Genomic DNA, 117,218 nt, shown 5'->3' with positions numbered 1-117,218 from the left:
TCTTGTGCACTGTTTCTGAACATGACAACTCAAGGTTTTTTTCAGCTGGTAAATTCAAAAACAAACAAACCAACATCAGTGTTTCAAATAAGTTGCTTATTTAATTGCTGACTCGAAAGAAACAGGGCTAAATGTCTATGTACATGTGCATTTCTTTTGATGGTTGAAACTTCCCTATTAGGACTCCACTGTGAGAGCTGGCTGGTAATGGTATATTAAAGCAGACTGGGACTCTTTTACCACGCACGTATAAATTGTTATAGAAAAGATGGGCTATAGTATGCCAGTACTACTCAAGTGCTGTTTCTGTCACTTCCTATGCAATAACGAATCATTTTCTCCCTTCTCCTGATCCAATATTAATGCTTCAGAGCATAATTTGCAAAGCCAATATAATTTTGTGAAGAGATCTTTACAAATACGTCGCTGCTTGGAGCAACACTAGAATGTACGTGTTGGTCTCTTGAAAGGCCCAACTGTGGTAATGATATTTTTAAACCCTGAGTTTAGAATTCCCCTTTAGGAAGTCGTATCATGGGAGATTAAAACAAAACAAAGCAACAAGGACAAAAAAAGACTTGCCATTCCAACACAAAGGACTACAGATACAGTTTTAGAAGCTCTGGTGGTTTGTCATTTCAACCAGAACTTAGATACTGCAATGAAAATTGCCTTCTCAGGTTCACAGGGGTGGGGGTCACCAGTCTGAAAAGTACAAACTAAATTAACTAATTGATTTATCAATGCATTTAGTGAAAAATATATGAACATACTAAGATAAAATACAGTTTTCTGTTACCATTTCAGGACAATGAAACTTGTTGGTGCATGTGATTTATTCCTATGATGGAAAACTGTAACTCCGCTTTTTTAAGATACTGAAGAAAAAGTCCTGATTAAGAACATCCTGGAGCAAGCAGATATTCTCCTGTGTCTGTAATTGAACTTAATTCCATCGGAGTAACTTCCTGATAACATGCAGGATGTTTTAGTACAGAATACAGAATTAGTTCTAGGGGAAGATATCTCCAACCTACTTAGTGAATTAGAAGTGGAGACGTGTACCCTGGTTTGCCAGTACATCTTACAGTTCTTCCTAGGATGGTCGTATCTAATAGCAAAGAAATGTTTCTCCATCTGGGTTATTCACTATCTTTCCAAACTAAGTAAACTAAGTACTTCCTCGTAACTTACAACTTCCTCGTAAGGGGGTGTCGAAAGGCAGGAGACCTTTTCTCCATTAACACCAGCGACAGGACCCGCGGGAACGGGGTTAAGCTGAGGCAGGGGAAGTTTAGGCTTGACATCAGGAGGGGGTTCTTCACAGAGAGAGTGGTTGCACACTGGAACAGGCTCCCCAGGGAAGTGGTCACTGCACCGAGCCTGACTGAATTTAAGAAGAGATTGGACTGTGCGCTTAGTCACATGGTCTGAACTTTTGGGTAGACCTGTGCGGTGTCAAGAGTTGGACTTGATGATCCTTAAGGGTCCCTTCCAACTCAGGATATTCTATGATTCTATGATTCTATAAGTAAACTAAGTAAACGATAACAGTAAAGGGAATCTCCACAATTTTATTCTAGTTATTCTGGTGTTATAAAAAAAATATATACATGTATATGAATCAAGCAAAATACTCATATTTCACGTAATTAAAGTAATGCTTTCCCAGTGAGTTCCCCATGGGATACCTAAGTTACTAGCTTGGTAATTAATAACTTATTTCATTGAAGGAGAATTCCTTGCCAGCTTTCCTGTTGTTTGAAACACGTTGGCCTTCATGTCAAATCTTGGTTTGCTCTCAGTCTCCTACTTTATCCTTTGGCTCATTACAAAATGAGTAATGTACTCCATCCCATGATATCCTCTTCCCACATTAATGCTTTGGTCCAAAGACAAAAATATGCATGTTAAGTGGTCACAATTTTGATCAATTTAGATTGAGGAAATCGGATGAAGGAAAGAAAACAGCTCAAGTATTGTAGTAATTATAATCAGTAGAATAATAAGCTCATTAATCATTAAAGTGTAGTAATCATCTTTAATTTATATTTGTATTGGGCAGATGTTGACATCTGAAATAGTGGGGCAATTGTGTGCCTGAGACAAGCTTGTTTACTGCAACAGCTAAACTTTGCAGTTGTTTAAAAATTAAAAATCACACATGGATGAGAGAGGCAAATAACAAGTTTTAAAATGCACTTGATGATTTTTTGGTGAGTCTTGCTAAGTTTCATCCATGACTTTGGAGTGCTGTACATCAAAAGAGATCAGACTGGAGAACTGTGGCCATGGCAATGGAAAAACTGAAAAAATAAATGGATAAGAGCATCTCCAGTGAGAAAAACTTGTTCCAGTGGGGAAGGAGTTAAATACCTGCCTTTGATGAATTGACCTGCTGCTTTTATAAAGTCTCACTGTTTTCATGGTGCTCTTGGAGCTCTGGGCTTTCATACAACACTTTTGTTTAGTTGTACTAATTATTTCATTGAGTCTCATGTGCTTCTAGGCTGTTAATTAACTGGTGAGCCTTACCTCAATCCCCAGGAAGGTGACCCCTGCTAATCTCGGAAGCTATTTTGAGGCATTTCAAAGTCAAGAAGGAGACTGGAAGAAATCAGTATGGATTCACCAAGGGGAAGTTGTGCTTGGCCAACCCAATAATCATGCGATGAAACAACTGGCTTGGTAGATGAGGGGAGAGCAGTGGGTATTGTCTACCTGGACTTTGGTAAGGCTTTTAGCATCGTCCCTCATGAGGTCTTCACAGAGAAGCTCATGAAGTATGGGCTGCATGGGCAGTGAGATGGATCGAGAACTGACTGAACAGCCAGGCCCTGAGTATGGTAATCAGCAGCCTACAGACTAGTTGAAGGCCTGTAACTAGTGGTGTACCTCAGGGGTGCATACCAGGCCCAGTTCTGTTCAACACCTGCATTAATGATCTGGACAGGGTGCACCTTCAGCAAGTTTGCAGATGACACTGTGCCATCCAGAGGGACCTCAACAGGCTGGAGGAGCAGGCTGGCAGGAACCTCGTGAAGTTCAACAAGGAGAAGTGCAAGGTCCTACACCTGGGGAGAAACAACCCCAGGCACCAGCACATGCTGGGTGCTGCCCAGATGGAAATCAGCCTCACAGAAAAAGACCTGAGAGTCCTGGTGGACACCAGTTCCCCAGCATGAGCCAGCTGTGTGCCTGTGCCACAAAGGCTGATGGTTTCCCGGGCTGCATCAGGTAAAGCATTGCCAGGGGACTGAGGGAGGTGACCCTTCCACTCTATCAGTCCTGGTGAGGCCACACCTGAAGTACTGAGTTCAGTGAAGGGCCACAAAGATAACGAAGGAACTGGAGCACCTGTCCTGGGAGTAAAGGCTGAGAGAGCTGGGGCTGTTTAGCCTGGAGAAGAGAAAGCTCAGAATGGATGTAGATAATCTTCAGAGGTCCCTCCTGACCTCGGCCAGTCTGTGATTCTGTAAGCTCATCTGCGTGTAAAAATACCTGAAGGGAGTGTGCAAAGAGGATGGAGCCTGGCTAATTTCAGTGGTGCCCAGTGCTTGGACAAGAGGTAATGGACACAAACCGAAACATGGGAGGTGCCATCTGAGCACTGGGAAAGGGTTTTTGGTTGTTTGTTTTTTATTGTGTGTGTGACAGAGCACTGGCATAGGCTGCACAGAGAGGCAGTGAGGTCTCCTCCCTGGGCACCCTGCTCTGGGTGGCCCTGCTGGAGCAGGGGCTGGGCCAGGACCTCCTCAGGTCCCTGCACACCTCTACCATTCTGTGTTTCTGTGAAACCCTGTTAAAGATAAATAGTAGGAAGGAGAAAAGGTACTTCCTTGGCATAAGATCAGGTTAGATTGTGCACTGTACCGCAGCAGCTTAGAAACTTCAGCATTTATTACCCTTTTAAAGAGCATCATCAAATATTTCTATTCTTTACAGACTGGAAAAATACTGCTCCAAGTTGTTAAGTGTCATTCAGGCTACATTTGTGATGTGACAAAGTCTTTGGAACAACCATTAAAAGATTATTTGTATGCCTCACAAAAAAAAAAAATATATATATATATATGTATATACATATATATATATATATATATATATATTTTATGAGAAGTGGAGTGCTCTGTGTGAAATCCTAATTGTACCAGATTCCAGCTTCAACCCTTCCATGGGACCAGGTTACATTGTCAGTGTGAATTAATCACTGATGGGAAAATGTGCCTAATGCGAGGGTAGGGTATGAGAGGAAGGACACAAGGCAGTGTTTTGTAGTTCCTCAGATGAGATCAGACGGCACGAGGGTGTCAGGAGTTGGGCCAGTCCACAAGGGACAGCTTTGGGACTTCACCAGTGAGAAGGGCAGAAGGTGAAGCTCAGAAAAACGCCTTCCCTGCCAGCATGTGCAGGTAGGTCCCTGCCTCACCGACTTGTAGCCGGTTTGTAGGACACGGCTCACTTACTGACGGGTGGAAAAGCTATAATAGCTTTTGTCATAAAGTGAGATTTTTATATATATATTTGGTATACACTCTGAAAAACAGTAGTATTTTAAGAAGCTTTGAAAACCCGTAGGTCTGTGGAGGCTGACAGGAAGAGTCCCAGCAGACAAACACTTTATTTTATTAACATTTATTTGATGGCAGCGCGCCGGGGCGCGGTTCCTCCCGGTGCTGGCCGGGCTCGCCGTGAGCCCCAAGCCGCTCCTTTGTCCCGGAGGGCCCCGAGGCGAAGCCACCGGCCCGGGCAGGACCTCCCCTGCCCGCCGCGGCCGTGCCGGGGCGCCGCGGAGCTCCGTGACTCACGGCCGTGAGGGCTCCCGGGCAGGCTTTTTCGGGTCCCCGTTATTACCCGCTCACAACCGCTTATTAAAGCAGCGGCGGCGGCGGCCCCGCGGGGTTGTTCAACCCGAGGAGGCTCCAGCCAGCTCCGGGATATCAAACAGGGGCAGGCGGAGCCCTGCCCGGCTCTGTGGAGCCCATAGCGGGGCGGTGGAGCCCTCCCCGGGGCGGCGGCGCCCGCCCCCATGACGCGCCCGCCCGGCAGCAGCGGGGCAGGGAGGCAGAGGGAGGTAAAATGGCGGCGGCGGCCGCTGCCCGGGGGAACTGAGAGGCGCCGGGCGGCCACAGCCTCCCCGTCAGGCTCCGGGGAGCCGCCCGCGAGGGGCCGAGTCCCGCCGGCTGTGGGGTGAGCGGGGACAGGGGAAGGAGGAGGAGAGGAGGAGGAGGTCGGGGGGAAAGCAGCTGGGGAAAGGGGAGCCGCGGGGTGCAGGCATCGCCCCCCGGCCCGGTGCTGAGCCCCCGGGGGACTCCGAGCGGCCTCGGTGGGCATCGGGACGGGCCTCGCGTTCGTCTTTCTCCTTGGGGGGTTGTGGGGGGGACCGGGCTCTGTTGAGGGGGTGAGCGGGGCAGGGGGCTGCTGAGGGGTGAGGCAGCGGTGGGCAGATCCCCAAATTGTGGGGTTAACAGCCGACACCTTACCCCCCTCCCCCCCTCCAAGTAATAAAGGGATGGAAAGATGCAAGGAGTGGGGGTTTCTTTTGTTATTGTTTTTTGTTTGTTTTGTTTTAAGTCGGGTTTGAAGGCATAAATAACCCCCCCCCCCCCCCCCCCCACACACACACACACCTATTTGCTTGATGGTTACTCTTTGTTCTGCAACCGGTTATTTAAAACGACTCCCTTATGAAGAAACGTGAATCTAATCAAAATCATACATGTTTACTGCTTCTGGAACACGGCCATGTTCCTTTTGAAGTGTTGGTAGCAGACAGACCTCCATTTCTTCAAGTGGAAGTTAGGTTTTTGTTGCAGGAGGCTGGGTCTGAGGAAGCCTTCATCTCCTGAGGAGAAATATCCTTGTTTTGTAAGGCAGACTGAGATGATGTTTTGGGCTTTCTTGCTGCACTTGGTGTGTTTTGGATGAATTTTGACAGCTTGGTTTATATCGGTTGGTATAATTCCTTTTGACAAGCTCAGTATTGATGTGTGTTTCTCTTTACTTTCTTTATTTGAAGGATTTAAAACCTGAAGCAGTGTCTAGCAGGACTCTGTATTTTGTACAGCCATTGCGTTATTTTCTAAAATTCAGATGGGATTAGCAATACCTTCTTGTTCATTAACTGTATTCAAATTAGGTTTTAAAGGTAGAGTGATTTCTCTGACGAGATTTAAATCACCACTGTCAGATACTGCACGAAACCTCTTTTAGCTGACATTTTAATTAGGATAGACCATAGACGTGTCTCATAGTTGCTGTCTGGTGACAGTGATCTCTTTTTGTCCTAATACACCCAGTGATTCTCTGATTCTCCTACACCCTGGCATCTTTCTGGTCTTTTGGATGTAATCCCTAGTCTTGTTTCTCTCAAAAATAATAATAATAAATCCTGTCACTGCAATATTTGGAATTGACAGTTGCCTTGAGTGCATAAGATGGAAGAGATCGGATTTAATGTGTTGCTTATTTCCAGTTTCCCCCATCTTTTACTCTTTACTATAATAATGATTAGAGCCATAGGGGCCTCCTTTTGTGCAAACTTCACTTGGTTCTGTTTGTTACAGGTTTCAGAATAATCACATCCCTGTCTTTAGTTCTCTTTTTGGCTCTCAATGTTTTCTAACTTTACGTTTTGTTCTTCGACAACAAAGCAACAAAAAGTGTGGTAATGTATTAAAACATTCCTTGTTTGGCTAACGTGAGCGTAGCTGAGAGAGGTAGGGTAAATGTTCCCGGATAACAAGGAAAAGCTGAAAATCATCACGAGGTCATTAGTCAGACTGGAACTTCAGGCAGAGGAGAAGTGGGGTAGGTGTACATTACTTACGCAAACTTAAGATTTGTTGTTTCTTTCTTCCTCTGTGTACCAGAAGCGAGTTTTCAAAACTCGTTTAATCTGTTTTTGAAAATTTGGTATTTCAGCAAAATCACGCTTGTCTTAGTTCCTTCAGAAGGAGCAATTAAAAATACTTACCATTTCATGTGATACCTGACTTGTTACCTCTTCTAATGTTTATGAAATACATACATTAGGTATTGGAGGTGAGGTTAAAGCTAGGCAGTGCTCATATCAGCAAGGTTCCCTGCAGGGTGAGTACAGACCATGTTCCAGTTCTTGTCTTACATAGTTCTTTGCCACTGCAAAATACAAATTCTCATTAATTTTTCAAATTCATAATGATTTTTATACATACAATTCTTTTGTATTCCATTCTACTTTAAATTCTAATTTGGCAGAACGGCATTTCCAGCTCTCCAGGGTGAGATTCCCCATAATTCCAAGTCTGATGTCTGCACGCCAAGATTTCAGCAGCACTAATTATTTCTTTTACATTTACCTGAAAGATCTGTCACAGTACTGCATGTTGGGAAGGTAGCTTTAATATCTGGAACAAAAGGAGACATCTTAAAAAGAAGGTGACAATCTTTTTCCCATAAAGCGTGCATTTTATGTAAGTCACTATGATCCTATTGTAAACAAAGAGTCTCCTCGGTAATGTTAATGTTTGAATTTGGTGGTGAAAGCTCACAAAATAACCAAAAATTATGGGAGAGAGCTATGGAAAAGACTGTGGTATTTCAAAAGTTTAGTGTGTAGTAATAATCTTTTCTTTGTAGGTAGAAGCTGATACAAGGTACTGAGAGTATGTAAAAAATCTACAGGTTGGCATGATCAGGACCTCTCCCGTCAGTATCGTTGCAGTTGAGAGAGACTAAAGTTTAGTAAATCAGCAAATTTTTGCAGTCTTTCCAAAGCAGTGATAACATCTGCTTCAGCCCAGGATGGGAGAGCCAGTCAATGAAGCACAAAAACAGGTTAATCCTTGTGCAAATGTTACCTTCACCTGAGCATTTGGGTGTTTAGTATGTCTTTTCCTTGCTCCTGGTGTGTTCTTAGTTGTGTAAAGTACCAGGCTTTGCTGCCCAAGCATGTTTTTTTTTGAAATTTCTGGGCTTAGAAGTTAGGATGAAGAGGAGATTCATCAGCTGGGAACTGGTTTGGTTCTGCGTGGGTGGGGGGGAAATAAACAGAATTAATCCTGATAGGAAAGAGGGTCAACTTCCAAATAGATTTCTTGGTTTTAACTGATGGAAGCACGGGTATGGGTTGTAGAAAATACTTTAGCTGCGTCAAAAGAACAAAGTAAATAGTTTTAATAGAACAATTTATCACTGTATGTACTGGATGCTCTCAGGCAGTATTGTTTTTGCACTAGAATTACCAAGTTTGACAGGTTCTCATTTGGTAAAGGGAAGTGCTTTGAGGTGTGGAGTGGTGGTGGTAGTGTGTTTTTTATTTTGCAATGGGTAGGAAGGCACGCATGCTTTTTCCATTTGAGGGGTCAGAATAAAGTTAACTTTTCTATCTAGGGACATATCAGAGTCTTGATTCAGAGCATTTTCAATAAATTAAAAGAAACCTTCAGCATGGGAGGAAATCACATCATAATGTCTAGCACCCCTGCAGACTTTGAGCACTGCGCGTAATTTTCATAACAGTAACAACAAACTTATTTAATAATAGGGTGGACAGTGATTGTGCTCAGCTGATCTTGAGTTGGTGTGAAATACCACAAACAAACTTCAGAGTAAGTTCAGGCACGTTTATTGTTGAAGAAAAACAAATAAATGTGAAACATCCAAATATCTTAACGCTAACCTCTTCTATATGTGTGTGTGTTTGTGGCTTTCTTATGTTTTTTTGTTTAGTTTGCTTTAAGGATGAGAATACTAACCCATATATTCAGCTGATGAAGCCAGGTTGTGTTTCTTAAATGGAAGTCGATGTTGCTGACTTGCTAAAGAGCCCTTTCCTAAGGCCTTACGCTGATCTTGAACTTTTGGACGCTCTGAAAAGCTTGCATGAAAAGTGTCAAGTGAAAACATGAGGATGTGGAACTCAGGGTTTTAATTTTTCTTTTTTTTTTCTTTTTTTTTTTTTTCTGTTCTTGTCTTTAGAAAGTAGACCATTATTAACAACAGTGATTATTGTGACAGTGAAACGTAAGTGATGAAGACTATCAGTATCATCCTTGGAGCTGGGTCACCCCAAAAAGACTTTGACTATTTAAAAATCACATTAACAGGGCGTTTGCAAATGCAGCTCTGGATGAGCTGAGGTGCCTTGCTGTCAGTCAAAGGCTGAAAAGTTGCACCTAAGGATTCAGACCTAAATTAGGGCAGAAGCTGTGCAGTTTTGATAACCAAGAAATCAAGCAATGATTTCTGGAGCCATGTGCTTATCTACGGTGCCTTTGGCTCTTTGAAACCTGGCAGTAAGGAACATAAAGGAGAGGACTTGGCTTTGAGGAGGAAGGGCTGCTGAATGCCCTTTTCCTTTGCTAATAAATCTTAAGCTGGTGTGAAAACATCTGATGGCAACTGTATGGTAAAAGATATTTGGTGAGAGATTGTAATCATGTTTTGCTGATGTTTTTAAGCATATTTTTCGTTTACTATTTGGTGGGGAAGGTAGCATGAGAGCCAAGGCACGGCTACGGGAGGGAAACTGGGATGCTGCACAGGGAAATTGGCAAGTGTCTGTGCCAGCCCTGCAGCTAGTGGCAAGTTGCACTTTGTGATTTTCCATCAGAATATGTTTTAAAAAATGAAAAGACAAAGATGGAAGACATCCAGGTGCCCCAATGTGAACATCAAGTGTAGTTTTGGACACGCAAGAAACTCTGGGACATCTGGGCAGGGCTGGAGGCGTGCAGCAGGTCACGAGGAGGCACGCTCCTCTGGAATGGCAGCCGGGTGCCAGGCAAGATGCTGACTTTTCTGCTATTTTGGTATCTAAAATGACAGTCAGTGCCCATGTGTGGGCACTGAATCACTCCGATCGCTCCAGTTCTTTTCAGCCAGGCACTTCTGTTGTGGTTTGTTGTGTTTTTTGTTTTGTTTCTCTTTAAGTTAGCAGCCTCTGTTAGCACTTGCTCCTCCTACCAAAACAAGCACACAAAAAAAACAAACCCAAAGCAATTACATGATGCCACTGTTTACTGTTTATCCCCCTTTGTGTGCTGGTACTGAACTGTTTGATAACAGGGCATAGTGGGTTTTTAGTTTACCCCTCTTAGGCTGTTTGTGCAGGGCCTCTTAAAATTGTTGCTGGGCTTTGTGTGCCAGATCTGGACTTCTTTGGAACAGATTTTAGGTTTAGGTTTAAAATACTGTCTGAACCATACAATTTGGTTGTGCTTTTTTTTTTTTTTTTTTTAATTGCAGCCTGGGTTATAAACCCAAGTTTAACGGTGTGATTCACAGGCTCTCCTTTCCCTGTCTCCTCCCTCTGATGCTCCCTGCTTACATCCCTACAATTCAGGCAGTTCAGCGCTTCCTCTGGCACTGAACCTTTGTGTATCCCTCCAGTCCTTCTGCACGCACCCAGAGCTGCTGTCATTTTAACTGAGCCCGTTGGCAGCTTTGCTGACATTTTTCTGAGCCAGGCATTTCTGTGTCAAAGTCCTCTGGCGGCTGCGGGTGAGCTCAGGTTGTGTCTAATATGTCCCGACAGCGGTGTGTGTTTGTCTATTATAACTCCACTGCTGCAGGAGGAGGGATGGCGTAGTAGGGTTACAGTCTAAGCAATTTAAGCTGGAGTGAATTACTGAATTCAGAGTTAGAGATTTATACCAACTTCTCTGCTCTAAACTTAGGGAAATTCCTGCTAGCTGCTTCTTGTCTGATTTTTTTTTTATGTGAAAATAGAAGGTAGAGAATTTGCCTGGGAAAGCCACGGGGTTTTGGCTTCTGCCTGGTGGAGAATAGCTTAACCAGTAGGCTTCAGCTAACACCACCCTTCAGTTTTAATTCTATTCTTACAGCGCTATTATGCAAGAAAAAGCCACAGAGTGAAAACATGTCATCTGTGGGTGAGGAGAAAGGTGGGGGGTCCATGGAGTCCTGGGTTTAGCCAAAAAATGTGTTCTGTACCCAGGGAAACTTAACTGAGATACAAAATGAATAAAATCAGCTTCTGGAGCTCTGGGTGTCCACGTGGTGCAGTGATGCTGCTGGTTCTTCCAACTTCCTAGCTCACAGCTTCATAAGAAGTCTTGTTCTGTCTCAACCAAGAGCAATCTCCCGTGTCTTACCTATTAAAGGTCAAAAGAAGCATTCAAGCAGTCAACAGAAGCCACGCTGAGTTTGAGCAGTAAGCTAACAACGTGCCATCACATGCAGGCATGGCTGGATAAAGGAGATGATAACTCGTGTAATAAATGGTGTTCCTCAAAGTTCTCCATGGCTGTAATTTAGATATTTGCACAGCGTTTCAGCGTGTTGAATGGTCTCGATGCTCTGCTTATCTACTTGAAGGATAAGGGTTGTGTTGTAAACAACTAGTGTAAACACCTTGTACACATCTCTGGGGCATGCAGGTATTCCCCTAAAATTGTACGTGCAGAACAAAATACACAAATGAAAGGCTACTGTGCAATCCACTCAAAATAGCTTTAAAATAAAATACTTTTCCTAACTAATAACACAATTCACTTGAAATGTAGTCTAGGTTTAATGTCCAGTGTTTTGTTGGGGAGAACGGTGGGGATTTGCACCCAGCTGCTGGCATATTGGCACGTAAAATTTATTGTTTCTAATATTAAAATTAACTCTCATAGGGGCTTGATGCTTTACTTATGTTTTTTTTCTTCTTTTCTGGAATACAGGTAAGCTTTGTTATAGAAGTGTCTCAAATACTGTGCGAAGATGGCAAGCCTGATGAGTCAGAGTCTGTTGACCTACGTAGAAGAAGGAAATGTTCCTGCTCTGAAAGCCCTGCTCGAGAAGTGCAGGGATGTAGATGAGAGAAATGAGGTAAGATGGCTTTTGTGGAGGTCAGTTTCATATTTTTGCTTTTTAGTTGTGGAAAGAATAATCAGAGAGATTGCACTAGTCATTTAATATACGCATCTCAGTTTTATTTTCTGCTGTTTGCTTACCTTTGCACAGACTGAGCACACAATATTCAGTGCAAGCACTCTCATATCCTTCATTCTAATTGTTTTTTTGAGTGTTCTTCTGAGCTGGAAGGTAGGGATCCACCCTTTCTTTGAGAATTGCTTCTTAGTTCACAGATCCAGTTGTGTGTGCTTTTTTTTCCCCCTGTCCATCTTGGATCAAACCTGGGATAATAACAATTCTACCCCTAAATCCTGGTTTCCAGGCAAGAAAACCTTTGTTATACAATCCAAATAGGAGCATATTTTCGAATGTAATCTGAGCAGATGCCCATCTGGATGAAAAGATACCAGTTTAGAAGGGAAGTCTAGGTGTAAGCAGGAGGATGAAATGACTACCTGGATTACCCAGGAAGCTCTGATAGACAGTAAGAAGTTGAAATGTGGATTATTTTGAATCCTGGGATGGTGTGATAACTGTTAGTTGTTGCTTTGCCATGTCATTTAGTCTTATTTGAGTGTATCACCATTAACAACTTAATTTCATTATACTCCATTAAGGCTTCCAAGGAGTTTTTTAGGAGGTTTGGTTCACATAAATGTTTGTTGCCAGTGACTGTTTCCATTGTTTTGTGTGATGATTACAGTTCAGGTTATCTTGTTGTGCTATTATGTCTTTTGTGTGAGTTTTAAAAATAAGTTTGGATGATACAACTAACATGTTTTCATCTTCTGTAGTAGATTTTCTATTTTGTTAGCCTTGGGACTTCACTTTTGTTTAGATAAACAACTTGTATCATCAATGTTTATTTCAGTTCTGATTTCCTAAATGGTTTTGTGGTACTGGAACCCTTCTGACTTAGGTAGCATCTTCAGAGAATCAAAGATTCGTAGAAAAACCTGGGGTAGAAGGGACCTCTGGAGGTCATTGGATTCAGCCTCCTAATTGTAGGGCTAACTGCATGGTTAGATCATGGTGCTCAGGGATTTAGCAAAGCAGAATTTGGAAATCTTCAAGGGTGGAGATCCTGCAGCCCCTCAGGACAATGCTGCAGTGCTTGGTTAACCAGTCTTTGTTTAATAATGTTTTCCATGTGTGTTATTAGGGTATCCTTTGCTGCATCTTGTGACTGTTGCTTCTTTTTTCTTTTCTTCTTTCTCAAATCTCTGCATTTGCTTTTGTTGAGCTGCAGGAGGGCTGACAGCCTGTGTTTCCAGCTTATTGGGAATGGCATTCTGGCCCGCTGGAGTATGGACTATATAGGGTAGTTCATGGGGCTGTCTGTGAGCTTGCTGAGGGCATGTCCTGTTTCCTGGCTTGATGAAGATGCTGTGATGTTAGCCCCACGTGAAACAGTCTCAGCCAGATAGCCATAGTCTGGCATTCCAGGCAGTTTTTTCCTTGCCTTGTAGTGTATGGAAGGCTGGCTTTCCAATCCCTTTTTTTAAACATGCGTAAGATGGAAAGAATATTTTTGGGGTGGAAATTTTCAAATGGGATGTATTAGTCAAAACCAAACTACCCTATAAATGTGAAAACACCATATAGAATTCAGCCTTTATATAGTTACTAGCTCTGATTTCATTCAAGACAGTTCTCATTCATTGTCAGCTTGTTCGTTCATGCTGTGTGTGTGCATGTGCTGAAGTATTTGAGATGGGAAAACTCTAAAATTTCAGAGTATACACAGTGTGCCAGGTGGCGAGGTTTATGTATAACTGAGAAGGAAAATGACCTCTTCCCTCTGATGGTAATTTTTGCCAGCAGCATGGCCGAAATCAGACCAGATAGTTAGTCTGTGTTGGCTTTATCAACAGTGCCACTGCCTTTATCTTCTCTTCTAATTTCTTCCCCTAGTGATGGCACTAAATACACTCCTGGGTTTCAGTAAATGCCTTTTTTTCTTTTTTTACAGACATCACTTCCACGATACGTGTTTTTTCAGGGGACACTCCTTGTATGTATCGATAATAGGGCTTTTCTGTAAAGGGTAGCTCTTAATTGGAATTCAATTGCGTTTAAGTGCAATTCTTTTTTTTTAGTTTTAGACTTGCCAAGACCACTTTTTCTTGGATACAAACAAAATAGCAAAGCAGGAATGCCAGCCTCAGGGGAACACGTCTAAAGAGATAGCTGGTGAGCCAAGGCTTGCTAAGTGCCAGGACCTCCCAGGCTGCAATGACTGGGTTGATGGTGGGATTACCCACGTGGTCACCAGCCTTTAGTGTCTTGCCTGTATTTTCAAGAAGAACTGGGATGTTCCAGTCACTTTGTGCACGGTTTTGTTGGATTGGTGTCAGCCATTTCAGTTAAGCACAGCAAGTCTCAGTCTCCCTTTTCCTGTGTGCTTTTCGTGTCCTGAACCAGATACCTTGGTTACTTAACAGCTGATGGTAGATGCTTGTCCTGTGTGACGCACTTTAATCCTGGCAGTCTGCAGTTTTCTTTAAGGTGCCTTTTCTTCTACTCTTTTAGTCTTGATACTGAAGTGCTTTCTGAGCCTTCAACACTGACTGGAAGCTAATCTGATTTTTTTTTTTGAGCATTTACACTTTATTTTTTTGATAACCAGACTTAAATACCACTGCCTGTTAATACTAAATAGGTTTTGGAACCTAAGTTATCCTTCTGAATGTATATAGCAACATAAACTTCTATAAAAGTTTACTTTTTCCCTTTAAACAATTTCATTGCTGGCCACTAGGTTATCTTGTGAATAATGCTGATGGTTAGCCGTGTCATGGGGAAGATTCTGTGAAAACCAATTAAAAATAGCTGATGGCCCAGAATGCTTTTTTAATTCTTCCAATGCAGTTTAGTGAACTTTGTTCTGGTTCTGCTTTGATGTTTTTTATTCTTTTCAGGGAAGCTGCTGATAAATAACTCCCAAAGCATAGCATTTGCATTATTTATCAAATGCTTTTAGTAGACTAGATAACGTGGAGTTTTTTTTATATGGTATAGACAAAAGACAAAGGGGAGGTCAGCAAAAACTATCCATTTATTGAACGTGTTAAGATTAACAGTTTTAGTGTAGAATTCAGTAAAGTGTAGCTTTCATCATGCAGAACAATTGTATCTGAAGGTTTTCTGTTTGTGGATAACTCTGAAGAGAAGTTCTCTGATGCAGAATAGGATGATGGAGGGTGATGGATTATAACTGGCTTTTGAAAGAACCTTCAAGGCCGGTAAACCAGCTTTTGTATCTTTCATCTTCCCTGAGATGAGGCTGCTTGTGAAGAACCTGTGTTGTACAAGCATTGAATGGTTTTTGTATTTGGTATACTACCAAAAAATATCTTTTTGATATGTAATTTGACTATTTTTTCCTAGACTTCAGCAAGAAATCTCATTGTTACTCTGAATCAGTGTGGATGTTTTTAATGGCCATTCTGATTCCTATGCTGGTCTTACTTGCTTGTTTGTTTTTAAATAATGGGTTTGAATTACTTCAAGATATCAAAATGTAACGGGTAGTGTTAGAGACACTGAAAATATTTTTAACCCTGATATTTTTTTGATAGCCAGTTTTAAAGTCTGAAACGTGTGGGTGGTTTTTGATCTGTTATGGGACAGGATGATTTTAATTGCAAGTTTACTATTTAGTTTGTAAAAACAATCCTTTTCACCACTTCTCATTGACAATTAAAACCTGGAAACTGAACTTAACGTTCCTCTATAGTTTTTGTTAATTTATTTTGAGAGTATGTGCACAACTTGCATAATTTCCTAATGAACTCCTTTTGCCTGACACTTCAATTTCAGAATGGCCAGACTCCCCTCATGTTGGCTGCTGAGCAAGGCAATTTAGAAATTGTCCAGGAGCTTCTCAAGAAGGGGGCTAACTGCAACTTGGAAGATGCGGTACGTATTAGCACTTTGTTGAAGTACCTAACATCAGAGGAAGAATAAATTTCAAGTCAAGGAAAGTAAGGGTGTTTAGATGGGCATTGAGGGGATAGGGAAGAGGAAATGTTGGAAGATGATGACATATAAGAGAAATTTAATCCAGTAATCCAGAATCACCTGTTTCTGTCTTCCTCAGATTAGATTTCTTGTAATGAAAAGGAATGTCTAAGATTCTTGCAATATCGGAGAGTCTCTGCTGAATGCTGCTGCTATTTTTTTTGTGGGAAATTATTACTAGGAAGGAGTTGTGATGGTATGAGCAATCCTTGAGATAAAAGGATAGGTGGAATAGAGAAAAACTGCATCAACAAGGAGGCCCAAATGATTTTGCTCCTGGCAGTGGTAATGTGGTATTTTGGGGTTGTTTTTGTTTGGTTTTGGTGTTCCTCAGTAAATATTGAGGGAGAATGTGGGTTAAAGGATTATTTCAGGTGAAAACGAGAACAGAGACAACTAGAGAAGGGTGTCAAATTTATGAATCATGTTTCTGCCCTCAAAGAGGATGACTATAGGTGAAAGTTGTCCAGAAAGGGTGAAGAGGACAGAAGTGTTGAACAGTTTTGAAAGGTGTATACGTTTCCATGAAGAGCGATAAACAGACAAAGAATGTTGTTTGTTTTGAAACCAGGTAATTTATTTCTCCTGCATGTAGTTTAATTGCAGCAGCGTAGATATCCAGGAAAGATCTGGTATAAACCTGTCATTTAAAAACAAAGAAGTGACAGTGAGTGCCAAGCATTTTTTGGACACTTTCTCATCTTCTGTAAATGTTCCAGATTAGAAAGAGCAATTACCATATAAACTGTTGCTGCATTTATATACACACAGCTCATGAAAAAAGCAGTCCACAACTGCACATGGTTTGAGCAGTGTATGGAAGGTGAGTGCAAAAATGCAAGAACAAATTTATCCCAGGCTTCTGGACCTGTAGCAATGGAAATAAGTCTGATCCTCCTGAAATGATGATAGGTTCAAGAAGAAGGGCTCTGACCCAAGCTCCTCTGTGTCTTAGCCCCTTCAGTGCTGTCACCTATTGTATGTGGAGACAGACCACCTCCATTTTCTGGTCTTAGTCACTGTCTAGTCCCACTCAGCTGTTCTGAATGTCTTGATATTATAATCTAATTATTTGTAGGTGTTGCTTCCTCTGTTAAAAAAAAAAAATAAAAAATTAACTGATGATCAGAGAGTGGTGGTTACTGTGGAGGAGAAGAGATATTTTGCAGTGGCTGCTGGTCTGTATTTTCAGGTGTAAACTGTCAGGTTGCCTATGAGCTTTATTTATTAATTTATTTTTAAAGGATTATACTTGAAAAGTCATGGATTTCCTATTGTGCAAGTTTACACTTGAAAAACAATGTGATGTACTGAAATATTGAATGTCACTTAAATCTCTTCATTTTTTAGGATAACTGGACAGCTCTTATTTCAGCAGCTAAAGAAGGACATGCAGCTATTGTAGCAGAACTACTCAATTATAATGTCAATTTGGAGCATCGGGATCTGGTATGTGTTGTCTTAGTGTAAAAATAAGTCTCTGTATTTTTAGTGAGGAGAACAATTCAGTGAGTTAGCAACTTTCAGTTCTGTAAAAACAGATCACTTTTTTTTAATGCTATTCTCCAGTTGACTATTCAGTACCATTGAAATGGGAAAATACATCGTTAAATACTGTTTTCACAGTTGTGAAATAGTTGCTTCAGTGTTGAAGTCTGTTTTCTCCTCTCTTAATTTGCTTTGGGAGGAAGCTGAACTGAAGAATAGTGGTTGTTTTCTTGTGTGCGTGTCTTTTTGTTTTTGCTTTTTCAGTATTTTCATAAAACACATTACTCTTTCCCAAAAGATAGCTCTTTGTATTTACTTTTTCTCTGTACAGCTGTGAATTGTATTCAAGAGTGGACGCTATAGTCCAGTCCGCTTAAAGAATTATAGAGATTGCTTATGTGTCTAATGAAGGTTAGATGCCTCTGAAGAGCTGCAGATTTCTCTTTTGATTGAAGAGTGAGTTGGATACCTCCAAGAACTCATTTAATTCTGCCTAAATAGTAAGCCACTGGGAGACTTCAGAGTGGGACTTCAATTAAAGGAAGCATTTGAAGTCTGTGGCGTGTTGTGATGTCAAAGTTTTTCATAGCAGTGTAGCGTTGGTCATGTCTGCATGGCAAGGAGAAAGTTTCTAGGCCTTTGTCAGCCTGAGAGGGATCTTTAACCCTCAAAGATCTATTGAAAAGATCTATTGTGGAGAAATAAAACTGTGCTTACAGTTCAGAGGCATACTGGTTTTTTAAAATTAGTTTTGGTTATCTGATCAGTCAGGTGCCATAGAATGTAAAACTTTTGTTTCCTTGCTTAAAAACTTAAATGAATGCACCATTAAAATTTGAAGTTAATTGCTCTCACTACTCCCTTGAGAGGACATAAGACCTCTTTCATAAAGAAGGAAGTCATTACATAGCTACTTCATGAAGGACACGTAGGTGTCTGTTAGACAAATCAAAAAGAAATCCATCAAAATTAATTGACTTGGATTCTAGCTTTTTGTTTTAAGATAATGCTTTCTTTTAGGTTTGTCTAGTTACTGGATTTTTATGCGCTTGAAATTGTGCATTTACGGGGAAGACTCAGGAACATTTAGGATAAGATATTCTTCCAGGCGTTGCATATAGCAGGAAATCAGTACTTCCACATGTGGATTTATTAGGATTATAAGACTGTGTAGTTGGTCTTTGTTACATTTTGGACTTGCAAAACAGTCTTGAGACAACGCCAAATTAAGGAAAAGTCAATAATTAGGTTTCTAAAGAGTATTTTCCAGTTACGTTGTTTGTTTGAATTGTGCTTACCAGGGAGGATGGACAGCACTGATGTGGGCATCCTATAAAGGCCGTACTGAAGTAGCAAAGCTCCTACTTGAAAAAGGAGCAAATCCAAACATCACAGGAATGGTAAGTGTTTTTTCTGGAAAAACAAACAAAACCCATGCCCTCTCTTCCCTCTCCTGACAAAATGTTTAAAATCATGAATCCTATGCTATGTTGACTAAACTTGTAGCATTTTTGGCAATACAGTACTGATCATTGTGTTTGATTCATGCAAGTGGTTGCTTTAATTCTTTGATAGCCAGTGTTTTTTAATGAGAATAATTGAACGCATACCTCTTAGTCAGATTCAAATCAGCAAGAGAGGGTATAAGTACTGTATGTAGTGCTATGTCTGTAGCAATTGTCATTTTTCTGCATGTGTGAGTTTATGGAGTACATAATGTATGTAGTTTAGAAACAATAATTTGTTTTAATTGTTTCATAAGTCATCAAATGGGCTAGATCATATGACTGTACCATGCTAAGATTTTGAGATTTTTTTTAATTTTACAAGCCTTTCTGTAAAAATACATGCATTGTGACACTTGAACAGAAGTGACAGGATTAGCAATTTGGTGTCAGAGGCAACAGTGAACAACAAAAACCAGTAGTGACTTACCTTACCTATTGCAGATTAAATTCGCTTTGCATGTGGAAGTTCTGTGTGCATGATACAATTGGTCTGCAGCCTTGATTACTAAGGGATAATGTGTACCTGTTGTGTTTCTCACTTAAATTACAAATGTATATTAAGTTAAGGGTATGAATTTTTACTCCTTGTTTAAGGAGTCATACAATTGTTTCAAAGCAGCAGACCTTTTTGTAGCCATTATCTACCCAAAGTACTAGGCAACAGTTACTGATACATGCCTAGTTTTAATTTTATTATTTCCTTCTGTGGGTTTATCATCTCTTGGAACATTTTTATCAATATTGGTCTTGAAAAAATAATTATGGCTTTTATTTCATGTTTTTTTTTCTTCTAAGCAATACAGTGTCTATCCAATTATTTGGGCGGCAGGACGAGGCCACTCAGATATAGTACATCTTTTACTTCAATATGGAGCTAAAGTGAACTGCTCTGATAAAGTAAGTTATGTTTATGTAATACTTAATTTCTTTAATGCTTAGTACAGTTACTGTAACAATGAGTTCTGTTATTAAGCATGTCATATCCTAAAATGATTTTTAGTTGAAATTAAAATATATCAAGTAGTTCCTGACTGAAAAACACCTGCTGTTATATCTTACTCATGAGATGAGAATTAGTGTATTAGATTGAGTCATTATACTTGCAAGAGGTTTTTCCTTAGTGTGGTTAAGATGTCTGTGAACATTTACTTCAGTGGACCATACTTCTGTTTTCTAAGCTGTTGAAAGCCTTGCTACATTAGGTTGCGTAGACAAGTAATTCTTACACCTAGAATCTACAAAGGGAAAAAAAAAAAAAAAAAAGGTTTTCAGGTGCATATGGTAACTTTTAAGACCAAATTTTATCTTTGTAGTAGTAACGCATTAAGGTATAGGACAAATGCTAAATTGTAGAAGACACTAAATAAAGAGGCAGTTATGGAAAAATGTTAATAATGTTTTTGCAGTATGGAACCACCCCACTGGTTTGGGCAGCTAGGAAAGGTCATCTGGAGTGTGTGAAATACTTGCTGCAAATGGGAGCTGATGTTGATCAAGAAGGAGCTGTAAGTAACTGCTCATTTTCCAGTGATAAGATGTGGGTACATACATCTCTGTGTCTTGTTTTAATTTTGTAATATAAATAGCAAAAAAATAAATAAATACATGAAACAAGATGAAATGTTGTCGTTGGAATATGTTAGTTTCCAGCTAATTGCAAGCCACAAAGAAACACAAGGCATCTTTTGAAAGTAATGGTGGCTGTTGCACCTTTCAGCTGCATATTTTTCTTATTTTTAAATAAAAAAGCTTTTTTTATTATTTATGTAGATAGCTTAAAATACTGATTCAAAACAAAATATAAGTAATTTCAAGTGGAAAATTATGTAGGACAACTTTTGATATTCATCTGACTATTTCTGAAATTCTTTGAAGAAAACGTTTTTGAACAGTATTGACACGTGGGTGCCCTGATAATATGAAGTTCTTATACGGCAGAAAAGTGACTGTACAGTTTACATGACATTCAGGAATTAAAATAAATAGATTAGAGCTTTCCTGTTTGCATTTAGAATATTTTGTTGTGGTATTAGTGTCTTTTATTTTAATAGAAAGCATAGCATGTGTACTTTAAAAGATAAATCTGAAATAACACTTAGATAGTTAAAAATGTAACAACATTGGGTGTTCTTTTGTTATTTAAACTGCTGATATACTGATGGTTTCTGTACTAACTGTACAACAAAATTGTTTTTTTTCTGTTTAAAGAATTCTATGACTGCACTTATTGTAGCAGTGAAAGGTGGCTATACTGACTCAGTAAAAGAAATACTGAAAAGGAACCCAAATGTAAACTTAACAGATAAAGATGGAAATACAGCTTTGATGATTGCATCAAAGGAGGGGCATACTGAAATTGTGCAGGATCTTCTTGATGCTGGAACTTACGTGAACATTCCAGATAGGGTGAGCACATTTTCTTATTTTATTATTGTGGCTTTCGTATGTTTATAATAAATACTAGTATATGCAGGTTTGCAGATACATTTCTAACTTTTCTGCCACCTAGGGGCAGAAAACAACATTACACAACCAAAACAGCAAACAACTGCAATTGTTTCAAGTGGCAAATACTGTCATGAGAACCTGAAAGAGAAAATCACTTTCTTCTCTTTTAAGAGTTCTTTTAAACTCTTTTTCTTTGAGTGTCTTGAATTGAAATGCCATGTGGAAATTTACAATATTGTTTTAATTTACAATATTGTGTTTGTAACATAAGACTCATACTGAATTGACTTGCAGCTTTGGGGCGTTTTTTGGTGTATTAATACATGTGGTAGTGCTGTTAAAATTGTAAATTAGTGGATGTCATAACAAATGATGTTTCGTTCAGTGTCTACTTTCATCTTTTACCATTAAACTTACTACGAAACCTGCACGTAGAAAGGGAGAATTCAGCTCTGATTCAGATTAAGACACGTAACAGGAGCTGTTAAAGGTGCACTGTGTACCTCTGAGTGACCAGAGCATGAATCATTAGCTAGCCATGCAGTGCTTTATTCAGTTGCTTGTGCAGAGGTACCTTAAACTGCCTGCCTTGATGTTCATTTTTATCTGAAGTGGCAGGGGCAGGCTGCGCACTTCAGCCTAGGTTGTAAAAGGAGCTTAGACAGCTAAGCTTATGTGCGTCTGTTAAGATCAGTATATTTCAGGGCAGTTACAGGGTGGTTTAGAAGTGTTCCAATCCTAAGTCCAGTCCTAAACTGAATTCCTTGGGAGTTGTAGAGACGTGAGGAAGACCTTCTAATGTTTACTGTGTAATTTTAAAAGGATTTGTGGATGCGTTTTCCCATATTTCACATTGGCTTTGTGCATTTCTTAGATGGTTTCATTCCAAGCTGCAGTGTTGCATGTGACAAAAACTTTTTTCTTTCTAATGACATAGTGTATGTAAACAGGATAGCAGTATAATCTACGTACACAATGCTCTTTAAGATGGGGATCTATCTTTGGTGTTTGTTCTGCCTATTGATTTATATTTCTCCCTTTGGCAGCATGGGGAGAGGAAAGTCCAGGAGTCCAGAATCATTTCTTATATATACTTTTTTTTTTTTCTTTTTGACAGAGTCTTAATCTATCTTTATTCTGTAACACCATTTTTTTTTTTTTTTCTAGAGTGGAGACACAGTGCTGATTGGGGCTGTTAGAGGTGGTCATGTTGAAATTGTGAGGGCCCTGCTCCATAAGTATGCTGATATAGACATTAGAGGTCAGGTAAGTACAGCAATGTAAATGCTAGCATAGTTCTTGAATGCAATGTGAATTTGGCTATCAAATAACTATCATGTTTCTAAAAACAGTGCTTTAAAAACTTCCTCAAATTCTACTCTGTGGGGAACTCAGATTCCCATCAAACGTGAAAAACTGCACTGCAACCTGGAAGTGGTTATTACCTCCATGTCCTAATAGGAGAGAATTCTTTTCAAACAAACCACCCCTACAAAACAAACAAGAAAGAAACAAATATTACATAACAGGGGAAGAAAGATGATGTTCCGGAAACTTTTTTTATTTCATTAGAAAATGTATATATTTGATTTACATATATGTTTTACATTATACGTATACCTACGTATAATTTGGGGGATACATGCTTCAGAAACTGTTCCGAGATAGGTTGTCTCTGCTCCTATTGTTAAAGCTCAGGTATTTAAAATAGGTTTGCGCTTTATTGCCAGATTTCCACACCAACTTCCACTGGTGTACCAGTTAGAGATTCCCAAATGAGTTAGTGTTTCCCTTTGCCCCGAATTGTGCTAAAACTTGCTGATTTATCTGCTCTTTTCAAGATGATTGCATTTTGTATACAGGCTTTGAAATCAGTCCAATTAAATTTAAGTGCTACTAACATGTAATACTTTTTCAGGATAATAAAACTGCTTTATATTGGGCTGTTGAGAAAGGAAATGCTACGATGGTGAGGGATATCTTGCAATGCAACCCTGATACTGAAATATGTACAAAAGTAAGTATTAGAATTTAGAGGACGTGATTTGCTTTGTTTAACATCTGTTGTTTTCCCAGCTCCTACGTGATCTTAACATCACATTACCAAATTCTTTTTTTTTTTTTGTCAAGTGTGAATACCTTGCATGCTGTTTTAGTTTTGTTTTTTAAAATAATTCTGTGTTTTGGAACAGAGGTGTTTCAGTTATGTTAATGTCCACTGTTGATAAACGTCACTTCTTATTGAAACTTCGTAAGAGGAAATCTTTTGGATACTTTACCTCAACAACACTGACACTAGCAATAGCAGAGCAGCTGCTACTGGAAAGTGAGGAAACAGGTTTCTGGTATTACTACGTTTGATTAAGATTGCTATTTCTTGCACTGTACAGGAATTTAAAAAACAGAGGGTGTAGTATGTATAGCAGCGAATTAACTCTTCCATGCCTGAGTCTCTTTTCAAGTATCTTTTATTATATCTGAATCCACTCTTTCTATCTTTGACACTTACTAACAGAAACTTATTTTGCACTTGCATTATGTGCTGTGATTTATATCAATCCATAATAGTGACTGCAGTGTTCTTTTTAAGAACAGGTACACTGAAGTGTTGTTACCCACATACAAACATACATAGCTAAAAAGTTCTCTTAAAAGCTTAGGACTTAATTTGTTATACTATCACTGGTTTTTGCTTGTTTTTGAGTATATGGGAAAGGGCTTTTTTTTTTTTTTTTTTTTTGGGGGGGGGGTATTTTTGCATTCCGTTTTTAAGTAGGCTGGCTTTTTCCTTTTAGGATGGAGAAACACCACTTATCAAGGCAACCAAGATGAGAAATATTGAAATAGTAGAGCTTCTTCTGGACAAAGGAGCTAAAGTCTCTGCTCTAGACAAGGTAAAGAATATTTGCACACTTACTTTAGAATGTTTAATCATTTTAGTTTAGCAACAAAATTTTATTGCGAGCTATCGAGGTTAAAACAGAAAGATCAACTTTGAAAAAGATAGATGAGGATTCTTTTTTGAAGTATTATTTAGGAACGACACAGAACAAAGACTGAAGCTAACCCTGGTTATTGTTACATTTATATGCTTATATGGCTTCAGTCATTGAACTGGTTAATATTTTTTTTTTTGCTTGGATCAGATGCCTTTTTGTTGCTAGCACATGTTTTGATGCCAAAATTTAAACTTCCATTGTTCATTGTTCAAGTATTTACATACTTGGTTAAAGGTAACTCATGCTTCATCAATACCAAAATGTCTGTGCCTTACTTCTTGAGTTAATTGTTATATGGCAATAAGGTATAGAAAGCTTAGTCTTCCCTATGCTTAATAGTTGAAAAGATTAGAATACTTAAGTTTATTCCCATCATTAGTATTTTCTTTTTTTTTTTGTTTGAAATAGGATGTTTTCAGTCATATGGCAAGAAAAAATTATATGTTTTGAATGAGAATTTCAGATATGAAATAACAATTCTTAATATGCTCAAAAAAGAGTACAGAGATGGGTTATGTTAATTGTCACTCATATTTATTTTTGAATAATAGTCATTAAACTAAGCAATGCCAGGGACAAAAGCAATGGTTGGTCCTCTTGTGCATTGCCTACTTTACTAAACCTTTTCAGTGCATGAATGCTTATTTCATACTGTTGTAACCTCTTAAAACTATCTTATAACGAAGGCAAATAAGTAACATTTTTGATTTGTTGTAATAAGGAAATTTTTACTGGAAAGCTTTTTGGAGATGTCTGAGCAGAAGTCTCTGAATTTTTGTTTAAAAATTTTTCAACTTTTATAATGCCTGTTGGAGGGGAAAAAAATATTTGCTGTAAGATTTTAATACTGTTGAAAGTTCCTTAAGATGCATTTCAAATAAATAATGCATCTGAAGGCACGTGGAACATATTTGCGATGTGATGGGACTCAGGTCAGGTTGATGATTGGACTTGATAATCTTGAAGGTCTTTTCCAATGTAAGCGATACTGTGATTCCGTGATATGGTCTTTACATCTAGTGAGTTCATGTTAGATATTACTACTTTTTCACTAAATTGCAGAAAGGAGATACTCCGCTCCATATCGCCATTCGGGGAAGAAGCCGTAAACTTGCTGAACTACTCTTACGAAATCCAAAAGATGGTAGATTGCTTTATAGACCCAACAAAGCAGGAGAAACTCCGTACAATATTGACTGTAGCCACCAGAAGAGTATTCTAACACAGATATTTGGTGCCAGTAAGTAAAAGTATTTATCTAAATTTATACTGAAGAAAATCTAAGCTTTTTTTGGTGATCTGAGTAATTTCTTGTTATTTTCAATCAAGTGTGTATTGAGAATCCAGTTAATTCAATTCTGTATTGATAAGTAGTAAGCTCATTTTTTAATGTTGTGATTAACGAGATCTTAAAAAAAAAAATTGGCAGAAAAATATTATTCTGAAATCCATAAAAAAGGTCAAATACATTTTCTTGTTGACAGTTGCCTTTTGAGATTGGATGCTGTGCAAATTCTGTTGATAGTTTTTTTTTTAAATTTAGATCTTGCTTATGTAAGAACTATTTCATTTTCTATGATCTTGGATTTTTGAGTCTTTTGTGGTAAAATGTAATAGTTGTCATTATGTAACATGTATAGGGATGATTAACATTCCTTGGAACAAAAATGTACCAATAATAATATTATGTTAATAACACTGTAATAATATATGGGAGGAATATGTATACAAATACAGGTAAGCCTATCACGATTTTGTGTATGAAAACTGTCGTAGTGACAAGATTTCATAAAACAAAGCTCTGTAACATAGTATTCCTGTTACAGGACACTTGTCTCCCACGGAATCTGATGGTGATATGCTGGGTTATGATCTGTACAGCAGTGCTTTGGCTGATATTCTCAGTGAACCGACCATGCAGCCACCGATCTGTGTAGGCTTATATGCTCAGTGGGGAAGTGGAAAATCTTTCTTGCTCAAGAAATTGGAAGGTAAAAATTGATATAGCCTTATCTGTGTAGGTTCAAGTTCATCTATGGAAAATGTCAAATGGGAGTCGAGTTTCTTTTGCTACAGCTGTTGGTTCATGTAGTGCTGTGTCTTTGTTTCTGTAATAAAACATATAAATTTTAGTATCAGTAAAATTCATCAGTTCATCTGTAGTTTGCCTTATTCAGTTGTAGCATGTTAAGACATTCCAGAGGAGTTGCTGTCTATTGACCTGCATTAGTGAATCTATTCTTCAAAGACTGTTGAAAGTGTGGCTGCTGAAATACAGCTTGGGGTGTGAGGTTATCAAATTAGGTTCCAACATGTAGAAGGCACAAAACAGCAACAAAACATGTCATCTTTTTTTTTTTCCTCCTCAAAGTTTAGGAACAAATTCTAAGCTATAAATATTTTTCTTTGTAGTGTTTTCTCTGCACTGAGTTTTCTTCCTCTCCTTTATTTACTTGGAGCTTTCTGAACTTTCTGAAATGGTGTAAGGAATCAAATGCAATAAAAAAAAATCATTGTTGTCTTCTGAATGTATACATGCCATTCTAAATAATCCTCCTGGTTGAAATGGGCATCTTATTTACAGTTTAGGCATTCTTGAACAAAGGATATTTTTCTGAGATATTTAATTCAAAATGCTTTCAATCATCTTGATGTTTCCTATTTTCTGTGATTTCTATGTTTTAAAAGCTTCCATATTAGTTAAAATGAAGTCTGTTCCTTTTGTTCACATTGTGTTTCATGTTGTAAGCAAAGTGCTGTATGCACTTTTCATTTTTGAGCGTGATATTTATTGTTAACTCCTGTGTTTTGAGAACACTTCTTCAGCATTTTGTTCCTGCTTCTTATTCATCTGGATTGTGCATTTAGTATTCCTTATTCAATAGATCCTAAATAAGTTTCTTAAACAATTCCTGTTTGAGCAAACGTGCATTGACAAACAGGTGTTTTTACAATAGGATTAAATTTTACTGTTATATCCAATGATTTCAGGAATGATTTTTTTAGTGTTATGGCAGATTACTTTTTCTTTGTGTCATAAAAATGTTTTAAACTTCTGAAGGAGAAAAAGGAATCTTTTAACAAGCATTTAAAAGTAGAAGATCTGCAGCAAACAGTGCAAGAATTATGTATTTAAATGGTTCTAAACTTCTTTAGAACTTTAAAGTTTAGAAGTTGAGAACTTTTGTTCTAAAATGATTTAACATTAATTTATCTTTGTCTTTTAGATGAAATGAAGACTTTTGCAGGACAGCAGATTGAACCTCTATTTCAGTTCTCCTGGCTTATTGTATTCCTCACACTTCTGCTGTGCGGAGGCTTGGGTTTATTGCTTGCTTTCACAGTGGATGCAAAGCTGGGAATAGCAGTGTCACTCAGCTTATTAGCAGTACTCTACATTTTCTTTAGTAAGTGTATTTTATATGAAGTTGTGATGGCTTCTGATTAATATCTGTTTCTAGAATCCAGTATTGTTTTGTAGACATGCTTTGTGCTTCAGAAAAAATATGAAGCGTTTTCATAGAAAATGAGACCTCTGCGCTTTTCTTGTGTTCTGCATGTAAATGAGAAGGCATTCTTGAGAACAGAAAAGCTTTGTATATTAACTTCACTGTGTTGCTCTTAGCTTTCTCATTTTTGGTAATAACTTACAAATTCATTCAAATCCATGCCTTATCTGTGTAAGCTTTCTGATTCATTCAGTTGTGGATTTTGACTGACATATAAACTTTTTATTTCAGCTGTAATTTATTTTGGTGGCCGAAGGGAAGGTGAGAGCTGGAACTGGGCCTGGGTGCTAAGTGCAAGGTTGGCAAGACATATTGGATACTTAGAGTTGCTTCTCAAGCTCATGTTTGTGAACCCACCAGAGTTACCAGAGCAAACCACTAAAGCTTTACCCGTGAGGTTGGTTATTTCACTTATTTACTCCTGAATAATTCAGGTTCACTCTGATACTTTTCAGACTGTACATTTTAATGTGCATGTTTATCTTCCTATGAAAAACTGCTAAGATTCCTGTTCGGAGAACAGTAGCCGTAGAAGCTTATGCAGTTAAATTCTTCCATGTGAAATAGATGGCAACTATTTCAAGAAGAACTTCTTGCCAAAGTTACTACTTTTTAGTTAGTTTATTTTTGTTTTGTGACAAGTTTGTAACAGACAAAATAAGGAGTTAATATGGTAACTGATGGTCTGCTGATAACTGCTGTTAAGGCCTTTTATGGAGTTTTTCACCCCTGTAAGAAGCAGAGCATCAGACTGTTCAGAGCTTCCTCATTACTGAAAAGCAAGAAAAACTTAGATCATGTGTTTTGTGGGGCTGTTTATTCCTATCATTTAGATATGATATTTTATGTGACTTGTTCTTCTGTATGTTTTCTGGTTCTCCATGAATATTTGGAGATACCTTAGAATGCAGTTTTAAAAATACTTTCCAATGTGATTTGGGATCATAAAGACCTTCTTGTTGCTGTTTGGAGTGGCATTATTGATGCAGTTGATTCTACTTATTGAATAAATCAATTTTTGGAAGAGGAAGTGGGATGAAGAAGTTGATAACAGGAGAAGAAATAGGTTTAAAAAAAATAAATATGCAATTTTGTGTAGAATTTTTTGGAAGTATTTTAGCTTTTTCCCCACTTCAGAAGAAAAAACAAACCAAAATGGAAAAAAAAAAAAAAAAAAAAAACCAAAAACCAACTTTCGGTTGCAGATATGTAGAAGGATTTTTGCTTTGGTTGCCCCAAAATGCTTAAAGCGTTCCAAAGCATACAACGTGTATTTTTCTCTTTCAGATTTTTGTTTACGGACTACAATAGACTGTCCAGTGTAGGTGGAGAAACTTCATTGGCTGAGATGATTGCTACCCTCTCTGATGCATGTGAAAGGGAATTTGGTTTCTTAGCAACAAGGCTATTTCGAGTTTTCAAGACAGAAGATACACAAGGTTTTTATTACCTGAATGACATTTCTGATTATACCATTTGAATGCACTGTTACTATGGGTTCTGTTTCTCACGTTATAAGGTCGTTTTAGAAACTGTTGTAGTCATGCAGAAATTCATACAGAAGGGGAGACTCTCCTTCCGTTGTTTCGCAGAGAAAAATGCCTTATTTTCTTTGCTTACCCTGATTTTATTAATCCCAAAAGGGATCTCTTGTGAAATACAGTTGTCATATGTGACAATTGGAATGTGCGTTTATATTGCATCCTCTTAGATGTGGCAGTGTTTTCTGTAGCAATTAAGTAATTGTGTCTGAGTTAGCAGGACACAAAAGCATGCTTTTATCTAACATTAATTTCTGTTTATTCAGAGCTTTTTTGATCACTATTTATTATTGGAAATCATAAATGTTTTGAATGTATTAGCCCAAAATCATAAACGTTTATATGTGTTAGCAAGATGGGATGAAGTATTTCTACTTAATCCAAATGGAAGAAACTTTTTTGTACTGTTCCATCTGCAGATTACAAAAAAAAAAAACAACAAAACATATACAGAGCAGCATATGATACTGTGAAGAAAGGAGAGTTCTTGAGTTTTCAGTTCATAGAAGGCGTATTTCTGCTCTGAGTTCGGCTTCAGTCAGTTATTCCTCATTTAGATTTGGTCTTGACCACATATTGAAAAATCTGTGAGATGTTGTCTTCTCTCACAAAATGAAACGTTTAGTTTCCCATGCCTTCTGGAGGGTAGAAAAAAGCATTCTGTTTACTGAACACAACTTACTCTTTGTTATTCTTTCTCAAATTCACTGTATGTTCTTTATGAATGCAGTATCTGGATTTTTCTCACTATTATTTCCATGTTAGACGTTCTGCAGTTTTTCTCTGTAACTTAAATGAAATAGCTTCTATGATGCTGTAATTTTTCCCAAAACAGGATTTGACTCAATGAATGGCACCATGATGGTGTTGGCTTCTTGTGATTATCTGCAGTAAATACCCTTTCCCATTCATCTGTAATCTTACCTTTGTCTCGTATTCCTTGACTCTGTTGCTTTCCTGTGCTCTTCACAATTCTGTTCGATGATCTTGCAACATCCTCTCCTTATCTCTAAGGTGTTCATAGGTTTCTTGTCTGTAGATGTTCATAGAAATTCACAGAATCATACAGAATTGTGTAGGTTGGAAGAGACCTCAAGATCATTGAGTCCAACCTCTGACCTAACACTAACAAGTCCTCCAGTATTCCACATGGGTTTATTTGTTATTTTCTGCATCTTTAACTTGTGTTCTTTCTCACTCACAGATAAAGAGACAGCAGTTGAATATGTTTATAAGTCTCTAATCCATTTTTGTGTCTCTAGTTAGAGAAGGCTTGCATTAAAGATGTCTAGAACTGAATGAATGTATAGAACTGAATGTAATCAAAACTGAGCTGTTATTCTTCCTTTTTTTGCCCTTCACTCTTGTCGTGATGCATTTCTGTTGCTTTCCCCTGTGTTACAAACCAGTCTGTCATGTCAGCAATGTGGAAGATTTTTCCAGCTTAAACCCTGGTCTAGAATATCATGCATGGTTTGGTATTCTTTTACTGTAGCATTTTTTTTCATTCCAGTTCAAATATTGTTTTATTTTTTTTTTAGCTTTAATCATTTTACATTAGATTGTTCTGTTATTCTTATAAGTGTTGAATTTCTCTGCTTGTAGAAATCCCATAGGCAGAAGCAGCTGCTTTGGTTAAAACAACCAGCCTTTTGCTTGGATCATTGCATTAGCTCTGCTAACCCTCTAACTGCAATATTTTGTCTCTTCCTTACCAATCCTGTGGAAGTCAGGTTGTTTATACTCCAAGGCTGTTCTGATCTGTCTAATCCTTAACGTACTGCCATATTCTGTTTGTGTGTGTGTTAGCATGCAAGAAAAAGTAGCCCTGGGGCTACAATCTCAGATTGTATCTTGATAGTTTGAGTTAGTTCTCCAGTGGCACTACTATTATTGGATTACTGAAGTATCATATTTCTGTTTCAAACCAGGTAGTTACCACGCTGTTTGCCTAGAATTTGCTTACATAAATAAATGTTGCTGAGAGATGTCATAAAAGGGGTGATTTCACCGATTTGAAATCTACTTAATAATGATAATTTACATCCAGTGTAGATTTCTTGAAGCAATGGAAGTAAACTGAAGATTAAAGAAATAACTCTGCTTTATGATTTCCCATAATTTTGGCAAATTTAGGTGTGGTTTTTTCATGTTTCTAAGTGGATAGTAATGCTGCAGTAATCTTTCGTGCAAATTACTGTTTTATGAAAGGTATGCAAGTTAATATACGTTAAATTCAGCTGTAATGACATTTTACATTCATTTTAACAATGTTTTTTGTTTTGTTTTTTTTCCCCTAGGTAAAAAGAAATGGAAGAAAACATGCTGTCTCCCATCCTTTGTGATTTTCCTGTTCATATTGTCTTGCGTTGTTTCTGCAATTGCCCTGCTGGCAATTTTTAATGTAGAACCAACCAACATGACTGTGAACGTTATTCTTATAACAGTTACATGTGTTGTTGGTTTGGCTTTTATCTTGAATTGTCGCACGTGGTGGCAAGTGATGGATTCAGTTTTGAATTCTCAAAGAAAACGTCTTCATAATGCTGCCTCCAAGCTTCACAAGTTGAAAAGCGAGGGATTCATGAAGGTAAGCATATATATATATATGTATGTATGTGTGTATATGAATTAACCATTAAAAGAAGTGAAACAAACCCCCAAACCTGTAGCCTTCTTAAGATGGGGTACTGTTAATTGCATCACATCAAATTTCTCAATGTTAGAATGAGCCTTTTTTTAGGAAGGAACACTTCTGTTCCAATTGTTATTAAACCAAATGATCTAATGTTAGTGATCTTAGGTGATTTAATGTTCCCAGCTGAGTGGGAAAATTTGGATTGTGTTTTCAGGATGAAAATATTATGAAAACAGCTGTTCTAAATAATGGGTATTTAATAAAAGCTAACTTCTGATTGTAAGATTAGAAAGACTAACTTCTTAAATATTCTAGAGCTGAATAGGCTTGAAAAACCCAGCCTAATTAGCTGTCTGGCTACAAGGCCTCTGTACCAAGAAGGGAATGGTAGCACTGCAAGAACATTCATTCCAAAATGGGTCATCTATTTCGGGACAAATGCTAGAAAATAATATTGTTTTGCTGGGTTGCATCTAAACTGTATCCATCAGACTGTCATAAAATATCCTGCATGCTCCTATTTGAAAATAAATTTCAGTATCCTGATGGTTAAACCTGTAGATTACAGATGAGGTATTGTAAAACAATGTATTGTGTGAATCTTTGTGCAGCACAGATGATCACATCTGTGTACTGCTACTGTGCTTCCTGAGAATTGGGGATTTTCTTTTTGAATTGTATTCATCTTGCATTGCTTCAGACATCTAAAAGTTAGGCTTGCCCTTGGCAATTCAAGGAGAGAAATAGGCATTTCTGGAGAGTTACTCATATAACATCTCTTTATCTTGAATGAACACATTAAAAAGCTAGGAGAGAATAGATAAAAGTGTCTAGCTGGTAGCTGCTAAAATAAAAGCAGATGAATTCCATCTTTGTTTCTGTATTAGGGCTAGTTGTTACACGTCTAACTTGATGTTCAAAACATTAGGGAAAAAGAGAAAAAAAAAAAAACAAAAACACCTTAGTATTATATATATACTGAATAGGAGTGACTGAGCCTGACAGTAATAGTACAGTTAGCTTGGATGGAAGGCAGATAGAAAATTTTATTGTACTTACTATACAAAGCAGTTTGGGGGGGTAGCTGAAACTACAAGTAACCTGTTGCTTACTCTGGAAAATTGATTTATGTTGCATAAATATTAGTTTAAATAAAAATGACAATTTATGGATAATTTGATAAGGTAGAATATACTGTTCTGTACATTTCTGTGCAAATAAAAAAAAATTGAAGTGATATTTTAGGACAACTGCACTTCTAGGGGGAGTTTAGTATTTTTAAGCATTACTTTTTGTAATCTTACTGCAGTATTTTTGTGGCAATTAGCAATCCGCAAAAGGAATCGTATGCATTTTTATGAGGTTCAAGTATTATAAAGATGATCTTTGCTTTTTGCTTTTTTTTTTTTTTTTTTTAAGGTTTTGAAATGTGAAGTAGAGCTAATGGCCAAAATGGCAAAAACCATTGACGGCTTCACTCAGAATCAGACAAGGCTTGTTGTAATTATTGATGGATTGGATGCTTGTGAACAGGACAAAGTCTTACAGATGCTCGATACTGTGAGTTAGACCACTATCTCTGTCTTTATCTCTTCCATAGATATACTCAGGTGCAGATGGATTTTCTGCAGATGGAAAGCACATATATAGAGTTTGTGTTGTATTAGTCTTTTTTTTCCACACTTATGTATGTTGGCACAGCTGTAACACTAAGAGCAAAGAGCAATGGCTTTCAGAAGTCGAAAATTAAATCGTAGTAACACTAGACATGTTAATTTGTTAAATGTTTTGAAATCTACAGGTGTAAATTAATGAAAATTAATATCCCATTGAAACAAACTTACATTGTTTGGAGGGGTTTGACATACTTTCAATGTACTTCAGGTGAAAAATACTCTAAATGCTAAATATTTGGGGGGGATGGAGGTGGTCTATGACATCCACCCCTAATATTTTCTTGGTAATGACTTCTACTTTTGCTATTGTGTTAAGGATGTTTATTTCTAATTCTGTACAAGTACCTAACAGTAGATGTCAGTTTTTCCAATATGAGGTATCTGTCTGCATCCTTTGCCCTTTCAAGTTTATAACTCGGACAGAGTGAATATAACACGTTGAGTCAGATGTTCAAATGACCCACAGTTACTAACAAGGCTTACTGTCTCCTTTCTTACAGGTGCGAGTCTTGTTTTCAAAAGGCCCATTTATAGCTATTTTTGCAAGCGACCCACACATCATAATAAAGGCTATTAACCAGAATCTCAACAGTGTTCTACGGGATTCAAACATAAATGGACATGATTACATGCGAAATATAGTTCATTTGCCCGTTTTTCTAAATAGCCGAGGGCTCAGTAATGCGAAAAAGCTGATGGTAGCTTCAACAACCAATGGAGATGTTCCTTATACAGATAATGCAGGTAAAGTTACTGAGGGGGATGGTATGAAAGTTATAAAAACCAGTGATAAAATCTGTTTTCTGGAATAAACTATTTACAAAATTGGTAGATCATTAACATTATTTCACACTTCAGTCAAATTTACGTGAATGGAGAAAATCCCTTTCTTCTCACCCCCAACAGGGTTGCATGAAGAGGTTGACAGAAGAGTTTCTCAGAACAGCCTTGGAGAGATGACCAAACTTGGTAGCAAAACTGCTCTCAATAGACGGGTGAGAGATTTTATACTAAAATGTCTAATACTAGCAATACTCCTTTTTTTTTTTTTTCCCTCTTTAATGTACTTACTGGTGTCAACTTTGAAGACTTATCAAACCATTCCGGTGAAATTACTAAGTGTGATCCATGTAGGAAAAGTGTATTTTTAAATCAGTAGACTGATGCTGCCCCAAAGAGGATCTATATAGATATCACAGATATATATTTAGAAAGGTTTTAACTTTATTATCAAGTAAAATTTAGTTAATTTAAAGTACATAGTTCTTGATACTGATTGGAATTCCTTTTTTCTGTAAGGATACTTATCGAAGACGCCAGATGCAACGTACCATTACCCGCCAAATGTCTTTTGATTTGACCAAGCTTTTGGTTACAGAGGATTGGTTCAGTGACATCAGTCCTCAGACCATGAGAAGATTACTAAATATAGTTTCAGTGACAGGTAAGTGTGGCCTTTTTTTTTTATTCTGTTGTGAAAGCCAGTATCAGCTTTTTATAAAGGATCAAATTCTGACTTTCTCGGTGTTCCAGGCTTTGTGTTCTGAATGTTTGATTAGGATGTAGACCCTTGTAGAAAATTTGCTTTGTTCACACTAGCGAAGCAAATAATATTAATGATTTCTAAGATTAATTGGAAAATGTAAGGGATACACAGATCTATCAGGTGTATTGTGCTTAATACTTCAAAACATTTTAATAGTATTTAACTTGCATATTTAGTATATTAAGTTATGTTCATTAGATGGGATAGGATCCAAACAGGTAGGTTAATTCAGGAGAACATTTTGCCCCTGGTAAGCAAACTTCATAGCTCATAAAATTAAGTAGCATAGTAATTGAGCAGACAGTAAACAGTTATTCTTCTACTCAGAGCTGAGTTCTGTGACAGCATAGGAGCACTCTGAGGATTTGAAATAGCTGAGAGAAAAAAACGTTGCATTTACTGCACATATGTTTGCCTTTGTTTTATTCTTTTCTCTGTATCTAATCTTACATGCAATTCCCACTGGCCCTTGAGATATCAGTGGTATTCTAGGGTGAACTGCTGTACCTTTGAGCTCTTCTGTAACACTGAATCTAGTTACAGATTCCTACCCTTCATTTCAGAGGGAGTCTTGAAATACTATATTAATCCTACTGTCTACAGCTCCTCTGCTGTAGAACTCTTACCTGGAATAAAATAGTTTACTTGGTTATTATGCCATTTCAACTCTTTTAATCTGAATACTTGGTCTTATGGTAAAGGACCTCACTAAATAATGAGTAGTATTGCACTGTACTGCTGCAGAACAAAGTGAATAATACTGCGTTTTGAAGGCAAAGAGCTCTGCTCTATTCCTACATTAATCAAATTATCATAAGCTCTAGTGTATGTTGATGAAAATAGAATTTCTAAAAGTTCTTATTTCAGTATGCCTAATGAAATTTGATTGCTAGGAAGACTATGATCCAATTCTACCCTACCTACCTCATATTAGCAATACAAGATTATATTAAATGACCTGTCTTTTTATAATATCACTTAATGCTTAAATAATCTCTTAAATTTCTAATGAGAGCTGAATCATTTGAGGGAGAATTTCAGTAATAAAACTTTAACAGGTGTGAAAATACTGCAGTTCTCTGCATGGATATTAAGCATAGGTTCAACAGATTCAGCATTAAGTTCAACATCGGGTGATTGTAGCTGTATTGCCTGTGCTGGCTACAGGTCAGAAATCATTCCATCACTACTGGATGGCAAATAGCTGGAGCTAATAAACCTTCTGCAGCTATTGCAGGACTCATACAGGGTGTTTGCTTTACCAGTGGGTGCACAGAGTAATGATCCAAGCCACACTTGAACTGATTCTCGCTGATTTATTTAGCTGCAGAAACCTGCTACAGCAATAACAGTGCTGCATCCAGTGCCCAGTTTAACATTGCATTCAAGGGAACAAAATTTCCTGATTGGTCTGATGCAGAGTTGAGGTGATCATCTCAGTGGGAAGTATGACACAAAGACACGGTTGTATGTCTGTGAGCTGAGCTTCAGCTCTGTCCAACCAGCTTGTGTAACACAGAGTTGCTGGCTGTCTCTGAAGTTGCATTCCCAGTGTTTGCATTGTTCACAGAAATTGCCTTAATATCTCAATTATATTATTATATCTCAATTACATTATTATAATTGAGATATTAAGGTAATAATATGATTGAGATATTGTCTTAATATCTCAATCATAATAATGTAATCCTAATATCTCAATTCATGCACAATTTCTCTGAAATATCCCTATAGTCAGGTTATAAAGAATTGAATGTAACTGCTGTTCTAAAATAAGTAAACAAAACAAACCAAAAAAAAAAAACACAAAAAAGCCCCCTGTGGCTTGTTTTCTGTTCCATTAATTTAATGCTAATATAATTGATAAAATAATGTTAATGGCTCGTTTTCTTTTTCCTGTTGATTTTTATATCTAGTGATGATTTATATGTGAAAGCAGACCTTTCAAAAGGGAAAGTGGTTTAAAAAAACAAAAAACAAACCTTTCTCTGTTTTTTTCCTGCTTTCTTGTTGTATTAGGTCGCTTATTGAGAGCTAATCAGATCACGTTCAATTGGGATAGGCTGGCCAGTTGGATCAATCTCACAGAGCAGTGGCCTTACAGAACATCGTGGCTCATACTGCATCTTGAAGAGACTGAAGGTGTTCCAGATCAGCTGACTTTGAAAACCATATATGAGAGGTAGGTGTTATTCTGATAATAGTATGCACTTTCAATTATTAAAAGAATCATTACTAATGATGATTGGAATAGCATGGCTCTCCAACAGCTACCAAGTTGTAATCTAGAATTTGTACTTACACTCTTCTGTTAACATTGGCAACTTTAAAAATTACTTTTATTGCTATTTAATGCAACATGTAAGGATGTATGCTTTATATTAAAAGCAAAGAATAATATATTGGAATTCTTTTACAGATAGCTGGCTGTGCTTCTATTTCATGATGCAATTTTCATCTTTACCATGGTCAGGACAGAACTTTTTTCTAGTTAGAAATCAGAATCTGAACTGAGCTCTACAACCTGCCTTCAATGGCAAAGATCTCTGGAGTTTCAGTGCTAAGCGTTCTTGAGGATATAGCAGTACCTTTTGCTGCAGCTAAGAAATATGAGGGTGAAACATGGCTTTCTTTCTTGGTTGCTGATAGGATTTGCTGTCCAGGAGAGCTGTCTAGGTGTTGCAGCTGAGAGGAAGTGGTCCCTGTGTTGCCAGTGAATGCGCCTCTAGAACCTGGCTTCTTTTAAGAAAGGAAATGTGAATTATGACAAATGACTTGGTGACAGGAGGAGGAATAAAAAGAGATAATATGGCTGGGAGTTAGGCCCTTTGGGGCCAGGGGTGTTGGAAACAGAATCAGAGTCAAACAGAATCGAAGTCAGCAAAGGAAAGTAGAATTTGACTTGACTTTTTTAAGAAATATTTGAGATGAGATGAAACAGCCGAGGTAAAGAGGGAAGACTGGTGCTGACTAAAGAAGTTGCCAGAAAATCTGGAGACTTTTCTGTCCAAGTTTATTCTCCTTTCTATTTGTTCCTTGGACATTGCAAATTCTAGGAAGGTGCCCTGGGCTTAGAGCCAAGGAATGGGAGATGAATTTAATGAGGGTCTGGGTTGGGATAGAAACGGTTGAAGCATTGTGAGAATGGGACTAGAATTGATTGGGAAAGAAGGCTGGGATGGTTTCTGTTGGGAAGTGCAGTCAAGGGACACAGAAGGTAGAGAGACAAGGGGGGGAACTGGGCATGATGAGGCTGAGGACTGAAGATTGATAAAGACATGTAGTAGACTGGAGTGGCTTCAGGTTGAAGGTGTTTGGTGATGAAATATCAAACTGAAGATGTAAATAAGTAATGATTTTTAAAAACAAACAAACCCGCTTTCCTCTAAAGAATGAATCCACAATTCCTAAATCTTGCATTTTCTCTGTGAGTGTAAGGTACATGTAAAAATGTACTGATTAAAATATGAGGTGTCAGAACTATTCATGTGATCCAGGTGAGTACAATAATTCAGAATTCCTCTCCTGTCATACTTTACAGTACCCCTGCTGTAGATATTTCTAACTTTACCTTTATTTAGATTTGCTGTATGGCATGTTTTATAATTTTATGTTTTCATTGTTTATCCAACTACCCTTTCTTCCTGAACTGCAGACTGCATCCTTGGTTGACTGATTAAAAGCAATAAGAGCAGTCAAGTTCACTGTCGTTGCTTTTTAGCTATCAGAATCATGTCTGGGGCTGAGTGAACGATGTAGTTTCAAACACAGTTCCCTCCCCCTGCCCCTGATAATCTTCAGTTCCAGACGAGTCAGTATGAGAGAAATCCACAGGACTACAGATAAGACCTTGGTATCAGATGTTTTGTCTTCAAAACTATGGAAAACAGGAAAACCTCAGTTGTCTTTTCTTTTAAAAGGTTATTAAACAATTTTAAATTAAGCCTTTTTAGGGCTGAACAAACAGGTGGTTTCTTCCTGAAGAAGAAATAAGGTCTGTGCCACTATTTCTGAAGGATCCTAATGCTGTATCTAAACAAAAACTTTCTTATGGGTACAGATTATTTTCTATGTTCCCTATTGCCATTCGTTGCGTAACAGTAGAGGGTAATCAGCATTGTCAAGTAGTTATCTGCTGAAGGTTTTGGAATGATTTTTCTAATCCCATGCAATTTAGTCTCTGTGCAATCCCATTTGTACTGGTACAGAGTAAAAATCTCCCGTGTTTACCCTGAAATAAATATGTAAGCACTCCCTTTTCAGTAATGCCAAATCCCAGTTATTTCTGTATGTTTCTTCACCCTACTGACAAGTTGTATACAGTTGCTCAACTCTCTTGCTTGGGACCTTAATCCTTTCATCATATTGGATTCTCCTGTAGTGATATCTCTTGTACTTAATATGTTGGGACATTGTCAATCTTCTGCTATGTACAATAATGCTCTTTTTTCACCAGAGAGCCTTTACATACTATCTACAAAGGTATACCTGGAATTAGTTTGTGGGACTCATCACTGCCTTCTGATTATTAGCAACAGCAGTAATAAATAATTTCGGAGTGATCAAAGTCCAGTGCTGTCTACAAGACACACCAATGTGTATATGGTTTCTGATGAGCCAAAGGAAGTATTAGAGAGCTGAATTATTCTCAAAACCAGGTAGTACAAGTCATCCCAATACAAACAAATGTCAAATCTGTGATAAACCACCCTGAGGAGAAGGAAACGACAGTCATGGCTGAATGTGAAGGACTTACTCAGGCTCTGGATTGTTTGTTGTTAGTAGAGACGCTTGAATGGCTGGTACTCGGTGCCAACTCGGTGTGTCAGGTTTCATTAGTTCAGGTGTGGAGGAGATGTGTGAGTCTTGTGCTGTTTTGCCTCTTACTACGTAGGTTGTGTTTGGAAGTAGTATAGCCACTGGAGTAGCTTGCCAATTCATTATATAGGCATTAATAAGTTTATAAATCCGTTTACAGTGTACAAAGGATCTGTAATGTGAAGAACACTGTACTGCATAGTGCAAAAAATACCAACAGGACAGTTTGATATGGAAATAATAAAAATTACAAGGAAGTTGGCTATTTTTAACCAATAAAAAAAAAAATTAACATTGCTACATATTCAGGAAGAGAGTTGATGTCTCTCTCACCCACTTCTGTTGAACCTATGTGAGGAACTAAATATACAACTCTCCTGATGTAGTGATAAAGCTGAGGTCTCATCTGTCTGATGACTTGGATGATTATATTTACCATATGCTGAGTACGAAAAGGTCTATGAACTCTTCTCCAGGATTATCTGATGCTCTAAAAATTGTTTTATCCAAAATAATCCTTTCTATGTCATTGCTGTTCTTTATCTACAACTGTTTGAAATAGTTTGGCTTGAATATCTGCTTCTGTATCAGTTCAAAATGGGGTATTTACTTTAGCTCCTCTTTCAGAACTTCAGTTTCTGTTTCCCTAGGTCTTCTAGTTCATAAAAACAGCTTTCCCATTTGGAGTCTTGTGAATAGATACCAATTCTGATACTCTTACAATTTCTGCCCCTGACCTGTGTTCTTATCACTACTTCTCTGGCTTTTATCTTGGAAGGATTTTAGAAAAGATTTCAGTACTTTAGAACTGGATCAAGAATACATGTATAACTTTCCTAGTGGTGAATAGCTTGTGTTAGAATACTTCTTGTTGCGATGCTGTAAATTCTTTGGTTTTGATGCATTTCTTAATCCTGAGTTTGTGAGGAGAGGGCTCTGCTTGGACACCTCCTTTTGAGAATGGCAATTTTGGAGGTTCTGTTAAACCTTTAGGAGTTTTCAGCATTTTATCACTTTCCTCCATATGAGGAAAATGCTTTAATATTATAGTCACTTTTCCAATTTTAAAAGTTTGTATTACAGAGTTTGAGCCACAAGGATTGCCTTACAGAGCTCTTCCTCTGAGCTGCAGATGGTGTGGGGCAGGAGGCTGACTGGACGGATAGATCTGCTGTAGGTACCCACAACTGAAGAGTTGCAACAGATATCTTGTGCCTGCGCTGAGGGTATGACAAATGGTAATAACATCTTGTTTTACTGCTGTATTGGAGGCAGGTTACAGGCAGCTTTTCACTGTGCAATGCAGTCAGTGCTGTAGGGAGTGTGATGCTGTGGGGCTGTGCCGGCAGGTGGCACTAGAAGAATACCTGTCTGCCCCATGCAGCGCTCACAGCTTCTTGTTGGTCTGAGGGTTGTCAGTGTTTATATTTAAAATTAGTGATCTTCTTCGCTAGATGGTTTTGTTTTTCAGTACTATTTCAGAGAATAAGCGATGCTTTCACAGCATACAAAAAATAAAGGAAAAGGATCCAAATGGTCATCAAGGATTAAGAAATGAAAGAATAAAATCAGTGCATACACAGAGGGGAATTAACTACAAATAAAATACATGATTTTAAATGATGATATGCTATTTTTCCACAGAGGAATCCTGTCTTGTAACATCCAGAATTTAATTTGGTAAACTGTAGGCAGGTATGTAGCAAAGGGAAGGGACATTTTCTGTCACATCTTGCTGCTTTCTCTTGTAGTTCAGTGGAACAGGAAAGCTAAAGTAAGATAACTGAAAGCTGTTCTAGAACTACGTGTCGGAATTTGTGTGATGCCGGACTAGTCATTTCTATTGTACCTTTCACTTGGATGGTATTTGTACCTCTGGGAGATGGCATACAGCTTATGATTCTGTAGGCTCATGTTAGAGAGTATTCAGAGCTGTGTCTGAAGCTAGTGGGAGCTCTGCTTTCAGTAGCTGAAGTGCTCTGGAAGAAAAAATGAGTATCAAATTGATTGCTAAATAAAAATATCTATATGTCTTTGTTTCCGTTAAAAAGAAAAAAGCTAACTACTATATTATCATGAAGGATTGCTGCAGAAAATAAATTTGCTAGTGCTTTTTCTATGGACACTCATCAATAGGCATCCATATTTAGCATTATGAAAACAGTTCTTCAGGAGTCATATATTTCCTGTGTCATACTACTCAGAGATGGGAGATCCTATTGAATATTGCATGGGCAAGATTTCCCTAAGTTGTATAAAACAAAGCAAAACAAAAACCAAGAAAATAAGGCTTCAGTTTGCAACAGGCACACCTCTGTGGACAATCTTTGTGGACTGGAGTTGCTTAGTTCTCCCTTAGTAAGAGGTAGAGGTACGGTGTTGTTATTTTCCTTTGTTAGAGCGTAACAAGCACATGTTTTGTAATTGTGTCCAATCTTGAAAATAAAAATGTTCAGTCTGTGTTGAATTTCAGTCCAGATTCTGCAGAAAAATATCTTTAATCTTCTTACTGCCTTAAACTGACTTGTTGTGTGGTCTCATTTCTATCCTCTTACTCTCCAGTCATTGTTGGTCTGGATCTTTATGTTCAGCTTTGCAGTTGGTATGCTAAATAGCACCAGTATTTGCTCTCTTGGGTTTATCTGTTGCCTTTTCAAGTAATCTTCCACCAACAGGTTTTTCATGCAGTCTCTTTCCTTGTCAAGTTAAGGTCCCATTTTGATTTCTCATCTAGTGTATTCTCCTTTCCCTTTAGTGTTTAGGTTATTCTGTGGTCATTAGCCACATATTTTTCCTGGTCTGGTTTCATTGTTTTTACCATTTTATTTATAACTGCAATACACAGTTAATATTTCTCTGCATTTACGTTGTGCTGAGTTCTCTTCAGTGTTGCTGTGAAGAGTCTCCCTAATGTCAGTTCTGTGGCGAAATGGCACATATAAGTTGCAGAAAAAAATGTTTTAAAACCCTGAAGTGTAATAAAATACTTGGGCATTCTGTAAATGAAGTTGTCAGAGAATTAAGTTGTCAGATTAAAGCAAGTTTCTATTGAATGTTTGCAACTGATACATCTCAGACTTGTAAACTGGCCAACCATGGGAATGTGCTCTCATTTGAAGACCACATAAAATATCCATGACACCAGAATGAATATGAGTGCCAGTTCTAAATAGAGGATATACTGGGAAAAGCCACAGTGGCTTGTGTAGAGAAGATACCGACTCTTTTGAGAATTCAGATTTCAAGAAAATGTATATAAAAAATGTGATGTAATGTTTGGAAATTTTTGAAGTTTTAACCAAGATCCTGAACTAAGAGTATTTAGAATCATAGAATCATTAAGGTTGGAAAAGACATCCAAGATCATCTGGTCCAACCATCCCCCTGCCATCGATATCACCCACTAAACCATGTTTCTAGTACATTTTCATATATTAAAATGTAGGGTAATAGCGGGCAAGATTGAGGAAAGCAGAAGAGGGAAGCAAAACGGAGAAGAATGACTGATGAGAATCTTGCAGGTAAGGTTAGGAAGATAGTACTTGAGCTCTTTGATATACCTGTAAATTCTTGGACAGAGGGAGAAAATACAACGTGGAGATAAAATAAGGACAACTGTTTTTGTGGAGGGTTGTGAAAGTAGCTATGAGCAAATTGCGGATGCAAGTCATTGTGGTTATATGTATCATAACATAGCAGGGAAAATGATCTCATCTGTAATCCTGCTAACGTAGTAATGGGCTGTAAATCTGCACCTAGGAAAGGAATTCACAAATCCGTTGCTGATGATTGTCTGAAAAAATATGTTCAGTGCTCGGCAGCAGTCAGAAAAGGAAATTGTAGGAATTATTAGCAAAGAAATAAAAGGAAGTTATTTTATTAAACAAATCTGTTATGTATCTAAATTCTGAATGCTGGGACTCCAGTCACTGCATTTCAAAAAAGATGTACTAAAGTAGAAGAGATATTAGAGGATAAAAAGAGCCCTAGTTTCACTTCATGTTTTTCTGTGAATGTCATCACTGTCCTACTTCCTATGCTACGAGGAATCCTAGTTTTGCTTTTTCTTGAAAAGAATGTTTTCTTTTTTTTTGTTTTGGATTCTCATGTTTTCCTCAAGTCTGAGCCAGCTGAGTCATTTCTTTTCTATCGAGAGCTTAGTTAATCATTTCAGTTTGAGCCTCTGAGCCATCTTATGTTGTTTCTTGATATTTTCTACTATTGTAGGCTATAGAAAGCAGCGTTTTGGTATTGATACCATGTCAGTTTAATAATCTTGGTGCTAAAACTGAATGAGAGGGAATATCTTCTTTTCCTCATTAAGTTTACTCAGCGAAGGAGATAGTCTATGTAATATGTAAACATCTTTTCATGTCCTCACCACGGCAGGGACTGAAATCTGTTGTGCTTTGTCTATTGGAGGATGTTCCTAGAAGTCACTAAACCGATTGTATAACTATCTTGCCAGTAGGCATTTGTCCTTCTGAACTGCACTTGTTAATGAGGGAGGCAGCATTTGTGAGCTACCCGGTTCTCTTCTAGATGTGGTGGCTTTAGCAGCCTTGTCACTTTTTAAGGCTGCTTGCGGCTTGGCTGACTTTGCTGATTAAAGTCTGTTCCAAGTACTAAGATTTACACAGTTGTAATAAGGTAAGGTTTACACAGGCATGTATATGCTCTTTGAGTTCAAGAGTGCAATTCAGAAAATGATTAAACAAGCTTGTAAACACTTGAAAAACTGTAGATGTCTAAATTTTTACTCCAGAAGATCCTGTAGCATCTACAGTTATGCCAGTGTGAATGGCCAGAACTGCTAATGAGAGGCCTAAGTTGAGTTGTGCGATGTTTTCTTTCCATCTAAAGCCTATTTGGGATCCTTGAGAGTCAGTAGCTGATGCCCTTAAAAACTGAGCACAAATAAGTAAGTATCTTGAATATTTTAACAACAGGAGGAAAAGATTAAATTCAGCATACAACACAGCAGCTAAGGCTAATTTAATTCAAAAATACATGTGGAAGGGGAGGAGTGGCAATGACTTTTATATAACATTCTGTGTTTAAAGCACTTATACCAGGTGCTGGGGCAGGCTTTATCACCAGTCACAGAAACCTGCAGATCCTGGTAAACAAGAGCTGCCCAGGCAGGTCTGGACACTACAGTGGAGTGAAGTGCCAATTGTCCTTTGAAAGCAAAATGGCAGAGAATAGACTGCGGCCTACCAGGACAATTTAATGACCTCTTTGCTGTGAAGGGCCCCTTGGGGTAGGAAGAAGAAAAGTCAGTGTGAAGTTGATGTTAGTCTGTAAGAATTTTCTCCTGGTCATGTCTGGATACCACTGGGGATGGAACATTGACTCAAAAATCTGATAGATCCGTGGAGAGTATTTTCCTCTTTCTCATGCAGATGGGCTCTAGGTGACTTATCTTTCTGAATATAATTCTAGCCATTACATGGTGAAACAGTAAGAAATATAACTGAAAACTGGTGTCTAGGGAGGATGTCCTAAGGGAGACCATGACTCACAGTGTTAGTGCTTGAAGAAGCGTCCTTGTCCCCAGAACTGAACTCACATTTTGTTTAATGACACAGAATTGAGGTATTCACACAACCTTCTGCTCAAGCCTTTCCTACCGACTGGTTTTGACCTTGCTCCGCTTGTCATGGGGGTTGTCATGAAGGACATCTTAACTGTCGCTCTTCTCCCAGGCTTTGCTGAAACCGAGGTACTAAGCTTTGTGAGGATGTTGGCAAGTTGCTGCTGGTCCCTGAATTTCTGTGACATGCCTATTCTTACACTCGTTACGTTCAGAATATTAGAACATGATAGCTTGGCTCAAGATAGAAGAAACTCTCACGAACCATCTGTTCAGATTAGGAGCTCCACCCTTTACTTAATTTCCTTGAAAACACGCTTCTTGGAAGCTAAAGAAAACTATGGAAAGCAAGAATCTGAAGTCTTTGAGTTTGAAAAATGAGATATGTCTTCCAGGATGAGAAAATGGTTGTGCTTTCCTCAGTGCTGTAAGTTGCCATTATTTTAAACTTAACATAAAATTCATAAATCAGTCTGGCTGAATTTAACCTCTGCAGTGTTTGGACATACATAGGCATGCCTGCCTATGGTGGATGGCAAATCAATGTGCCAAAGCAGAACACACCAAATTTAGAAGAGTAACATAATAGCTTTCCTTCATTCAGGATTCTTTTTGTCTGCAGGACTAAAGGACTACTGCTTTTTTTTAATGGTTTTACAACTGTTGTACCATTCTAAGGAATAATTTGTAGAAGACATCTTCACTGACTGATACAGAAATCATGGAAAGTATTGGCATTTCTTGACTTCTTCAGTTCTACATACTGTCTTTGCAGTTTCAGTATGGGTGTAAGATTTTGCTTGCCTTTTTTTTTCCCATCTCTTTTTATTGAAGTTACCCCATTTTGGAAATAGCCGTAGAAACAGTTACCTCTACTACTGGCAACCGGAGAAGAACTTAGGCTCTTGGTACTAGACAGTTACTGGACAACTCATCTTCTTTTTCCCCTCCCCAGGTTAAATTGGTAAAGGCTAATTTAGAAGCAAATTTAACAACGGTTGATTATTGTGGATTTGCAGTTCTATTGGGTGGTTTCATGGGTGCCATATTTTACTGATAAGTTCAAATCTTTTGTATGATTAGCCCGTGTGAACTAAATTAGGAAGTGACTTGGGTTAAAGCATTGCTCTTTTACCTGTATTTGAATATTGGTACTTTGTTTACTATTTCAATTCAAGGAAATGTATTTACAGTGTACTAAAAATACCACCAAGACATAAATGAAATCAATTTCTTTAATAAAATAATTTCATATCATTAAAAACAAAACCAAAAAAAAAAAGAAAATAGTATTCAGTAGCACTAGTAGTAAAATTTATTTTTCCACATATAAAGGCTCATTTATTTTTATAGCAATTTGATGACACATCTGCTTGCTTTATTCAGCTGAAAAGAAAATGTTGGTTCTTGGTGTTTTGTAAAATTGCTTTGTTAAATTATTTTCGAAATCGTTCAACTTTTAACAAATGACATTTGATACTAACATTGGAAAGCAATTTCAGCTAATTAAGTAGATCCTTCTGTAAACCATTGGAACATTAAGATGACAAACTGTTCATTCAGGATTATTTTAATTGGTACAATTATTGTAATTTTGTTGCAATTATGTGTTGAGCTAAAAGCTTTTGTCTAAATCATTTGAGTTTTTTTGTTAATATACATAAGTAAGAAACGGAGTAAAATAAAAACTGAAGATAAGCATTATCTGTCTACTTTTCCATTACAGCGCTTTAGACAAGTATCTACTAAATTATTCTTCTAAAAAGTATGCTAGATGTTTTCTGCAAATTTCTAGCAATTAAAAATGAGCAAGATCACTTGAAATGTAACTTTTCTAGAAGGTTATTATGTTAATTCCAGTTTTGACACTGTTTAAATACCTTTAATAAAAAGGGCAAAATTAACTTTTGAGGGATTTGCAACTTCTTTAAAATCTATTGATGTATTAATTTCAGAAGTGTAGCTCTTCAGTGATTATAGAAACCAAAGGTGCCACGTTCATCGCTCTGCCCTTAATGTTCTGGGCAATAATCTTTTGCCCAGGCCAGATTTAAATAAATCGCTTCTTTTAAGGAGACAATTCTTTATTCTTGTAGACCTCACAGCGTGGCGTTACTTCTAAATATTTAACCTGCATTTTGATTTTTTTCTTAGTTTCCTTGTATTGTCCCATACTTATTATGTAGGGCACATAGTTATGTTTCTCATTATGCTAATAGTGTGGTCTCAATATTAATAGACAGCATTCCAGCTGAGTACTAGATCATCATTTCCCAGGCTGTATCCTAAACAGACCTGTGTGAGGCATGACATAACAGAAGTAAAGAGTACCAGAAGGCATGACAAGTAAGCAGGGCGTTCAGATGAAAAGATGATAGGGAGAGAAAAGGAGTGGAGGAAAAGCTGATCAGAACAAGACAGGGAGTTCTCCAAAGCTCTTTTACCTTTTATAATAGAATAGGATACCTTTTGTAATAGAATCATAGAGTGGTTTGAGTTGTAAAGGACCTTAAAGATCATCTAATTCCACCTCTGCCATAGGGAGGAACACTTTCCACTTGACCAAGTTGCCCAAAGCCCTATTACTCCTTGTCCTATCACTCCACTCCGTGGCAAAGAGTCCCTCTCCAGCTTTCCTGTAGCTCCATTTAGGTAGTGGAAGACCACTGTAAGGTCTCCCTGGAGCCTTCTCTTCTCCAGGCTGAACAACCCCAACTCCCTCAGCCTGGCTTCACAGGAGAGGTGCTCTAGCCAGCACCCTGATCATCCTCGTGATCCTCATCTGGACTCACTGTGATATGCCCATATCCTTCTCGTGCTGAGGACCAAGAGCTGAAAGCAGTACTCCAGGTGGGGTCTCATGACAGCAGAGTAGAGGGGGAGAAACATCTTCCTTAACCTGCTGGCCAGGCTTTTTTTTTGATGCAGCTCAGGGTACAGCTGGCTTTCTGGGCTGCAAGGGCACATTGCCAGCTTATGTTGAGCTTCTCATCAACCAACATGCCCAGGTCCTTCTCCTCAGGGCTGCTGTCCATTCTACACCCAGCCTGTATTTTTGCTTATTATTCTGAATTAATTTCCAAATAATTCTTTAAATGCTTACAGAATAGTTCTAGTGTGCAGTAATGACATATCTCTCAACAAAATAAACAAGACTTATGTGTATTTCCAATCCCTGTAAACTCTACTGAGTGATATTAGTTTAGGGCAGGACACAGAAGCCTTAATTTTAGCAACACAATAAATGGTTTAAGTCAGTTCATGACGCTTGTATACTTTGGGGGGAGTCGAAGTTGGGAAATAAAATTGGAAATAATATTGCTTTGTGCCTGCTGAACATACTTGTCAAAGTGAGAATATTTATTCAAAAACTCAGTAGTATGGGAAAGCATTGTGGGGTAAGATGGTAAGCTGTAAATGCATCCTTTAGCTATACACAGCTAGTGGCCCTTATCAGTAGGTCAGTTCTGTGATAGGAAGCTGCTTCAGAAGGACAATACCTGGTACAGCTCAGGTAATCCAAAGGCTGCATGAAGGAAGTAAAATGTCTTTGGTCCTAGTTAACTTGAACATTACTAACCTATTGAAGTTCATGTAGCATAGTGATTGTACCTTTTTGTCTTCCAATTTTGGATGGCATTTGGAACAGATTGATGGGTTGGTCTCCTCCTTTCTTGGAGAAGTGGAACTTGTGCTTCTGTGAGCGAGGTGTTTGCTCTGGGCTTCTGGAAGAGGACTGAATGTTCTTTTGCCCAATTCTGAAGTTAAACTGTATGCTATGATGTAGCCCCAGAGAAGAATCCTGTGCTGGAGGCTAGGATGACCCATGGCAATTTCTAATCCTGTAGGACCCACAAATATTTGCTGAAATGCTGAAGTCCTACAGGTGAAGGTCTTGAAAGAAAGAAGCCCCACATAAAGCCATAAAGTAGCTGTGTAACTGATTTTCTTAGGAGCAAATGCTGAAAACAGTATCCTCATATTTCACTCGTGTGAATGATCTGGTGGGACTTCTCAGTGAGACGTAACTGCTTTTTTTTTTTTTTTTTATAGAGCAGTTTTGAGCAGTCTTGAATTCTTCTTTGCTATTCCATTTTGCTGCTTTTATGCGTAATAAATATATTTATTTTTAAAAAATCTTTTGTCTTTAATTCAAATAAGCACTGTGAAGTTGTGAATGAATTCAGGCTTTTGTAGCTGTATTAACACTTTAAAGAGTTCTGATGTAGGAAATATTGTGGAAAGTTGAATTAAAATCAGACCTTTGTAATATGGCTCAGTGGTGGAGCATGATATTGAGTATGGCAGATTAGTAGATCAATAAATATCAGCCTTGTAAGGATCAAAATGCTTTTTCTTTCTCAAGCGATCAAAACCAGAGCGCTTAGAAGAGGTGCTTCATCTGCTGTTACTTGGATGGGTTACTTAGTTTTGCAAAGAAAGCTTTCCTGAATACCTATGGTAATAGGAGTTTTTAAATAGCTATTGCATCTGTTCAGTGAAGTCTCTGTACTACTTAATATGCACTGAGGGGTTTATAATTTTTGTCTCGATAGCTGTGTTGAACTTAAAGCTTTTCTGCCTTTATTAAAATAAAGCATTGATTCCCTTTTAGTGTTGAGTGCATGATGACTTTTTTTTTTATTCCTGTTCTTACACAAGTGTGTATGTGAACAAATGTTCTCTTTCAACGTCCAAACTATCTGTTGCAGTTAGAAAAAAAAATACTTTCAGCTCTATTCTTAATACAATGTTAGTACTGTAGATGTTATGGAGTGTTTTATGTGAGAGCTTTTAGTCCAGAAGAATTACACCCCTGTGACTGCAGATACCATCGCTTTTCTGAGCAGATCTGAGAGGAATAGGATAAATAACTTCTTCAGAGCAAAGCATTATATTTGTAGTATCAGTTTATTAGATGTTAAGAGATCAGATATCTAATTATCAGGTTGTTAACCATAAAATTTTTATCTTGCATTCCAGAGTGGTCCAAATCTTCAAGGTTTATTCTTAGCATCAGACCTATAGGGGAAAAAATGTCTGTCGTTTTGAAAGAGAAATGATTTCATTGTTTTAAGCTTTGTCTTAAACTGTATTGAGAGAAAAACTTAAAAGGCACATAATAAATAAAACATGACATGCCTTCTTGCTTGTGCCTTCTGTTTCTCTGCCGCTTAATATTTTTAATTAATTAGGTGCATTGCTTTTTATGGAGTGCAAAAGTTAAATGACTCTTATTTGCCTGGTTACTTGCTGCCGTAAAAAGCTGAGGAAAAAATGTTCAGGTGTGTGAAGAGGAACTTGTAGGATGCCTTTGTATTCACCTTCAGGCAGGATGTTGTCCTCACAGGCAAGGGGTGCAGTCTTGTGGTACCCACACAGGAGGAAAAGTGTGTGTTCCCTTACTGTGAACCAGGGACAGCAACAGTCCAGTGATCACCAGGCAGGTCTGTAGCCACAAGGTATGTATTAGATCAAGCCAGGAAGAACTCAGTGAGTCAAGGTCAAGATGACCAAGATAAATAGACGTTGCTCCGGTGAGGACCAAAGTCAGAGGCTTGAACTTGAAGGCAGCTCTTGAGCCAGGCAGGGGTAGCACCCAGTGAGGCTTCTCACAGCTTTAATTGCAGCAGCCAGGTCCCAGCTTACCCAGTTGCACTGTATCCGAGCTGGCCTGGAGCTCAGGCAGTGAAACCCCTGGCAGGGGGAGAAGAGGTGATGGATGGAGCCTGTTGGCATACCCGGGGGCTTGGCACAGCCAGATGAACAGGGAATGTGGGCACAGCACGGCCTTCAGCATCAGCAAGTACAAGGAGGGCATTGAGGCCCTGGAATGTGTTCAGAGAAGGGCTACAAAGGTGGTGAGGGGCTGGGAACACAAGTCCTGTGAGGAGCAGCTGGGGGTGTTTGGTCTGGAGAAGAGGAGGCTCAGGGCAGATCTTGTTGCTCTCTGCAGCTACCTGAAAGGAAGGTGTGGGGAGCTGGGGGTCGGCCTCTGCTCACAGGTAACCAGTGATAGGACTAGAGGGAATGGCCTCAAGTTGTGCCAGAGGAGATTCAGGTTGGAAATGGGGAGACATTTCTGCTCAGAAGGAGCAGTCAGGCCTTGGGATGGGTTGCCCAGGGAGGTGGTGGAGTCACTGTCCCTGGGGGTGTCCAAGGAAAGGCTGCACATGGTGCTTAGGGACATGGTTTAGTGGGTCCCATTGGGAGTATAGGAACAGTTGGACCAGATGATCTTGGAGTTCTTTTCCAACCTTAATGATTCTATGATTCCATGACTCAGGCTGCTCAATCCTTCTGCCTTTTGACCACCAGCTGGCTTGGTGGTGCAGGGTCACATCCTGGGGTGGCAACCACCTCCAGCAGCAGATGGTGAAAGGGAGGCTGTGTCATGTACAGCCTGGCAGCCTAGCATCTTCCTGTAGCTTGTGCTGGTAACATTCGGTGCTGTTGGACCATGTGGTGATCTTCCAAGTCAGTCATGGAAATGTAAGATGAACCAGAACTAGTAAACAGAGCAAATTCACAGTCTTTTGAATGGAAGATGATTTATCTATGTATATTTATAATAAATCATTTTATTTGAGGAAAAAAAAATCAAGAAATAACCCATTGTTATTGGAGTATAACTTAATCCATACTGAAAAGTTTTTGATTTTAACTACCTATGGAAAGATCATGTGAGGCATAATGGAATGAGGTGTTAAATTTTACTTCTGTCAATGTGATGTTCTGTTTTACTCCTATTCCTTGTAATTTCAAGTAGTTTCTCACGGAAGCAGACACTCAGCAACACTGATAGTTCTTTTGATGTTTCTGATTTTAAGAGTTATTGTTCTGCTTCAGGAAAATCTATCCCCAAAAGGAGAATAAGGTGTTCATAGTGCTTAAGTTTTAGATCTGTGTGCTTATATTCTAGCAAAAGCAACCCTTAAAGTTCTTCACCTGCTAGCCTTTTTTTTTTCTTCATCTGAGAAGTGCAGGCACATATGATTTTGGTGGCTTTTTGCCAAAAGATTATCATTTACATAAATATTTCTTGCAAAGACATAGCTTAAGTCGTTGAGCTCAGGGGGTTAGAATAGAGACTTCAATCTGTACACCAGCAGTGGGCTATTGGCTTCTGAACAGTGGCTTTGTTCATCATAGTCAGAACACTGTTCACATTCAGCCTTAAGTAGAGCTGGCATTAAAATTCAGCTAATTTGTTTCATGTGATTCATCAGCTGTGTGTTTTATTTAAATCTGTGTCACATTCTTTTTCGGCATTCTATTTTCTGGATTTAAGTGTTGAACTAGGCCACTCTTTAACTCTTCGGTCCCTGCCTTAAAAACTGACTTAGTTTAAAACTGGCAAAATGAGAATTCTTGCCTAGAGTACTCAAAGTAAATATGAATAACTGGAATGCGTGTTAATGTTCCAGTTTTTAAGATGTATGTTGTTCAATTTATAACATTTATATTTACAGTTTAATTATAATTTTGATATAAGGCAAAATGGAAAATCCTAAGGTAGCAGCTAAATATTAATGTAAAACAGTTCTCAGAATATGAGTATACAAGTTTTACCTTGATACTGCCCATGTTCTTAAATTTTTGTCTTTTGACCATTCATTCATTGCTGTGAAGATCATTTAACTCCTGTTAGATATTTATCTCTTTTTTAAAATGCTAATGGAGGATGAACTGTTCCTATTCTTTGAAATTGTAACCTACTTCTGAGTCTCAAGTTTCTCTTTCTACAGAAACTTCACCTTCTGTTCTCCTAGGGCTGGAGCCCTTGAAGCCTTACATACATTGAATGTGAATAATTTCAGTGCTATCTGAAGTGCAGCTCATAATGATTTGCAGGATCAGGACCTTTGTTAGAATAGACTACACCTGCTTTTATACTTGGTTACTTCTCCAATGTAGAAGTATGTAATCTCATCATGAATAAAGTTATTTGTAGGACCATGTATGGTACATAGTCCATTCGCACTAGGTGGTTTCTTTAATACCTAGTAAAATTGACAGGAATGTGTTAATTTTACTTTTAGTACAGTCTTGCACTATGCTAAAAGATTAGAGTGAGGGATTAGCACATGGTTAAAATACATTTTTAATGTAGAAGAGTTGTACTTACTTCAAACATCTACTACTGATCCTCAGTTCCTTTATTTCTCTTAATACTAAATATTCTGTGTAAATCTGCCATTGTTATTTCTGGAGTAATCCCATGGTACATAAAGTAGTACCCTTTATATGGGATCTAAAATAAAGATAAAAGAAGATCATTGTTCTTAAAAAGCTAACAAAATGTGAAATAAGGTAATTCAGCTGATGATAGACTTCGTTCAGAATTGTTGTGTTATGTTTGCCTAAAAAGAAAGAAAAAATAAAAACCTATCCTTGCTTCTCCATAAAACTGTCCTTTATATTAGTGCTTACAAAAAAAAAAAAAAAACCACAACCCCACCCCCATTCCTTGACAGTAGTTGTAATGCATCAACAGCCCATCATATTGATCACATCTGACTATTTTGTTGTTCTCCTCTGTTATTGTATACATGTGACTTCTTGCCTTTTTAAGAAGGTGAATAATTCAAAAGCAGGTACTCTCTTTTCCTCTCTTCTACTATGAAATCATTCACTGTTGGGTTCTGATTAATGTCTAAGACGCCTGACCCTTCCTGTTGAAAGAGATACTAGTTTAAAAGTTAGAATTTTAACTGTGGAATTCCTAATTTATTTATTAGTTTGAATAAATGTTTGAGGTTAATGCTGACACATGCTAACTTGCCCTTACTTTGGATTTGATTTTACTGCTCTATAAATTCCTGATTTGATTTTAGTCTTCTGTATGGCTTCTCTGAGATTTCTCTGAACCTTGCAGTTAGATCAGACTACTTAAAAATTTGATTTTTTTTTTTTTTGTTCATAATAGAAAACGTTAAACTGTTCTTTCTGAAGACAGTGCAGGTTTTTATGGATTGTTTTCATTTTCCAGCAAACAGGAGAACAGATGCAACTGTACTGAACAGTCTTTTTCTATAGCATTTCACTATGAAAGTCAGACTCTAATGTGGTTTGTTTATTACTTATCTATATTTTTTCAACCAGAATTTCAAAGAATATCCCAACGACTAAAGATGTTGAACCTCTGCTTGAAATTGATGGAGATATAAGGAACTTTGAAGTATTTTTATCTTCCCGAACACCTGTTCTTGTAGCACGTGATGTAAGAACATTTTTGCCATGTACTGTCAACTTAGACCCCAAGCTACGAGAAATCATTGCAGGTGAGTATGCTTTCAAATAAATGGAAAGTGACAGTTTCATCATTTCTTTTTATTTTAGGTGGAACTGCTTTGCATATTACAGAGAATACTGAGTTGTTCGTCAAATCAGACCTTCCTGTCATCTGACCTTGACTTCAGAACTAAGTTGTTCAGTTTCACTCTATAGATATTCTGTAAAGGCCAAATCATACAAGACCAAAGCATCTCTTTAAAGGGGGCAAGGTGCTAGTGGTAGTCAAAGATAGCTTTAGCAGTCATGGAAAAACAGCACATGCTGTTTTTGTATTACACAATATTAGTAGAAATGCAAGTTTACTTGCAGGTCATCATTAACAATTTTGAGTACTGTCAGATCCTTTAGAACTGAAGCCAGGGAAACAAAATGGGATGTGTCCATTTGATGTATTCCCTTACTAGACACCTGTGCAGTGGGTACTTACCAGTCATTTTTGAGTCTGTGTTAGAATGATATTTAAACTGCTCCTAGAGCAAGTATCATTAGTTGTACACTATCTTTTTCACAAGTTACTGTTAACTAGCTTGTAGTCTCAGAAATGAAATCAGATTCAGGTAAGTGCTGGTACGCAAAAATGCGCTGCTCAGCGACTACTTGCTGCTGGAGTGAACTGCTGTGACCTACAGTATGGCACTGCTTAGGGATTGCTGTTAGGTCTGGAGTAAGGCTAGGGCATCCTAATGTGTCCACCTGTTTAGAGATGCCAAAGTTTTGGAGAAAACTAGATCTTTAAAACAGGACTTATGAATTCTTGGTATGACAGTATCCGAAATGGGATCTGAATTCAGGTATGGTTTCCGTGCCAGTGCTCTATCGCCTGCATAGTAAAGAAGCATTTCCTGGTGTTTAAACAGAACGTCCTGTGTTTCAGTTTGTGACCATTGCCTCTTGTCCCGGCACTGGGCTCCAGTGAAAGTCTGGCTCTGACCTCTTTGCATGCTCCCTTCAGGGATTGATAGATACAGATAAGATCCCCCCTGAGCTTCCTCTTCTCTGGGCAGAGCAGTCCCAGCTCTCAGCCTCTCCTCAAAGGAGAAGTACTCCAGTCCTTTCATCATCTTGGTAGCCCCTTGGCCTCAGGCTCCTTCTGGATTGTCTACATCTCTACTGTAGCAGGGGGACGAGACCTGGACACAATTCGCAAACAAATCAGAACTTTTTCAAGTATTTCAAGCTAAATCTCATTCCTTTTTCAGATGTTCGTGCTGCAAGGGATCAAATGAATATAGGAGGACTTCCTTATCCCACATTGCCTCTACATGAGGCACCTGCCAGAGCAACATCTCTGTTCAGTCAGCCTTCATCAGCTTGTTCTTCTACAACCTCGTTCAACGGACCTTTCAACAGCGGAGTTTTATCACCCCAGCCTCATAGCAGTTACTATAGTGGTATGACAGGACCTCAGCATCCATTCTACAATCGGGTAAATAATTGAGAACCAACTCGCTTTCTTTTCGTTTCATCTGGTAATATTGCAGATGTAGTCTATAAAATATTTAAAAGACCATGCAAATTATATTTGGAAATAGAGTTTTGTTCGAAAGCCCCAAAGTTGGTAAACTTCACAGTAATGTTCAGTCATTGTAGCATCATTGAGAAATGTGGTAAATTGCATTAGAAAAACAAAATACACAAGGGGAAAAAAGGTCAAATTGTTTTTAGACATGACTCGTTGGGATGCTGTAGATATTTATTTATTTATTACTTCGTGAGTAGTAAACTGTGCAGTCCTATACTTGTAGTTAGAAGAGATTCTGGCGTTTTCTTGGTGACAAGTTAAAACATACAGAAACTCATGTGAGGAACTACATCACAAGAATATATCTAGACATCTGTCTTCCCTTTGTCTCTTATTTTGGGATCTTTTCCTGTAACTAAAGTTGCACTAGTTTAAAAGAATTAAAATAAATTGCATAAACCATACATTTTTTTTAGTTCTTTGTGGGCATTAGAAAACATAGTCCTGTGCACAGCTCACTTGAAAGTTGCAATACTTCACTGTATTGTGGGATTTAATATAAACAATGTAGTTATAGTGGGATTCAATCTAAACAATGTAAGATGAGCTATTTTAAACATTGTTCCAAGTTGCTGAGGTATATATCTGCTTACTAGATGAGACAACAGCTAATAAGAATCCTTTTTTCGTTGCATTTTATATTAAAATTTGTAGTACTGATCTATTTAGGGTGATTTTGTTTATAGTTGTTTAAACTCTGAGCACATTCCACAATTAATTCGTTGCTTTCTATTTTTGTGGAATGTATTCAGTATTTTTGTTTTTTTCTTCTTTTTTGTAATGCTATCAGGGAAAAAGAAAATCAGAAAGCTAATGTAATTCATGGCTTGCTTCTATATATAAGAAATGCCCGTAGCTTTAACAAACACTGTTTGATAGTAGGTTATGTTCAAGCTAATAATCTGGAAAAAAAATGTTACCTAAATCAGTGTTAGTAAGGCAGAAAAGGGTACGTATAGCACAGAACCTTTTATCTGTTCTAAAATTATTCTTATTTTAATACTGTATTGAGCATATATGGTGTTTTGTTGAAAATAACTTACAGCAACACGTTCTTTGAAGTAGTCCTGTACTGATCAATGCTTATCACATGAATCTTCCTCTTGATAGTAACTCAGCTTTCTTAAAGTGAGCATTTAATTGGAAGTCCTGGTTTTGTCTGTGTTACTGTACATGACAAGGTTAACAGTGTGTGGTAATACACAACTGAAACTTGTATGTTTTTATGCCTCTAACAATCACTACAAAACCAATTATTAGAGAGTCATAGCTGTTCTTACAAGCAGTTTACGTGTTCTTTTTTATTATGTGCATATATGGACTTAAAGGTATGTTTGTTTGTTTATTTATTTATTTATTTTACCTTTCTGCATACTTAAGACTAAAATGTTTCTGTTTTGGCCTTTTTCTGGGTTTTTATACTGTTCTTCCAGGACATAATCATTTTTAGTGGTTCACACTTTCAAATATTGACACAAACACATTTATTACTTTCTCCTATGGAGTTACGCTGTCATGAATGCTGTGTACTGAGATAAATGAGGAGAACTTTATAATAGTAGAAATTTTCAGGATTTAAATCTAAAAATTTAAATCTAAAAAAAATTTAAATCTAAAAAATTTAAATTTAAATTAATTTTCAGGATTTAAATTCAGGATTTTAAATGGCATTTCACTTCTCAGGTTTTTGTAAGAATAGTATTTAATAAAACAACGGTAATAGAAGAATTGGCTCTCCCCAGTAGTATAGTAGAAGTATCTAAGAGAGGTCTTGGGTACTTGTATGCCAAAACACAATGGAGTCAAATACTGCTCTGGAAATGTCTGAATTTTATGGCAAAGTGCTCTTAAGTTCTTGGTATAGATGCATTGCCTTTTTTCTGAACAGCAAATGGTTCCTGTCTTGTTGTCTGTAAGCAATCATTTGTCCTTAGGGAGAAAAAAATAAACATTGAACTCTTGGGAGAAGCTCAGGTTGCTTATTTTCAGGAAATACTTTTTATTATTACTATTATTATGTATGTTTCTGCTGTTTTCTTCAGATGTTCTTGTGTTACGGTTCTTGAACGTCCTGTCACATAATTTCCTTGTTCTTGGTGTAAAGCCCCTTTCTCTGTGTGCATAGCTTTAAAGGAAGGATTACAGTCCAGTTCAGCAGCTCTTCAATTTGGCCCTCTGGCTCTCAGTACTGGACTGTGATCGAGGTGTACAGATTACTCTCTAGCTCCCTGGCAACAAGTTGGACTCAAGTTCAGCTTCCCAAAATTGCTGCTTTCATAAACCATTGTTGATACCGTGATTCCTGTGGGAGAGGTCAGAGCAGTAGGCAGGTCTAATCAGGATTTTCCTGAGCAGGATCTAGACTTCATGGGGGAATTTTATTTTATTTTTTTCAGAACAGAGGCAAGTTCTTTGGTATCTTGGCCAGGCTTATGCTTCATAGGCTGTGTGCAGACTTGGAGAACAGCTCTGCAGTGGTCAATGCCCAGCATGGATTTATACTTATCTCACGTTTTCATGATATCTGTATTATCATACTTTGAGACTGCGGAGTTTAGGCTTATATTGGAGAATTGATTCCACAGTTTGGAAGCAGTGAAGCAGCTGAAGTGGGCACAAAGCATAAATAGAAATTGTGAAAAAATTATGGTGTAATTGCCATATTGGAAATTTTTTTTCATTGCTTTGTAGCTTGATGACTCGCAACCAACAAGCAGGTGCTGACGATGTTTCAGAGGATAGTCTTTGCTGTGAGAGCTAGGCACTTGGATGCAGTATAATAATTAAGCCTCTCATGCCTTGTGGGTTTTCCATGTGGTTTAAGCTGTTAATGGAAAACTGAGGCATTTAATTATTTAAGAAGTAACATAAACTTTTTTTGAAAATGATTTTATTTCCACGACATACCATAGAATGTGCCTTATGACAGTGAAATAAATTTAAATCTGTATTTTCTGAATCATTCTGTACCAGCCAGTAAATGTATGGCAAAGCCTAGATGTTGTTTCTCTTACCTATCCAAGTAAAACTGAAAATCACACAAAAACATACTCCCACAGTTAGACTAATGATTACAATGCTTATCATCTTAACTTTGTATGTTGGAAGAACGTATGAAATTTTTGTGGTAATTGTATACAGGTGTGTCCAAAACCTGCCTCTTGCAGCTAAGAACAGAGAACAGTTTGTATTTTGTCATAATTACTCAAAGTTGTAGCATATGCCATCTAACTGTTGTACACAGGAATTCCATTCATTTACAGCTGCTTCTGAACACAGAATTCTTTGCTTGTTTGTTTTTTTGTCCTTATTGATAAATCCGAAGTGGAATACTTCAGCATATTTTACTCCTCCCTCGTAGATGGGCCATCAAGTCATAAAATTATTTAGACTACAGTGAATTTGGTCTAGTAGACTACTCAGAATCTTGTCATGTGCAGAAACACAAACAAAATACTATGTTTTTTTTTGTTGTTAAATAGCTGGATAATACAATTTTAAAATGTTATGTTTGAAAATATATTTTGAAAACTTTTTAAGGAACTGGGCAATGAATTAATAGCAATATAGGTTCCCTAGAGCAGGCTGCCCAGGTAGGCATCCAGACGGGCCTTGCAATTACAGGTTCTGTAATTCTGCTTATCCTCAAGTTTGAAGATTCTTTTTTTTCCACTGAAAACTGATAAGGAAACTAAGGTCTTTATTTCAAAACCTAGGTCAAATTCACAGATAACAAAATTTTAACAATATTAGGGAAGCACTTCTTAAATGCATTACCAAATTCTCAAATGCACACGCATTTTTATCACGTGCCAGTGGGTAGTGTGTGGATTTCAGAAAACATGTTCATACAATTAATTTCAGCACTTCAAGGGTTGGAGTGCTTTATTCAAAAGGAGGTGTGTTTGTAGTTCTGAGATCCGTGTATCTCTTAGAAGTTTAGAACTTAGAACTTAGAACTTAGATCTTAGAACTTAGAACTTTATTAATAGCCTGAGTTCTCATTTGGACCCCTTACACTGATATACTATTAAAACTTGGATAGTGTATGTTTTCTTGAAGTTTGTTAGTAAAAAGGGATAAAAAGGTACCTGGTTACAAGAAGTGTGATTAGAGTTAGGTTGTATTTGTGGGAAACAAAATGTTTGTTTTTTAAAAATGTTTCTGATGTTTGTTTTATGATAATTAACATTTTACTTTAAAATGGTATTTGTACTGAACAACACACACAGGCATATTCCTAACTAAACAAAGCCTAAATATTTTCTGCTATAATGTTAAAGTCTATTATATGTAGAAGAAAAAAAAAAAAACAAAAACTCCAGATTGATTACCATAAGCAGGGGAAGCTCTAGTGATGCTTTTATGTATCCAGTTTTTTGTGTATAATTATTTTGTCCTGTGAAACATTCTGAATTTTACTGAGAATCTAACTTTGATTTCAGTAGCTTAAAGATTAGTGAAAATATCCTAAGTGTAAATCCTTTTCACATTTTCAAATCAGATGTTAGTGTCCAGTTCTGTTCCTCCAGCAGCCCATGCCAGAGCACCCACTGCCATTGAAGGGAATAGAGGGGGGTCAGTTGCTGAGGGGTTTTGGAGAACTCTCTCCAGTGCTTTTGACTGATTTCTATTAAATGCAAAAAGTAAAGAAAGCTGTTAATAATTGTTCTTTTCACTTTGTTAAACTCAACTACAGGATGTGCTTTGTTGAAATAAGTTTTATTTTATTATTACATTTTGATTTGTGTAATTGTTTGTCCCTTTTTTGTTACATTTTTATTTTTTTTTCCATAGCCATTCTTTGCCCCATATCTTTACATGCCAAGGTATTACCCTGGCAGTTCTCATCTCATCTCACGTCCACCACTAAAAACGAGTTTGTCCAGAGATCAGAACAATGGCCTAGTAAGTATTTTGAAGGATAATTCAAATACTAACCTAAACAATAAATATAGTGGGTAATGCGAATGAAGGTTACTAATGATGATTCGGTGTTAGACAACTGCAAGCTCTATCTTATAAATAGTATAAGCAAAGGTGTTATTAACATGCAATTTAAAATGTATTTTGTTTTAACTTTACAAATTACTGAAAGGTGAAAACTAATTCTGACATCCAGGTATCAAGACCTGTAGTATTGGCAGGAAAATATGTCAATAAACATGTCAACTGTGCTATAATAAATTGGTACAGCATGTTGTGAGAAAAAGAATGCTGCTGGTAAATTTATATTCAAATTTAGTAATACGAATTCTGTGATATCTGAAGAAGGTAAAAAGACATCCCTTGATGTTGTAAAGAATGCTACAAATATGAAGGCCAAAGTTAAAAGAAATGTTTTTCCATTCAAGTGGAACAAAATACATTTAATCTTAAGTGTGCATTAGATACAGCATGATTTTATAAGTAAGTATAATTCAGCTTTATCCATTGAAAGGGAAGAATGAACAAACTTTTCTAGCTTCCTATAGAATAAATTCCTATTAATGGTATTTATTTTACTGACAGATGGTTGTTCAAATGGAATTAAGAACTAAAGAAAGCTTTAAAAAAAGTCAGCAAAAACCTCACTTGTCAATTGCTCTAATTTTAGGATATTGATACGTTGAGCAAAACTATCAAAAGGTTTTGAAATCTTTTCTTTAATCACTAATGAAAAACAAATGTGTGTGTCGTTTCTGTACTGTTATGAGATCATTCTCATTCATTGTTTACTTCATATTTTTCGTTTAGCCCTTGATTATTTTACCCAAACCGTAATATTTTGTTGTTGTTAGGATGTTATCAAGGAGGATGCTGATGAGGGGCTTGCTTCACCCACAGACCCCTCAATGGTAAATGAGTAGTCATGTGGTGTGGAAATTTTAGCATCTCATTGCTTTTTCCAGCAGTAATGAGTCTGCATTAATCATAACTGCAGTTCACTAACACTGCATCAGTGGCTTTGGTGGGCAAATAGAGTAGTTGAAAACTAATGTAGTTCGTGAATGAATTTAAGAGCTAATATTTCACTTCTAAGATGTAGTACATTTTTCCCTGTAGTTTTTCCCTTACCTTTCTCAGTAGCTCTTATGAGTGTTGTGGTAGCTAAACAGACCGGAGAATGGACTTGGTCAGTTGTGACTTAGATTCTAGCTGTGTGCTTCTTGTTTCAGTCAGCTCTGTCACCTGAGCCCTACTTCAGCTGGTGGCATAAAGCTGTTGTCCAGCGGGGGGCCACAAAGATGATACGGGGCCTGGAGCATCTTCCCTGTGAGGAGAGGCTGAGAGACCTGGGTCTGTTCAGCCTGGAGAAGAGAAGACTGAGAGGGGATCTCCTCAGTGTGTATAAATACCTGAGGGGTGGGAGACAGAGGGACTTGGCCAACCTCTTCTCAGTGGTTTGTGGGGACAGGACAAGGGGCAATGGCCACAAAATGGAGCCCAGGCAGTTCCGCACCAACATGCGGAAGAACTTCTTCACGGTGAGGGTGACGGAGCACTGGGACAGGCTGCCCAGGGAGGCTGTGGGGTCTCCTTCTCTGGAGATATTCAAGGCCCGTCTGGATGCCTGCCTGGGCAGCCTGCTCTAGGGAACCTGCTGTGGCAGGGGGGTTGGACCCGATGGTGCCTGGAGGTCCCTTACAACACCTACAATCCTGTCATTCTATGATTGCAGTTAACACAGTATAAAGCAACGCTTCATGGAAATAAACTAAAAATAAAATTACAGGTAATAAGTTTATTCTTGAGTCAGAATGCTGACATCTGCCTTTTCCACGATTTGTTTTTGTTTTATTGTAAGTATTTGCACAAAGGTGTCTTCTTTATGGATTTCTATCTTAATTCTAACTGGGAATCAGTGGAAAATCCAATACCAAAGAGGTTAACACAATTTAATCTTTTTCTTAATTATTGCTGCCAATAGTCCTTGGCAACAGTTATAGTTAGATCTCAGTGGTGGTGTTTTGTTGTTTTTTTTTTCTTCTAGTAAATTGTTACAAAAAAGTATTCTTGTTGTATAATGAAGAGGGGGAAAAAAAAGAAAAACACAGACCCCAGAACTGCTGTTTTTAATTCCACATAACCTTAATTTAGCAATTATGGAAATGCAATGGAGAATTTACCCTAAAGTTCTCTTTCCCAGGTCATCAGGTACCTTGGGTGAAGGGATGACTTTGAGGTAATGTTTTCTTGTAGTATATTTTTTGGAAAAGCTGATGTCTTCCCCGTGTTTGATTCCTTATCTCAGTATCTTCTTGTCCCATGTCTCCCAGTCCTTTTGCATCTTGTCAGTGCTTTATTGAAATTTCAGTTAAAAGGAAACAGTATTATACTTTTTTTTTTGAGGTACTGTAATTATCTGTAGGTGGTAGGTACAATAATTTTACCCAGCTAGTTAGGTAGCTCTCAGTTAATGGATCACTGCCACTAGATAAATGATAGTTTTTACTTGTGTCTTAACAAATGGATTGGTGTGTGTAAAATAACAAAATAAACTTCTTTTTTTTTAAGGGGCAACTGTGTAAAATAGTTAATGAGCACCAAGGTGTGTAACTGATTTGATGACTGAAAACAAGAGGGACATGTAGAATCATAATTGACTCTGAGAAATCTGGAAAGAAGGCAGAAATACTGCAATTTTACTTCTGTGTAAAACAGAATTAATCATTATTTTTAACCTTACAGAGCAAGAAACAGAAACTTCAGGAGTATCACTTTTTTTTATACAGACCATTGTGCTATTCCTTGCATGAGCTGACAGAGCTGTGCTGAGGATTGTATGTATGCTAAGGCCCCTGCTGTTGTTCTAAAATTTCAAATCTTAATCATTATCTTGTAAAATCAACATAAATCTAGGTTAACTTAATGAAAATCAGAAATACCTTGAGAGCAATCAATCGTGTATAAATAATCTGACTTGTGCTACCATCTATATGTGGATTTTGTTGATTAAAACTTGTTTATCTTCGACCATAGTTTACTATTCTTTACATAGATGTCAAACCAGTAAGTTTACCAATACCATCTATGTAGTTGGATCAAAATGTAGATGCATTGCAAATTTTAGGGTATCAGCTTAAGTCACACATAATTTCTTTATTGATTGGAGATAGCAGCCTCTGCCCATCTGTGCTGGAGGCTGCTGTGAGTTAGCCCCAGCAGGCAGCTCGGCGCCACCCAGTCTCTTGCTTGCTCTCCCCAGGTGCCATGAGGAGAGAATTGGAGAGGTAAAAGTGGGAGAACTCATGGGTTGACAGACAGCTTACTGGGGCAAGCAGAAGCTGCCTGTGCAAGTCAACAAAGCAGGGAACCCGTTCGTTGCTTTTCCTCAGCAGGCAGGTGTCAGCCACTGCCTGGCCAGCGGGGCTCAGTGCATGGAACGGTTTCGTGGAAAGACAAATGGCATCACTCTGAACATCCCTCTCCTCCTTCTTTTTTACCCCAGTTCTGTTGCTGAGCATGACACCAAGTGGTGTGGGACACCCCTTTGGCCAGCCTGGGCCACCTGTCCTGGCCGTGTGCCCCCCAGCTCCTGGTTCCCCCCCCCCAGGTACTCGCTGGCAGGGCAGTGAGGAGCAGAACAGCCCTGGGCAGTGTGAGCACTGCTCTGCACAGCTTGGCCATCCGTGTGCTACCAGCATGATGCTCATCCTAAACCCAAAGCACAGCACCACACCAGCTACTAGGGAGACAGTTAATTCTATTCCAGATAAAACCAGGACAGAGGCAAACATGCACTTCTGCTGACTTGACTTTACCAATATAAACTATGTGGTTTTTTTTTGTTTTTTTTTGTTTGTTTTTTTTAATGTATTTACTATACTACACAAAAGGTGATTTCTGACAGGAGCTGCAAAAACTTCTAGAGTGCTCTTCTAAAGAATTTCTCACTGAGATGGAGTCTTCCCCATAGTGTCCCCTCTTATATTAGAAACCAAGCTACCTTTAGAAGTGGTTATCCATAATAATCCTAGTTGGCTGTTTCAGTTTGCATTGTTAATTATGGCTGGTTAGGATACAGCTTATTGCAATATAATTACGTTGTTTCAATACATTTTTCATGCTGCATAGAATGAGTAATACCTTAAAATGTAGTGTGCGTTCTTTGGTTGAAAGCTAACGTGGCCCAGTGCATGCACTGTAGATAAATATAGAAGACCCTTTAAGAAACGGGAATTGCTTTTCTAAAGTTTGAGCATGAATGAACATTATGCTTTTGTGGCATTGTTGTGTTTTGAATATTTACTCATTACTCTTGCTATTTGTTATTAGTAGTAATTTTTAAGTGCTGTGGGTGGTGGGATTTTTATTTTATTTTGCATGCTTAAGTACAAGGTTTCAAAGATTTGAAACACAGGTAGTATAATGTGATCTTGACAGGAGAATGTGTTTAACAGCAAGATTTTCCATTGGAAATACAGTGTAAAACTCTTATGCAAGCAAATGCTGTGCTGTTTTACAAGTCCAAAACAGAGTAGCCTGCTCGTGGGAAAATGGTCTTCTGTAGCATATCCTAAATGGGTACTATGAAGGTCTGTCCTAAAAGTGTCATCGCGTTATGAAAGTATCCCTGTATGGTACCTTTCTGTCCTAACGCTGATTTCCTCTGTTTCCCTGAAAGCATGTCACCTGTATATTCAGTCTTGTTGATGTCACTTTAAGCTGTTGTTTCTTCTCATTCTGTTTTATTCCTCCTCAAAGCCGTGTAAGTCTGGGTTAAACAGACAAAGACAGGTACAGCCACTTTCTGTGAATTACGCACTTTTTAGAGTCATTTCAGAAGCTGTCATACTGGCACTTCATGCTGGGCTGTCTGTAAACTAATGCTCATTACTAGCCTTGAGGTTTGTTTTGACAAGCTGCTTTTAGCTTTTGCATGGCAAATACTTCTCCGACTAATGTTCTTTAAGCATCTTTAACAAAACCACTAAGGCTGAAAAATGTGTCAGTTTAAGTACAGTTTTAATTCACTTACATGATGACAATATCCCTAAAGCTATTGCATTACTTACTCTTCAGAGTGCTTTTTATAAAGAATGATTTGGATTAATGTGCATCTCTTTCAAACAGTTCACGCTTTAACAAAAACAGTCTAAATATTAGACTGCTTTTCCATATATTTTTTATACACAGAAAAGAGGACTTTCTAAACTAACTCTTAATGCATGCAGAAAGTATGACTTGTTCTTGACTGTTTAAAGAAATATTTTGATCTGAAGGAGAACTGTTAAATTAGAAGTGTCTTAAAAACTTCATTTATGTGTAGATACTGATAGATATTCCACCTAATAAATTTAGTGAACACAGGCCATTGCTTATACACATTGCTTAGGGATCATTTCCTTTAGCAGTGCCACGATGTGATTCTGGCTATAACTGTTTCTTCTGTTTTAAATTATAAAAGGTTCTTTCAAAAAGGTAGTTAGGATTTGAATCGACATGATACCTTTTGTTTATTGATGTGTTAAACTCGTAGCAATAGTAAATAGTGTGTTTATGGGAAAATATTAGACAAAACTGTTTAGGAGTCTGAAGAAAAACTGAAAATGGTTTTAAGAGAAGAAATAGGGATTTATGGGAATATGAATATGCAGAATATTACAACAATATAAAAAAAATACTAGAAATATGCAGTAACTAGCTTGTAGATTAAACTTTTTCCTGTCAACATCATCAATTTGGTTGGCTTAAATCCTTACCTAGTTGAGGATTTTAGTTGTACTAAAAATCAGGTTAAACTGAGATCTAAATTCCTTACATGCTTAATGTGTTAACTAATTAGGTGTTGTAGGCACGTAATTAGGGAAACATTGCAGAATCTGAAGAGTAAGTGGCTTGGCCTTGGAAGGATTACCATGCCACTAAACCAGGTGCCTGGATTGTACCAAAAGGACAATGCTAAGGTGCAATGACTACCTACTCAGAAAATAGAAATATCTTTTATTTAGTGCCCAGTTGACATGTAATATCAATTATGTAAATGGTCAGAAGAAGAAGCCCCAGCTCTGTTTTCAGCCAAGGGTGTTTAGGATCCCCACCACCTCCTGTGGTGGTTTTGAGTGAAGTTGATTGTTCACCTGTTTTGAGACCATTTCAAGCATATCTGGCAGAGAACTCGGGGGGGAATTACATGTCACAGAATCATAGAATATCCCGAGTTGGAAGGGACCCATAAGGATCATCAAGTCCAACTCCTGGCACCGCACAGGTCTACCCAAAAGTTTAGACTGTGCTACTAAGTGCACAGTCCAATCGCTTTTTAAATTCAGACAGGCTCGGTGCAGTGACTGAGTCCCTGGAGAGCCTGTTCCAGTGTGCAATCTGAACCTTGAACCTCAGGTGGGAAATCTGCCAACCTCCCCAGATCAGGATATTTCCGAAAACAATGAGATAACTCTGAGGTTAAGGTAGTCGAGAATGAGTTTGGGGTTTGATGCCTTTATAAGTGAGTAGTTTCTTCTCAAATACTCTGCTTTTAGACAATTTAGATATGGTTAATGGCATTAAGTGTAATAATTCTTGCTTTTAGTAGGTAATTATTTTGGATCTATTAATTGATTAATTCTGCAAGATTAACTAAATAACTTTGAAGTAATTAAAAATTAAAAACAAAAGCAAAAACAACATATTGGGATTATAAAAATAGCCTTAATTGGTGATTAAGAAATATAGCCTAACTTGATTAGTTGAACTTTGGAGATTTAAAATGTACTTTTAAATTTATGCATGTGATGATGAGCTCCGAAGCTTCAGAAGCTACTTTGCATCCTCCTAAAAGGAGCTTCACTTTGGTGGATGTTCTGTGGAGCCCAAACCAAAACTGCATGTTCATAAAAAGGGAAGGTACAACCTCCCTCCCCAGAGGAGGGTGGAAAAAAATAATAATAAAAAAAAAAAAAAAGCACACCTGGTGGAACTAGTTCTGGTTTTGCGTTTAGGAACTGGGAGCAACTAACTTAACTGTTCAGATCTTTGCACTTTGCCCATCCAGGAATAATGTGGGTGTTATTTTTATTTTTTTTTTTTTGAGAAAACACTGTCTTAATATGCTGACTGTGTGCAGATGTATTTGTTTTGGTTTTCCACGCTTTCCTGGAAATGCCCAGATGCTGGCAACGTTATCAGGGCAACTTCTCCATTACAGATCTGAGATGTGAATGCTTTTTATCTACATAAGTCTTGCCAGAGCCCCAGATACATGAAACATCCTTTCGGTATCTTGGAGGGCAGCAGCAGTGCTGCACTGTATTTCCCAGCTCTGATGGTGATACGCAGCCCCTTGACTGATTTTACAAAAATGAGCAGATATGGCTAAAAGTACCCAGTGAATCCAAGTAATTGAGGAGCTGTGTTTCAGGTTGTCTTTGTCTAATGGTAAACCAGGAGTTTTTTTAAGACAGGAAAAAGTTGTCTGGGTTATTTAAAAGTAGTAATAACAATAATAACCAACATCCAAAAACACACTAACTGCTAAAATCAGTGGGAAACTTTTCAAAAAGATGCATTTGAAATTGATTAACCCTTACTTAATATTCCTGATTTCTGTTGGTTTTCTTAAATAATACGATTTAAGGGTTGTTTTCTCACGTAGGCAGGACTCAAGATGCTCTGGCTTTTCTCATATAAAGTCTATGAGTGTTTCCCAGTATATAGATATTCTGATATTAATTAAAATGCCTGTGCTCTCTTGTTCTCATCTCTTATTTTAAAATGTAGTTGAACACAGTTTGGCTTGTGCTCGTGTATATCAAGAAATTCTGGGTGTACTGAGTATTTGAACATATCTTTTATGCATGTTTTCTCACTTCTTACAGGGAGGAGGAGCAGGCACAGGATCGACCACAGGAGTATCACATGTGTCTCTGAGCACAATGAGCGTGGAAGCTGTTTGTGAGAAGCTAAAGCAGATAGATGGTCTGGACCAGAGCATGCTCCCTCAGTACTCTGCAACTATAAGAAAGGTATCTGCTGAATTTCATCAGTGCATCTAATACCTAAACACAGACATAACATGTGAAAGGAAATATTTAACTGCCTCTGTTCTTTGGAAATGTTTGTTGAAACACATTGAATATCAGAACATCTTAATTTGAGCCAAGTTGAAAGGGCATTTTAAGGCAAGCATGTATTTCTCAGAGAAAAAACTCTCTTAGAAAGAAAAACTCAGAAATATACATGTTAATGAGACTGGTTATTTTGATAAAAGAAACAAGAAAAATTATTTTAAAATTGTTTTATTTAGATGAATAGTATTGTAAATGTGTTCTACATCTAGATAGCAGCTTATTTTTTTCCCTTGAAAAATTGTCTAATATCTTTTGTTGTAAATGAGTGGTCACAACAGTTCTATTTCTCTATCACATTCCACACCTATTTGCTTCAGAACAAGGCCAGCTTACATTTTTCTGTTGCTACTCTTTTTTGTGAGATATTAAAACATTCATTTTTGTCTTTATTAGTTTTTTCACCATTCTGTGTGCTCTTTTTATGAAGAAAGAAGGGAAAAATACTGTAAAAAAGATTGTAATTAGTGAATGGTTTTGCTGAGATTGATTTGTGCGAGCATCTATCATATCTTAAAATATCGGGAGATTGTTGATTCAAGAAATAGGAGACAAGTTCATCACCAGAAGCATCAGTAATGTTGCTTAAAGCAAGAAGTTGAATGTGAAATTGTAGCTCATTAGGTCTACCTGCAAAAAAGTGCAGTTGCTTCAGTGGCTCTGTGGTGCTAAAAGACTGTGCTCCTCAGTTATTTCTGAGATTCCTCTTATTTATTTCATTGTATTTCTTACTATGAGTGGTTGAATGAAAGAAAATGTCTGTCTGGTCTTTTTCCTTTGATTAAATTTGATTAAGTACATCTTACTGAGATGTTGCAACTGGAGTATTGAATTCCCTAAGACTAAGCAGAGTGCTCAACTCAAGTCTTCCATTTTCTAGCTACCCTTGTAAGACATGATTCCTCTTTTACATTCTGCCCATCCACCAATACATGGTACAAAGAAAAATACCCTTCACTTCACAGTGGAAATGGTTCTATATTGAATTTGGTGCTGTTCAAAGGAATTAAGTACAGCGTACCTAAGTCCAACGTAAAGAATCACCTTGGGATATAAAAGGTGTTTAGGCACTTCCGTTGATCTCTGAGTTATGAGGAAGAATGGGGGGAAAAAAAATAGAAATCTGGTCTTCCATCCCAGGGGTTTCTGATGACAGCAAGAATGTGAGCTTGTATTTGTGCAGGGAGGGAACTTTCTGGATGTAGATCTTAGATGCCTCAAGCCAGGGGTCAGGTGATGCTTGGGACTTAACAGCCTGATAATCTGAATACCTGAATGTCTGCACTGTTTGCGCTGTGAGTGTGAGAAATCTAAGCAGCTGAATGTGGATTATTGTCTATGGCCATTTTCTACCTCTCCTTATGTATGTTTGTGGAACAAAATCATTGCCTTTCATATACATGTTTTTGATGGGTTTAATAAAATGTTTTCATAGTTTCATGAAACAGGTTCTTCCACTCCAGCAGCAATCACCAAGTAATATTTTTCTAAAATATGTATATATGTTTTTATTATGTAGAATTGGATTTAAAAGATATATCGAAGAATTTCTGTAGTAGTCTCCATCAGAGTGTTCACCTCTCTGGTCTGTTACTGTCACACGACAGTTTTTGTATCAGTAACTTGTGTTATTTAGTTTTACTTTTATTTTTTAGGCAAATATAAATGGACGTGTCTTGGCTCAGTGCAACATTGATGAACTGAAAAAAGAAATGAATATGAATTTTGGTGACTGGCACCTGTTCAGGAGCATGGTAAGACCTCCTCTTCAGTTCTCCAGGACACCATAAATTAGTCTTTTCTGTTATGAACCTTATAATTTTTTTTGTATTGCTTGCTTGTTATTATGTTTAAAACAATAAGTAACATCTTAAAGCATGTGTTTATTATTTTGTGATTTTTGTCTTCTTGAGTACTTGCAACCAAGAACTAGTTATTTATGGATTTGTGCCTTACTTGATTGTGAATTCTGAATTTTTTCCTCCTCTTTTTATAAAATTTGACTACTTCCATGAAATGTCAGAACTTAGTTCTTTGAGGCCTCCGTCCTGTTAGTCAGGGAATTCATTTGTGAGTACAGGGAGTACATTTGTGAGAGGAAGTGGACAGCCAGGCTGTTAGAAATGCATATCACCCAATTGCATAAGCACTATTTTTAATTAAATTGAAGCTAAAGATCAAGCCAACCAGATAAATGGACAATATTTGATTGACATGTACTTGTATTCAGTGCAGCATTTTCACAGTATACTACTACTGAAGCATATATAGATATCTAATTTCCCTCCTCCCACTTTGAGAGTGAATGTCAGTTCTATAGTGAGGGGTATGCATCACAGAGAATTGTGGTTTATTTTAAGTATTTTTAGTATATTGCCAGTTTTCTTTCTGAAAATTGCAGTGAGTCTATGAACTGTGAAATCAGTTTTCAAAACAGTGATAAGTGTAAGACAATATTTATTGTTAGATTCAGGTTGATTAAAGCTATAAAATGGAGCATTTGTTTTTAATTTAAGATCTGTAATTTATCAGTCTTTTACAAAAATTTATTGGAAGTGTTTTGTGGCATGTAAATTGTTTTAGTGGTCTCAGTAATAATAAGTAATTCTGTAAATATAAGAAAAATCTGTAATATGAAAATGTGGTTTGTAGTAAAGACAATGAATGTACTAGGTCTGTAAACAGATCCTTTTTCATAGTTTGCCATGATCACAAACACATATGCAAGTACACTTTTATATTTGTGAATTGCTTAATTGTATGTGTAGCAGCCCTTCTTTAACAGTTTTGATTTTTTTTTTCCTATTTATATGATTATATTTGCTCTGTCTCTTTATTTTTTTTGTGTGTGTGTAAAGATACTTGAAATGAGAAATTCAGAAAATCAGGCTGTTCAGGAAGATCCTCGTGGAACGACTGAGCATGCTGCCTCTGCGATTTCTCACAGTGAACTTACCCGTCGTCCTGGGCATAGCACTGAGTTGCCTCACACTGAGCTTACAGGTCTTTCTGGTCAAGCTCCCTACACGCTTAACTTCAGCTTTGAAGAACTCAACACAATTGGTCTTGATGAAGCTCCTCCACGCCATAGTAACTTAAGTTGGCAGGTATTTAATAAAAAAATGTGTTCTACGTGCTTACCAGTACAGTAACAGGCTTTTTACATTCTGAGGTACAGACAGGTCAAGAAGTAAATCTGCTGTGACAGTTCAGGTACTTCCAGTTCTCAGTCTTGACAAAGACTGAAGTGCAGCAGAGATGAAAACTCTTAAATCATACTCTCTGAGAGTCAGGGGCTTTAGACTTTCCCATCTCAAAACTGTTCCAGTAATCACTCCTCGAGAAGAAAAAAATCAAAGCTATTGCTTACAGTAATGTTTTGCAGGATTTCTGTTTTTTATAGTATACACACTGTGTATGATTTTTTTTAAGTATGTGCTAGACAGAAGTTATATTATTGAAAAGATTACATATATATTTATTATTTTTTTAAACAGGCAATGCTTCAGGACATTGGAGCATTGTCTTGACAATACGTATTCTCATCATACACTCCACAGCTCACATCCTTTTGTACCTATAGTTTCTGCCATAGGTTATGGTCAGGGTTTTTTATCTTATGAAATTATCTTAAGTGTGTGCTTTTCTTTTTCGTTTTTAAGAAACAAGACAATACAGTTAATGAATGATTAGATTATCTAAATACTGGTCAGAATTTCCCCAAAAAATCCGTGTTGCAGCTTTTTAATCTCTGATTTTGGAGCCTTAAACTAGAAAATCTTGAAAGTCCCATCAAAATAGGAAAATATAGCTGAAAAGAGGTTTGGGATATATATCCCAGATATGTATTTGAGTGTGTATATGCACATGTATATGTAAGATCCTGATTACCCTTACTCCATTTACAGCTATGAGTATCAATGTATGTTTTTCAAAACATAAGTGGCATGACTCAAATTTTTAACCTTGTTTTTGTGTCAAAAGCACAGAAAGAAGTGTAAGAAAATCTCTTTAAAAACACTTCAAGACGCAAGTTTTAAATAATAGTTGATGCCCATAGAGTTATCTGAAATGAAATTGAAAGAGTGAGGAAGGTAGTTTGCTCTTCTAGAGAAAACAGGGAAGGAGTATTCCTGGAAATGTACAACATAATCAAATAATTATCTTGTTAGTGAAGAACTATAGCTGCCCTGAGTATGGATAAAAAGTAGCGAATAATGCATAAAAAATCAAGTGTTAATATTTCTGAGATACTTACATTTTACTTTGGGTAGGAGTCAGGGCATATAGAAGTCCTTTAACCAACATTTTAGTTGTTCGTGTTTAGCTGTTCCTCAGTATTCTAGTCTATACATAACATTGTTGATCCTACAAAAAGCTGGCAGTAATCCTATAGTAAAGAAATAGAAAGGAAATCGTGGAACAGTAGATTGAAGATTTTGCATATGCTGCTTGCTGAGGGGTTTGAGCATATAACATTGACAATTTCAGTTGCATGACTAATCATAACAACAAAAAAAAAGCACAAACTTTATGCTTTGTTACTTAACTTAGAATGATAGTAAAAGTCAAAATAAATATTTCATATAACTATTCTCTTTTTTTTTTCTTTTTTCCCCAGTCACAAACTCGCAGAACGCCAAGTCTTTCAAGTCTTAACTCTCAAGATTCAAGTATTGAAATATCAAAGCTCACTGACAAGGTACAGGCAGAATATAGAGATGCATATAGAGAATATATAGCTCAAATGTCACAGTTAGAAGGAGGTGCCAGTTCCACTACAGTAAGTGGTAGGTCTTCCCCTCATAGCTCGAGTGCTTTCTATATGGGGCAGAGTACATCAGGGGGTTCCTTGCATTCGAGTGCAGAACAAGAAAAAGGAAAAGATGGTGAGCAGAAACAAGATGATGGAAGAAAGTCCTTCCTGATGAAGAGGAATGATGTTATCGATTACAGTACTTCAGGTGTTTCTACTAATGATGCATCTCCTTTGGATCCTATTACTGAAGAAGATGAAAAATCTGATCAGTCCGGTTCCAAGCTTCTGCTAGGAAAGAAGTCTTCAGAAAGAACAAGTATTTTCCAGGCTGCAGATTTAAAGCTTAAGGGAGTTACTCTCCGGTATCAGAAGCTTCCAAGTGATGAAGATGAGTCAGGAACTGAGGAGTCAGATAATACCCCACTTCTTAAGGAAGGTAAAGATAAGAAAACAGATGTAAAAATCGACAAACAACCCAAATCTCCAGAACATGGATCCGAACCTATTAGAACCTTCATCAAAGCAAAGGAGTACTTGACAGATGCCCTTTTGGATAAAAAAGATTCGTCTGACTCTGGTGTAAGATCCAATGAAAGTTCTCCCAATCATTCCCTCCATAATGAAGGAGCAGATGATTCACAGCTTGAAAAGGCAAATCTCATTGAGCTTGAAGATGACAGTCATAGTGCAAAGAGAGGAATTCCGCACAGCCTTAGTGGCCTTCAAGATCCAGCTGTGGTTCGTATGTCTATTTGCTCAGAAGATAAGAAGAGCCCATCAGAAAGCAGCCTGATAGCAAGTAGCCCAGAAGAAAACTGGCCAGCCTGCCAGAAAGTCTATAACTTAAATAGAACCCCTAGTACAGTAACCCTAAATAATAACAGTGCTCCAAACAATCGAGCTAATCAAAATTTTGAAGAAATACAAGGTACCAGAGATTCATCTCAAATTATCTTGCACCCTAGCTCAGGTTCCAATTCAACTGCAGTTCAGAACGAGAACCTGAAGAGTGTTGCTCACAAACGGAGCCAACGTTCAAGTTATACTAGGCTTTCAAAAGATTCATCGGAGCTCAACACAGTTACTGCCTCAGAAGGGGCAGGTTTTGGAGAAGAGAGAGAAAGTATCCTGTAAAAAGAAGCCAGGCTAAAACAGAGTACAGAGTACATCCGTGATTTGTAGCTTGTTTGGAATTCTTTCAGTGTGTAGTTACGTTAAGCTATGTAGTTTTCAGTACTGTAATAGAAGGTCTAGATTATTTTCAGTCATTTTCTTGAAGAGAAGAAAGAGCCTTTAGGAAAAAAAAAAAAAAATTACTTCAGACCTTCCCCAGAAATAAAACCAGTATTTGTTAGGATGGAAAAACAGTTCCTTAACACTGTGTAAAGGTTAGGTCAGGGGCACATGTTACAGAATTAAGTATGGTTTAATTATTAAAATGTGATTTTATGTTTGCGTTGGGATATGTAATATTTATCCCTCCCAAACTTTCCATGTAAGTCTTACATACACACATACTTACAAATAAAGTGGAGACTGCGTCCTTGCCATTTGACATCAGAGATATCAGAAGATAAAATATCACAACCTGTGACAGCCTTATCAAATGTTGCATTAACGAGTGGATTAGTGTGTGCAACATATATTACATATGTTGAAATTTAAATGTTAGGGTACCTGTTTGGCTATGTGTCTACTTTTATTCTCTGTACGTTTGGTAATTGCTGTTGACTTTGTGAACTTTGGATAGAATGGTGATAAGGATTTTAAGGAACGTTGTCTTGATGTGTTATTGGACTTGGCAGTTATTTATAAGGTAATGCCTTATCATTTTAGTGAATTCATTATTTATTATAGGTACGGTCACTGGTCTAAATAGATGGAAACAACTGAGTAACTTTAAAATATTTTAAGGATAAAGTATGAATATGATGTCTGAACTTAAGGAATATCTATTGCTGTGCATGATCTTTCCTTGGTACAGAGTTTACCATTTGGTTCCAGAAAGAAAAAATGAGTAGTTTTTGCTGTTTTGAAAGTAATATGTACTTTTTGGAATCTAGTCTGAGCTGTATGCCAGCTCCTATATTTCTGAAGTACAGTATTTGAAAGTTTTTGTCATCTGAGTAATGTACCTGAATGTTACTGTAGTAAATACTTGTACTGTCCAGTGAAATCTGCATGATTTTGAGGGGAAAAATTGTTCAAACTAGACTCTGGTAGTACAAAGAGAATAAAAAATAAATTGGCCTATTGAGTTTGTGTCCATATTTCTATTTGCAATGGTATTTCGTTTTTTTCACTTGATAATAATGTTTTGTGCATGTTGTTTTGATTAAAGTACATCACAGATTTCTAAAACAATACTGTTATTAATACAATACTAAGTAAGCATCAAGTACAAAACTACATTTGATACATGGAAGTGGCAAAGCAGACATTTCCAAAGGAAGTGCTGAGCTATGGAGAGGGGGCCACCTCCCTATTTGGATCTCGTGCATCTCAAGCAGATGCCTCCAGCAGGACCATGTGGTCATGGCCTTTGTTATCCAAGTCAAGAGAATGTTGACTCTGGCATAGAAAAGAAGACCTGCTTTATTTTTTCATTCCATGGATGCCTAGTACTTAAAGATCTGGAAACTTGCTCTTTTGCACTTTTGGATTCTGTTAAATTGCTGTGTTCAACTGAATTAAAATATAATCGGCGCATTACAGAAGTAACGGGAATCTGTGTGCACATATATTTATTAGACTATTACTTTAAGGTAGTTTTAAAAGGTACTAGTCTGGAAGTCTCCCAAAACCAAATAACAACCCTCCAAACGCAATGTAGCTTCATGGTATTTTGCTGAAAGTTTGGGAACAGTTTTTCAGTATAGGACCTTCCTATGGAAAGGAGGAGGAAAGTGACCATGTATCACTCACTTTTCTGCAATCTTCAGGATGAAGAAGGTGTTTTGTTTGTTTGTTTTGTTTTGTTTCAGGAAGATATTTACAAGCATTACTTTGTAATAAAGAAAAACAAGATTAGCTTTCTTCGTTTAAAGATATTCACAGTATTGATCAAAGATACCAGTTAAGTCATTTTGTCTGTTGAAGTCCTCAAATAATCCAAATAGATTAATTTTAACATTTCATGTGGTTTTGAGATCTTTTGATCCCTGAAAGTTTTCTCTTAAGTCTTTATAAAATACCAGGATTGGGGTGAAATAGGCAGCCGAGTGGAAAACTCTTCAGTGTTTCCTAATTATATTAATTAGTGTAATTGCTCACCACCACTAAAAGCCAATAGGAGCAAAGTGTCTGTCTATGATTGCACAGGGCTTGATGTTCTCTCTTCAGCTTTCTAGGCACTGTCACAATAAAGATGTGAGTAATAGGAAATTCCAGAAGAGAACTACGCGGTTTCCCATATTATAAATTACCAAATTTTGTATGAGAGTGATTTCTAGTCAATTTGAATTCTGCTCAGCATGGGATGTGGGTGCCTAAAATTGCTGAAGTGTTCCAAGCAGTGATTCAGTCCTGCCTCTTTTTAACTGCTGTAGCTGCAGGACATAGTGATGCACGCTGTAGTTTATACAGTCCTCTGTGTTCATGGCATTGATCACTGGTTAATGGCTTCCTTACGGTTCCTGCAATCAGCAGAATGCAAATGTTTCGTACACAATTCAAGGGCAGTATGCTACAAGAGCTGTTCGTTAACAGGACATTAAATATGACTGAGACTTTGAATCTTTTTGCATGAAAATGACTAGACAGTGCATTTTTCTTCTTCATTAAAGCGTCGTCTTAATTTGTTTTATACAGGTGTAAGCAAACGGAAATGTAGTGCCCTGATAAAGGGAGAGAGGAAAAGAGCTAGAAGAGAGAAACAGAGTACTTAAAACACAGCACAGTAGTAAGAAGTATCTTTTAGTGTGTAGTAGATATGTGTTACTGCATAGGTTTAATGTTACAGGTAGGTTATGAAAAAATAGCATTTTCAAGAATTAAACTGCAGTTTCGTTGCTGAAACTTGTCTTTTTTTTTTTTTCTTTTTTTTTTTTTTCTGTTCTATAGTTCCTATGGTTACTAGTTGCTTGGTTTTGTTGCACAATTCTTGGAATTAAGGGACCATAAACAATTTCCAGCACTGAAATATGGAATGCTAGCTGTGTGACTTGTGGGATTCGTGGAACCCAAGAGTTCCATGGAGAGTGGAAATGAATGAAGAGTATAAAATCAAAACACGACTGCAAGCTCATTTCTGCTACTCACCACTTTCCAGAACTCTTGTAATGAGGGTTTATGCATCCGTTCTAGTTCTGGATGACTGAACACTACAGGAACTTGAAACCATAACTTCTTGCCTAACTGAATATGAAGAGCACAGTTTGGCTTGTCCTCTTGTTCTGATGCCTAGATATGTTTGTATGGTAGAGTGAAAATAGTTTTTGAAAAGAAAAATTTGGATGCAAATAATACTGCAGGGTTTATGTAACTTTTATGGCTACTCACCAGCTTAAGCCTTTTTTTTTTTTTTTTTTTTTTAAGCTTTCTGAACCTAATGGGAATAATATGGGAAAATCTCTGTACAGCCATGAGAGCCACAGGCAGAAAATCCCAATAGCATCCATTATTCTTAGTTCAGTGTGTTACACCCCATGGCCTTGATGCTGTATAGCTTTATCACCTGTGACAGGTTTGTTTAGGTTTCTAAATACATTACTAAAAAGTTGCCAAATATGATAGTACCTGAACGTTTCTCTTAATTGAAAGTAGCAATTGTGGTAAAATGTAAGTGTTAATACCTAGTTGTGAATTTTCAGACATGTAAGAGAAATGCAACATGTTAATTATACTAGACATGCTAGTGCTATAAAATGGTTGTGTTATATAAGGAATACATTGGCTAATTAGTTGTCTTAGATAAACAGCTGTTAGAATTTTGGCACACTTTTCTGTGCCAAATGATAGCGACGGTGGGGAAAACTTGAAGGAAAATTCAAATTCAGTTAAACAGAAAAAAACACACTAACCTTTATCTACTTTTTTTTAGTTAGCCTTGCGTGTTGCTTTTTAGTTTTCTGTTGCCTTTGTTAAGGGCTCTTTTGTCAGTATAAAAGAGGGTAAGGATAATTTCTTCATGAGAATATGGAAGAGTTTCATGAACTTGACATGTTCTGACAGATTTCTAAATTTCTATGAAAAGGAGAAAAATGAATAGATTGAAATTTTTAACAATATGAAAATAAATTATGTTTTCAAACCATTTCCAACAGAACTAGAATTTTCTAAAGACTAACTGGCACATGAAAACCTCTTAAATGGTTTTAAAAAGATGATTTAAAATTTATGTCTAGATAACTTTTTCAATAAAGATGTCTGTTGTGCAAGCTGAGTATCCAGTACAGTTTGTCCTTTGATAAATAAATAGTAGTTACAGAAATAACAACAACAAAAAAAAACTTAAAGCTGATGGAAAGTGGTTTTTTTGTTTGTTTGTTTGTTTTGTTTTCTTCCCTGTAGTGATGTGTACTTTTCTTCTGATGTTTTTCTGATACTACACTTAGGTAACTTACACTTAACTTCATTAAAGTCTTCACCTGGAATTCTGTAATAGAGGTGTTTGGTTATTACAGCTTAGTGATACTTCTGGCACTACTGATTCAGTTCTTTTGTGCTGAAGCATAAAACTAATGATAGAGGAAGTTTTCTTTATGGAACTCTGAGTCTAATATTTGTATTTTGATTTTTCAGGTCTGATTCCTCTGATACACCTAGTATTTTGTTAAGTTTTGTTTTTAGTAAGGTATGTGTGGTCTTCCATGAAGACTCCAAACTACAGTGTGTTTTTTTTTTTTAATAACATTTTCTCAGTCGTGAGAGATTATAGGTCATTAATAAGACATTGATAACACCAAGTTTTTGGGCCTTAAGAAGCATTAAAAGATGCTTCTCCACTCTGTCCCCAAGTGTATGTGTTACAGCAGTGATACAGTGATACTGGATAAGATTCTAAAAAGAAGATGTTAGTTGATTTCTTCCTCTTAGTTTAATGTATCATAGGGTCACCTTCTCCAGAAGTGGGGAAAAAAAATAAACAACAAATACACCTTGTAATATTTCAGAAGAATGTGGTCTTTTGGAGGAAAAAGGTAGGTGGGAAGTTGTGTGAGATTTCATGTAATGAAAGGTTGTATTTGAGAGTGTGTATATTTCTCTGAAAGATGGGATTTTAGCAACAGTGCATGCTTTATGTTTTTTCTCGTGCTATTACATGGTGCGGTGTACAGAGCTTTTTCATGTTTCAAGTATTTTTGTTATCATCATATCCTCATTACTTACAGAAGTAACCTGGGTTGCGGAGTTACCTCTGTAAATAACCCAAAGGGAGTTTCTCTGTCATCACTTGAGTGTGTTTGTATTGTTTATGAAATAAGAGGAGAACAGTAACAGTCCATTAAAAAATCTTGCGTCCAAGATTTCTCAAGATAGAAAACAAAGGGAAAGCATGAATGCTTTGTATGTGTCCCTGGAACCTAGAAATAAAATCATAGGCATAAAATATTGACTGTAGAGGACAGTAAAACTAATGGAAATTCTGTGATGCCTTACTGCCCTTCCTCACTAATTAAACTATAGGGAAGCAATCAGCAGGGGATTAACTTTTTTTATTATTATTATTTTTTTATTTAATATTTCTTCTAGAATAATGTGGGAGGTAGTCCTTGGCTAAAAGCAAAACAGATTCTTGTATCAGTTTACATATCCAAGCATCTTCAAATCTTTCTGAATTTGTCGTAGCAGTTCTGAGATGCAGCAGCATTATACTATTTTGGACACCAGAAAAATACAGCAGCGGTAGAATACAGAATTACATGAATTTTCTAGTACAGTCAAGAACTGAGTACTGAGATTCTGTCTGCTAGTCAGATTGGACTTTTATTGATATCAGAGGTCCCCTTTACTTTATGCTCATTTAAACCAGTAAGAAGTCTTGACATCTAAATCAGAGATTTTTATTAAGTTTGCTTTCTGTTATCACTCAGCATTTTTGTTTTCCATCCTCTTGATGTTTTCTCTTTGTAAACCTTGTAGCCTGTTTGTGGTCCTGTCCCTTTTTAGCCAAAACTTAAGTTTGTAAGTTCAAGCTTCTTTTGCGTGGCAGTCATTTTGGACTGAAGAAACTTACCTCTCTAACGTCTTCATCATAACCTTAGATCTGTTTTACAATGCAACTTTTTCCACTTCAGCAGTGGCGGAAAATGCTAGTCTGCAGGGGGTGGAGGTGCTGTGTGGGTTTCAGTTTTTGTTTTACCTGAGATGGGTAGGATGTAGGTTCTACAATATTTTTGTTCCTTCTCTGTCCTCTTCCCTACTCAAGAACCAACCTTTGGTTTTCAGATATTTTTGCTCTCAAAGATGAAAAGAAATCTTGATATTTCATTGTTCTTTGTAAGACAAGCCCTCAAACCATAACCCATTTAACTTCAGGACTTATTTACAACTTCAGAATATAAAGAAGGGTTTAGAGGCTTTGTCATTCTTGGATGCCTTCTGGTCTTAATTTTCAACATAATCTTTTTAGTAGCTTCTTTCAAGGTGTGGCTTGGAATCCTGAATAATTTCCTCTGTCTTCACCATCTGTGCTACCTTCTGCTTCTCTTCTATCAGACTAGCTCAGCTTCATGAGATCTTTTTATTTGCTAATATGAACTGAGGTCCTTCATTTTGTAGTCCATGGCTGTAGTGTTCAATAATTGTTTTTTTTTCTCACAGTCTTCATTTCAACTTTCAAGCTGAAGAATAAAGTACTATACAGTGCTTTGTTTAAGCATGTGGTGGGTTCTTTGCAATACTGGGACCAGCAGAACTCTTTCTGCATGACAATACTAAAAACACTACTACCAAGCAAAACGTACAGTGGTGATTCAGTTTGCAAGAGAAGGCATTTACGCTTTAAATTCAAATTCTGAAAAGTTAATCCCCACTTCTGGATTTTTTTTTTCAGTATATGAAAGGGGACTTTTTTTATTCTTGTCATTGAGAGTACTTGGACTTTCAGAAAGAATGCAGATAACTTCTGTTTTGACTACTTGCCTTTTAGCAAAGACCCAACAGTAATGATAGCTCATCTAAGATGGACCAGGATTTCTTTGCCTAAGTGGTTTCTAAAAACACATTCTAAGACCAGCTTGCTCGGGTTCTGTAAACTTTTATGATTCTTCAATTATTTTTATTTTTTTTAAGGGACAGTAGGCAAAAAAAAAAAAAAAAGATGCCTGAATCACCTGTACCTAAACATTCCCTGGAATTCAATGGCAGGGGAGGAGAGTTTTTTTTTTTTTGTTTTGTTTTGTTTTGTTTGTTTTTTTTCTCCTCAAGATTCATTTCAGGCTGTGAAAAGTTGGATAAAGTAGCTGAACGCTCATCCTCCTACTATGATGAGCTCCTTTGTAGTCTTTCTGCAATACCTGGAAAAACAACCCTTTTTAAAAAAAATAAATAATTTTGTTTTTTATACCTATCAGCACCTATTTCAGGTCTAGCTGTGAGTTGTGTAATCCCATGGCATACTTCTAGAAGTTGAGAAGTTTCTGTGATACTGACACTCAAACACTTTATGCAAAAATGTCTTTTTTTCTGCATATTTTTATTCCAAGACCATAACATGTCATTTCTTGGTGAAATGCTCCAACTGAAAACTAATGTGTGAAGAGGAGGAAATTCTGTTCATCAGTATCTCAAAACTTCCACATTCAGAAACAGCATGTCAAGTGGCAATTGGCAACATCAAAGTGGATGTACTGTGACAACAAATAGTGTGGCACAAGGTCTGCTCCTCACAGTCCAGAAGTCCTTGGTTTTGATACATCAAGTACCATATTCACCTGCCCATTCCTCTGCTGAGTGCTTAAAATGTACGGTGACTTAAGTCGTAATTGGGGAAAGAATCCTAATTTCTCTGTCCTGATTTTGTGTACATATATACTAGCTTCATTACATACGATTAGTCTTGAACGTAAGAAGCAGAGCTTTCTGTTCCTAAGGTGGTGTCCGTATCTTTAATTTCAGTTCAATCCCTTTTTGGTCTGTGATCAGAAGTTCAGCATACGCATTTCTGGGATTTCTCACATCAGAATTTTTTGTTTCGTCAAAAATCATAAAATTATCTCTTTCGGATCTTTAATGAGAAATTCCTTACCTGTCCTAGTCCAAGTAACCTTCCTATTTAAATGCAAATACTGGACATTTGTCCGCATTAGAATATTGATGTTCCTGTGCTATGGCAGAGGTCCTTATCGAGAACATAAAGGGCTCTATACAAAGCCTTCTGTCAGTTCTCTCGCATAAAGCTCCAGTTTCTGGGCTGTGTTGGAGCTAAAGATGCATGGCCATCCACTAGTTTGTTTTGCATTGACTTGGCAAAGTCATCTTGGTGCACCAGCATTTATTGAGTATTCACAAAGGTTCTCTGGGTTTGATGAAATTGTTTCCAGTGTTTGCGAGAGCAATGTGAACTCTGCCATTCATGATCATGTTTCTTTTCAGGCTGTAGCATTGTTCAGGAGAGCAGGTGAAATCCACACTTACGGCTTTCTCTGCCACTTTTTTGGATAAAGCACCCATAAGGTGCTACAGCTTTTCCTTCTTCCAAGTGTAATTTTCACATATTATCCCATACCCAAGCCATTCTTCCATGACCAATATGTTGAGGGGGGGTACCATTTTCGTGATCAAGTCAGGATTATGTTAACAGCTGAACAAAGCTATCTGCAAAGTCTTCTAAACAGTGTAATACTATATGAGATCGTGAAGGTAGAACCTCCTCATAGTGGCACACTTCACAGAGCTGTGGCAGCCCTTGAGAAGAGTCTTCACCCTCGATAGTTGCCAAGCTCATCTCTGGTTAAAGCAGAGCCAACAGACTTTGAGCCAACATTCAGCAAGAGTTATGCTACTACACAGGTATATAGGGGTTCACGCTGTGCTTGAAAAATTAATCAATCTGTCAGGCTTGGTATGAGGACTTGGACTCGCTTTTCCAGGTTACTGAGAGGGATGCATGGAGATGTTAAAATACACGTTTTGAAGTGGAGAAAAAAGTCTTATTCATAGGTTACCCTTAAAAGTCTTTCTGGTACTTGGAATTCTGTAATGGAGCAAGGACTGAGATGAAGAAGCATCTAGAGTTTGAGGGTAAATTGAGAATGTGGTATTGAACACATGCCATGGATAGTGCAAAAATTGATGATTCTCAACTACCCAGGAACACGTGCAATTACAATATAAATATGTAAATGAACAACACTTCTAAGAATGTACATCACAGTTGAAGAAAAAGGATTTTTGAAAAAAAAAACACACAACAATGTAGTCATGAAAACCTTGTAAACTAATGTAGCACTGAAAATTAATCAATTCAGATACCTTAGAATTATTGGGATGTGAAAATACTGTTAAGAAAACATCATCAAAATGCATTCACATTTCATTATTGTAAGGTTTTCTCTTTAAAGCTCTTGGGGGAATCAACAACAACAACAAAACAGGCAGAAGAAGAAAAATAGTTCAAGGTAAGTGGATTCCACATAAATGTTTGGCTTGTTATAGGACAGTACTCGGGGTTACCTTTGAATATTTTTTTCATTCATCACATTTTTATTATTCATCAGATGTTTAAGCTTTAAGTATGGAAGTCAATACGGAGTTTTCAGGAATTACCCTTATCAAGTGGCTCTATTTTTTTCCTTTGTTTTGGTAAGTGGCTTGCAGAAGACAGATGTAGCAGATGTGGTACATTTGACTGTAGTAAGACTTCGATAGTCAAAGGCCAAGCAAATGCAGTGAAGTGAAACCAGGCTTCTTAAAGAGGTAGATTTGGAGTGATTGTCAATTATCTCATGTCAAACAATAGGGTCACATGGGGGCTGTTTGTTCCATTTTTATTTAGTATTTCTCTTAGCAACCTTATTGGTAGAATTTCTAAGTTTATTCTTGTCTGAACCTGCCTTACCCTGAAGAACAGAATCAATTGATAGAGGGGATTGTAAATTAACATGATGTCATTAAAGGCAAGTATAAAGTATTGCACTTATCACAGTGAAATCAAATGCATGAATATAAAGTGCAGTGTAACCCACTAAACTAGCACAGAAGACAATAGAGGTTTAGCATGGTTAGTAAGCTAATACTAAGTCAACAACGTAAGTGATACTGTTGAAGGTGGAGGGAAGAAAAGGAAATCTCTGAGGGATATATTAATGGAAGTATTGTTTGATACAAGAGAGGTATGGAGGTATGCCCTGCTGCTGGAGAAGCTCTGTGTCCAGACCTGAGCACCTTTAATAAGCAACTGGAGGAGAACGGGGTGGGGAGGGATAAAGCAACCTACAAGTATATAGCAATGAAAGAATTGGACCTGTTGAGTTTAAAAGCAGGGAGCCTGAATGGATATAATTTCTTGATACGAAAAACATCATTACAGAAAGATTTTAAGAAGCTCCATCAGTGGAGCATAAAGTAATCAACTTGTAATTTGTGGTGGAATAAACCACATTTTGAAACAAAAACTATTCTAATAATTAAAGTAACATTAGGGTTATCTAGGGAAGTTGCAGAATTAAATTCACTGGGAGCTCTTGAGAGTTAAACAACTGAACAAGAGGAATCATAAGATGACCCCTGGCCACTCTGGCCTACTCTTTTTGGGTTTAGGTAGCCTAATGAACAGGTCTGGTTAAGGCAGTGTCTGTCACTGATAAGACTCCTAAAGGAGTAGGCCTGGATGTAAATACCTGTGAAAGAGCAAGAGTTGCAAAATTGCCCCTCAGAGGAGTAGAAATAGAAGTTTGAATACAGAAAATCACATTTTAAAGCTGTCTTTGCAGCGAGAAATAAAGTGATACGGGACACGTGTCTGGTTGGAGGCCCAGTGGCAATGTGACAACTAAAGAGAAACCCCGGCCTGTTCCAGTCATACGGGATACATATGATCGTAGCTGCCAGTTCAAATACAGAAGTAAAAGAGGGTATTTTCCTTGTCAAGCTAATAACTTCTTGTGTGTGACCCTAATGGGCAGGCTTCCAGTCACAAGTTTGATTCCTGTACATCGCTCAGTGACCTTAGGCCCAGCTGCTCTTCACTTTGTTTTTTTGTTTCCATGTTAAAATGTTATTAACATTCATATTCAAATGTGTGTGTTTGGAAGAATCCAAGTGAAAATGTTTGCTTTTTAACCTCTTAAAGAGGCTAAAAAGAGGCCTTTTGCACTTCCAGTGTCTTTTCTTTCCTTTGTCACAGGATCATTCAGGCTCTTGTTTCATCTCTTCACATTATGCTGTTCAATTCCTCAAGGGTCTGCTAAATGTAAATCATCCTTATCCTACTAGAGGAGGATGAGAAAGGAGAGAGAATGTGCATCTAACACGCTTGTTTAAGCAAAATACAGTTACATAAAATGATCTTACCAACATTCAGGCCCAAAGAAGCAGCTTTTTCCTTACATAGGGGTGTGAGTGTGCCCAGTGCTTTTTGCTCAGCTATTTATTTAGTAACGTAAGCAAAGTGAGGGCTTGAATTAACACAACAAGCTAATGACCGTTCCCTGGCCTACTGCAGTGGAATTTCTCCTATCGATACTGATAATCTCTCTGGAAAACAAAACATGATATTTAAAAACTCTGGGAGGGCTTCTAGGCCACGTAACTCCCTAGTCATGACTGGCAATTGTTCGAGCATGTGGCAGGTACAATTTCAGAGGATAAATGGCCAATTTTAATGCCCAAGAATGCTGCTGCTACTGTTCAGTTTAGTGTTACAAAGGCAGCCCAGTGTCCAGCCACTTCAGACATGCTGATTCATGCGAATTCCCAAGAGAGAGAACTGAACTTCCCATTTCTACATGTGTATAGAAACGTGAAGGAGTGAAATGACTCATGGAGGTCACATACAAAGTCTGTGGGAAATTGGGAATAAGAGCCATGTCTCGTAATTCCCAGTTCAAAGTCTTAACCAGGAGATCATTATTTTCCCCCACATCAGTGAAGCCCTGTTTCATCACTTTCAACAGCTGATAAATTACTTGTTTGAGCTGCTTAAACCCCAGAACTTTGAAGGGAAAGGTAAGAAGTGTTTGTAGCCTTTAAGTGTTTGCACGGATACCTTTAAATCATTCACCAGCATTATAGGCATCAAATGAAATTGATTTTCTTTCTTGACTTGTAATTAAGTGCTTAAGAAATGTGTGTAAACCATCAATCGATCAAAAAAAAAAAATACATCTCATCTATAGTTCAGACTAAAATATAGTAAAGTAGTAGGTTATTTCTTTTGTGGTATGGTGGTTTTGTTTGTTTTTTAGTACTTGAAATTGATTACATTTATGAAGAGCTTTTTTCTTTTCCCCTACAGGAACCTGGCAACTGCCTATGTATACTTGTTGGATGAAACCCTCGATTATTTAAGGGGCTCCAGCTGAAGGTCTCTTTGCAAGTGATCATTTCCAAGACCTTTGTCTGTTATGTCTTACATAAAACTGTCACACCATTACCTTACAATTACCACATACACTTACAGTGCCTCCAACATAGCAATAGATATCCAGTAATTGATTAAGCAATGTAATAGTTAGAATTTCTCCTCCACTAAAGCCCTCCAGCATTTGCTTTTTGGTATGCCTGCACGGTAACCTGATGGTGTTAGGGCAGCTCACATAGATGAGTATGAACCAACTGCCTGAAGCATCAAGAGCCATAAGATTTAGATGTCAGTACAGACATGTATTTTCCACCTTGCCTATATCTGTTGGACAATATTGCTGACCTTAAAGTCTCCTAAGATAGCGATAACAATATTAGCAAGCACTCAAAGCTGCCAAAAAATAACATACCATTCACTATTAGTGACAATCTGTTTCAGATTTTCAGTTTATGAGAACTTTCTTCATGCTGTCAATAAACTGCTAATTGCATGTTGGATGTGGTATGTGCTTAACATACACAGCTTTTATGTCTATGTTGATTACAAAGCTCCAAACTTCCAGTTAACCTTTTTTTTTTTTTCCCTCTAAGCATTTTTTTTTTAGAGTTAGATAGAAAGATCCGTAGATAGGTGCATATAGAAACATTTGTCGAATCAAATGAATTCAGTCCAAAAGTTCAATTTCAAAGGAGCTCAAAGTTTTTGAATGACTGAAGAAGTGGATTTACAGTGGAATTCAGGAATTTCATGTTATATTTACTGTAAGTTTTAATACTTATGTAATTGGTGAGCTCCAACCAAGAGTGGAGCAAGAGTGGTAAGGGTAATGATGGCATAATCTGAGCAAAATGAGAATCAGCAAGGACTGGTAAGCAGCATGTGTCCACATGTGTAGCACCTTGCTTCATATCTGTTGGGTGGAAACGTTTATGTGCAGTAAAACAGCTTTTTAACAAGAACCAGACTGAGTTTATAGATGTGACATGTAATTCCCTCTGCCTCCTCACTGTTATGTCTTTTGAAAAGTACTAATGGGAGGTTTACTTAACGTGTTTTACACAAATTTGTTAATTAAAAAAGCAAACCCCCAGCACTAGCACAGTTGTTTTTTTTTTTTTTTCCCTATGTATTTACAAGCACAAATACAAAAGCACAAATGAGATACTTTTCCAAGAAGTTGTGAAAGAGCGTAACCAGTTTTTGTGAAATACCCTTCCCCTTGCCTTATGCCTTGTATATTAATTCCTGGTGAAACTTAATCTGAACCTTAAAAAATTGTTCATAGTCTTGGTCTTTTTTTTATATGTTTTTGCCTCGGGGTCAGATCTCTTATCCTTAACAATTAGAAGATGGATATTTTCTGTCATCTTTCCACATCCCTCGTAGTTAACCTTCTACATAATGGTGTTTGTGTAACATTTGTCAATGAGCCGAGTCCCTGTGCCTTTCTGACACTGTACAAGTTTATTCTGGAGTGTGTTGATATTATGAAAATGAGGGTCTGAAAATGGCAGAAGTCTCAGCCCCGGTGACTTCTATGAGCACAGGCTCTCCTGTGTCATCTCCTCTCTACTTTGGTTTCCAGCAGACTGCCAAGTTAGTGGATCTCCTTTTCCCGGCATGGGCCTGTCGGTGAGTTTCTAAAAGATCACACAGCTTTCGGATGAGCCTGAGATTTACCGAAAATGTGTCTGAAGGACACTTCCAGGCGTTGCATTTCCCTCAGATGCTGGGATCAGATCGGAGCTAAGCCCGCACAGTTCTGGGGGATGTAAGAAGCTTGGGGCTTGAGTGCCATGGTTGGTGTGGGCAGGAAGCTCTGCTTATTGCTTCTTGAAGGCAAGGTGTTCTGCTTTGGTCTTCCCATTCTAATGTGTGAGATGCTTAGTTTTGGACATTAGCCTTGTCATCCCCTTTTCTTCCTGCCCCCTCTCCACCTTCTGAGCACTATGCCTCTTCTCAGGATGAGAAAAAGTAAAACGATGGGTACAAATTGAATAGGATATTCCAGTTCTGAGTATACGCACACAAAATATCTGGAAGACTCTTCTCAGAGAACATGAGATGCTGCAAGCACGTGGAGGAAGCATCACTTACTGCTGCTCTCTTGCTCTTCTTCCCTAGGCACCAGCTGCAAGACAGTAAGTATCAAAGTAATTCCCTCTTTTTTTGCAAGTGAAATTTAGCAGATTGTTTATTTATTTATTTATTTATTTATAAATTAAAAAGCTTTTTGGCAATCATTTGAAGTTTTGCCATCAGCAGTAAAACTCAAGAGCCGGCTCAAGCTCTTCGTTTTACATAGAAATACCTGAACTATTTGTAAAACTGATTGCCACAGACATGGTGTAATTTGTGAAGTTATTTATTAGAGATTATAATGACATTCTTTTTGGCTAACTAATGTAGCCAAATTGTTTTGAATCTGGATAGGTCCAAAAACTTCATATAATATTGTGCTCTCTCTCTATTCATCACAGTGTTGCGAGGACAGACAGGAGGTAAAGGTTTGGCTCCAGGGGCAGCTAGCAGCAGTAAGTTTGGCTTTATTTACATTCTTTCTCCTGTGTCCCCTAATTTTTAATATTTTTTTTCCCCAAGGAAAGCAACAAACTGAAACATGAGTTCCTCTCAGTTGCTGTGATTGATTCCAAAAGCAACTGCATTTGTTTCCTCTTTTGTTTCCCCCTTCGATTTGCTTTAGCATGTGGCTTACACAAACATTGACTGCTGCTGTGCAATATAAGCTTTGTTTCATTGAAGTGCTGTTTGCATTTGGTCCTTATGTTTTAGAATTACAACTTAAATGGCTATTTGAGAGAGGATGATGTTAATGTGGATAAACTGGATTTCAAGCATCAAACATTTCCATTTTTCTGTAGATTCAGAAAATACCGATCCTTTTGTAGAATGGTGCTTTTAAAGAGTACATTTAAAAAACTATTTTCCAACTAATATTCGGTGCCAATGTTTGTACAGCTTACTCAATCTTTTGCCACGTGACAGCTGCATTCTACTGTCCTTCTCCCTTACAGCTTCCAGTAAGGGCTGTGTAAATCATTTCTTGTCGCATGTAAGCAAGCAAAGACAGTGGTAAACAGGAAGGGGGTGCTTACTCACAAATACAGTATTCTCATTAGCAAATCATTTAATATATTTTCCACATTGCATAAATTGATCCAGATTGCAGACTTGTATGGGAGAATCTCTAACACATAAGGTTGTGTAGAGGACGTTTTGCTTTCCAGAGTCAAATATAAGCTTCCTGACCTAATGCTTATCAAACGGTACTTTGCCTTTAACAATACAGCTTTTTTATGCAACTTTTCCTTCAAAATTTTGGGACCGTTTCATTTAGGAGTGACATTCCCAGCCAGCAGAGCAGAATTAGCTACATCATCATTCCCCAGCTGCAGCTGCAACAGGAGTTTAAACAACCCGTGGAAGATCGGGGCTCTGATATTGACTCGTAAGGCGTAAAGAATCGGGAGATCCAGCCTTTTAACAGAAAATAAAACGGCAAATCCGTGTCTGCTCTGCACCCAGCCGCCGGGAGATGGGTGGCGGAGAGGAGCCTGCTGTCCCCGGCCGGGCCAGAGGGTGGCAGTGGCCCTCCACGCAGCCGGGCCACCGCTGGAAGAGGGCGACTCAAGCTCGGTACCTGCTGGTGTAGCCGGGAGTCGGCTTTTCCCTCAAAATACTCGCACGGGTCCCTCGAGTGGCTGGGCTTGGTGCAGGAGACACGGTGGAGGACTGCTGGACGCATCCCCTGCACCTGGTGGGTGATGGACCAGAGGGAGTCGCGCTGCTCGAGTGTGCGAGGGGGATTTTGGAGCCCTTCTGATATGTCCGTGCGTTAAATGCCCGATAATGCACTCCCTGGACGTCCCAATGAGGCAACTACAGGTGTTGGGAAGGGGCCAGGTGTGAAAGACTGGCAAGAAAAGAACCACCCTCAGCCTCCTTAAATCTTTTTATTTATTTTTTTCCCAAATGGGGATGTTTCATTTACATCTGTAGGTGTGTTGGCAACTTTCGTGCGTGGCCTACTCGGCGTTTACAGTGTGTAAATGTGATCGCTGCCAACCGTTGCCCACCAGCGTGTAGCTGGGTGTGCATCTCCTCGTCTGTGTTCGGCTGAGAGTTAACGGGGCTGCTGGCAACAACTGGCTTCCAGAAACGGGGCCAGAGAAAGCGGTGACAAGTTCAGAGAGTTTCCTACTGTCTTCTGGGGGTACATTGGCAGTGATAGAGCATAAAGCCCAAATCTGTAAGGAAACTTTGAAGCCTTAACATAAATTCCTGCGCACTAAGCTTTGACCTTGCTGTTTATTTTTGCACTGCAAAGTCTTAAGAACAAACCCAAAGAGCGAATCTCCGAAGTTAGAGCAGGCAGGGTAAGCTCCTACTTCGGAGCAGAGGAATGCGGTGTGGAGATGATGAATTAGTTAATTGTGAAAGAGGAAACATTTTTTTCTTTTCTTAATTTACAGTTTTAAAAACATGTTTGTGTTTTTTTCTTCCTGCTCATTTCCCCACACCTCATAAATTGTGAATTTCTCTTTTGGCTATGCATGACGAGGAAATTTGTTTCATTCTACGCGCATATTCATCATCCCCGAGCTTAAAAATATTGAAGTTGCAACGCCCCAGTTTCTGGAGGGGTTGATCTGCCTGTTGCAGCTCTTTAATTTCATCAGCTAAACCAGGGGTTTAATGTGACATCCAGTGTGGTCTCACCCTAAAACGAACAACAGGGTGAAAAATTAGCTTTGAGGGAGAAATGGGGTGGTGATTATGTGGAGATTGTTACTGTTTTGAAAGGACTAAGCCCTGAGCGCTGCCTGACCCCCCGAATCAGCTGCTGTTCACGTCAGTAAAATCCCCACAAAAAGGAGTATTTCAGGAACTGCGATGTGCAGTGATGAAATCTGTTACTAGCGGGCTGTCAGGGTTAAACGTTCATCGCACCGAGCTGGGACAAACCCAGCGCTCAGACAGTAGCGGGGCTCGGCCACAGGAGGCACAGCGAGTGTGTGCCATGGGGAGAGATTTCCTTAATCGCTGCTGGACGCCTTGTGAGAAGATCATCCCCGGCCTTCCCCCCTCCCGGCAGAACCCTGCTGTCTCCTCATGGCGTTGATCCTGGCAGAGGTGCGCGGCTGCATTAAGAGCTCAGCGCTGGCTTTCTCCCAGCCTGCGCCAATGGGTTTGGTGTCAAGGGCAAGGGAAGGCAGCTGCTGCCGCTGCCCCCGCGCACCACCCGCCCACCTGCCCGCTGCTGAAAGTGCTGCTGGCCCCAGGTGAGGCTCCTGCCACAGCCCCGAAATCCTAAACACGCTCAGAAGCGTTGAGTGAGGCCTCCAGGGAGCACTACTTACCCCAAAGCACCGCTGAAGTTTCCCTCGTATTGTGATCCTCTTTTAATTCATTTGTAGGACTCAAAATTTAGTTCCTGTCTGAGGTGGGTTTCTAACTGAGCTTAAATTAGAACATCATCTGATAAGGCACCGTTCCCACATCCCGTCTTATGACAGCTAAAGAGGTGCAATGAACAATGCTCGTTAGAGTGGGCTCGGAGGGTAGGCTAATGCCCTGCAATAAGTAGGGCGGATTGCACCGTGTCTGAAGGCAAAAGAGAAAAGAAAAGCTGTTACTGGCTTTCAAGAATTTCGAGTCCCGTTTCAAACTTAATTTAATTCTTATGGAGAAAGAGTTCCTTTAGGAGCAGCCAAAGTTTAATCAGTAACACAACAGTGATTTAAGCTCAATTCTCAGTATCTTAGTCATACAGAGCTGCTGCTGCAACTGATTAGAAACCCCATTTCATTGAAATACTGCATGGAAGCATGAAAATTCCAGTGTGGAAAGGCAACAGTCACTTCATCATTTTAGATCCCATGTTAACGCATCACCAGCTCGCACATTCAAAGCCTTTTTAGAGAAATTTAATAGTTGATAATTTTGAACACAAATTAACAGATCCGGGGCATCACTACTGAGCACTAAATCATCTGTAGGGGTGGGAAAAAAAAGTTACATTCCCTGGGAATGTCTCAGGATTAACCGCTTTTGTGCATGTTTCCAAACACTTTGTCAATAGCATCCCCTCCTTAATAAATTACTTTACCAGCTCCTTTCACACTGTTTATAGACAGATCACTTAGAAGTTTGTCATATACATTCAAATAAGACTTTCCAAGTTACAAGAATTATTATTCACTTCAGGTAATTTTATTCTTTGTATTCTCTACATATTTGAACTTTTACTCAGTAAAACTGTAACAGAATGTTTAAGTATTTTTAAAAAAACAAACACCACAAATCATAGCCAGCCAACAGTTGGTCCCCAAAGAATAGCCAGCAATCAGTTCAATAAACACACTTGATTTATTTTGTATAAAAAGGGGTTAAGTTTACAACTAAACTTTTATAAAAAGTTTAGCATGATTAAGTACATCATTACACTTTTTGCAGAAATTTACATTTCTGCCACTATACAAGAAAACTCTAATTAAAGAGTTCACAAGGTTTCACTCATATATATATATTTATATATAAATATATACACAGCATTCAGTCCTAGGTTTGTGTCAGAAAGGTAATTTCTGACCACAGACGCTCCTAAAAAACTGAACACTGGATCCTTCTGGTACTCACGCTCCACCTTTGGAAAAAAAGGCAAAGTCTGCTTTAAAATGGGCAACTCCTTGTGAGATTTTGTTTCGCTCCCCACGTTGGGAATAGTATATAAAGGAAGCCTTCCAACTAGGGAAAGGGTATTTAAGAGTCTCTTCATAAATAACTAGGTTCAGTCCAAGTTGAAGAATGGGGTGGGGATAAAGATCAATCTTGGTTTTTCTTCTTTAATCATTTTTAAAGGTCCTTTTAGTTAACGTGGATTTCCCCCCTCCAGATACAGCTGAAAAATAAATTCAGCACCTCAAAAAAAAATCTTGTAGACATTTTCTTGTGCAAAAAAAAAAAAAAAAACTCATCAGTGGAACACCTGCAAGAGATTGAAAAGAGGCATATTTAGGAGAATGCTAACAGGGCAGAGATCCGGACAGACTGGCGCCAGAGAGGAAGCCACAGTTTGAACATTTAACCAAACACTCAAAGATTGGGCAAACCCTGGCGTCCAGATGCAACACATACACGCTCACACACTCGCTCTCAAGAGCGCAAATTGAACATTAAAATAACATACACTCAAGGGAAAGGGTAGAAAGAGGATTCTCAGCCCAATCTCTATTTAGATCTCTGCAAACGCAATGCTCAGAGGCGCCAGTCTGCCTCTTAGAGCAATTATTTGATTAAAAGCAGTCACTTATTTAACTGATAGTGCAGACGATCCCACATCACAGAATTCACGGAATTGTGCCAAGATTCCCAACTTAATCAGTCACTTTGGCCCAGGAAGTTAAGACTTCAAGAAGAGATAACCAGGGAATTCGCTTTAAGCAGTAGCAGAGCAGACAGCCTGTGCTGCTTAATGAACCCTAGCAGCAAGACACACTTTGGACTGCAAGACTCAGTTGGGAGGCTAGTGTTTTGTTTTTTTTTTTTACAGCCGGATTAGGATTATTGGTAATAACAAGAGGATTATAAGCAATAGTAAGTCAATTCTAAGCAAACTTTTAGGAGCGATTTGTTTTGCATGTGACAGTCATCCGGGGGGGGGGGGAATCCCATTCAAAGCCCAACCACTTTCATCTGAACTTTTTATTTTAAGCAAAATAGAAGGTGTGTTCTACTCACCGTCGGATTCAGCCACAAAGTGCTTTGCTGTCACTTGACATGAGTTCTGAGGGGAACTCGGCTGCCTGCAGGGAGAGAGCAGAGACCAGACCCCGCCGTTAGCCTGCTGGGCAGCACGGGCAGCCTTCAGAGGGGGGATCCCGGCTGCACCACCCCCGGGAACACCAAGGGAAGAGCCTTACCTGTAGGGAGAGGATGCTGATGTCTGTGTTGAGGGTGGTCAGCGGGGTCCTGGAGGCCGGGCTCTGTCCCGGCCGCTGGTGGTGCAGGCTGACGATGCTGGGGTGCGAGTCCAAGGCGATCTGCAGGTCCAGGATGTAGTCGATGACGTGCTGCAGGATTTCCATCTTGCTGACCTTCTTGTTCTGCGGGATGCTGGGCACCAGCTCCTTCAGCTTGGAGTAGCAGTCGTTCATGTTGTACAGCAAGCTCATGGGGTCGTCCACCGGGGTTTTGCTGCGGGAGATGCCCAGGTTGTGCTCCGAGAGGCTGTTTTTCCGCACGGACCTCACGGGGCTGAAGGCTTTCATCGCTGAAAGGCGGTGAGGGGAAAGGAAGGAAGGGCACGGAGCGGAGCGAGCTGTTTGCACGCGCGGTGGGGAGCCCAGCGGAGCGCCCTGCCTGCCTCCCTCAGCGCGCCGCCGCACCTCGCTCTGAGGCGCGGGGCCGCGCGGCCCCCCCTTTTATAGGCGCCGCGCCGCCGCGCCCGGCCCGCGCGCGCTGCCATTGGCTAGAGAGCACCCGTCAATCATCCCGAGAGCCCGCCCACTCGAGGAGCGGCCACGAAGGGGTGGGGGCCGCGCGGGCTTCCGCGTGCCCAGCCAATGGCGGCGCCGGGGGGGCGGGGCCCGGGCGCTCAGCTGAGGGAGTAAATAGTGCGCGGCGGGCGGGCGGGCTGAGCGCACGGGGCTGCGCGCGGCCGTTGGGACCGTTAGCGCCGGGCGGCCGTGAGGGAGCTGCCGCCGGCGGTAGCAGCCAGGGGGACATCAGTGGAAAAAAAAAAAAAGAAATAAAGCAATAAACGAGTTGTTTTTGTTTAATTGCAGGGTTCGTCTCAGGTTTTTAAGCCGAGCTCCTTCGCGTTTTCCATCCCCGTACTTAACACTGAGCAGCGCCTCAGGGAGAGCCGGCTCCGGCGGGGCGGCCGCGCACGACCAAAACTGACAGAACTCGCCCCAAAAAACGCCGCGCGGGCGCCAACAACCCCGCGAAGCCAATTAACATCCCCACTAATTACCCGCGCGGCTCCCCCTTCCCAAGCAGCCCCGCCGTGGGGGGCCCCGCGGCCTTTCCCCCCCCCCATCCCTCACCCCTCACCCGTCCCCCTTTGCATCCCCCCCCCGGGGGGGGCCCCGGCGCTGCCCGGCCCCGCTCCTCCCCTCCCTCAGCCCGGGGCCGGCCGGGACTGCGCGGCGCCAGCCCCGTGACATCAGCCCCTCGCCGCCGCCCCCCCCTCGGCCCGCCCGCCCTCGCCGCCCGGGCCCGGCGGCGCCGCTGAGGCGGCTGCCATGGCGACCGGGGCTGCGCCCGCGGCGGCGGCAGGCAGGCGGCAGGCAGGCGGCGGGCCCGGCCCCGCTTCCCCCTCCCGGGCGCACCTGCAGCGGGGGCAGCCCGAGCCGGACGCCTCACGGCCCGCCTCAGGGAGGGGGTGCTGAGGGGGTTTGGGGGGGGTTCACGAGGCTCCGGAGGGGTTTTGGGGGTTTTTGTGAGGTAAAAAATGCGGCCCCCCCCTCCCCTCACTCCTCGCTCAGTTTTGGGGCGCCTGAGGGAAATGGCGGGGGGGGAGAAAAAGGGGGGGGGGGGGCGCTGCCCTCGCCGCTGTTAGCGACGTTTATTTATCGAGGAATAAGCGCGAATGGTTTTAATTGCCTCAAACGGGACTTGAAATGAAATAAAATAAAATAAAAAAATAAAAATCTGTGAAGCTTGGCCCCTTCCCAAGCCATCGGCACCGCCGCGTAGGTTTTGGTGCGGGGCTTCGCGGCGCGCCAGGTGAAATACCTCGGCCAGCCCCCCGCCCGCCTTTTGTCCGCCTCACGTCTCGGGTGCATTCAAAGAAAGGAGTTTGAAGAAGTTTGGGGTGTGTTTTTTTTCTCTCCCACCCCCCCCTCTTTTATTCCTTTCGAGCGGGGGGGGGGGGGGGGGGGGGGGAGACTCTCTGCACGCGAAATATTGAGTTACAACTTCTGCGAAACGCACCGGGCTGTAACAGCGTTTTCGACTTTCACAAAGGATTTTCCTGTTACTTTTGTTCCGGTCACAAAATTAAAGACAAAAAAAAAAAAAAAAGAGGCCAAAAAGAAAAAAAAAAAAAAAACTTGGGGGAGAGATAAGGTCTGGAAAACAATCTGGAATTGCCAGGCTGTTGGTGGGAGCTCTGCGGGGCTGGCGTCAGGAAGTCTGCGCCGCCTTCTATTACTGTTGATCCAGCTTTGTGCAGCTGCACTCAGTACAATTAGCTTGTAGAAACAATCCTGCTGTAGGCAGCCTCTTCCCTTCAAAGTGCTTTTCTATACTGATCCCCTCACATCATGATGCTGGAAATCAAGTCACAAGCCGACCACTGTTTGGCCAACATCATCTGTGGGAATTCATTAACCTCCATCCCAGAGATGCAACAAGAGATTGTTTGTCCAGAACTAAACTTACAGCTTAATATGATGTAGCCCATACAGGAAAAAACCTGTGTCCCCATTTTTTTTTTTTTTTGTCCATAACAAGAAACACATTGTGCAGCTTTTTTTTTTTTTTTTTTTTTTTAGGGGGTGGGGAATGTAGCTGAAAACCAGGCGTGCGCCGGCTCCTGCTAAAACTTTGCCATCGAACTGTTTTTTGGTTCATCGGGCTGCAGTTTCCATAGAAGCAACTTATCCCCGCGATCATCTTGTTGGGTGCACTTTGCAAGCTCATTTCCCGTCTCTGAGTTTGCTCTGCTGCTCTCAGATGCTGCAGCTGACACATTTCCTCCCCGTGCACTTTGCACCCACCTCATCCTTGCCCAGATGCTCGGGGCTGATTGTGCCTAAAAGGGGGTTTCATCGCACTCTGCAGCTGCCTTGGGGGAAGGGATTTTTTTTTTTTTTTTTAATTAAATTCTGCTTTTTCCTCTGCCTCGGTGCCCTGCTCCGTGCCATGCCAGCAGCAGGCCCTCCTCGTTCCCCCTGCCCTGTGCCTCGCCGGGAGCCACGCGCCCGTCGTGTGCGGCCGTGTGCCAACACTGCCGGTGGCTCCCCGGGAGCAGCAGCAGGCAGCGGGAGGACATCTCCCTGCTCCCAGGGCCATTTGGGAACAACCCTGCTGCGGGGGGGGCATCCCAGCGCCCAGGTCTTCCCCCCCCAAGACCCCTTGGATCCCCCTCTGGCAGCATCTCTGGCTGCAGCAGGGCCCCTCATCGCTCCCAGGTACTTCATGAGGACACACATCCTCGTGTCCCTTCCACCCACCCCACTCTGAACTGTTCTGTCCCAAGGATGCCTGCCCCCTTTCAGCCCAGCTTCCGAAATGTTCCTTCTGTTCCCTGTAAGCCTCTTCCTGTAGGTCCTGCACCCCCAACACTCAGACCTCCCGCTGCCACCCCCAGCTGTGGCACAAACACACGTATTTTCTCCTTTCTTCCTAGACTTCTGATTTTTTGGCCCAAAGTGTTGGACTAGAGGATAGACAGGCCCCTGTTCTGGTTGAGTTCTGACACGCTTACTGCTGCACAATCACTCTCCCAAATTTGCAGGAATGCCTTTTTGCTCAGACTATGTTTTCTAGCACCACCCTGCAAAGATGGGTGTCTCTGTAGGAATGGTTTTTGCAGGGACATTTTTATGAAGTCCAGGTCCACACACTTTGGTTCTAACGTCTTCTTCTGTCGTGTAGGGTTTCTCCTTTCTATAAGCAGGTGCCCTGAGGGCATTTCTGTATGTACACTGCCACCTGCACAGGGCTGCTGCTCAGCTGCTGCTCCTTGAAGAATACTGCCACGAAATCTCTGAAAGTGGCATCTCGCTGCCACAGTGTTATTGCTGGGAGGTGTATTAAATCCGACAATTAACTCTTGCCCATTTACCCCAAAATGAATACTTAAAAAACTTTTGTACCCCTCTACAATTCTCCCAGAAACCCATTTTGGCTGGCAAAGAGAGGAGAGCCAGTCATGAGGATACCGACAGTAGCTAGCATGTGACGAGGAATAAATGAAGGAATAAAAAAGGGGCTTCTTCTTTCATTAGATACCTGCCTGGCTCGTCCAGCTCCCCCAGCCTCTCACTTTGGCCTAACTTTGATTTTTAGGCCTGTGTGAATAAGGTCTGATAAGGGTTGATGCTTGGCTTAATGTCACTGGGAGAAAAGGAAGGACTGGAAACTGCATTGGTGGGAGAAGGTTTTAAATAGCTCTTGCAGATGGGGTCCTGCCACCTCACTGCCGTCAAGCTGTAAATTTATATTTTTAAGGATAGATGCGTTTGTATAGTGTGCTCTGTGCAGTTGTTGTTGCTCTGTAATAATATTTCATATATTTAGGGGAAGAATGAAGGCTGTACAGCAGCTGTGGTCTAATGGCTGGTGAATCTGTGATCTTGCCCTCCTGCTTGCTTCAGCTAGACCACCTCACTCAGGTGATGGGAAGCCTCGTAGGATTAAGCAGGCGGCACTAATTCAGCGGTTTCCAAAGCTATTGTGGTTGGTTGTGTCAGGACAGGACCCACAGCGTTCTCACTGCTTTTTACCTAATGTGCAGAGCAGAATATTTTATGGTCTGGGGAGGCTAATTCCACCCAGGGCTCGGATACTAGAAATGCAACTTAAAACACGTGCACCTGGTCCGAAAAGCACGTGCACCCCCGAGGTCCTGCTGAACCACATGAGGTCTGGAGAGGTTTCTCAGGCTTTTAAAACTTTTCTTTGCCATGAACTCACGGTCAGCATTATCTAGGTTAAGCTGACTTTCTTGGCCACTGCTGCATAAACCCAACTGGAAATCACAAAATAGGTATGCGTCTAAATCTCCTGAGCTGCCTGATCCAGGAGGTGTGCTCAGATGGTGGCTAAATGCTACTGGAAAGCTTAGGGGGAGAGAAGGCATAGCGTTTCTTCTCTTATAATCTGTTTTTCTCTTGCCCTGGAAGTGAGAGCCTTGGATTCAGTGCTCTCCTCGTCAGAGGAGATATAAACCCTCCTGCTTGCAGTGCACCCCCAACAACTAAAGATAAGACTGAGGTGGAGGATACCCACCCCTCCTGTCGAAGCTTGCCACGGTAAAGAAAAGGATGCAAATTTCCAAGGGCCAGAGGGGTTATAAACAAGAGGGAGCCTGCCACTGTAGCTCTGGGGCAAAGGTATCTCCTGGATGGCACAGACCTCGAATGCTGAGCCTGGCCTGGCAGACTCACGCAGGAGGGTGAGGTTCATCTCACCTTATCTCAGCTATTTAGAGGGCTGGTGCCTTGTCTCTCTGCAGCGGGAAGAGAGAACAAGAGACACCTGCAGAGCATGATTCATTTCTGTGCCTGTTTGACACCTCGGGATGGAACGAATCTCCTCGCTGGGGGCCGCCTCTCCCCGGCAGTTCTCAGCAGAAGCTAGACAACCAGTTCTGATCAGAAGCCTGACTTACAGATGCCAAGGGAGGTGAATTCCACCGTAGATGACTAATTTTTCTCAGTCATCATACCTGATTCTAGTCTTTAAAAATCGGGTATGTTAGTCATTTTACTTCTCTCTCTGTATGATGGCAATTCCTTCCCCTGGAAGGCTGGAGATGGATTGCTGGTGTGAATTATCTGAGCGTGGCACTCTTAAAGGACATCATACAAACTTCTTTTGTGGACGGTCTAAGTGACTCTGTACTTTTTAATTTGAGAGGTGCCAGTTGCACACAAATGTGCATTAAAACATAGGAAGATAGAAAGAGGCTTCAGCTGAGACTTTCAAAAAGCTGAAATGCTGCTTATCTAAATGAATGGAAGTCAGGTACTTTGGAAAGTGTCACTAAGCTTATGTTGCATTTTAGGCACTTTCACCCAGAAAAATCTCTCTTCAACTCCTAAAACTGAAGGCTAGGTGCCTTTAAAAATGCTGCCTTTAATCCTAGCCCCGAGGAGGTGACCATGTAATTTTCAGTTTCTAAAAGTTAGTTTTTCATTTTTGATAGCGTGGAGTAATGCTGAGGTGTAGCACAGGATAAACCCCAAATATGTACCTCATTGTTTCATCAGAGATCAGCAAAAGGTCACCGAGCTTTCTTATCAGATTTCAACCGTGCAAGTGGTGTTTTTTTTTTTTTTTTGTGCGTGTCTAAGTTTGGTGCACACACAATCTTTGCAAATAGGTGATTGCAGGAAAAGACAAGCTGTGTGTTTTTATAATTTAATATTTGTCAGAGGTCCTCTGGAGGTTATGTCCAGCCCTTTTCAAAATCTAGATGGTGGAGGCGATGGCGTTCAGTTTGGCAAAATTAAAGTCGTATGTTCTTCTGATGGGTTTTTAGCTGCAAGTGTAGCTGGGGATGATTCCACCACATTGTTCGTGTCAATCACTCCAGAAGGCTGAGTGCCTTCAAGTAGTACAAGACACATGCTCGAGGAGTCCTTTTGCTTCTTTTATCAAAATACTGAAATTATATGTGCACTCAAGATGTTTAAATTTGGCAACATAAAAGTAATTGGGAATGGACTCAAAATTAAATTACTTAAGGCCTCGAGCTATTGTTTCCAGCAGAGACAAGAGGTCTGAGAAGATTAAAAGGATACACAAACTTTTTAGGATATTTTAGGCCAGAACAGAACAGCTGGTTTATACCTAGCTGATGATCTCAGTTGTTCTTCTTTAAATTTGGGTCAGAATTTGGACTTTTTGTAGTTTCTTTATTTCCTGCCATGTCACTCTTCTTTCTTTCCACTTCTGTAGGGTGGGTTTTGTGCTTTTGTGCTCCTCATTCTCTTTCACAGCCCTACAGGCCTCTGGACTCTGGAGGTGGGATTCATCTCACTTGACGTAGGGCATAGGTCTGGTAGATGTCTACAACTAATCCTGTCTTTCAGGACTCCGGTTACAGACAATTGATAAAATAATTGCTTTTGCAGTGACTTTTCTCAACCTAATGCACAAGTTTAAAACCTCTAAATCTCTCCTGGTACCCCTTGGCTTCCGAGTCAAGCTCTGCTTAGCCCAGCCAACGTGAGGTTTAACTGGGTACCGTGGTCCTCATGTGGATGGCCTGTGCCAGGGCTGCTTCTCAGACTTTCTAGACTCTTGAAAAATCTCCCTTTTTTTTTGTTTCCTCTGTGACTTGGCACATTTTAATTAAAACACCTGACAACAGACAGAAGATGAACAGTGATTAATGGACTTTCACCCAGAACAAGTTCTTTTCAGGGTCTTGTGGAGTACTGGGGATTTACAGGCCGCAGTGTGTAACCTCTAGGCTAGATGCTCGTAGCTGTAAACTTTATGCATTTCTGAGCCATAGTTCAGCCTGGTTTTGGCTGTGGTGACTTCAATTATGGCACTGCTTATTCATTTACTGCGTAGCTGCGACTTGCATAGCGAGGGAGGTTGTCTTCTGTGGGAGCCCTGTCCCAGTTATTGCAGCAGTACATGCACAGGGCTGTAAAAGAGGCAAGATGCTCCCATAAAACAGCTGAATTCTGCTGTGGAGGACTTAATTCAATCCATGCCTCTGCTACAAAGTTTTATTTATTTATTTATTTTTGTGAGATGACGATGACAGACAAGTCATTTAAAGCAGACTTTGGTCAGGAGACTGCGTACCACATGGGAAGTCCATGGGAGTTGTTCTTAAAGATCTCAAGTGTAATGAAAATGCCAAGCACTGTGAAGTAACAGGTCCCATCTATCACAGGCTTGGCAGCCAGAACTGCCGTTATTAACCAGGACATTTTCTGGTCAGCTGCTTCACAAACGACCACTGGTTTAAAGTTAACAGATATCATTTTTTTTTTTTTCCTTGAAAAGGGAATGTCCCTTCTGAGGGCAGGACAGAGGATATTCTAGTAGGTGATTCTGGGGGCGACAGACGTTCGCTGTAATAAGGGACATTCCAGTTTCCAGTAAGCTTTTCAGAGCCTGCAGATTGATTTTAGCTCTGATTTTAGGCTGGATGGGGCTTTGGGCAACCTGGGCTGGTGGCAGGTGTCCCTGCCCATAATGGGGGGGTGGAACTAGATGATCTTTAAGGTCCCTTCCAACCCAAACTGTTCTGTGATGTCTGCTCTGCAGCTGGGAACTCACAAGGTGGTGCAGAGCCAGCGAGGTGACTGTAGGAGCCAGTTAAAGCTGATGGAGTGGAGAAGGAAGGGTGCTGGGTTGTTTGGCTTGAGCTGGAGGACCAGGGATGGTGCCAGACAGAGCTGGAGTAGGACTTGGGGCACAAACAAGGATGTCTAAGGATTAAAGGGAAATGAGACAAGGAGAATTCAAGGTTTATATATATATCTATTTTATTTATTTTTTTTTTTTTCCCATTTGAAATCAGGAACTAAAATAAAAAACACAACTCAGAAAGTGCTTCTGAAGATGTTCCTTGCGTTTCTGTGTCCTGCTATAGGCAGGACCACTTATGAAGTAAGTTATGGTACATTTACCCCTAGCTACGTAAATCCTCTAGCCTCTGGGAGATACAAACTCAAGACTGATAAAGTGAAATCCGTATAAAGTTTCACATAAATTGCTGTGGAAGAGACTCCAGAAGTGGTTGTGTGGGGCATTCATCTGCTACGCTGAGAATCCCAATTGCGGTCTGAACGGGGGAAGGCCAGGATATGAAGCACTGGTCTTTTACACACCAGGTCAGTTCTCTGAGAATTTTCTGAGGAAACATTCATGACAATATTCTTGGGTTTCTTCTACAGCATGATGGTAACACATCCCCAAAACTGTCCTGAAGAGTGACGGGAAAATCCTTCTTCCTGTGTCCGTTCAGTATAATTTTGGGGTACGGGACCATTTCATTATATCCAGCATCACTCTGAAGTCATATCTGATGTAAAATCCCTGCTGAATACTTGCTGCTATTCGCCTAGGTTTGCATAAATGGTTTAGTAGAGAGTGACTATGTTCTGCTTCGATGGTTTCTTCTTTTCTGTGTGAGCTCCTGCTCTGTCTTCAATAGTGTTTGTATAGATTCTATCAAGAAAAAACAAATGTCATGGGAAAGTTTTAGGTAATTTTTTGCTGTCTGGGTGGTTATTTTTGCTGTAATGTAGACGTTCCTATTTTAAACCTGGTAAAGGCATTGCCATTTTGGGAGATGATCCTCTCTCTGCACTGGGGCAGCAGCACACCTTTCAGAACTGGCAATCTGCAGTATATCAGTCGCTCTCTTCTCCGCTGTTGAGGAGAGTCAAGCACGTGTGTGTAAGCTGCAAATGTACATTCCTCGACAGGATAAGCAGGCTGCCCGCATGGATGAGCTGCTGCAGGGGTGGCCATGGGTGAGACACGACACAGGCCGTAGGTACTCCTTTGATGGAGACCCAGTGATCGTGATGCTTTACTCTTGTGGGGCCTGATGCAGAGACAGTGAAACCCAGGAAGCCTTTCCCTGTCAGCCCCATGGCTCTGGATGCAGCTTCAGGTGAGTTTGTGAATGTCTATGAGAGATACAGCTGGGGTTTGGCTGGTAAAGCTGTTGCCTGTGAGAGCAGAGAGGGAATTTGTTTCAGTGCTTTGGGTTGGCAAGTGAACTTTATCTAAAACTTGCCACTTGCACATAGCCAGCCTGCTCGGGATCTAAATAGATTCTGTCCTCAGACTGTAAAGAACAAGATAATCAGTTTATTTTATGTACTTGAGAGCTAAATTATTTTAAAAGTCTTAAATTAGCAGGCGAGGAGGAATTTATTTGCCAAAGACATTCAGAAGCAGCTTGGGAAACCTGTCAGAGCCCAGCTTTAACTGCTTAGCTGGTGACTGCTCTGCTTAATAGCTCTGAAGTGTGCTTATAGTATGAGGGAGACCAACACAAAATCCAGGATGCATGGGATTTTCTTCCAAACAACAAAAAATGCAATCAATTCCCAAACTATATAGTGAAATAAAGGGAAAACCTGCACCTACAGCCACTAACATCACACCGCATCCCTCCACTGGCTCTGCCCCTGTTCTCCAGGTGAAAAAGCAGCTTGCTGTTGTTTCAGCCTCTCGTTACCCGTTCCTTCCAGCTCTGTTAACTTAGCGCCTTGCTGAGCGTAACCTTTGCTCTGTGAGCGATGCCAGCCTTGGCCATGCACTGGTCCTTTTCCCAGCCAGATATCTTCACGCTTTCCTGCATCCTTACCCTCCACGCGTGGAACAAAGTCTGGAGAACCCTCTCCAGCTGGTCTCCTTCAAATCACTCCTCAGGACGCACTTCGACCCCGATGCCTGTGGGGCACTGCTGATAATGGCCAGGCAGAGTGCAAGCTAAATTGTTTTCTAGCCAGCCTATGCGAAAACACGCTCGCCTTATTTCTACTGCGGTTTTCCTATCAGCCTCTTTCCTGCTGGGGAGGACAAGGCCATAATGCCTTTTTAGTAATCACCAGCTGTCATTGGAAGCTGACACAGATAAGAGCAGCTCTCAGCACCCCCAGTTGTTACCTTCCCTCTCCTCGAGTCACGGCTCCACCAGCTTTGCTTTCAGCCACCACGCTCATTTTGCTCGCCGTGACTCTCGCACATCTGTGAATGCAGCTCCCCAGCCTCACCAAGGGACCGCTTCAGCGTCCACCCTTTCAGAATATGTTAACACGTCTTGGCTCCGAGCACCAAAGGTCTGTTTTGGGGGGAGCCACATGCGGGCGCTGATCTTAACCCTTTGCAGAGTGACAAAAAAAGCTCCCTTCCCGTTGCTATTACTCGCCTAAATGTGTTTGGAGGGGGCAGGCATCCTCGCTGATCGGAGCTTCAGACGGGCGATTCTTCAGATTGTTTTAGGGTTTTTAATTAAAACTGGAGGCTCCGACACCACGTGGCAGGGAGCCAGCAGCCGTCATCTGACAATAGCCTTCGCCATCACCCAGCAATGAGGGAATCCCTCGGCGTGTGCTGAGGAGGCTCCCAAAATGCTGTGAACGGGCGAGATCGGTGTTCGCAAAGCACCCTGCAACATCCAGCCCCGCGGGTCTGCTGGCTTTTTAAATCCTATAAACAAAACCCTATGAGCCCCACGTAGCACAAGGATACCGGCTTCTGTTTATGCCGTCCGGATCACAGATGCTGAGCGTGAATGCACGAGCAGTCCCTTTGTATCACGTTTGACACTTCCCGTGGCTGTCTGCGCTGTTTTTTTAATATACAGGATCCCTGATTCTCCACTGCCTTGCACCCTGTCTATTCATTCTCACCCCTGCGAAGTGAGGGTAAAACACTATCAAAACAAAATGGTACCATTTTGCATGTTTTCCACTCAGTTTGTACAGGTGTAAATGACTACAGAAAGAACGGGGCAGAGCAGAACCTGACCCGCAGTCTGTCTCTCGGAGCGTCAGGGGTCTCCAAGTGGGGGGATGACAGAACAAACACAAGCTGTTACCTTGCCATTTTTTTGCTAATGTTTTAAAACCAGGCAGCTTGCAGGGATGACAGATGCAAAAGTCAGGCAGTGCTTAGTTCCTGGAGTCCTCACGTGATGTCTTCCCCTACAGCAATGAAAGTGTCACCCAGGGCATGGGTAGGTGCTTGTGATAGCTGCTATGGCAGCATGATTGCAAATATGAGTCGTCTTTGGGTTGTTTGGCTGTTGCAGTGAGGCATAGAGAAAGAAAAATCCTCTTTGTTCTTTCTGCTTTTATGTTACCTTAGCTTTTATAAACCATTTTAATGGAGAGTGAGCTCTTCAAGCAGACCTGTGGGTCCTGGACATGAACTGCACTCTTTTTCTTGGTCGTTATAGCAGCAGAAGGCTGTACTCATCCTAAGTCATCTTAAATCATCTTCTAATACTGCCTGGCACAGGTCTGCAAGCATGCACCCAAGCCTTCTTCCCCCAAACCAGCAGCTCCTTTCTGTCTTTCTCTTGCACAAAACTCATCTCTCCGACACTTGCTGACTTTCGTGACCAGCACATCAGACCATGAGAGCCCAAGTCCCATTTTTCACCAGGACACAGAATTTATTTATAACACACAGGTATCATTATAACCCCTTTGCTGGATGTCTTTCATAATTATATATCCTGCTTAGAGTCGTAGCCCCAGACTACACTAACTTCCTATTTATTCATCTGATTTCTTTACTGCCAGAAATCCTGTCCAGTTTCAGTCCTTCAGCTTAGAGTATCACCTGCAGTGCATGCTCCTTTTGGGCTGACTACGTGCCTGTAACGGAGAGCTTTGCCACCCTGGTTTTTCCAGCAGGTAGGAGATAAACCTTAAGGAGAAGGGCCTTGTCTCTGCAGAGCCTTGTGTAATCAGTGGCTGAGCACTGCTCCATGCCCTACTTCGGATAACCTTCAAGATGTCTCACAGTGCTGTTTTTAAGCGTTGTCCCCAGAAGGGAGGATAAGAAAGTCAGCAGATACTGTGGCCACAAAATAGAAAGTGATATAGATATAATGTACTTTGCCATTCATGCAAGAAAAATAATGTTGGATTGTACCAAAAATATTCACCCTCCTGCCCAAGGAAAAAAAAAAAAAAGTAATCAAAGCTCTATATAGATAAACACTGGCACGATCTGAATTGAACAAATATTACATAATTCAGAGGCTGTTGTAGTAGGTGGAAGGGATGGGCAGAAGTTAAGGTCTCTTTTGAAATCAGAGCAGTAAATATTTTTGCTTATCTTCGATTACAATCTCAGCCGTGCCATTGCATTAACATATGCACTCATTTTTAGAAACTGTGTGAATTTTCCTGACTCATTTGAGTGCTCTGTAACTATTTGTATGCAAATGTGACTCATTAAACATTCTCACAGTCACACATTTTACCCTCCCATTGGAGTGCATACCAAACAGTTAGGAGTGGTGGTGATCCTTCTCCTTTGCATTCCCTAAACAAAATCTTGTGGCTTTCTCACGTCTATGATAATATTTGAAGAAATATTATGCATACAATTTCCAAGCTGTTTTAAAATGATAGGACTCAACAACGGAAATAATAAAAAAACCCACTTTATTAAAAAAATATTGAAATGACACATTCTCACATCTAAATTTGAGAGGTTTCTAAAGGGCTACACATTTTCTTCTAACTTTGAGAAATAAATAAATAATTTCTGGCCAGAGAACAAGCATGTGAAAGTTCAGCTAAAAGGTAATGTATCCATCAATGCATGCAGAGACTTAGAATGAAATTGCCATCTCAACCCTGGCTAGGAAGGACGCAGCCGACGAATAAATATATATTGGCTAGAATAAATACAAAGTGTAATGCCAGATGTGGGCAGTGCAGAATGGCAGTAAACTGAGTAAACATCAAATGAAGGATTAGCCTTAATTGTGAGGTATCATTTCCAATGAGAAACAGCACCACGAATCCCTCTGCCCCAACCCAGCTGAGGCACCTTTCCTAACTAGAAGAGAAGCTGCCTGATCTGTCACTGCGAGCCCATCTGAGGCTTTTCAGCAGCACCCTGCTGCATAAAACATGCAGTTCAAAGTCTGCCTTTTTGCTTCTAAATATCTCTGGCAGGTTTGTAGGCTTTACAGCTCAGCAAATTTGGTTTGCAGCTTTTGTCTGGTTTTGCAGAATGCGCCTTTCTGTTCCCTGTAAACATCCATAAGACCTTCGGCAGGAACATCCCCTGCAACGCAGGCACACAGCATGTCTCTTTGTCGGTGGTGGGAAATACGTTTTTACATTTCACAAATTCCAAATGACGCTAATGGTGTCTTCCAAAATTATTTGCTTAGGAACAAGAAGTTCAGCTTCACATAGATATGAAGACTCCATGTGTTTGTGTGCTTCTCAAAGTGTAAGGCTTTTCAGATTCATCTCTAAAAGGTATTTCTAGACCCTTTCTAAGACAACCCCTGAAAGTGTAAAACAATGGTGAAGGTTAATTGTGCATTGGACATTCTCCTGCCTCAAACGCACTAAGATTATGGTGACTCTTCTGGTGTCTCTTAGAGGTATACAGTGTCCCATGAAACCTATTTAGAAAGATGTCCCCTGAAATCTTCTTACATGTTCATGTACGTGAGGGTAGGACTCACCTCACAGACTAAGACACCAGTGTTTAGAGGGTTGCTTTGAGTTGCTCACATGTGGGAGTCCAGCACTATTTGAAATGCTCAAGTCTCCAATCTGGCCTTCAGCTGCTGCTATATATTGGTAAAGAAGTCCTACTGGTGGTGTGTCATCCTCACCAGCCCTGCATGGTTTTTTATTTGGACACCTAATTGCACCTGAAATGACACTGACTTTAGTCAGCAGATGTCTAATAAATGCACTCAAAGGTTTCTCCAGGGAATGCCCAACTGGCTGCTCCAATGTGCACACCTACTTTTGAGTCAGTTGAATGACTCTCCTGCCTTTCACCACTTAAATTGACACCTGCAGATACACACTAAAACTATTTCTCTTACTCCAGCAGCTAAATTCCACCCTAGCTGTCATTTTTTTGTTATGTGTTGCCTTTCTGGAATGGTCTGTGCACCCAGTGTGGGGTGAAAGTGCAGACCTGAACTGAAGCCCTGTTACCTTGGCCTACAGACAGAAGGATGCACACCCAAGTGTGCACCCACTCCTGTGCTGCCTGGTAGCCTGATGGTTCTCAGCTGTTCTGCTGATTTGGGACATTTTCTCTCTTTTTCTGCTGTCATTTCTAAGGAGTCCAGGCACAGGTCTCTGCTATGGTTGCAGTTAATGTGGCTAAATCAGCTAAAGGGGGGTGAACTCAAGTATCTTCTCCTTGCCTCATGCCTGACTGTGAGCTGGGTGGTCAGCTGGAGGGCAACTGAAGTTTCTAGGCTGACATAAAATTAAGCAAGTTGCAGAAGATGTATGTAAACAAACTGTAAAGAAGAAAGAGTAGGGACTTGGCACCCAATCCAGCTGTGAGGCCCAGACTGACTCATAATCTGCCAATGTGAAGCTCACTGCAGGAGCAGGTCTTACAAAGGAAGCACTCCCTCTCCTATTAGTGACAGCATCATTAGCAGTGCAGTTATATGGATATCTTAAATTAATAGTGCAACAGATTGTTCCTGCTGCACTTAACAAGCAGTTCAGTGTAGCTAAAATATGAGCAAGTTTGTGAACTTCAAAGCAAACTTTGCTTCTTTTTAAAGAGTTTTACAAACAACTAAGCACATTTTCTCCTACCTCATCTTTAAAGAAATTACAAAAGAATGTATACAGCAGGCCTGAAATTCCTGCCAGTCCTTCATCTTGCTTTTCTTGGCATCTTGGTAGGGAATCTGGACACTGAAGCTTGCTCTTAATGAGTACCTTATTTTATGGATGTGTTCTTGTTCTGTGCATAATGCTTATCTGAACTGTTTGTGCTCTTATGGAGGGCCAAAAAAGACATCTTGAAGTAACTGGTGAACATTTTTTACTTTTTTTTGTTTGTTTTACTTTGGGAAGTGTAGTTGGTCATTAATTGTGCTAAATTTCTTTCTTGATTTCTGTATCAGTGTATCAGTTGATTGTAATCCTACAAATGATCTGCAATTTCAATTCTAGGTCTAGACAATGGAGGAAAAAATACCTCCACAGTGGCTTGTGATGGATTAAATGTAGAGGCAGCAAATATCAGGGAGCTGTTGGTCAACGGAAACAAAAGCTGCAGGTAGTAGCTTGATTGGAAACAATGGTTTGGTTGAAGTGTGCCTAAACACGAATGTCAAGTGGAAAGCAAGAATGTAAAGAAGTGGCAAGGACAGCAAATTTGGAATGGAATAGATAAAGGGAAGCAGAAAACACTTGCCTAGAAAAGAGAAAAAACAACAACAACCAGCAGTAGGCAAGGATTAGAACAAGTGAGATAAAAATTAGTAGCGCTATACACTTAAGGATGAGTTTCCTGAATCACCAAGTGACTGTTGTTAAATGCTGGACTAAAATCAAGGGAGGTGAAAAGTCAGAGCCTCTTTGTTGGGGAAGGGAAATGATGGATCTGCCCTTTGCAAATCAAAGGCAAGAATTCTACTGGTTTCATCAGTGCCGAACCGGACCCCCTGTGAGCTAAGCTGAAGAAAAAATTGATGCTTTTATCTTGTGGTCCTAAATTTATACACCTGTTTCAGGTGTTGTTTTCCGTTCTGTAAACCGAGTGTTTCCACATATGAAAATTTTCAGTTCTGAGGGCCGTGCATTGTCTTTCCTTGCTCCTTCACTGGTGATGGGGAATGGCAGCGTAGTCTCCTCCATACTTTGTGCTTCTGTGCCTCAGACACCAGACACTTTAGCTGGGACAATGTTGTGGGTTCTGTTAGTTTGTGTCCACGAATAAAGCTGTTATTCACCTTGGGGATTTCTCTTCCAGCTCACTAGTAAAGCAGGAATTAGCTGTGTAATTTGCTGCACCAAAATCCTGAGTAGATGTGGGAAGTTGTCTAATAGTAGACTCCATTTCAGTCATCACCCTGAGCAAGGTTCCTGGATTTTTTCAAGCAAGGATTCTGCATTCCTTTGCAAACTTTTGCGGGTCTGACTCCAACAGGAATTATCTTTTCATTTGTTTTCATTCAGCCATGAATTACATTCATGCAACCAGGACTGACAGATGAGCAAGGTGCCGCTGACTTCTTGGGGCAGGGAGAGAGGGAATGTGTTTCCTGTCTCGTGCAGTGTCACTAAATCAAACAGCCCATACCCCAAGTACAGGAGTTGCAGTGAAGGTTACAAAGGGGCTGGAATACAGGTTTCCACCTGCAAGTGTAGGCCTGGCTGTCTGAGGAGACAGATTCACCTCCTTAGGTCCTCCTCACACTCTCTGGGTTAGAGCAGCGCTACCTACAAGCAGTGCCACCTACAAGCAGTGCCAGCATCCCGTTTCAAACCAGTTCCCTTCAGCAGCATTTCCATGTGAGTACAGCATCTCAGGGGGTTTACAGCTCTGTGGCAGACAGGGAGATGCTCCCCAGCAATCTCAGAATAATAGGTGCAGTGACTTTGTAAATACTTTGCATGAGCTGTTCCCAGACCTGAATGTTTGTACACTGGGTTAAAAGACTTGCTGGCATGGTTGCATTGTTCCTAATGGCAGCCTATAGGAACAAGCAAGCAGGGGAGATGCATAACACCTAGATAATAGATAAGCAATCTCTTTGCAAATATTGGGGAAGCAATTGCAACACAATGCCATACATCCACGCCCCAGGCTGTATTTAAACAGCAATTCTGTCTGAGTTGGGAATAAAGGGGTCTAAAGTGCCTTGAATAGCTAAAAAGCTCTTGCCAAGAGAGGATGAGATCAGTTCCAGACACAGAGAATGCCCCAAATCTGTGGCATCAGCTCTCAGAGAGCCGGTGCCTCTTCCTCACCAGCACTGACACGTCTGCCCTCCCTGCTGCCCCTGTGCTGCTCTCCCGGGGGGAAAGCCAGCAGCTCAGCCCCGTGCCCTGCAGGAGAGCTTGGTTTTAAAGCCAGCTTGGAAAATCTGCTGCCTGGGGAAGAGGAGGCATCGTGTCCTGTGTGAGTTCTTGAGGACAGCGATTACATTTCCTCTTCATAACCGCCTGGTTCCAAAACCTTGGTAGAAACCATCCCGTTGGTGTGTGAGGCTGCCCCGGCAGGGCTGACCGACAAGGACTTGAAACTTGCCTCGGCTTTACTCTCGGTTCCACATTTTTGCTGCAGCAGTTGTGTCAAGGCCCAGTATCACTTCACAGGATGGGGTCTGTCGCAGTGTTTTGTCTGAATTCAGAGGGACCAGAGAGGCCCCTAGGTAGCACGGTATTTGTCTTTGCTCAATATGTCGTGCTCCAACAGTTAGCATTGTATTAGGTGGTAGAAACTTTAGTTAGCTTGAAAGCTAAAGCGAGGACAAATGGAGTGGGCTGATTCTAACTGACTCAGCAGCTGTTTTTCATGGATAGGTAAAACAAAGTCTTTGTGGGCAGGGTATTCTTTTGCATAATCCACTATAGAAGTTCCAGATGTTATTTCTTTGCAATGTGTGCTTTTTTTTTTTTTTTTTTTTTTTGGATTTTTTTTTCTTGCATTTCTTCCTATTTCCGTAGAAACAAAGATTTTTCCCAAATTGCTCTAAGTATTTTAAGAATGTTGTACATGCTCATTAAATGCTACTTTTTTCTTCAAGGGACTGTCGTTGTGCATCCCAGGACAGGTTTGGATGCATCCAGGGTCATTTTTCTGAATAACCATGATGGTGGAGCTGTCACTGTGCCTCACAGCTGTAGTATAGAAGGAAAATCCTCAGACTCAGACCTTTGTATCCTTAAATATATCAGACTTAAAGATGTAAGGATTGCAGACATGCCTGTTCAGCTATTCCTGCTAATAGTGGATACTTGTGAGTTTATTCACCTGTGAGAAGCATGTGTGTCCTGCTAGTATTTTCTGTTGCTCCTTTTCCAGATGAACAGGAGCTACATCTGGAGTATCATGACAGTGCACCTTACTGCACTAAGCCTGGATAAGAATACTTTTCCCCAGGAGCTAATCCAGCACAGATGCTGTCAGGTAGATATACTGTGGCGTCTAGTTGAGGCAGCAGTGACTGTATGTGGTCCCACATCTCCCAGGGATTGTCTGATACTCAGTTGGAGCACCCCAGTGAGAAAACCATAAATTGTTGCTCAGTAGTAAAGCATCTCTTCTGTTACTGGAGACACTGTGAAATATTTGTGTCAGGTGAGTATGAGAGAGGTCACAATTTCTGCTCCAAAGCTCTTCCTGATGGTCTTGTGCTCTATGTATGTTTAGACAGTTTGTATGTTTACTTTGAATAGCTGGTCCACATCTGACACTGGTTTTGGCAGAGCAGTCCCATGGTTATTATTTAAGTGGACTGAATGCTGATCTACAGGATCTGAGTGACAGTGGGGCGATATTCACAACATGTAAAAAAGAACTTGAGAATGGCACTAACTGGGTCAGGCCAACACCCATTTGCCCTGGCACTCTGTCTCCAGAAGTGGAAACAGGAGATGGTATTTCAGGAGATCATACTAGCCTGGCCTCATTCTGCAGTCCATTTCCCTCGACTTCCATAGCATGCAGAACAGTTTTATGAGGCATGTTAGAGTATAGCCCTGCCTAGTCCTTTTAATATCTGCTTATGGACTCTTTGTTCACTCTCTCTCTCTCTCTCTTTTCTATTTTTTATTTTTTTTGCATCAGTTTCAATGATGCATTTTCAATCCACAGCTGTCTGTGGCAGCAAGTTCCAGAAGTTCAATAACTTCTGTATAAACTACTTTCAAACCAATCCATCTCCTACTAGTTTTGTCCAATGACCCCTAGTTTGGGCATTGCAATAATTGTCGAGTTCTGCTTTCAGCTCTTCCACGACCTCTGTGGTTCTATGAACCTTGATTCTATATAAACCTTGCTCATATTCCCTCTCTCAGCCACCTCTCCTCCAACCTGGGGCCTCATCTGTTTCAGTCTCCATTCCTGCCTAGAACAACCACTTTGATTGTTTCAGTTGCCCTTCCCTGTACATGCTGTAACTCTGTTATATCTCTCTTGGGTTGCAGGGACCAGAACTGTGAATGGTACTCGAGTTGAGCTGGATACCACAGGCAGTTTTGCTAAGAACCTTTATTCACTTTCTCCATAAATCCAATCTTACTCCAATCCTGAGGTGTCTGTTTATCAGCCGTACTGCTTCCCTCCGAGTTATGGTGTTGGATGGATGTTATTTTGGGGTGCTGGAGAGGAATCATGTCTGTCATATCTTTCTGCTTTCCAATCCAAGATGCCAAAGTCTACTGGGACCCAGTATAAAGTGGTAAATGCAGACCTGAAATCTGGATGTACTGACTGATCACCTACGTGCTGACTAGAAGTGGAATATGTGCTGACAAACCACCTCAAAAACATACACTACCTGCAAATATCTGGCCATTCTCTCAAGCTGCTATGTGGCTAACGTTGGGAATACCCATGTGTAATGAATGATACCTGCTTTTGTAGGTCAAGAGATACTTGTTTAAATACAGTATTACTACGAGAAAGACTTAGTTTTCCAATAGGGACACCTCCCATTGTCATATCAAGGCAGTACCTACATATTGATTGCAGATGGCATATTACAAAAACAAACTTACATTTAGTCCCTAACTTCACAAATATTGAACCATTGGCATTAAAGTTCAGATCCATACCTGGGATGAACTGAAGGAAACTCTTACAACACAGTTGTACATTGTAACACTCTCCTTTTAGCAATTGTTTATATTGACGGGCCTACCATTTTGTTGTTAAACATTTTATCATCCTGCAATATTCCTAAATACACTTTCTGATAAAAAGCAGAAAGAAAACGAAGTTCATCTTGTATATACTACTTTGGACAGCTCTATCTGGAGAAAAATAAATATAGCAGATATAAATTAAAAGGCAAAGGGACAAAATGATCTGAGCTGGAAAGAGAAGAGTGCAAGTTTATTTTATTTCCTTGGTTGTGTAGGAGTCTTGTTAACCAGTATGTAATGCATAGTCATGTAATAAAACATGCTAGACATTAAAAGGCAAAAACCCAGTTCACAGATGTTGTAACGTTATGAGATAATTTTAGGGAGTGAATGGGGTGAAAAGGCTGGATTTGTTAGAGAGGAAAATACCTATGGAGGCCTTTTCTGTGAGCAATACCATGACTTCATTACCATGTCAATTCTGGGAAAAGGCTCTGATTTAACACAGCAGTTGGCTGGATCCATATGGAGCTGATGAACCTCTGAATGAATAGTGAATGGAAAAACTGCTGGAATCTGCCTTCAGCTTTGTTCCCAGGATGACCAATGTAAAAGGCCTAAGAGCAATACTGCACAGATGGTGTAAAGAGGTAAGAAATCTGCAGGGTTTAGTTTACTTTTTCTTATCCTACACTGTTTGGCATTTTATTTTATTTTATTTTATTTTATTTTATTTTATTTTATTTTATTTTATTTTATTTTATTTTATTTTATTTTATTTTATTTTATTTATTTTTAAACATATTTCAGCTTCTCCAACTTTATTTACTTAAATGTCTTTACTCATAAAAATGTGAAAAAAAAATCAGCTTTGGGGAAATGAAATCAAAAAGCATATGTGGCACTAAACATTTACATAAAAATACAATGTAAAACGTTGAGTTTTGTATGGTATAGAAGTAATTGAGAGCATAATTATGAAATAGTGAAAAAAAAGCTAGTTAAAATTTAACAAAGAACTTTGGAATTACTTCTTCAATTCACCCTATGTTGTGGGAATATGCAGATGTTCACATTTACACAGTCATGTATGTCCACTAGGGTTACATGCTTTTATAGTCTGAAGCATCATCACAAGTGCCAATACAGTAAATCAAAAGACTCTCTGGCATTATCTAGTTTCCTTTCTGGCTTTAAAAGTTAGAACAGATGTCACAAGAGAGGACAAAATGGATTTTACCCACCGAGAGGAGCTTTTCTTGCCATCATTAATAGGAGGCTCCTTGAAATGCTAATGTACACAGTTTGTGTTGCCGGGTTTGCATAGAGATGGTGGGAAACAGCTCTGATCCCAACAAAACCTTTTGTTATTAATCAAGAAAATCTGCTCTTCTGAAACAGCAAAGCACTGAAATGGTGTGGCTACTTGCAATGCAGAGATCTCTATAGCAATCTCCA

At 39.4% G+C, this 117,218-nt stretch overlaps 2 protein-coding genes across 8 annotated transcripts; one reads left to right on the top strand and one right to left on the bottom strand.

The window, feature by feature from the left end:
- Window positions 1-4,293: 4,293 nt before the first annotated feature.
- On the top strand, window positions 4,294-76,521 carry KIDINS220 (kinase D interacting substrate 220). 7 transcript variants are annotated; one of them, XM_027455205.3, is made up of 32 exons: window positions 5,175-5,190; window positions 8,528-8,591; window positions 11,673-11,820; window positions 15,670-15,768; window positions 17,221-17,319; window positions 18,660-18,758; window positions 19,662-19,763; window positions 20,273-20,371; window positions 21,075-21,272; window positions 22,482-22,580; window positions 23,233-23,331; window positions 24,110-24,208; window positions 25,376-25,553; window positions 26,140-26,304; window positions 27,541-27,720; window positions 28,054-28,219; window positions 29,110-29,261; window positions 31,664-31,953; window positions 33,421-33,561; window positions 34,178-34,421; window positions 34,584-34,672; window positions 34,977-35,121; window positions 37,243-37,405; window positions 54,743-54,921; window positions 56,134-56,360; window positions 61,254-61,364; window positions 62,237-62,293; window positions 66,144-66,176; window positions 69,257-69,403; window positions 71,161-71,259; window positions 72,364-72,612; window positions 74,127-76,521. In XM_027455205.3, the coding sequence occupies exons 3-32, from the start codon at window positions 11,713-11,715 to the stop codon at window positions 75,396-75,398; spliced, it is 5,388 nt and encodes a 1,795-aa protein (XP_027311006.2). In that variant the 5' UTR covers window positions 5,175-5,190; window positions 8,528-8,591; window positions 11,673-11,712; the 3' UTR covers window positions 75,399-76,521. The 7 variants fall into 7 exon arrangements, with proteins under 7 accessions (XP_071892522.1, XP_038032095.2, XP_038032094.2 ...); XM_038176167.2 differs by lacking the exons at window positions 5,175-5,190; window positions 8,528-8,591 and adding an exon at window positions 4,394-4,412; XM_038176166.2 differs by lacking the exon at window positions 8,528-8,591 and having other exon boundaries at window positions 5,052-5,190.
- A 17,582-nt stretch (window positions 76,522-94,103) lies between these two features.
- On the bottom strand, window positions 94,104-96,172 carry ID2 (inhibitor of DNA binding 2). Its single transcript, XM_005014170.6, has 3 exons — window positions 95,676-96,172; window positions 95,494-95,558; window positions 94,104-94,741 (listed from the first exon to the last, which is right to left on the bottom strand). Exons 1-2 carry the CDS (start codon window positions 96,021-96,023, stop codon window positions 95,502-95,504), a joined length of 405 nt encoding a protein of 134 aa, XP_005014227.1. The 5' UTR covers window positions 96,024-96,172; the 3' UTR covers window positions 94,104-94,741; window positions 95,494-95,501.
- Between the last annotated feature and the right edge of the window lie 21,046 nt (window positions 96,173-117,218).

Source organism: Anas platyrhynchos, chromosome 3, assembly GCF_047663525.1.
Source record: "Anas platyrhynchos isolate ZD024472 breed Pekin duck chromosome 3, IASCAAS_PekinDuck_T2T, whole genome shotgun sequence".
Classification (NCBI taxonomy): Eukaryota; Metazoa; Chordata; class Aves; order Anseriformes; family Anatidae; genus Anas; species Anas platyrhynchos.
Note: the sequence above shows the minus strand (reverse complement) of the source record. Positions and strands in the feature narration are given on the sequence as shown.

Excerpts from the sequence above, each read along its gene's own strand:
- KIDINS220 (XM_038176167.2), top strand. The coding sequence starts at position 11,713 with ATGGCAAGCCTGATGAGTCAGAGTCTGTTGACCTACGTAGAAGAAGGA. Across the intron at positions 31,954-33,420 it reads AAAGCGAGGGATTCATGAAG|GTTTTGAAATGTGAAGTAGA; the intron begins GTAAGCATATAT and ends TTTTTTTTTAAG. Across the intron at positions 71,260-72,363 it reads GGCACCTGTTCAGGAGCATG|ATACTTGAAATGAGAAATTC; the intron begins GTAAGACCTCCT and ends GTGTGTGTAAAG.
- ID2 (XM_005014170.6), bottom strand. The coding sequence starts at position 96,023 with ATGAAAGCCTTCAGCCCCGTGAGGTCCGTGCGGAAAAACAGCCTCTCG. Across the intron at positions 95,559-95,675 it reads TCAGCATCCTCTCCCTACAG|GCAGCCGAGTTCCCCTCAGA; the intron begins GTAAGGCTCTTC and ends CTCTCCCTGCAG.